Genomic DNA, 137,046 nt, shown 5'->3' with positions numbered 1-137,046 from the left:
GGAGGCAATTTGTTTGGTTCGGGGTCAGCAACCTTCTCCAGAGGACCCACAAGTGGAGGGTCAAGTGCAAGAGGCAGAGGCGGAGGACCACCAGGTACAAGCACACAAGGCATCAGAGGAACAAGACCCAATGGTGGGATGGCAAGTAAACAAAAATTGCCAAAGTTCATAGGGGACGACAAGGAAGACCCCGTACAACACTGCCATACATGTGAAAATATTTGATCCGCCAACAGAGTGACGAACCAGGATGACTGGGTATAGCAGTTCCTAGCCATGTTATGCGGAGTTGCCATAGATTGGTACTCCGATGTTGACAAGCAAAAAGTGGCCACATGGGCCAATCTACAGAAGGAATTCAAGGAGGAGTTTCGGTTGCTCCATGATGACAATGAAATCGTAGCCGAGATATACAGTACCAAACAAGGTACCAAGGAGATAGTACGGGCATATAGCCGGAGGCTGAAAGAATTGCTGCGTAAAATGGAAAGCCAACCAGTAGATGGATTGAAGAAACGATGGTTCGTTGAAGGGTTGAAATCCTCCTTATGGAAGAAGATGAAAATTGTACCCCCGACGTCATATGAAGACGCCTATAATAGGGCGATGGACTTGGAGAGCAAACACAAAACATCAAAGAAGAAGAAAAGTAATAAATCCTCATCCGACGATGACAAAGACTCTACCAGGGAAAGCAGCAACAGTGGCAAATCGAGTAAAAAGGTGCACGTGCTCCAAAATGATATGGAGTGAATGTCGAAGGAATTCAAAGCCATGAAGGGGAGTACAAGTAAGACTAAAGAAAACGACGTGTGGTGTACGGAGTGTAGGAGTGACGAACACACCAAGGGGTCCTACCCCAAGAAGGCTTTCTGCGACATTTGTCTGATTGTCAGACATTTGACAAAGGAATGTCCCTACAATATGAAAACTAGGAGCCAACAAGTTCTCTTCATGCAAGAGCAATCGGGCGCCGGAACTTTGCAAATTGCCAACAATAATGCATCATCTAGTGGATACCTGAACAACCAGTGAGGGGGGAAGACCAATAATAACAATAATAATAGGGGCTGGATCCAATATGATGCGAAGGGATGACCAATGATCTAGTGTCGAGCCTGGATTCAATGGAGCCACTTTGCTAGGGAATGCACCTCAGAAGAAACTCCACAAAAACTATGCAAATGGTGTGGGCCTGGAGAACACGATGATGGAACTTGCCCAAAGTCTAGAGTGAACCTTCTCAGCATTGACAGGATGGAGGAACGGGTATTGGCAATCACACGGTCACAGGAAAAGAAGGCCATTTACCCAGACCCTCGCATGGAGAAGCGGCGGGTGCTGGAGGCGAAGGAAATGTGGGCACAAAGGAACACTCAGGAAGCAGCAAGTACTTCCCGCTCTGAGGCTGAGGAAAATATCTTGAATCAAATGCTGCAGATTGAAGTACCTATGAAGATGAAGGACCTCCTGGAAATGATGCCGCAATTACGTACGACACTCCTATGTACGGTGCAAGTAACTCCACAAAGTTGGGTGACCTGGAATACGGATGTTCCTGGCGGAACACCAATAGACCCATTGGTCCTAACACTATACAGTGGTCAGCACCCGACAGTGGTAGAAATGGGAATACTTGGCACCATTTTGACTGACACCATTGTCGACGGCGGGTCGGGAGTGAATGTGCTTCTTGAAGAAACCTGGAAGAAGCTTGGCAAGCCGACACTGTGGTCGTCAACCTTCAACTTACTGGGAGCATATCAACATGGTATCAAACCTCTTGGAACGCTCATGGCACAACAAGTGACCATTGGGAAACAACCATTTGTCCTCGACTTCGTGGTGATTCTGCTCACGAAGAAAGGATACGACGCCATTCTTGACAGAGGATGGTTGGTGGCGGCCACGAGTGAATCACAACTAGAAGCGTAACACATTGTCCATGGAGAAAGTCAGGAAAAAATTCATTATCGACCTAAAAACACAACTCGTGAGTGAAGAACTTGCGTCAGAATTGGAATCCGACGGCGAGGGCAGAATTGATGAAGGAAAGTACAACAGGGAACTAGATGAGGAAGGCATACTGGGAATCCAAGGATGTTCAGAAGATGAGAACGATTCCCTTAATGGGATCTTCCACTACTAAATGGAAGACTACGAGCTGCTGTATGGGTGCAACATGTTGCAGGTTGATGAGGAGCCGGACGAAAATGAATTTCCGCCAACGTATAGGGAATACACGAAAGGGGATGCTCCTGTCAATGAGGCACCAACACATAGGTTTGACATGATGAAACCAATCCAGTACGAAGAGTCCATAAAACCTACAAACCTCAGCACAAAAGCAGAGTCAAGGAACATCCTGGTTGGCGACGACTGGAATCCAGTCCTGAAAGTCACCGCGTTTAAAATATTCATGGAATACAAGGATGTATTCACCTAGATGTACAAGGACCTCAAAGGGGTGCCACCAAAACTGTACGTACACCAAATTTCACTCGTACCTGGGGCCGTACCTGTACGGAAGAGGCCGTACATAATGAATAAAATTTATGTTGCAAGAGTGAATGATGAAATTGAGTGTATGCTCGAAGTCAGGATTATTTTTAAAGTGTAGACCAGTGAGTGGGTGTCGCCCATAGTGATATCCCTTAAAAAAGGAGGCAAACTAGATCCAAATCTGCATGGATTTTAGATGCCTTAACGCGGTCACCATAAAGGACCCATTTCCAATACCATTTACAAATAGCGTCTTGGAGGAAGTGGCCGGTCATGAAATTTATTCATTTATGGATGGATTTTCTGGGTATAACCAGATATCCATTGCCGAAGAGGACAAATTAAAAATGACCTTTGTAGTGGAAGATGGCGTGTACGCATATAACCGAATGTCATTCGGGTTATGCAACGCACCAGTGACATTCCAACAGATAATCCTTCACATATTTGACAAGATGTCAGTAGGGAACTTCAAGGCGTTCCTTGACGATTGGTCCATCTATAGTAACCAGGATGCACATCTGGCCGCAATTGGCGAATGCATGGAGAGATGCAGGCAAGCCCGCCTAGCCCTCAATCCCAAAAAATGAAGATTCATGGTGCCTCAAGGGAAGCTGTTAGGACACATAGTGTGTAAGGGTGGACTCAAGACTAACCCGGACAAGGTTCGGGTGATAGTGGAAATGGAGGCACTAGCAGATGTCACGAGAGTTAAATCCTTCCTAGGACACATAGGGTATTACAGGCGGTTTATCAAAAAATTTACTCAAGTATCCCGCCCTCTGGACAAGCTGACGAGGAGAGGTGAACTGTATGCATGGGGGATGACTAAGGAAGAAGCCTTCCAAGAAATGAAGTCACGATTGGTAGGTGTGCCAATCTTGACATAGCCGAACTGGGACAAAGAGTTCCATGTACACGTTGATGCATCAAATTTTGCCATAGGGGGCACACTGGCGCAGGTTGGTGATCACGGGCTAGATCACCTGGTATACTTCGCGAGAAGACTCCTATCAAAGGCAGAAAAAAACTATAGTACCATAGAGAGGGAAGCCTTGGGGATGGTGTACTCTGTCCAGAAGTTTAGAGATTACTTACTGGCCACATCATTCACATTCTATGTGGACCACCAGGCGTTAATGTACCTGGTGAATAAACCAATCATTCAGGAGTGAATCAGTCGATGGCTGCTGCTGCTACAGGATTTTACATTCAACATTATTGTATGACCTGAGAAACGCCATGTGATAGCCGACCAGCTATCTAGAATCAAGTCAGGGGAACCGGCGGAAGGAGTAAATGAAGACTTCCCGGATGCCCACTTATTTCGCATTGTCGTTCTTCCTTCTTGGTACACAAGCATTGGGGAATATCTATCGACATCACAATTCCCTAGAGAGATATCGTCAGGGGAGCGAAGGAAGCTCATACTAAGGAGTAAGACATTTCAACTCATTACTGGCCTTTTGTATAAAATGGGACCTAACCAGGTCCTATGACGATGTGTCCTGGAGGAAGAAATTCAAGGTGTTTTGCGAGAAGCACATGAAGGCCCGGCAGGAGGGCACATGGGGCCCGACACCATGGCCAGGAAAGTTCTATTGGTAGGGCTATGGCGGCCAACATTGCACAATGACGCCTGGGAGTGGGTGATGAGTTGTGACATGTGCCAATGGGCGGGGAGGCCGCTGAAGAGGGATTGTATCCCCCTCAACCCGTCCAATGTCCAGGAATTGTTTGAACGATGAGGGCTGGATTTCATTGGACCTTTGAAGGCAAGTCGAGCCCGATGGTGCAGATACATTGTGGTGGCCACATAATACTTGACCAAGTGGGTCGAGGCACGGGCTCTGCCAGACAATTTGGCCATCAGTACAACATGATTTATCTATGAGAAAAACATTAAATGGTACAAGATTCCAATCCAATTGACGAGTGACCAGGGAGGAAATTTTGTCAATCACATAATCCAGTTGCTCATGACGGAGTTCAAGATATTTCACTCCTTATCAAGCCCCTACTATCCTCGGGCGAATGGGCAAGCTGATGTGATAAACAAAATAATCGTCTTTGTGATTTACAAGTCTTGTGGAGTGGAGAAGGAAGATTGGGAGGAACGCTTATCGTCGGTACTATGGGCGTACCAAACGACATATAAGGTCACCATAGGACAAACCCCCTTCCAGTTAATGTTTGGGTAGGAAGTGGTGGTGCTAGTGTAATTCATGGTGCCGAGTCTTCGGATCGCCATTGAAAATAGACTAGGTGACATGGAGAGTCTTCGAGAGCGGTTGTATGCCTTGAACAAATTGGATGAGTGATGAATGATGGCTCAGTGGGTGATAGAGACAACACAGCAGAGGTGGAAAACATGGCACTACAAACACCTACGAAGAATGCAGTTTACTCCCAACCAACTTGTGCTGAAGTTTAATGGATGCAATGAAATAAAGCCTGGCAAGTTCAAGGTAAAGTGGCTGGGTCCATTTAAGGTCCGCGAAGCTAGCGTGAATGGAACCATTAAACTGTGGACACTTGAAGGCAAGGAAATACCTAATGCAGTCAATGACTTGAAATTAAAGGTGTACCAGGAACGACGGGAATGCCCAGATCGCGAAAATTGAAAAATTTAGAAAGAAAAAAAAAAAACATTTTCAAGTGATGTTTTTAATTTTGGCAAATATTAAAATTGGACTTAGTCAATGGAGACATGAAGGAAAATAAAGTGTGGCGTACATTGGAAATGGCGAAATAACAGTCTTAATTCCATACGGACTGGGGCCAGTGAGAAGGAAATTTTCGTATGGAAATCATTGCCAGGTCGACGGAAAGCATTGTCAGGTTGACAAAATTACTAGTTTTAGTACGGTACGGAACAATTTAGTATGAAATTAATTGTTAGTACGGAACAATTCCGTATGAAGTTACAGGAAGAAGGACACCGTACGGACTTGGGCATTTTAGTACAAAACAATTTCGTACAGTTCCATACGGACACAAGCGCTAGGAAGAGAAAAAAGTCGTACAATTTTCATACGATCATTGGTGTCAAAAGAAGGCAAAAGGGTCGTACGATGGCAAATTAGTCGATCCGTAGGGAAAGAGAAATGCCCATACGGTTTTGAATTGACAGATGTTTTGATTACCAGGTGCATATTCCGTACACCATTTCATCCAACCTTATACATGAGGAGCATAATCGACCATAGTACATGAGCATAATCAGAGAAGGAAGTCAAAACATCCTGCAACTGTACAAGAGAAAAATTTGCCATGTCGTACACACTAAGGCAGTCGTACAACCATACTGAAATTGGAAAAAAAGACAGTTAGGACACTGGGAACAGTTAGCATTTGAACCCCAGGAAACAAAATTTAGTCGATGGAGCAGGCAACTAGAAGGTTGAAGAAATTAGATTAGCGAAGGAGGTTACAAGAATCCTAGAGAGGAAAGAATGGAAAGGATTCAATGGGTGACCAGCAGGATGCGAGTCGGGGGAAGGCCGTGGTGCAGGATGCATGCACGCACAAAGTCACGCCAAACACTGTGACGTTTGAGGGACTAACTGGCAGTACGTGTAGACAATGGTGGGCAATGACCCTAACCCCAGCCGACATTGAGGTCAAAGTAGCCCTTGCCAAAGCACATGTCCATGACGTAGTACAAATGCCCATCTTTTCTATTAAGGAATTTGAACCATGCTTGCGCACTATAATCAAAACCTATGATCTAGAGTTGCGTACGTCGTCATTTAAGTTCTAGCATACATATATCATAGTTTCTTTCAATCCGGATGATTTCAAGAGGGTTTTTGGCATCTCGAATAAAGGGAGAAAGATTGACAAAAATGCAACGAAGATGTCCCAAGAATGGAAAATGCAACTGTTAAAAGAAATGTGTTGGGATGACTTGACGACAACCAACTAGGCAAGGATTCTAGCATGGCAGGGCAGAGAGTTAAAGAAAATATTCTTGAAACTTGGCATCTAGCAGTGCTTGCTCAATTTGATGCAGAGTCAATTAACTGGTGCAAGTAGGGCATCAGATGCAGGGATACCTATGATTGCACTGATGCAGGGTCTGAAGAAAGGTATGGTATATGATTAGGCGAGTTTGTTATCGAATAAAGCCCATGATTTCCTGATGCTAAAGCACAAAGTTTTTTACATGTCGTACCATGCCATCGAGTTGTCTTTGTACTCCGTATGAGTACAGGTACCAACCAATCTGAGAGGGTGGCGACCACGAGATTGCATTGATTCCTTATAGCCAGCTATTTTTTATTGGACAGAGTTGGACGCACTCACGACTGGTGGAGAGGGTCAGACCAATAGGAAGAAAAGAAGGCAGGTCCTGGTGGTGGTGTCGGCCAGTGACAGCGATACAGGACAGGCAAAGAGAGTGCAGATGAGAGTGTGGAGTCCGAGGAGACATTGAGGTGTTTCGGAGGGGACACTACTTTCTGACTCTCGAAGCTAGCCGAAGTAGAGGTGCAGACAGGGACCCCTGGTACGGAAGAGGGCGGTTGTGTAGTGTCTTTTGGCCAGGTACCACATGGAACCCGTGGGTTGCCAATAGGGGGTGTGGCATGACCTCCAAGAGAGGGGGTTCGGGCAGGGCAGTTGTTATTCACACCAACATTCCTGCATGTGGACGGGGAATTGACACCACTTTCCTCGTCTGGGGTGATGACAGAAGTCCTTCCTGGGGCAGCCATTCTAGCATTCAGGCAGATGCATCCTTGTCCTATAATGCAGACACCTATAGTGAACACCACTCCTTGTATTCCAGTGTGCTCACCTGTCACAGAACAGGAAATGGGGACGGAAGGCATGGGGTAGGCAAAGGACAATGGGGAAGCAGTGGAGGACACAAACACATGGTTGGACCGGTATGCCACCCCACCCATAGTTCTAGTAGGGCCACGACTTGCTACACCTCGCCATCCTACACAAGCTGAGGTAGTTGATTAGGGGGAGCATCCTACGTAGGTAGAGGTAGTCGAGTTGGTGGAGCATCCTGTAGAGCTAGTTTTGCCCATTAGTGGCAAGGAGGAGATACCTTCATAGATGGACCTTCAGGACGAAGGTGTAGGGAGGACCCAGCCTACTGTCGTAGCATAATTTTTTGCTGAGATGGAGGGGGCAGTTCAGCGGTTGGTAGCCTCCATAGTTGAGGAATCCATTATTCAACCAACCTTGGAGAGCCTACGTGAGTTTGCTACTATGGGGGTAGGAGAGGCATTCCAAAGGTTCTTTGAGGCACAGGGATGGCCGACCATAGACCTACCTGAGATAAGAGCAGAGTGGCAGTGTCAAGAGGTGGTCAGAGAGAGTCGAGTGCAAACTTTGGTGAGACATATTGAGCAGGCCGTGCGGGATGGCTATTACCGACTCTGGGAGGCTCAGATCCAGGCAGATAGAGCTACGGAGCTGGCTGCTCGCATCCCGTCGTTGGAGATGGAGTTGGACCAACAACAGGCCCGAGTTGGTCATGCGGAGGAGGTTCTGGACACGGTGAAGAGAGAATTGAGCTCCGTGAGAGTAGCACTAGCACTTGAGTTAGAGATGAGGACCACAACAGAATCCCGCGTTACCAGCCTTGCGGCAGAGTTGGAGGCGAAGAAAAAGGAGCTCATGGAGCCTGTATTCAGGGTGAAGCGGTCACGGGAGCACCAGTTGGTGGCCAAGCGGGACCTTGCTTATCGAACTAATCAGGCGATGCAGTTGCGGGCACAGTTGGCTTAGACATCAGTGACCCCTTCTTCTGTAGGGACGCCCTCTTGCCCTCCCCGGTGATTTGTTGTTTTGGGTTTCAGTTTTTCTTGTACATCATTCCCATTTTGGTTGTCTGTCATCCTGAGACGACATTTCTTTTTTGGGGGGATGATGTTGTCGGGTAATTAAGCATTAAGGTAAATTGTGTTAGCATCGGCAGTTAACCTGTCGGTTGTCGGCAGTTGGCACCGGGTAACTGACCAGACTCCTTTATATTGTATCTGTTTCCAGTCTTTGGACATGCTATTGTAGTCGAACATATTGCTATCATTTTATGTACTGGCTTATTATGAATCAATAGAGCATTTGTGAGTTCCATATATTCTATGTAATGTCTTAACCTGGCACCCTACGGGGAAAACAATTAAGATAAAAAATTTAGATAGAAAAATATTTATCTAATCAAATAAGTACAATTTTAGGTACCTAATATATGTAAAATTAAATAAAAATTAAGTAAAGATACATACCTGCATAATATTTTTTCCATTATTCGTTCTCAATATCTTTCTTCCATGTCAGGTGAATACTTTCTTGAAGTCTTATTTGCCCTTGTCTTCTTATTCCCCATGTCCTTCCTTTAAAATTTTTGCCTTTAAAATGCTCTTCAAATGTCTTCTTTCACAAAAAATGCGAATTATTTTGTTATTTTGTGTTTAAACAAATGGAATAAAGCATCTACATTTATATGAGACAATGAATTAAATTTTTTTTACATCGGGTAGGGTTCGTACGAACATCAGTTGTTACAAAATGGGGTGTTCATACGAACCCATCTATTATGTGACTGCTTGTGTTGTCCATGTTTGTCCAAACAATGGTTTGAATGAACCCCCTTCGTTTGAAGGGGTGTTCATTCAAACCCTCTTTCTATGCATCTTCTCTCCAATCTCTTCAAAATTCTGAGAAATTTTCGCCTTCATGTAAGGAAGTGAAGTAGCAAAACAACTTCCTACACTAACCTTGAGAGGAGGGTAATGCAATAACTTTTATAGATCGTTACAGAAACTTAACATAAATAAATAAAATATCATGCATACCACAACGTAACAACACAATGATTTACGTGAGGAAAACTCTTTCAGGAGAAAAACTGCACACTCCAAAAGCAGCTTAGTTCATTATTCAACAATCAATAATAGATTACAAAATATTTGCAGAGCAAGCTCTTCACAGGAGTACCACTAATCAGAGATTCAAAGGTAACTCAATAGCCATAAGACTCTTACACACAACCTCTATCTCACGCACCTCACATATAGGAGATACAATACAAGAAACTATTAAACGGTATTACAAAACCATGGGCTAAAACTACCCAATAAAGTAGAGTTGACCTTATCTCCATTATAGCTGCCCTATGACATGTCAAAAAACACATCAACAGGTGTTCCTCCCTTTTAAAACTCATTTATGTGTCTGATGCAATTTATATTTCCTATTTTAGGAGTCCAAACTTCCGGAGGCCATAATTTGTGAACTGTGTGTCCGATTGATGAACTATTTGAAGTGTTAGAAAGCTCGTGAAATGCTCTATCACCTCATAAATTGCTACACCATTTACGCCCACTTTTCAAGGCATTTTAGAGCCTCTAAATTCCTCAAATTTAATTTTAAATCTTTCATCGCACCCTCCAAAAACCAAAACTTTAATATCTTCAAAACTAGCTATGATCTTGCAATGAAAATTTACCGACATGCTCATCTGTCAACCAGAAGCTTCAGGGATGATTTCAAACCATTTCATGCACAAATGAAAACTTACTATAAATAGTAACCTCATGTAAATGCAAGGTTGAGACACCATTTTCCCAACACTTCAAACCTCTAGTTGAAGGCTTGAAAGAGACAATCTTGATGACCCAAAATGTAGGATGGTAGCTCTCAAAGTAAGCTTTCCAACGACTATAATTCTATTACATTTTGAGTTTATTATGATGTTGTTTTTTAAATTTTACCAAATATAGGTTTTTCATCGAACATGAACTCAATGCACAGGAAAAAATCTTAAACTAATTCAAAAAAAATTCTAAAAAATATCTATGCCATAGGTATTGATGTCTTCTTTCTAACAAAAAAAATTTAAATTTTGATATATATAGAATAAGTTGTGTTCAAACGTACACCTATGTTTGAATTATAATTAGTCCGACTTAAAATCTTAATAAAATGAAAAATATTCAACATATCACTATGCAACCAACTGCATGCCCTGGGTATTGATGTTACAAACTAAAATTTGAAAGAATTGAGTTTTTATCTTTTATAGAAAAAAGTTATGCATTCCAGGATGCACATCACTCTTAAATAATGTCATTTTCTATAAGAAACTACTTTTCAAAGGAGATGGAAAAATCAATACAATTTTATTCAAAAAATTTGAAAAAAAAATAAATTTAGAATCTGCAGACAAGATGTTACAAATCAATAGTTTACATCATCTTCAATTTTTTAATGGTTTAAAAGTTACAGGAGTCGTAAAGTGAAGGATTTTTTCAAAATGTTCATCTAAGTGTCAAAGTTGGCAAAAAGTGGGAACCATTATTGTGAGTTCACCCCTGTTCGTGCGCATCACATAACTTGCACCAAAATAATCAAAAAATCATTTTTTAAAGTGTAAAGAATGTAGTGTAGAACAATAATATATAATTTATTTCAATTTTGGACAAGTATTTTAAAAAGTTATTAAAAAAATGGTACATGTATGTCTCTGAGAAATTTGGAGACATTGGTAAAAGAAATTCAAGATTAATATGTTAATGTTGTTCAAATTTTAAAAAGAATATATGGTTAGAAAGCTCAAAAGATGGGTAAAGTTATGGTGGCAATTTTACAAATACCCACTTGATAATGTGTAAACTTGATGACGATGAAGTTGAGAAACTAGATTGGAAGAAGAAAACACGTAAAAATGAGAGGAATAAGGCTCCCAAGCCTCAGCCTTGCTATCCAAGCCTAAGTACAAGGCAAAACATATACGGGGTTTTATTTTTTAAATAATGCGTATGAGGTTTTGTTCTCAATAAATACATGTACAGGTTATGTTGAGCAAGAAAAACGTGTACGCGTTATCCTTACATTAAGTTAGATAAGGAACATGGACTTAGATGACACTTCTTTTAGCATTCCCTTAGTTTTTTCATCAAGATATATACATAAAATATAACATTTAAGTTTATACTTTAAGTTATATTTGATGTATATATTGTTAGGATGTTTGAGAGTGGTTTTAGATCTCATAATGTAGATTTTAGGAGATCTTATAATTTTTTAAACTTAGTCAAATTTCAGTAATTAGTACATGCTTCTATCATCATTTTCTTTCTATCTCTCTATCCCACGCTCTTTGTTTCCCCTGAGCTCTAGACTTATCTATTTTCCTATCTCTCTCCTTCTCCTCCCTCTCTACCTCTCTCTATCTCACTCTCTCCTCTCTCCCCAAGCTCTAGATCATATAATTTCTCACACCTAGTCAAATTTCAGTAATCACTTAGCTACTATTATAAACTTCCTAGTTAGAACTAGGTACAATTTGTCAACTAAAATTGAAAGAGATTCATTAACCTCCTAATTAGAACTAGGTGCAATTTGTAGTTCATTTTAAACCCTTAATCAAGATATTTGATTAAATAGACATCCAACTTATCATAAAATCCTGCATGCACACGTTAGATTCTCCTAATGCATGTAAGTGAAAACCCTAATTAATGAAACTCCTACATGTGACAGATCAAATTAGGACAAATCTTGCATGTTAGTTATCGACAATGCAAACCCTATTATCTATCCAACTACGCAGTTCTGTGAACCAACTATGCATTTTTGTGAACCAACTGCACAGTTCTAGGTGTCAACTGCGCAATTTTGTTGACCAAATGTATAGTTCTGGGTACCAAGTGCATAGATGTTATCTCTGGGAAAATGAAAGATGAAAGTCTTGATTTTTTATAGAAAATTGCTTCTCAGACACCTGCACACAATCATAAACTCACAAAGATGTTAAATTAGATGTGTGGTTCATGTGAGGTTCACCAGATGTAGATCGGGAAAAATTTGAGGTTAGAACAATCAAACCAAAGCACAATTAAAGTGAATTCATAAACTTTTAATAATTATGCTAATCTATCCTAATCTAATCAACAAAATAATTGGAATAAAAACACAAATCGAATGCAAACCATCCTTACGTGCTTTAGTTGAACTTCACTATTCTTTCTTTCATCTCTAATTTTGGTATGTCGCTCTCATCGTGCAAGTGCATATATAAAATGAAAGCAGGGACAGGATATGCGAGATTTACTAGGAATGTGATTATGAGGCTAAATGGATTTCGACAAATGATGATGCTAAATGTTAAATGACTAAATGGGTTAATGGACACAGTAATCAATTCTCGTGACTCGAATGCTAGATTATTGGACAAAATAACAATGCATGAAAGTTAGATGATTCAAATGATGAAAAAGACCCCAATTTATAGAAAAATTGAGGCTCAACAGACGAACAAGATTGAAAAGATTTTTGGTTAGATGGATGGACCTGATTGAGTGCACGACAAAGCTGCCACTCGAGGACAGATGAAGATGATGAAGAAAAAGTAAAGAAAAAGCAAAACGCAGATTTTCGAAGATGCATACCTCATTTTCAAATTTAAAATTAAAATATATGAGATATTTCCAAAAAGATAGATTTTTATTTTTTAAATCAAAGAGGATATTAGTTTCCCATTTTCGCAAATTAGGAGGGTTTAGAAAAAATCGCATAAATAAAATATTTGTTTCCATTTTTGAAAATTGGGAGATGGGAAACTAGGATAAATAATTAATTAAATAAAGATATTTATTTTATTATGATGACATAATTAGCTAACCAAATAATTTAAATAAATTATTCAATTATAGGAGATAGAAATTGATCATTTAATTATATAATTAAAATTATTTAATTAAATAGTAAATTCAAAATTAATTGAATAATATAAAGTTTTAAATTAATATTAAAAGGATATGATTAATGATGAAAGATTAAACGATGAGGGAAAATTAGTAAAAAGAGGTTTAATTGATTAATCAATTAATTAAACCTAAAAGGGCAAATTAGTCAAACTGGCGTCTAAAGACCTTAATGAGGTCAAATTAAGTCAAATTTGGTCAAAATAGGTGAAATTGGAAAGAATTGAGAGGTTTTGGACAGAAAATGAGAAGAATTGAGTGAAAATGGGAAAATTAGATCAAACCGAGTAAAACAGGTAAGCCGAGTCAAAGCGGGTCAACAAACAGACATGGGAGAGATGTGACACCACAAGGAGAAGAGGCCAAAATGATGCTATAAAATAGGAATTGGGAGAAAATGATACCATCTTGATAGAAAATGGGAATAAGGAAGCCGCAAGGTCAAAAGGGAAGCAAAATGACCTGATTGGGACATGTTTCAGGGTGAATCGACTTCACAATATCGAAATGGGAACGAATTGGTATCAAGGGGATGAAATTAAGGACAATATGATATCCCAGACTCGAAACATGGAGAAAATAATGCCAACGTGATAGAAAATGGGAAAGGCAAAGCGAGACAAGATCGACAGATAATAAAGACTATGCGTGCGATTAGGTTAAAAATGAAGAACGTAAGCGTTTACCGATTTTTAGTGTCTACAATTCTATTCTAGTACATAAATTATGACACCTTTGATTCCTAGAAATGGATATGTTGACATGACCACCTTGAATGAATCCTCAAGGATTAAATCTAGGTCTAAGAATTTGTCTTAGTATGAGAGCTTATCTTATTTAGTGCAAGATTGTACAAGTATGGTATACAATTACTACCATTGGCCATGGTTGAGTAAGGTTATGAAATTAGCTCTTCTATTTGGAAAGAAGTTGCTTGGTCAATCAAGAAAATATTGATGGTGTTAAAAAGTTTAGAAAAAAATTGGCAGTAACCAAGGGTGGGTAATATAAAGGATTCTATATAGGGAGGTTCAAAATGATCCCCTTAGATCAAAACTCTTTTGATGGGAACTATCTAAATGGAAATCATATATTTTTCTAAAAAAACAATAATTTAAAACAAAAATAAAATATGTCATAAAACAAAACTTTTTTTGATGGAGGTCTAGACCTACACGAGCATGATAGCCCAACAAGGGTGCGAAGCCTGTGAGCCACCAGTCGAATGAGGGCCTTCACGGAGTAGTTTTTGCCACCCGATAGGGGGCACGAGCCTATAGGTCGAAACATCTTCAACTAAGAGCCAAGGACTGAGGGGTATCCATTTTGCCAAATTCGCTTGGGGCACAATCCCGACCTCATCCCTTATGATGTCAAAGTATTTGCATTCAATAAGACTTGATCCCTGGTGGGCTCATTTGGAGCCATTCAACTTCACCAGTAGACCAAGGGCCCATTGACTTTTTACTTTGACTCTTTGTAAAATAACATTATAATTATTCTCACAATTATTATTTTTTTATAAAAATATATATAATACAACTATTATCTCTGATATGTATATAAAAAGACATGCATAAATATAGCATAACATTTTTATTTTATTTTTTTAAGAGTGAAGGTTCACCTATTTCTAATGTGAGATCATTTTTGTGAGGATTTATGGTGTGAAGTAAATTGAGGCAATACATTAAATTTATTTTTGTTTTGTATCAAACATATATCTTTGAGAGAGGCTCTCTATCTATATGTTTATAGAAATACATAAATGTAATACGATATTTTAATATTATTTAAAAACCAATGAAGATTCACCTACGGAAAGATAATTTTGTGAGGATTTATGTTAAGAAGCAAATTGAGGCACTATACTTGTTTTCCATTTTTACTTTGTACTAAACATGTGTATCCCTAAGAGAGACTCTTGCTTACCATATTTAACCTTTATCTGAAAATTGTATGCATTACTTTAAGAACATAAATCTAAGAAAAATATAATTTAGTAGTTGTCATTATTTTATACATTCAAAAGAAGAAGACAAACCATATATATCTCATAATAGCACCTAATAGATCAACAATAAAATTGCACAAAATATTTTGAAGATAAAATTCTTTTTAAGAATTTTTATAATTCCTTTTTAAGAAGTTAAAATAAATATTTAGGAAAAAGGGGAGGATTTTCTAATCATTATAGATTAAGGTGAGATAAAGATATTAGAGAAATTTAGTAGAGAGAGTGCATAATAAATTTTTTTTATTACTATAGATTAAAAGCTTAAGATTATTGAATGAATTATTTGAAGTGTATTTTGATTATTAAAAAAATTGATTTTAACTAAAAAACATTCAAAAATTTGATAAATATGAATATAATAGAATATATACATAAATACTTGGTAATGGTTTGTTAAATGAAAAAATGTTTTTGTAGAATATTCTTAGAAACTAGTGTTATAATATCATTTTTTTTATAAAATAAAATTATATATAAAAATAAGATATTAATAAAAACTAATCAGTATACTAATATATTTTAATATTTTCTTTAAATAATCAATAAATTAATTAATTAATTAAATGATGTTTATTTTTTAATGAATATGTCATGCTATAGCTTTTAGATTTCAAAAATATTTGTTCTATTAATTTGTTTCACTTAAATTAAACTTGATTTTAAATTATTATTAATTAGATTAATTTTTAATACAATTTTTTACTTAAGAACTTGAATTAGAATGTCTATGGATTACAAAAGGAAGGAAAGAACTAATGGTTGTGAAATTTTTCATCAAGAAAATCAAAACAAGTTATATTATCTACAAACTTTAATAGGTTGTTTAGACTAATTTAATTTATAAGACAGTAAAATCTTCATCATCATCAACTAAAATTTATATGTTAAAAAATAGAATCAAAATTTTAATATAAAAAATAAATCTTAAAACTATTTATAATTAATATTATATATAGAGAGAGAGGGGGAGGGGAGGGGTTTATACGATCCATCATATTCACAATTCAATATAATTAAGAAGGGATTTGAAATTAAGAAATGAATTGACATAAAGTACATATATTTCTTAAAATGTGTCTTAATTTCTAATCATTATACTTCAATATCGAAAATATGAATGTTCCTTGTAATTATACTTCATTATACTTCAATTTAACTCATCTTGCTCTTATCCCCAAATCCAATAACCCTCAATCTTTTGCAAATTTTAGGCCTATCTCCTTGTGTAATTCAGTGTACAAGATTTTCACAAAAGCTAGCTATCTCCAGTTAAAATCCTTGATACCTAAAGTAATATCTCTTCAACAAGGAGGTTTTGTTCCTGGTAGGGAAACACCAGAAGGTGCGCTTGTGGCCCGTGAAGTTTTGCACTCAATTAACTCTTCATAGTCCCCTGCTTTCATAGCTAAATTAGACATGTTGAAAGCATATGATAAATTATGTTGGTCCTTTCTTTTGAGAGTGCTTAAAAAGTTTGTTTTTTCGGATAAGTGGTGCAAATGGATCGAAAATTGCCTCTGCAGCACATTTTTCAGTTATTGTTAATGGTAATCCTTCTGGTTTTTTTCGAGCCACCCAAGGAGTTCAACAAGGTGACCCACTATCACCTTTTCTCTTCATTATCATGGTAGAAACGTTTAGTAGATTAGTCAATAAGAAGTTGAGTCTGGGTCTTTGGAAGGGGGTATGCATCCCTAATACCTCAATTTCTATCACCCACACTTTATTTGCAGATGATACACTTTTATTTGGTTGTTCCAATATACAAGAAGCAAGGCATATTAAGAAAATAATGGACATATATACTTATGGATCTAGACATAAAATCAGTGCGCAGAAATCTAAACTATTCACATTCAATACTTCTGAAATGGTGTCTAACAACATTATCCAGACGTTGGGCTTTCTAGTGGATTCTCTTCCATCATCGTACTCGGGTATCCCTTTCTTTATGGAAGCAGGGAAACCTTCTTTTTGGAATTTTGTGATTGACATATTAAAAAGAAAAAATTTATGTGTGGAAAGCTAGATGGTTATCTCTGTCAGGCAGAATCCTTCTTGTCAAAACTATTTTGGCTACAATTCCAAACTACTACATTTCAGTCCTTCAAGCCCTGAAATCTATTATTTCTCATATCAAGAAAATTATTCGGAATTTTATTTGGAAAGGTAATCTTTCAGAAGATAAAAAGATCCCGCTTGTGTCTCTCAACAAAATGACTCCAAGCAAATCTATAGGTGGGGTGGGTCTGCACGATCTTTCAAAAAGGAATAAGGCCTTTGGGGGAAAGCTAGTTTGGAATATATATGAAAAACCACATGCTTTGTAGTGTCAACTTATGCAAGAAAAGTATTTAGATACTCCTACCCCTTCACGTATATTTACTATCCTTGATCCTCCATCAGGGTCTGTAGTTTGGAACTTCATGATGGACTCTAGGAATATGATTACTAGATACTTATCGTGGCAAGTACATAGTGGCAAAGAAGTCAACTTTTGGCATGATTCATGGAGTGGTCTCCCCCCTCTTAATCTTTAGGAATCCCTAGTAGATGTGACCCCTATATTTACTACTCATTGGGGTTCTCACCTTTATGATTACATAGATGATCTTGAGAAGCCTTCAAATTGTGTCATTTGGAAGAAGCCAACTCTACTCCCAATCTCCCTAGGTCAAAAGGTAAAATTTTCTTTAATTCTCAAGAACCGCATAATCTTTATCTCTAATGGTTTGGACAAATTGATATGGTGCCTTGCAAAGAATGGAAACTACTCTATCAAGGAAGGGTATAAGGCAATTCATCATATGTCTATTCAATCCTATTCACAAAGAGCCTACAATTTCTGTTGGAACAACAATGTTCTTCCCAAGGCAGGGATGTTTGCTTGGCTTGCTCTACATAAGAGAATACTCACCAGTGAAAGACTTGTTAAATTGAATATTGTACATCCATTTGCTTGTGTACTTTGTGGTGAACACAGTGAAACGTTAGATCATCTCCTCCTCCAATGTGATTTTGCTCACTGTTGTTGGATGTTTGTGCTTGATAAGTTTTCCTTTAGCACCTCTCTTCCAAATAATGTATGGGATTTGTTCCAGTCATGGCCAATCTTATATTCATCCTCTCTTTTTGCATGTCTTTGGAAAGTGATCCCATCCATAGTAGTATGGTCACTTTGGTGGGAAAGAAATAAGCGTATTTTTAGAAAGCAAACATCTCCTCTTTCTGATATTTTCAATTATATTGAAAAATCAGTATCAGAACTGGTTAATGCTCATGTTTCAAATCAGTTCAATTCAAATAGGGAATTTACTTCTTGGGATGGTCAAGTTATTAATTGCTGGAAAGGCATCTCTATTCTTGTATCACCTTGTCTTCTGAGAGTGGGAACTAGTAAAATTGATAGAAATAAAGTGAAATGGTGTCCTCCGGATTCAATGCATTTCAGATTGAATTTTGATAGCTCCTCTAAAGGGAACTCGGGTGATGCAGGGATAGGAGTATGCATAAGGGATCACACAGGATGTGTTTTTGCTTTGAAATTTGCGTTTATTCCACCGGGTACTAACAACTTTGCAAAGGCATATGCTTTACTTGAAGGCATTCTACTAGTAAAAAAACTGAACATCTCTTATATTCACATTGAAGGCGATTCAACTATTATTATCAACACTTGCATAAAGAGAAATATTGATAATTGGCAGATAAGATATTTAGTTGAACAAGCATGGACACTAATTGATACATTTGCAAACTTTACCATTTCACATGTGTATAGAGAAGGGAACCGGGTTGCAGATCATTTGGCAAATATGGGAAGTTCCAAGGAGGAATTTAATATGATGGGTTTGAATTGTGATTTCGATTCTTATCCAATTCTCAAGGGGAAAATTTTGGAGGATATGGATATAGGATAATATTACATATAGCTATGCAGTGGTCTTTTTCATAATGATATAAATTGGTATGTGTGGTATTATAAGTGCAGGGTCTTGTGGTTCTGTTGTATCTGTATGTTGTGAATGGATGTCGATTTGAGAAGCATGCCGGATTGTAAGTTGGATAAATACATAGGTGAGACAAATTGTGGACTGCTATGTAAATGTGTACAACTCTCGTAATGTTTTGGTTCAGACTGCACCTTGTTCAATATATTCTAGAAAGCATTCGATATTGGGGGATGTTTTGTGGCACTCGGTATTCTGGACATTATAAGATATTGTATTTTTTGGCATATTTGGGATTTAATTCTCACAACCTTTCTATGTATTGTAGAGCAAGGATTATATTTTTTCTTACTGGTTCTTTTCTCCGGGAGCTCTTTGAATCAGCGTTATATAAATAAAATATATTAAGTGGCACTGCCACCTTTTAAAAAAAATAAAAATAAAAAGACATTAAAGATATTCAAATACACATTTCATTAGTATTTCTTAGAGTAATTTGAAGACATGCAAGGACATATTTCTAATGTTCAAAAGGAAATCTATGTACACCCTTATTTTTCTTATCTAATTTAATATCGGTAGAATGTTGCTTGGGTTTAGTAGGGATTGAATTGTAAGGACTATTGGATGGAGGAGGTTACTTTGTTTTGTAACTCAGTTGCTTTGCTATTAATACTTTTGGTAATTAATATGTTCATATTTACTTTGTTATTAATACTTTTGGTAATTAATATGTACATATTTGCATGTGTATTTACGAATTCATAACTTATAACTTATGTTGACATTCTCTTACAACTTTCCATATTGCTTTTCAAGATCAACATTTCAATGTCTCTAACTCCAACAATTTCATTTGTTATGATACACTTACTTGTTCAATAGGTATCTTTTCAAAATTAATTCTTATACTCAAGTAAGTTTCAAGGGAGACGTGTTCATCAATTATTCCCATGATTCATTCATGGAAGGATGTGTTCATCAACCATTTCTATGATTTATTCATGGATACAATGACTATATAATGGTTTTGGTCAAGTTGGCTCATGCTCTACTATTAATATTAGGGTATCTACTAATTTTATCCCTTAAACTTTAAAACACTCAATGTAAGCTAAATGCATTTCATGATGGTCATTCTCTATGGACCGTATACAATTTCTTTCCATCATAGTCATTTTTTGGCGAAGTGTAGTCATTCCACCCACTTCTATATGGAGAAACTGAGTGATCTCCAATATAACCTACATATAAACTTCAATAAACACACCATAGCATGCATTTTTTTATAATAAACACCAAGTATTTATTATTGTTTCCTACTTAAAATTTGTTCCAACATCATAGCCTTGATGCTTTCAAAAAAGTTCACCTAAAGATTTGATCATATGATTGGAACCAAACTTCAAAAAATATCAAAACTGCCAATAAACAAAAGTCAGTACTGCAAAAACTTACATTGAAATATCTAATACATAAAATTATTCAAAATCTCTTAGCGAGAACATGCAATTAATATCAGCAATACAAGAATAGAGTAGAATCAACAAAACATCTTTAAGACTTCTTGGTATCTTTAACTATTCTTGACATCTTTAACCAAGCCCATTACCACTACCTAAAGCACCACCAAAACCACCTCCAATAATAATGTTATCAACTAGTTCATGACCCCGACACCACTTGAATCATCATCAAATCCACCCCAAAGACTAGAGTCAACACTTCCAAGAACTTCATAAACATACTTATAAAATGTACTTAAAAACTATCAAACTTGAAGATTTTGTAATTATCACTAAATATTTACAATAAAAAATTAACTACTAAAAATAGTAAAAAATATTTTGATAGCAAAAATTTAATAATATACATCAATTACCAGTCCTATTACCAAGAATAGATAGAACTACAGCTATGTCGATGGAAGGATAGTCCACCTTCTAGAACCAAAAACACAAAATTCATAATCACTTTCTTGTTTTCCTGCATCCTTTTCCTAAACAGACACAGCAGACGAGGAGTTCAGTGGCACATATGGAATGAATGGCTGAGGATAACCAGCACGTGTTTGCATGACACCAGTACCAAACTCCACGTCATGTAAAGAGAACTGGGACAATTTGTGCAATTGGTACTGTGTCCAATATACAGCTGTCGACCCAGATCATACGTATGAATCTTCATTACTATCAAATTATTATATTATTTGATGCCCATCTAAGTGTTTGAATTCCTATGGTCGTCTAACATCTCATTGCACTATTTATTTTATTGCTTAAACAGATATTTTAATTGGTTTCTGCTGTAGTCTATGGCACTATGATAAGTCCACTTCATTTATGGGATAGCATATAGTCCTCTTGATGTCCATCCCGGATGGTTATCTAACAACTCATTCTGCTATTTTAATGGATTAGATGGGTTGATAATTCATTTGGTGCAAATCTAGGTTTTAAATTTTTTATTTGTTGGATGGTCATCTAATTACTCATGTTATTTTATTGGTTTGGATAGATACTTCCGTTGGTTTCTTCTACTGTGTATGCTAAATCCACTTCATTTAAGGGAACATTGATTATTATTTGACGCCCATCTACATGCTAAGATTTTATCTGCCAGATGGTCATCTAACATCTCATGGTGCTATTTTACTGACTTAGATGGAATTTTTATTAGTTTCTTCTTCAGTGTATTCTAAGTCCACTTCATTCAAGGGGACAAATATTGGTGTAATTTATCTATACGTGCATCCTACTGCAGACTGTAAAAAAGCACCATACCATAACATGCAAATTGCTTATTGCTTATATAATAGCATAATATGCTTGCTTATATAATAACATAACATGCAAATTGCTTATATAAATAAACAAACTGTTTGCAATGGACGTCCTATGATTGATAGATCCAGGTACAAATTAACATATACTTGCATGAATTGTATCTATGACAGCCCCAATGGAGAAAAGAACTGGTCAAGTGGAACAATGTTGTCTTGACATTACCAACCATATTTGCCTCATATACCGTTTGCAATGGACTTCCTATGCTTGATAGATCTAAGTACAGATTAAAATTCACTTGCATTAATTGTATCCATGACAACCCCAATGGAGTAAAGAACTGGTCAAGTGGAACAATTTTATCTTGACATTACCAACCATATTTTACCTCTATAATCTCAGGTTAATTACAAAATGCATATTTCTCAAGGAGCTTCAACACTTGCGGGCGTTTATTCAGCTTTGCAACATCCAAGGGTGTTTTCTCTTCCAAATTGACCATAGTCCTGTCCATGCATAGTCAATGCAATTTAGCTTTTTACTCAAACAGTCAAGTATCATCTAAATATTCAATTATACATGAAGCACATGAACAATATTTATACCATGCCTCAAAAAAATTTCTTTATACTTCCTATTATCTTAGTATGGCAAAGAGAGAAGCTGTAGATGATCTCTATGCTTTAAAAGTTAGAGATGCTCTTGAATGCTTCTACTTGTTAGTCGTTTCAGATTTCCAACTAAAGGAAATATCAGAGATTTAATCATACAAGAAGCCAAAGGAGAAAGAAACTCACACTGCAGCTCCTTTCTTAAGTAGAAGTTCAGCACATTCATATTGCCCATAACCTGAGGCATAATGAAGAGGAGTATTGTTGTTCTTATCAACAGAATCAACTGAAGCACCCGCTTCAAGCAATACTTCTACACACTTTACCTAAAAGTCAAATTGGCCTCTCTCATCAGTTACTTGAATTTTCACTTCTTTCTAGTAGTAAAAAAATCTGAACTTATTAATATTAATACTGATAAACAGTGAAGAAATACTGGTCATTTTTATACGAATTACAATAGAAGATCCAGAGTGAGCTAAAAAACAGAGCCAAACACAGTAAACAAGCCTTTTAATATTGATGTGATAAAATCTATGATTCTGGTGATTGACATTTTTCCCCCAGGTTTGCTACGGCTGGCTTTGGATATGTATAATCATAATTTGGCAAAAAATGTAAAAAACTGAACACTGAATGGATAATGCAATGTCACTTGTCAAATCATAAATTTTAAAAGATAAATTAATATGGTTTGTGTTTTATTAGCATTACTCAGAATCAATATCGAATTGGCAAACTCAAAATATGAATTGAATATCATTTATATTTTTCATAATTTTATCGCTTTTAAACAAATTTTGAATCTTTCAAAAAGTGCACCTTTAGGATTAAGTTTTCTTTTAAAATTTTCAGTGTTGCACAAAAACACATTCCTAAGGGTCCAGGTGATGTCCCCAACATCCAAGGACTTGGGGACTTGGATGGGATTTTCCATTCTTTTAGGACTGGATAGCCTGTTCCATTTGGTGCATAAAATTAAAAAGGTATTTTTTTACGGAAAAAAATGCTTAAGATCCCTAAAAACCTTAAAGGGCTACAAAGCCATTGCAAAAGCAGCATATTTTATTTACTTTTTAAAATTTCACCTGCTTTTAGTTTGTTTGAGTTAAATTAATAGACATACTTACTATCCCCAAAATTTGGGAAAAAAAGTTGATTTCACCAAAACCTCATCCCCGTTCCGGAAACTTGAAGAAACACTACATTCTTTTTAGCTACTATAGATCTTTCCAAGGTTCACCCTTGGAGCAACCTTGGGCCTGATTATTCAGCCTAGGTAGATTTCAGACTTAACCAAGCCAAATGGCCAGGTCCAGGAGTTGACCTTGTCCGGACCTCAGCAGGATTTAGGCTGGAATTAGAAACTGCCCCAGACTGGTCTGATTTCGGCAGAGGTTCCAATAGAGCTCAGTATCATAGAATAAAAATGGTATACGTGGAAAATCCTTAGGCAATAAACATTAACTTTCATAGAGAAATTTATGCAAACTCCTTACAGAGACAAAGTATAACAGAATATTGATGGATACTTATAACAAAAAAATTGTTGGAAGCGCTTCACTATATCATAATCATATTAATAAAAAAACTAACAATAGTGCATATTAGTAGTCTGGGGAAGTATTCATCTACCTACCTAGATTTTGGCAGTATATTTTCATCTGACATTTGTATCAAGAATTTTGATGACCTTTGCAATTATTTTTTTGCAATTTTTTTTAACATAATACAACAGTGCTAAACAACAAAATTTTCAATAGCTTGATATGTAGAGTGAAGAGCCCGTAGGCACCTAGATATGCAAAACAAAGGCTTAATTTCAAAAAGAGACCAATTTATAAACAAAAATAACTTTAAGCCTTTTATGCTGTCAGTGTCATTAAGTTATACATTTGATATCATGTTGTTGGTATGATCAAATTAGGGCACAAAATCTTACTGAAATTTAAAAGTATTGCAAAGCTATTACAAATCTAGCATAGGTTTGTTGGAGCTTTAGTGAGCATCCCCAATTTATACCTTGTATATATGCACGGGACTATACAGAATGATGAGCCTATTTGTGTGTAAGAAGATGGACGGGACTATCAATATGGAATTGTCTGAAAATCAAGTAGAAGAGACTGCATCTAATTTTGAAGATGACTTTGTTCCAAAGAATAGGTAGGATCTGATGTTGTTCATTATATCTATGAACTCCAAAGAATAGGGATGATCTGATGTTGTTCATTATATCTATGAATTGTTTGTTTGAGTACCAAGTTTTATATATAGTGCAGAGCCATGGAAGAAACCGAAAAGTATGAGAGCTTTTACATTACAGGGGAATGTTAATGGATTTAATGTTTTCACTTAAGATGGAAGAACGGGACTTCGGTGAAATTTCTTGAAGTTTAAAGCATAGAGGATTAATAGGCTTCCATCAACCAAAAACTTACATGAAAAAGAATTGTAATAATTAGTCTTTCTAGCCTCCTTCCTTTATTTAGTACATTTGTTGAAGATTTTAATCATATTATGACAGAAGATAATATTTATTTTGAAAAATTGTATTATAAACTATTACATAAGGTAGTTAGAATAAGCCGTTTGGTTGAACAAGGACTCAACCTCAAAGAATTCTTTCTGGCAAATTGAAAAGGAAAGAAGCACTATCAATAATTGTCTATAAATACCTATTGTGACCATTTCACACATCGCCCCATTAGAATGGGGACCCCTCTTTTTGCTCTTGTTTTGCTTGTTCTTCTCTCTGCTTTTAGGGTTTTGAGTGAGTGAGTTGTCTGTCTGGGCTAGGGCTAAACCTTAGGGGTTTCTTTTGATGTTTTTCGAGCTAAGTCCAATCAAATTTTGAAAATTGTTAAGCATCCTCCCGAGAATTGAGATTGTTGAAATAGGGTAAGCCTGTCAGGGGAGTCAAATAGGTCTCAGGTTAGGTCTAATCAGGGTTTTTTTAGGATAAAATCCAAATTTTGATTAAGTGTTAGCATTTTGAAGGTGAAATTGTGTGTTTTTGCCTAGGTAAGTTTTGATCAAATTTTGAAAGTAAGATGATGCCTGAAACACAAAAATAGCTCCTGACCCTCTCCAAGGGTCCAGGGTGAAATTTATCCTGAGTGCAAATTCTTGTTTTGAGAAGGCTTGCTAACTGGTTCCTGGCCTTGAGAATGACCTGACTCTGCCTTGTGAAGTGATTGAAGACTTAAATTTTGGATAGTTTAGCCAGAAAAGGTGAAATCGCTCCTGACCCTCTCCAAAGGTCCAGGGCGAAAATGTTATTTAAGGCATATTTATCACTGATTTTTTTAATTGCCTTGTGTAGGATCTCCAGGAGGGACGATTGGACGTGACTTGATGTTTTTGAAGATTTGAAGGCATGGAAAAAGATGAATTTTGAAGGCTAAGGGAAAAATTGCTCCTGACCCTCTCTGAAGGCCCAGGGCGAAATTTTGATTTCCCTCATCTTACAGCGAAAGAGGACCAAGTGTTGGACATGAGTAGAAAATGAACGACTTTCTCCATCCACCTTAAGGAGTTTTAACTTGAGATGATGAAGGATCTTGCGGGAATCATCAAAATCGCTCCTGACCCTCTCTGAAGGTCCAGGGCGAAAAAACTTATTAGAGTCATTCCTGACCTTGTTTGGTCAAATTGAGATATCAAAGGCATGGTGGAGGACGAAATGAGTGTGATAAAGCATCCAGACTTGATTGAAGATAATGAAATGATGGAGTTTTGCCCAAGAAGAGTAAATTCGCTCCTGACACTCTCTCAAGGTCCAAAGCGAAATTCTTTCTACGCACATCTTTTAAACCTTTCTTGGACATAAACTTTTATTCATAGCGTGAAACAAGATGAAATCTTCCCTAGAAAAGGCATTTCATGATGAAAAGTGAAACATTTTGGTCTAGAAGGCAAGATTCGCTCCTGACCCTCTCCGAAGGTCCAGAGCGAAATTTTCAAATGGCACATTTCTTGCTAGGTGAAAGTGATTTTTATGATTGGAATAGATGAAAGCAAGTTTGTTTTACCCATTGAATATAATTTGGACGCCAGGTTTGAAAACTCGCTCCTGACCCTCTCTGAAGGTCCAGGGCGAATTTCTAAGTTTCTTTCCTTTTTTTTGAAGAATTAAGACAAAATCTTGCTTGAAGGAGTGAGGAAGGGTGTGTTTTGACCATTGAAGATAATTTGGAGGGCTAGCAAAAGATGGATAAACTTGAATTTGCAAAATCGCTCCTGACCTTCACTGAAGGCCCAGGGCGAAAAACCTAATATCCAACCTTTTCCTCCAAAATTAAATGAAGCTAAGCCTAGACACAAGTTAGAGATTGTGTTTGAGATGCCTTGAAGTGGAATTGAGATGCTAGGAATGCAACTTTTGATGACAATGGGGAAAATCGCTCCTAACCCTCTCCAAAGGTCTAGGGCAAAATTTCTAAGTATACCCATTTTCCTTGCATTTCGAGATGATATTTTGTTCTCAAGACTCAGTGGGCAGTGAAGTATGATGTTCTATGCCTTAAGAGCAATTTGAAGTTGGAATGATCAAGAATTTGTGCAAAAGACTCAAATTGGCTCCTGACCCTCTCTGAAGGCCCAGGGCAAAATTTGCAAAACCAACAACTTCCCTTCAAGATCGCGCTAAGGCAAGGTTGTGCTAAGGTGGAAAGGTCCTCCAAAAACGTAATGAACAAGGAATTACATCCAAAACTTGATGATCCTGGCCTAAATTACAAAAGTCGCTCCTGACCTTCACTGGAGGACCAGAGCGAAAATCTTTGAGGTCCCTATTTTGCGTTGCAAAAGCAAATCAAGCATGCATGGAACGAGTGAAGGAGATCATCGCTTACCCCACAAGGTGAGTTGGCAATTAAATGATGAAGGATTAAGAGCAAAAGTGAAAAATCGCTCCTGACCCTCTCAGAGGGTCCAGGGCGAAAAAATCCTATAGCACTTTCCTCCTAAAGACCAAATGAAATCAAATTCAAAACTCCAATTAGAAATGCCATTTAAATACCTAGGTGAAGTTTTGGGCAAGAGAAATGAGGAATGCAAGAGCAAAATTGAAAGTTCGCTCCTGACCCTTGCCAAGGGTCCAGGGCGAAGTTAGTAGCATTCTTTATTTTACCATATTTGAGCATTGATATTCCCCAAATTCCTCAAAATTTCGAAGCCTTTGAAAAAGAAATTAATTAAAATTAAATTGGCATTTAATAAAGGACATATTGACATTTAATAAATTAATTTTGAGCCTTAAAAAATCGAATTTTTATTGTTAAGGCATTTAAAATTAATTTTTATGAAATTAAAATTCAATATAGAGCGCTTAAGGTCTTATTTTTATTTTATTTTATCAAGTCGGCCCCTCCTTTTTACAATTTTATTTATTTTTTTAACCTCTTTTTGCCAAGTCGGCCTAGAGGGAGAAAAGGGGTGGGCGCTCTATATATTGGAGGTGTTTTTTTTCATCATTCAAATCGTTAAATCATTGCTTCAAGTGCGAATTTGGAGAGCAAGAAGGAGGTGCGAAATCTGGTCTATTTGGAGCGAATTTATTTCAAGTGTTGGAGACTAGAAGGAAGTGGAATTGATTCTTGTGAAGGCTAAAGGAGGTGCATTTTATCCAAGGGAGAGCTTTGATCTACATTTTGCCTAGCGAAATTCACCTATTTTTGCATCATTCCTTAGAGTTTAATACTCAAGAGGAGGTATGGCGAAATCATCTTGACACCATTGATTGAAGATTTGAATTTTGAACTTTTGTTTTGAGAAGACTAAGTGTTGATTAGTTAATTAGGAAATGATAACTCTAGACTTATCATGAAGTTTCCTAATTAATATCTTTAATCTTCCTTTTGAGTCTTAATTTCTACACATCAAGATATAATGCTTGAGAACTAATTTTGAAATCTTGTGTAGGTGTCAAGATGGCGACTCCAAAGGAAGGAGCATCTACTAGTCGCCCGGCTCTCATGAAGGAAGATCAGAAGAATGAAGAATTGGAGACCAGGATCGTGTCCAAATGGAGCAATATCGGAGATACCAACTTGGGAAACTTCAGTATGAAGAAGTTTCGAGAGGTCCCCTACATTGGCAAGCCATCACCTGTCACTAAGAGAATAATTGAAAGTGGCATCATCAAGGCGGCCGGTTTCCCCCCAGTAGTCCAGTGTCATGAGCTGATGATCGAGTGTGCCCGCCATTATGACTCACAATCAAGATCGATCGTATCCAAGGAAGGAAACACTTTGGCTTACCTTTCAGAGGAGGCTATAAGTGAAGCTCTTCATCTTCCAGAGCATAAAGATATGATTTACAAAAGCCTAGAAGGAGCCAGGTCAATGTATGAAGATGATCCCGACACTTGCTTGAATCTCATCAATAAGAATTGGTTGCTCAAAAGTCGTCCTCGCTTGAGCAAGACTCCCAACACACCACATAGGATCGACTTCCAGGAGGAGTACAAAGATTTGATAACTTTGCTCAATCGAGTTACAGGGGCTCCTCAAGCCTTCTACTTCGAAAAGTGGATGTTCTACTTCATCCAAGTGATAGTCCAAGGAAAAGGAACGATTCATTGGGCTAGAATTATTAGCCATTGCCTGGATGTGCAGTTAAGAAGACTAAAGCCTACCAAGTTGTTCCACATGAGCTCATACGTCATATATGCCTTGATCAGGAGTTTCGAATATGCAGGGCTACCTCACAGAGGAGTGGTCGGAAGAGGACCCGGAGAAGTGAGAGTTTGTGACTCTTATGTTCATTTGCATCATCCTCCTAGAGGCGACTACAAGTTAGTCAATGACACCTTCACGATGAACATCACTAGGATATTCCAAGGTGGGATTCACAATCGACTATCTCTGGATGCACAAGAGCTTGTGAAGAGGTATGGTGCATGGTTCATCCAGTTTCAAAAGTTTACATACATTAGAGTTCAGGGATGTCCTTCACCTCCCTACATGTTGCCAAGGTATCCGACAGACAGGATAGTGCTACTTGAGGTGACCAGACAGTTGGCAGCTTATGCAAAGGCATTCAGACACAAGCATGGAAATGGAGTTCCCGTGCCCATCATATTGGGGAATTCAGTTGAGGTATGTCCTAATACTCAAGCCTCGGAAGATGCAGAGAAGGAACTGGCTTTATATTCATTCACGTTCTTTGCCTCGAGGGAGAATTTCGATCCTCATGGTTATATGGAGGAGACACTTAGTAAGAAGTACAAACACGAGTTTCAGGTAGAGGACTTTTGGATAAATCTCTCAAGTGATTTAGAAGTGAAAAGGAAGATGCATTCTAGATTACCTTTAGATTTCATCAGGAAATGCAAAGTTTACAGAGTAGCCGATCAAGCTCAGGACAGTGGCAGACATCTCCAGTCATCCTATGACAAGGAAGATAAGAGAGTGAAGATAGATTGGAGCGAGCCTGAGATTTCGGACTTGAGAGCTTTGATGGCTCCAGTTTTGTCATGTACTCGCAGATGGGTAGATGTACAACATCAGAAGTTAAGAGAACAGAACATACCAATGACTTTTACTTTGGAGGAAAGACCAGAAGAAGGAGGAGTGAGCGCAAGTGAAGGCAATTCTCATCCTAGAGGCGCAAAGAGGAAAGAAAGACCTAAGAAAAGAGAACCCTCCAAGAAGAAGCAAGAGGCCAATCGAGATCGTCCATCAAGCACATCTTCTTGACATGGAAAGAAGGCAAGTCAAGCTAAATGTCAAGAGAAGATGGTACCTGAGATTGATGAATCTATGGAATCCATGGTACAGAATGATAAAATAGAGAAGGGACAAACACCTCAGCATTCATCAAGTCAACCTCTACAAATTGATGAGCTACAGGAGGATCAGGAAAATGATGATGAGGCGACATCTCCTCTCCGAGAGAATGAAACGTTACCTAAGGAAATACAAGTTAGAGAGACAAGATCTGCCATTCCGGATTGGTTAAAGGAGAGACTGATGAGGGTGATTGTGGTCGAAGATGAAGATGATGTAATTGACTTAGAGAGCCTTATAGGAAATTCCCAAGAAGTAACGAAGAAGAAGGCCATCAAGATGTCCAAGGTAATAAGGGATGAGGCAGGATCCAGGAAATTGCAGATAGCTACACTAGTAGTGGACAAGTATGAATGTGAAATTCTTGCAGAAGAGTATGATGTAGAAACATTCGAGCTTGGTCCCCTCACTACTGAACAGGCACTGGATGAGGCAACTGACTCATTTGAAGCACTTAAAGACAAGCTTAAAGAAGAAATGGAAAAGAATAGAAAGCTTGAGAGAGAAGTCAGTGCTTGGAGAGGCTACTTTAGTCATCTCAATCAGCCCTTGGGACGTCAGGATCCGACAGTATCTCCTGTGCAAGCACTTCCCCTTGAATCAGTTGGCGAGGCAAAAAGAGTCAAGAGCTTGGTTCATCTTATGAGCTCTTGGATTGACAAATCCCACATGGTAGCTGTTGAATTTACAACAAGAATGATGAAAACAATCCACCGAGCTATCCAGGTCCTTGAGATCGTCCACAATCTAATGATAACTGTAGCCGCTTTCGCTCATACTAGAGATGTTATCATTCCTGTTCTGCAAGTAATCAAGCAAACACCAAGGAAAATCCTAGCACAAGAAAAGATAATGGATGGAGGAGCTCATAACCTACTTCAGTGGTCAACTCTACTCCAGATGAAAGAGGTTCTTTTCGAGGACATCAGCACCAAATGCAATCAAGTTGAAGGTGTCATCCATCCAATTCAGGATAAGGTGTTTGAAGTGTTATGTACCATTCTTGGCAGGAGGATCGAAGTTGAGACGGATGTGGACCTCCATGAGTTGGAAGAGAGAGTCAAGGTCATCTTTTGCAAAGATGAGAATGTCATCACAGATGAGCAATGGGATCTAATGTTCACTACTATGCTCCTGATTGAGAAGATCAAAGAACTCGAACCTGGATGGGAAACGGCTCTTCTCACTGCCTTTGATCAGCTTATCCACTTGGAGGAGCGAATGAGGAATCTTCCCGAGATTCCTATTGCTGAGATTGAAGGAATTGTGTCCAGATTCGTTGCATATGCTGAGAAAGAGCATTGGAAAGGGAACAAGGTTTTAGAAGAACGATTGTTATAGAATGATGTGGCATCTTAATTATCATTGGTCTATGTTTCCTCGATTTTTGTGCCAATTAAATATTTGGCTATGCATTTGATAATATTCATCTAAAAGGGGAACTTTTTGTAACAAACCCTAATTAGGGTTTAGGTGTCAGAATCTCAGCCGTTGATCTTCTTTGGATCTGGGCCGTTCATTGTAATTGAGGATGCTATATATACCCTCACTCATTTTCATTTTGTTATTAGAGATTAGATATTAAGGAGATAGATAGTTAGAGCTTTGGAGAGAAGAAAGTTATTTTGTAGCAAGATTGAGTAGTGAAGAAAGAATTTCAAACAATTGTTGTCTATTTTGGCTTTGACATCAATAAAATATTGAAGTTATGGTGTTTTATTGCAATTCTTGTGGCTATCTTCATGGTTGTTTACTTTCTTGAATCATTCTCAGTCGAAGTAGTATTTAAGTTTGAAGGACTAAGTGTTGTGCTTGATCTTTGGTGAGATTCATGTTCCAAACCACTAGCTTCTTACTGATTGTAAGGACGCCTTGTGTGGTCAACTGGAGATATTGAGATTGCTTGAAACTTCAATCGTTATTGAAATATTGATATGTATCTTTATGATAGTATCTATATCTCTTGATGATTCGAAAATCACTAATCACCTTAGAAGATCGCATCAATTCAAGTAGAGTTGTAATTCCTTGGCAATACTGAAATTGGTAGAATCTTACCAAGTCTAGCCTACATTGAGTCATTCTTAGGATTAGATTAGAATTTATCTCTTGAAAACCCTATCTTTTGCCCCTTTTTTGAGAATTTGTTAGCATTAGGAAAAATCCTGTTCCTGCAGTCAAGTAAAAGTAACACGGACCAACTTTTAAAGTGCGTAAGACCCCTTGAAGAAACAGCATTCACAACGACCACTGGTGCTTATCCACACGTAGAGATCCTACAACGAAGAACCTTGAAGTCACCCTGATTGATCCTTTTTCGCGATATCTTCAGCATTCAGAGGCTTTACTCAAGAGAGGATAAGGTACCCTTGGGTATTTTATTCTGTGTTTGATAGTGTACAAAATACACACAACAATACCACAACCACTTTAGGTAATAATACTTCTTGATTCAATACCTCGTCTAATATTTGTAGAAATAAGAGTCATACAAACAAATATTGTAGGAAGAAGTTGGCATGATTAAGGAAAACAAGGAAAGCGATAAAAGCTAATTTGGTAGATAATGTGTGTACCTTCTGGGTTTCCCAATGTCATTACTTAGGAAGGAAATATACGATTCTTTGATTCAATTGCTAGTAGCCATGACTAATTGGCATGATTAATTTGTGAATTTTATTGATGATTGTAAGGTCAGAAATCTTCTACTTTGTGATCTTTGCCTTACGTTTCTGCACTCATTTTAGTGACAACTCCCACAATGGTATTTTAGAGCCATTTTCCATCATTCTCAGCCTTCCATCCACTTCTAGATTGATTTGCATAGATCCCAATCCTATTTCAATTCTCATTTTAGTGACAACTCCCATAATGGTATTTTAGAGCCATTTTCCATCATTCTCAGCCTTCCATCCACTTCTAGATTGATTTGCATAGATCCCAATCCTATTTTGATTCTATGTCATTCTGAAAGTCTTGGCCCTGAATTCAGAAGTGGATGTCAGTGCACCAATAGTAGTGCTCCAAGACACAAATCAAATTAACTCTATTTGACTCCATATTTTAGGTTTCAAAAACCCTAATCCTCCTTTACTCTAATCTTGCTTTAAATGCTTGAGTTGAACCAAGTCCAACATAAAAGACCTCACTTCTTCTACGATTCCATTTCTTGATTGCATATTCTTCTATTCCCCAATTTCATATTTATCCTTCCTCCCTCCATCAAATCAATACAAAAACCTTTGCCTTCTACTTGTCCCCATACACATTCACAGACGACAAAACATTGTTCAACCTCCCAAGGCTTCCTATTTTTCACTAATCTACAAATTCACTATTCATTTCACATAGGTTTGCATACACAAATATTTCTATCTTGTGACTTAGTGAAAGTTGAAATATGCCATTCTGCAAGGCTGACCAAGGTAGCTTCCCATATAGACACAACCCTTTTTCCTATCCCCTCATATATATCCTCTCTATTATAGAGATTATGTAATAGTTGCGGAAATTTTGGGAGCACTTTCAAGACTTACTAAATCCAAAGTTGATGTGTAAAGGGGATCCTAATGCCAAATAAAAAAAGTGTCTCCTTCAGCACCAAAGTGCATTACTATCTACACTAGTGCCCAATCCCAGTGCTCCAATTCTTGAGACCTAATAGAGGGGACTTAGCACCCCACTATGGAAGTTTCTCCTTCAGCACTAGAGTGCATTACTATCTACACCAATGCCCAACCTTGGTACTCCAAATCTCCAGAAGAAAATTCAAGGACCTAAGCACCCATACTAGGCACTTGTGTCTATATCAATGCCAACCCCCAATGCTCTTGGCTTGAATAGAATGGACCACAAAGGTCCCAAGTGTCCGTACTCAATACTAGTAACTGCAGAAGTGGTCAACACTAGCCAAGATGTCTACATGAATGCCTAGGTGGTGGTAGTTTTTCCAAACAACTCATAGAAACTCGTAACTTTCCAAAATTGGTAATTAGATGTCCTTTAATACACCAAGGATGCACTTTTCTCCTCTCCTTTTGTAATTTGCTTACTACTATTCATTTCTCAAATTAGCATTTAATTACTCAATTTATTAATTGAAAATAGATTACATATTTTTGTTATTTATCAATAGATTGCATTTGATTACGTTAAATTAGATAAATGCATCTAAGGAAACAAAACCCTAGGTCAAAACATACACTAAAGGACCTAGGGTTCATATTATTAGTTTTCAATGACTCAATAAAAGAAAACTTAAGTGGTGCTTGGTGATGAAAAATTACATATTGTGCAAGGTGTTCTGTTTTAATTTGTCTCTTGCAAGAAACGAAAAAATGGAACATAGTGTATGGTAGAAGTATTCTTCAAATCATACAAGGAAGCTCTTCAGATTGAAGTAAACTTAAACTAACCTAGACTGAAATTATAGACAACATTTATTGGTATGCACACTATTCAATACTTCACCAAAGGGGTTTGCATGAATGGAAATAACTAAGTGCTTATTTCTTTTTACTTTTTCCCTAGACACGTGTTGGATTGTTAATAATTAAGCTTTGTAGATAAATTTTCAAATATTAAGGAAAAAAGCTATCCAAACACAAACAAACATTTCTCATTGGCTAAAAAATGAGACTCGTAATCTATTGCAAACAAGATTTTAAGGAATAACAACACAAGGGTTCAATAATTAGCTAAATTGCATTCAAAGCTAAAATTCAGGTAGATAGAAGTCATCAATACAAGGCTTGACTCAGTACATTCGACTTTCAGTTTACTTGATAAAATAATCAACACAAGTTCAATAATAACTTTGGTTGAATAATAGTTTGCCATAGTTTATAGACTTGGATTCAGGGAGTACTCAATAAGTTCAATTTTTTTTTTACTCAATAAAAACTCAACAAATTAAAAAACACTTGAATCTCTAAAAAAGTATGTCAACCATAATACCTATATTCAAAATAAATTAAAAAAAATTGAAACTTTTTGATTCAAATTAATGTAAAACAATTAAAATTTTAATCGATTCAGAAATTTAGCAAATCGAATCAATTCAATGTTGGTATGTTATTTTACTTTCTTCCAGCATTGACAAAGCAGTTAACAACTAGCTACACACAAATCATATGCACCAAGTGTGATCGAAGGCCTAAATGCCAGGGGATTGCAGGGGAGCTGGTTGTAGCTCCCGTGCCAGTGGTCTTGTTAGAGAAATATTACATATGTATGTGTGTGTTTAAGGTTAGGAAAATTTGCCAATAGTGGCATGTTGTGATGGTTAAGTTGTTGTGTTGTTTTTCTTGCCATCAAGGTTCAAGCCCCACTGGTTCATAGCTCCAGGTTAAAGCATTTACCCCTAAAAAACAAAAAAGGGTTAGGAAATTTAAAAAAATTGAAATTCTAGAAAAACTTGGATAAAAAAATTCAACTAACTGATAATCACCTAAAAATCTTCCCAATTCATTGTAGAATGCTTACTTCTTGTTGTGTGTGATATGGAAGGGTGAATGGAGGTCTCAAAGAGGAAAAAGATTGTTTTTTCGAGGCAAAATTGTAATTAACCCATGTCAAACTCATGTCATAATCCAGCGCCAAGTTTTTCACACAAAATCACTAAGTTTCGATGAGCACTTGTAGAAAAATTCAATGATTTTTTTTTGGCAAAAAATAAAGAAAACAATCTGGTCAGTTTATGAGTACTAGCATACCCAAAAAACTACTTGACGAGTTTGCGAACTATGGTTTTTACAACATAAGAATTTGACCAGCTCCTGTTGCTTTGATATCTAGAAACCTCTTTTTTTTTTTTGCTGATGTTGTATCTCACCATTTGTTAATATTGCTTTGGATCTTAAAAAATCTTCTTTAAACTACCTCTTTCCTTGATAACTATTCTTGGAATATATTACCTTGGTGATGAAGACAACTATGTGCAAAGGGTCTATTTGAAGGTGATTCTCCTATCACTAATACACTTTTTGATGTTTTTTCTTATGAATAAATAAATGAATGAAATGAGTTTTAATGATGCCCACGAGACTAAGTAGTCTAAGGGGTCAAGAGACATAAAATTAACACACTTTCAAATTCTTTTCAATGTCGGTTCTTCTATTATGAATCTTGAGCAAAAAACTCGTAATTTTGTGAAGTCTTGCTTCCTCAAATAGCATTCAGACTATCTACCTTCAAGTTGTTATCAAACCGATTGCAGATATCTTCATAAACTGCATATTCCATGATGAAGTGCCATTTAGTTTCAACCACCCCTTTTCTACAAAAAATGCAAGTCCTTTCTTCCTAGTCTCCCTTAGATATTGTCCATCTACTTGTTGCACATCTAAGATGATTGATAACTAGTCCTCAATTGCATGATTAAAATTTTAGCTTTTCCTTTAACTATATACCTTAAAAAAACTTTTTCATCATGTTTCTAGGTGGGGTTGAATGCTTTGACATAGTATGCTTTTTTTCAGCCTATTTGTTTTGTCCACATGACAATCTTATATTTTTCTAACACCAATTTTTATATCTCCTCATTAGTGTTAGGACATTTATGCAAAATAATTCCTCATTTGTCCATCCAATTACTGTTCTAGTTCGTCCAAGTCTTCTTCCTATAGTCTAATTCCTCTTAACAACCATTTTGGGCCAATAATGCTTATCCATGTTTTCAACCTTTTCTAATTAGCTTAACAAACGAATGATCACCGATGCCTCTATTGGGAACAAACCAACCTCAACTGAAAAGATCTCATCTGAGATCATTGATTTGATTTTGAGATTACTAGTGATTAGTTGTTTTTGAATTCTTTGTACTTATTGCCACTTGTGGTTTCACATGCTCCTCCCCCAAACCTCACACCCATAGAGGACAACTGACACAACCAACAAATCAAAATAGTTTTTCTTGGTATTTCAATCCCACAACTTTGCTTTCCTACACCTATTCTGAAGAAGGTAAGAAGTTTTGCATCCTCCTTAAATCCTTTTTGTTTTACATGTCTCCTAGTTGAGCCTATTGTGAAAATCAATACCTAGGTACTTGTATTCATCCACTATTTCCAAAGAATTTCCCTCGAAGATAAAGTTGACTTGTTACTTCTTTCTCTTTGAAAAAAAGATCACTAACATTCTAAAATCTTGACAAAAGAATGGTAGAGCCTTCAAATGATATCTCAATCCCTGAACAGATTTTACAATTAGAATAAGATACCTAGTCTGCATACAGAAGCAATTTCACCACATATACCCTCTCCAAAGATCTTGTTTTTTATTTGCTTATGTTCTAAAAATTTATTTCTAAAGTAACGCCACGCACAAATAGAATACTCATCTTTTATCTTGACGCCAAGTCAGCTTTCTGAGATGAGCAAATATGCCTCCTTCATGGCTAGATGCATCTTTTATTTGTCACGTGTGCTTTAACTCACTTTCAAACCCAAACACATTTTCGCTTTATAAGGCATGTGTTTTCTAAGCAAGTTCATGCCTATATAATGTGATTTTCGCCTTTTTGAACTGTGGGATTGGAAAACCAAGAAAACTCTTTTTGGTTTGCTAGTTACATCGGTTGTTCTATATGGTTGCGAAGTTTGGGGAGGCAGCATGTCAAACTGTGGATGGAGACAATTAGAGAGAATTCAAAAACACCTAATCACAAGCAATCTCAAAGTTAAAACGTCAGTTCCATATGAAATCCTTTTAGCGGAAGCAGGTACTTTCCCGTTGGAGGATTCAGCGATAACCAAGTTAATAAGCTATCTAAAGAAGGTGGAAATCATGGATGACCAGTGGTGGCCTAAAATTGCCATAGAAGAGGGTCTTGTTGTGACCTAATCACACATCACCCCATCCCAGATAGGGACCTGTTGACGTGTATTTTATACACAATCATACACAGAATAAAATACCGACAGGCATCTTATCCTCTCTTGAGAAAATAGTCTCTAACTGCTGAAGATCTGCAAAAAGGATCAGTTAGATGGACTCCAAGGTTCTTTTAGTGGGGTCTCCACGTGTGGACAAGCTTTTTAGTGGTATGATGTGATTTGCTGTTTCCTTCAAGGCGTCTTACGGATTCAAAAGCTCGAAGATTTTACTAATCTAAAAGGAACTTTCAAAAAATGGAAAAGGGACAGGGCTTAAGGAAGTCTAATCTAGCCTAACCCTATGAACGACTTAGCATGAATGAGATTTGGCAAGACTCAACCAACTTCAATTTTGCCATAAGATAACAACTCAATTGAAATTAGTGCGATCTTCTAAGGTAATAATGGTGTTCAATGCATCAAAGACCAAGGACACTACTACGAAGGTACATATCCTAGATACGAAAATGCTTGAAGGTTAAGGACTCAAAATGTTTTCCAGTCGACCACGCAAGGCGTTCCTACAATCAGCAAGAAGCTAGTGGTTTGGATAGCGAATCCTACCAAATATCAAATCTCACACTTAGTCTTTCAAATTAACAAACTACTTTGATTGAGCGTGATTCAAGTACATCCAACAACCATGAAGATAACTTATGAAATTTGCAACAAAACACCATAACTTCAATATTTTATTGATTTCCAAGTCATCATATACAACAATTGCTTGAATTTCTCTCTTCAAGACTCAATCTTGCTACAAAATGAAAATTGCTTCTAACTCTAATCTCTCTATTACATCAACTATTATCTCTCACACTTATTCACTATTTTCTATTTTCTAATGAAATGAAAAATGGGGGTATAAATAGCATCCCCAGTTACAATGAAAGGTCCAGATTGAAAGCAAATCAATGGACAAGATCATGACACCTAAACCCTAATTAGGGTTTGTTACAAATGACCTCCTTTTTACTGAACAATATTAAATACATAGCCAAATATTAAATTTGGCACAAAAATCTAGGAGGTATCAACCAATGAGAAATAAGATGTCATGTCATCTGTAACAACCTTTCATCTAGAATCTTATTCCCTTTCCAATTCTCTTTCTTAGCATATGCAATGAATTTTGTCACGATTCCTTCGATTTCTATGCTTGGAATCTCGGGAAGATTCTTGATACTCTCTTCTAAGTGGATAACCTGATCAAATGCATCTAGAAGAGCTGTGTCCCAAGTAGGTTCAAGTCCCTTTGTTTTATCAATCAGGAGCATGGTGGCATACATCTGATCATACTGCTCATCTGTAACATCTGCGTCCTTGCGAAAGATGATCTTGATTCTATCCTCAAATTCTTGTATATCCACATCTGTCTCGACCTCGATCCTTCTGCCAAGAATGGTACGAAGTACCTCAAATACTCTGTCCTGGATCGGATTGATCACCTCCTCAACTTGACCACATCTAACACTGATGTCCTCAAAGAGAACACTCTTTATATGGAGTAAGGTTGACCACTGAAACAAACTGTGAGAATCACCTTCTAAGATCCTCTCTTGTGCTAAAATTCTTCTAGATGTGTGTCTTATAACTTTCAGGACAGGGATGACAACGTTCTTGGTATGGGCAAATGCAGCTACTGTTGCCATCAATCGGTGAATAATCTCAAGAACTTGGATAGCCTGATGGGTGATCTTCGACATCCTTGTAACAAACTCAATGGCCACCGTGTGAGATCTATCCATCCAACTACATGTACGCTGGACCAGGTTCCTGAATCTTTCTGCTTCATTGATTGATTGAAGGGGCAATGCCTGCAATGGTGATCTAACTGGATCCTGACGTCCCAAAGGTTCATTGATATGACTGAAATATGTCCTCCATGCACCAACCTCTTTCTCAAGCTTTCTATTCTTTTCTACTTCTTCTCTAAACTTGTCCTTCAATGTCTCAAATGTGTCGGTGGCATCATCTAAAGTCTGCTCTGCTGTGGATGGTCCTAACTCAATAGTCTGTATATGATAGTCCTCTGCTAGGATCTCACCCTCATATTTGTCTGCTGCCGGTGTAGCTATCTGCAGTTTTCTAGATCCAGTCTCATCTCGAATCATCTTGGACATCTTTGTAGCCTTCTTCTTCTCTGTTGTCATATGCGAACGTCCCACGAGGCTCTCTAAATCAATTGCACTGTCCTCGTCCTCTATTACGATCACCTTAGTCAATCTTTCCTTCAACCAATCTGGGATATTCGATCTTGTCTCTTGAACTTGAATTTCTTTATGTACCATTTCTTCTTGTCTGGGAGGAGATGTCACTTCATTATCATTATCTAAATCATAGTCTTGGAGAGATCCATCGGATGAAACATGCTGTGCCTGTTCTTCCTCCTGTCTGTCATTCTGTACCATCGATTCCATGGATTCTTCCACTCGAACTGTTCTATCCTCTGGTCTGGAAGAAGTACCTGGTGTTTGATCTTTGTTAGCACCTTGCTTTTTCTTGGAAGACTCTTTCTTTTCTGATCTTTCCTTTCTCTTCGAACCTCTCGAATGGAGATTGCCCTCACTGGCACATCGAAGGTTACCTTCACCTGTATTCCTAGGATTAGGATTGCCTTCACTAACACTGGCTCCACCTTCGGCTGGTTTCTCTTCCAAAGTAAAAGACATGGCTATGCCTTGTTCTCTCAACTTCTGATGCTGAACATCTACCCATCTGCGAGTACAAGACAAGAATGGTGCCATCAAATCATCTAAATCCACGGCCTCGGGCTCATTCCAATTCAAACTTATTGTTTTGCTTTCTCTATCATATGAAGATTGGATGTGCCTGCCGTTGTCCTGAGCTTGGTCGGCTACTCTATAAATCTTACATTTCCTGATGAAATCCAGAGGCAATCTAGAATGTATCTTACGTTTCACTTCAAGATCATCTAGGAGATTCATCATAAAATCTTCAATTTGGTATTCATGTCTAAATCTTCTACCGACCGTCTCCTCTAAGTGTCCATGTGGATCAAAACTATTCCTCCAAGCAAAAGATGAAAAAGGATACAAGGCTAACTCCTTCTCTGCGTCATCCATGGCTAAGACATTAGGACATACCTCAACTGAATTACCCAAAATAATAGGTACCTGAACTCCATTCTGATGTCTGTGTCTGAATGCCTTCACGTATGCTGCCAACTGCCTTGTTACTTCAAGTAACACAATTCTATCTGTCGGGTACCTCGGCAACATGTATGGAGGTAAAGGACATCCATACACTCTGATGTAAGTGAACTTGGGAAACTGAATGAACCAAGCACCGTACCTCTTGATGAATTCCTGGGCATCCTGAGATAATCTGTTGTGAATCCCTCCTTGCAACGTCCTTGTGATGTTCATCGTGAAAGTATCATTGATTAACTTGTAGTTCTTCCCTGGTGGATGATGCAAGTAGGTATAGGATTCACAAACTCTGACCTCGCCGGGTCCTCTTCCAATCACTCCTCTGTGAGGTAGTCCTGCGTACTCAACGCTCCTGATTAAGGCATAGATGACGTACGAACTCATGTGGAAGGACTTAGTAGCCCTGAGTCTTCTCAACTGTACGTCTAAGCAATGGCTAATTATCCTAGCCCAATGTATTGTACCCTTTCCCTAAACAATCACCTGGATGAAGTAAAACATCCATTTCTCAAAATAGAAGGCATGAGGTGCTCCTGTGACTCTGTTGAGCATGGTGATCAAATCTCTGTACTCCTCTTGGAAATCAATCCTGTGTGGTGTGTTCGGTACTTTGCTCAGACGGGGACGACTCTTAAGTAGCCAGTTCTTGTTGATTATGCTTAGGCAAGCATCTGGATCATCATCATATACTGATCTGGCTCCTTCAATACTCTTGTATATCATGTCCCTGTGCTCTGGAAGATGGAAGGCTTCACTTATGGCTTCCTCTGAAAGGTACGCCAAAGTGTTTCCCTCATTGGACACAATCGTCCTGGACTGTGGATTGTAATGACGGGCACACTCGATCATCAACTCGTGGCACTGAATGGCTGGAGGAAAACCGGCCGCCTTGATGATGCCACTCTCTATTATTCTCCGGGCGACAGGTGATGGCTTGCCGATGTAAGGGACCTCTCGGAACTTCTTCGTGCTAAAGTTCCCCAAGTTGGTATCTCCAATGTTGCTCCACTTAGACACGATCTTGGTCTCCACTTCTTCGGTCTTCTGATCTTCTTTCATGAGAGCCGAGCGGCTGGTGGATGCTCCCGCCTTTGGGGTCGCCATACCTACACAACATTTCATTATAAGAAATAGATTTTGCAATAAATAATGTAAATAAGAGAGATAAGTTTTAGGAAACCTCATGATAAGTCTCTAGAGTCATCATTTCCTAAAATACAACGATTAAGCCAAGAGAAATTCAAGAATCAAAATTTCAAAATTTGAAATATGACGATGAATGAATAAAACAACAATAATTAAATCGCCATACCTCGATAGAGAGCTAACTCTAGAATGCAAAAACAAAATTCGCCTAGGCAAAATTTGAGGTATAAAATAATCTTCAATATGATCTCCTCAAAATTGACTTCGCCACCTCTGGAGAGAACGTGATCTTCAATTATTGCCTTGGACGTGGTCTCAAATGGATCTTCAAATTCGCACTTAATGTATCCTCAAGCTCGCACCACCCTTGGTCTTCAACGTAATTCGCACTCTATATTAGCGCCACCTTTGGTTTGAAATCGCACCACCTTTAGATAACTTAGCGCGCCACCCTTGGTTGAATGAAACTCGCACCACCTTTGAAGTGTCTACGCCACCTTGGATAATATTCGCACTATACTCGCCCTTTCAATTCGCATGAAGGAAGGTAAAATAATGATGTAGAAAATGATAATTCCACTCCCCTTATATAGCGCGTTCATCCTTCACCCCTTAGGCCGACTTGATAAAAATAAAACCATCTTTTTAAATGATTTGCAATGAAATGACAAGGCCGACCTCCTTAAATGAGCGCTTGAAATCGATTTTTTATTAATTAAATAATTAACTATTAATGCCTTGCGTTTTTTTTTTATTGAGAATTTCGATTTTAAATAAAGGCAAAAAATAATTAATAAGAGATAACGCCATATTAAATGCCAATTTAAATAGGATTTTCAATTTTTTAAATCGATTTAGCATTTAAGGAAATTTGAATTGTTTAATTTGGCGCCAAAAATATGAAAATAAAGGGACGTACCTCATCGCTCTGGTCCCTTGGAGAGGGACAGGAGCGATCCATGATCTTGGTCTTGATTCTTGCGTTTTCAACGTTCAACTCCTTCATTTCCACGTTCCAAATCGATCATCTGGTGGTCCTTCGAATTTGAATTTCTTTCTTGTGCGAGCAAATGCATCTTATGACCATTATCGCCCTGGTCCCTTGGAGAGGGACAGGAGCGATCCTAAGTTTTTTGCTTGAAATTCTCCATTTTGGTACGATCCTTTCCTTGTATCATCTTCCAAATGCTATTTAAAACCTTGTGCGTCCTTGTCTTAACGTGATTTTCAAAGAACATCATGTGTTTTGCCTAACATCGCCCTTGTCCCTTGGAGAGGGATAGGAGCGATCTCCATGATCTTCACGTTCATCTTGTATCTTTGACCTTCGAACTTCCATTGTAAGGCGAATAACATCTATGCTCATTCCTTTCGCGCTTATTCCATTTGTCTTCATTATGTGTTTGGATGTATTAAAGGGACCATCGCCCTTGTCCCTTGGAGAGGGACAGGAGCGATCCATGATTCTTCCTTGATCTTGGCGACTTTAAAACTTCGATCTCCTTTGCAATGTCTTTCAAATGTTGTCCTTCGCGCTTCCTAACCTCGCTTCGCCTTGATCTTTGAAGGAACGTGAGTGTTTTGATAGTATCGCCTTGGTCCTTGTCCAAAGGACAGGAGCGATATGAGCTCTATGTTCATTTTGGTGATTATTTTACGTTTGAAATCTTCGTGTATCACCTTCCTATCATACCATGGATCCTCCAAGACGTTGCGAAACCTTGACCTTACGTAAATCTCGCATGGATTGGCCAAGATATCCAATATCGCTCTGGTCCCTTCCTGAGGGACAGGAGCGAAGTTCATCATTGCGAGCTTGGTCTTGTTTTTACCAACTTGCAATTATCTTCATTGCGTGAGATGACGTCCTTTAAGTCCTCTTGGTAAATTAATATTTGCTTGTCCTTTGAAATCGATGTCTTAATGGAAGTATCGCTCTGGTCCCTTGGAGAGGGACAGGAGCGATATGAGTCTTAGAGTGCACATTCCTTCCATGTGATGACCTTTACAACCTTGCGCTTGATGGAAATGCCCTAAAATGTCTTCGCCACCCTTCGTCTTGACTTGGATCGGTTTAAACATGAACAAGAAGCAATACAACCATTGTATCGCCCTGGTCCCTTGGAGAGGGACAGGAGCGAACTTGCTCTTGTGGCCTTCATTTCACTTTGTCAGGTTCCAAGTTTATATTCAACGGATTTGTCATGCTCTACTCCATTCATCCATGCCCTGACATCATCTGTAATCTTGCAAGAAAAGCAATTATATCAAAAATTGCTCTGGTCTCTTCCTGAGGGACAGGAGTGAACTAGTCATTTAACACTGGTAGGGACGTCCCAAAAATCTTCAATTTATATTCAATGCGTTCATCTCATGTTCTCCTCTATTTTTGAACGTAAACTTGCCTTGACCCTTGTCTGGATTTTGCATAATGAAGGAAATTGCTCTGGTCCCTAGGAGAGGGACAAGAGCTACAAGGTACCTCGCCCTGGTCCCTTGGAGAGGGACAGGAGCGATTTGGTCAATATAGGTCATTTTCCTTCGTTTTTGCATAACAAATTATATTCATTTGGCAAAGTATCTTCCTTCGGACGTCCTAAAATCATTAAGCTCTCGAAATCTTGCAAGGACAAGGCGAAATTTGAATTGTAGCTCCGGTCCTTCACTGAGGGACAGGAGCGATTTTCCTCCTGGAGGTATTTCTGTGCTCACGAAAATCTTCAATTTATATTCAATGGAAAGATCTCGCCGTTCTTCATCACTTCAAACGTAAAATTTGTCTGGACTCTGCAAGGATGATGAGATATTTGAAAATGAGCTCCCGTCCTTCACTGAGGGACAGGAGCGATTTTGCTCCTACAGGCCAAAATAACAAGATTTTTCACATTTTAACACTTCACGAGGCGAAAACAAATCAATTCCAATGCCCAGGATCAAAATTCAAAAAAGTCAAAATTTGGTCAAAATATTCAATCAGACAAAAATTCACATTGACGGTCAACACTTAGACAAATTTAAGTTCTGCATGAACATTCCAATTGAAAATTAGACCATTTTGGCGAAATCATTGCATTCAAAATTTGCATTCTAGAAAAGAAACTCAAAAGCTCTCAAAAACAACTGGATTTTGGCTTGAAAAGGCAAAATTTAAAACCCTAAGGCTTGGCCCTAAATCCAGACAACCAACTGACTAACAAAACCCTAAAAACGAAAGCGAAAACGAGCGAAAAACGAGCAAAAAGAGGGGGTCCCCATTTGCGATGGGGCGATGTGTGAAATGGTCACAACAGGACCCCCCTTAGCTTTTAGGCCCTTTTGGTCGTTTGGCTTTCGTTTTTGTGTGTGTTAGTGGCAGTCTCTTCAATTACTCCTGTTAGGGTGTTCGGGGGTCAGTTAGTGCTAGTCTGCTTCTTTGTCAAGCGAGTTCTGTAAGGTCTAAAGCCTGTTTTGTCCTGTTTCTAGGGCTTTGCCTTCTGTCCTAGATTTTAGGGGTTCCTGTTAGGGTTTCGGGAAAACTGAGCATACGACTGGAGTCGGGACCCTTCAGGGGACCTCCCAGCAAAATTTGAGCCCAAACAGAGCAACTTTCTATTTTTAGAAAGTCCCTATTTTTTAGGGATTTTTTCGAGTCACGGAATGTTGCCATTTTGCCAAAAATCAAACTTACTATTTTTAGTAAGTCATTGTTGCACCCGATTCGGGGATCTAACACTAACACCTGGAAAGTTTCTATTTCTGGAAAGTTATTACAGGCAGGGTTAGTCAACCAAGGCGACAAGGATCAGGCATTCACAGGCATTTCTAATTCCGGAAAGTCAGACAGCAGACAAAGGTGGCTAGAAATGGGTCAAGTGCTGGAAATCCATGCCTAAAATGGAAAGCTCAGGAAAGCACTCCCAAAAGCACAGAAGGTCAAAATATTCTAAGTCTGGAAGCATTCACAAGTGCAATATTCTGCCTCTCCATGGACGTGCAAAATGCGCCCAGGTCTGGTCTGGGGCGTTGAAATCAAGAAGGCATTCACAAGTGCAATATTCCGCCTCTCCATGGACAGGGCCAAAATGCACCCAGGTCTGGTCTGGGCCGCTGAATCCATGAAGGCATTCACAAGTGGAAAATTCATGAATCCTTGGCATGGTAAAATTTCACCCAAGCAGAGAATTTGAAATTTTGCCAAAGGCACGGAATCCAAGGAGTCAAGGAAGAATAAAAACAGAAATTCCCCTCGGGCAAATTTTCAAATATGCTATTTTTAGACATCAAATCCCGGCCAAATATAGAAATTTTTATAGATTCCGAATCAGGACGAAATTCCCCATCCAATGAACCTGACTCCTAAAATTTAGGAAGATCCCTAAAAAATAAGGATATGGAGGAAAGCCAAGAAAGTTCCTTCGACAGCACGAGATGACAAGTCGGAGTGGAATTGAGCAAATCCTGAGAAAGATCCTGCAATCTCCCTCCAAAATTGTAAAGTATGAAATCAACGAGTTGGCAGGAGGAATCTTCCAAGTATGACACATGACTAGGAGCGTTTAAGGAAGGTTCTAAATTTGAACTCACATGCATGGGAAACTGCCTTGCATGTCGTAGTGATTAAGGAAAGTATGACGCGCCATAAATGTAATTTCTAATTTGATGCCTCTTGAGAATTCTATATAAGTTCGGAAAAACATTTCATTTTTCACGTGCAAGATTCAGGAAAGGAAGAGTAAAGAAGTGAAAAGTTTTTTATACTTAGTCTCTATTTCATCATTTCGAAGTATTCCCAAGATGGCGGAACCTAGCAGGATAGCTACTATCTCCAGGCAGGAAATGATCAAAGCAGAGATGAAGGGTTTCCTTCCCCATTCTCGGTTGAATTCAAGATGGGAAGAGATCGGTGATACCAACTTCGGCACGTTCAACTGGGCTGCATTCAAGATAAGAATGTTTGGAACTGCAGGGCACAATCCATCTCCGATAGCTGTCAAAATTGTGAGAAGTGGAATAGTTGTAGCAGCTGGCTTTCCTCCCGCCATTCAATGCCCAGATCTAGTCTTAAAATGTGCAGCACATTACAATCTGGAGTGGAAGACAATCTCAACCCCAGACAGCAAGTTACTGGCAACTTTGACTCTAGAAGCAATTGGCGAAGCCTTCGGAATCCCTTCACATTACTCCATGACGTACAGGACCAGCAACAGAGCTCAAGCATTCTATGAAGCAGGCCCCGCCAGATGTGCTGATTTGATCAACAAGTAATGGTTGCTGAAGCCTAGAGTACACGTTTCCAAGATGCCCAAAACTCTCACAATCTTCAAGTTCAAGCAGGAATATGTGGACATGATAAAGATGCTGAGCAGAGTAATGGGACGCTCACACTTGGTGAACTTCGAGCCTTGGATGTTCTTCTACATTGGCGAGATCATGAATTCTAATACACTGATCGACTGGGCTAGATTGATCAGCCACTACCTGCACAAACAATTGAAGAACCTGTAGGAGAAAAAGTCTCAGTCCTTTTGCATGAGTTCCTACCTATTCTATATGCTGGCAGGAAGGGGTGGATTTGATGGGCTGCCAGCAAGAGGAATCATGGGCTGCAGGCCAGCTCAGCTAAAGGTGCATGAATGTTATCCTCAGCTACATCTCCACAACGTGAATTCTTACAAATTGGCGAATGACACCTTCACCATGTACCTAACACGACTTATGCAAAATAAGTTGCACATGAGGTTGTCTCCGCAAGCAAGTGCTTTGGTCCAGAAGTATGGCGCCGCATTCCTGCAGTTCCCCAAGTTCACCTACATCAAGACGCAGGGCTTCTCCTTCCAGTTTTACAAATTGCCTAGATATCCGTCGGATAAGCTTATATTGCTCGAGCTCATGAGGCAATTGACTGCCTACGATCAGCTACAGAAGAAGAAGAAGAAGCAATCTATTGAATTTCCAATTGTCTTGGGGGATTTCATGGAGATATGCCCAGGATTGGAGGCCGCTGAAAGTGCAGCAAGCGAATTGGCATTCTACTGCCTACCATTTTACACTTCTAGGGCCCAATATGATCCTTACAGCCAGATTAGGAAGATTGCCGGTGTCAAATTCATACATAGATTTCACTTGGAGGATTACTGGGCAGGAGCCGAGGATGACCTTGAGGTTAGGAGAAGAATGCAATCCAAACTACCCCTCGACACCATCAGGATAAGTGAGGTTCATCAGGTACCAGACCAGGTGAAGGAAGACTCAAATTTGATGCAACCCGAATTCGAGAAGATTAAGGATCAACCTATCCTATTGCCAGATTGGTTGGAGCCTGATGTAGATGATTTGAACACTTTGGCCAAACCAATGCTAAAATTCACTAAGCACTGGATTGACAAGTAGACAAGAAATTTGGTAGAGAACCATGTCCATCTGACATACCAGCTGATGGGGAATCTGGATTCCCATAGTGAGGCAACTGAAGGCTCTTCACAAGGTCAGGCAGGAAGAGAGGCCCAGATGGACAGAGGGAAAATTGCCCCAAAGAGGCCAAGGATAACAAAGACGAAGGATGCCCAACAGGAAATCCCGTGCGAGGTTCAGCAGGAAGCCCAGCAGGAGGAGCCTCCACAAAAGTGAACGAGGACGGGAAGGGAACATTCACCAGTCAGCTCCGCGAGCGTACAAGAAGTAGAAATGTTCCCACATCCCGCAGGCCCACTTCCAGGAAACGTTCCAGCACCTGATATACTTAGCATCAATGCTTCACAGGGTCGTCATCAGCCAAGAAGTCAGAGGCAAGAAGTTTCGCCGCACCTGGAAGAAGTTCACCAGGATAATTTCATAGAGACTATCTTTGGCGAAATGGAAGAGGAATCTCAAGAACGGGAGCATGCAGAGGACTACAACCATTCCATCCCCGCGCCAGATTGGTTGGTAGGCAGATTGGGAAATGAAGCAGGAGGGGAGCCCAATCCTGCTTAGGAATTCAAAGAATTATTGAAGAGGATGGATCAGCCACCGAAAAGAAAGGCCCCTCGGAAGTTTTCCAAGGTACTCAGGGAAGAATCCAAAGCCCGGAGCTTGCACATTGCTGAACCTGTGGTGGATAAGGATAGGAGTGAGATTAGGCAAGAAGATTACGTCATCAGACAGGTGGATCTTGGCCATGCTTCCACCGGTCAAGTAATCAGAGATTTCGACGATTCTTCCTTTGCCATGAAGGAGAAATTGCTGAAGTCAAAAGCAAAATGTAAGTGGCTGAAGGAGGAAAACGGACTTCTATGCAAGTATGTCAGGAGTTTCAAGAAACCCCTCAGGGAAGCAGGTCCTTCATCTACTCCCCCTCCCTTCCTTCCCAAGGAAGTAATTGATGATGCAGAACTTACAAAGGCAATGGCACAAAATTCCTGAGAGTGGGTAGAGGATGTTTATGCTAAGGCAGGGAAATTTGTAGAAGATCTAGCTCAGCTCCATTCGAGGTTCGTGGCCCTCCTAAGTAGGTTGGAAACGGCGGAAGGACTATGGGAAGATGTTGATGTCTACCAAGACTTAACCATTTCCCGACTTAGGGCTCTGATGAGGAACCCAAGGCAAACACTGGTAGATGGGAAAGTAATCAAGGAGAATGAAGCCTATGACTTTCCCCGATGGTTCTATGCCATTTGATCAAGGAAGAACACCCTTGATAAATTCAGCATTGATTCCGTCACCTTGAAGGAATCTATCAGAGGGATACAGGAAGAAATCCTCAGTGCCATGGAAGCTTTATTCTCAAGGAAACTCAGCGATGAGGGAATAACAGTGAATTCCTTGAAATCCCAGTTGCATGATTTCTTCTTCGTCAGTTCGTTTCCTAAGGAACATTTTGCAAATGTTTCTTCATTCTCCGGTATGATGAAGAAAACACAGGAAGCCATGGCAGATTGGGAAAGTTTCTTTTCCAGAAGCGAAGAGGAGATTGCCTTGATGGAATTCAACATCAAGAATGTGCCAAGTGTCTCCATCGGAGAATTGGAGGCCATCGTCGGTAGGTTCATTGCATACGCCATTAATGAACGAGATAATGGTCGTCCATTTTTGGACGAAAGTCTTTTGACTGAATAGTGATGGCGTATTTATGGCTGAAGGAACATTGACTAGGCGTGGGACCGGTCAACGCATGCCACCACAGGATGAGGAATCTTCTTGCATGTCGTCTTGTCATTATGGTTATGACGGATTCTTCTTGCATGTCGCCGTCGCTTGGAGAGTAATAGGCATTTATGACAATGTCGGTTATATTCCGGGCATGATCATCATCATGGGCGCTATTTTAGGCCCTTTTAAATTTATTGTAAGTGGGCATAATGGGTTATTTAATGCAGATTCCCACCTTGTTGCACCTTGAGTGGGGAATCTTTAGGGCAAACCTAATTAGGGTTTTGCATGTAATCTGGGCTTTGAGGCCTATATAAGGGAGTGACCCCCTCATTTGTAAGGAGGAGAGAATATCGTCAGAGATTGTTGCTAGGAGTTTTTGAAGCAAACACTTAATAGATTGTTCAATTGTTGGTGTGTTCTTGTGTTGTTTTGGAACTCGCATGGTCTCGTTCTCTTCATAGATTAGATTTGTTTTCATGCAATTAGATGAACTGGATTTGATAGGATCGCTTGTTGCCAAATTTGCGCTCATACTTTTGGTGTGCAGCTGATTGTTGCATACCATGCAAAGTTACTCTGAGCCTCGTTATATGTGTATGTTCAACTTCGATTGTTAGAAGAGATTGTTCTATCTGATGGTTTCTTTTGACAATTTGAAAATCCTTAGCACTCCCCCTAAAGATTGCACTGCCTTCGTGTAAGTTGTGCTTTGCTGGCAAAGCAAAGCGCAGTTGGATTTTGTACAAGTTTGTCCCATCTCCTTGCTCCTAGGATTGGATTACCTTTAGTTTAGTTTCCCTCTACCCTATCCCTATTTACTTTCTGCATATTTCAAAGTCCAAAAATCTAAAACTTAGAGCTTCATTGCAAATCATCCGCATCAATAAATTCTTGAGCTTGAATAAATTTCTTCGACATACGTAAGGCCCCCTTGGATTACCAGCAATCACATCAGCCAACTGAGTCACATCCGCAGCATAAAAGGAACCTTGGAGTCGGTTGTCTGATTCTCCTACTATATCAGCATGCAATCGTACTTTGATCAAGAGAGAGTGAAGTGACCGTTGGGCAACTTTATTCTGCGTTGGACGCCGTCATAAAAAACACGTCAACAGTTCTTAACCGTAGGAAGAAGACTTGGATGAAACAAAACAAAAAGTGGTTGAACAGGTGGAACATCAAGCTGCACGAATGTTCGAACACCAATGAGGAAATAAAAAAGTTGGTCATAGAAAAGTGTCAAAGTGCCATGTGGACTAATTGCATTGGACGTAAAAAGACATATTACATCAAAGAGTTTAACCCAACTTGGGGCCACGGAGAGAAAGCATGCTTAGGGGCAGTTGTTAACGGAAAGGGAAGGCTGCTAGTGGCACAATTGAAGACAAGTTCGCATCATCTCAGGTATGAAATGGTTAGGTGGAAAAGGCCCAAAGAGCTATGGGAAGAGAGAATTTGCTTGTTCTGCGAGATGGGTGCAATTGAGACCGAATGGCACTTTCTCATTGAGTGCACAACTTATGATGATATTCTTGCTCAGTACGAGATCATCTTGAAGACCGACAAAATGCATCATTTATTTGGCGAGGATAAGATCAATCAGATTGCTAGCTTTTTGGTCAAGATACATAGTAGGAGATCTGACATTGAAAAGAATATGATGTTAGCTTAGGTTGTGATTTCCTGGTCCCATAGACTGATCAGTCTCGTGGATGTTAGTAAAATAATTCATTCATTCATTCAATTGTGAATTGTGGCACGTGCCTTTTATCCTGGTATGCACATATATGAAAATTACTTTTAAAAAAATCATTTTCTATGGGGCATGCATCTATACGCTACTTGCGTCAATATACAGAAACTTTTTCTCTATCCTTCATGCCTAGCTATGTGCTATGATTTTAACAAATACAAAGTACATTTTATTGTGCCTATCTTTGTTGTGCAAGTCTATGCATGCCTGTCATTTATGCGAGTGAATTGTATTTCATACCCTATCTATGTCACACGACTGTATCAAGCGCAATTTAAACAAAATCCCTTTTCTTGTACCTTTAACTATCTGTATGCATCATTGGCATGGCTACGTTATTTGTAAAAAGAAAAATGTTTATGTATTATTCGGCATGCTTTTCTTTTAAACTGAATTTTAACTTCAACAATTAGATTTTGGATGCCCTAGAGTATGTAAGTAACAAATTACATTTTTTATTTTGTGCCCTACAAGCACATGACAACATAGGCGAGTGTTATTAATATCATTGAAAGTCTGTGTTTAATGTGGTTCATGTGATCTTTGGATTTTCTTTCCTCTCACCATGATGGATAACTTAAAGGGCATCATTCCATAACCCTGCAAATATTCAAGCAAAAGCTACAAAGATGACAGGACAAAACATGACTTGACGAGACCAAATCAGCATATGTATTTGGGCATACAATAGATTTTACTTTTAAGCTTCAAATTTGACAAAATATGAAAATTTCATAGGATACAATAGGTTCAAAAATTGCAAGGAGATCATCTCGAAGTGCACCCGACCAAGCCCTTACACAAAGCAATTGCCAAAACATGACCGCAAAGGGACAATTGAGCAAAAGGTGATTTACCAACTTCTTTGCCAAACCACATATGGAACACTTTTAAGGGACCATCAAAGTCAAGTTTCTAGAATTTAACTATTGTTAAGATCTTGCGAATTGCAGACCAAGCAAAGGTATCAGCTTTGGGAAGGCAATTTTTGTGTCAACATAGGCATGAGGGCCACTCAACATCGATTAGCTAGGATTCTGCCACCTTATATCCAAGATTGGTAGTGTAATTACTTGTTTTTGAGCAACATCATTGAGCATGTCCTATTCTTCTTTGATGAAAATCTTTCAAATTAATGACTCTTCTTCTAGAAGGACTAATTGAGCCTCTAGAATTCCATACCATTCATTGTAGCTTGTTTCGTTATCAAATGTTACATAATCCCTATCCTAAAAGAATGGTTCTTTTTGTTTCCAAATCCTCCATTCCAACTAATTCTGGTTTCCTATTCCATGAGTCTTCCCAAACTTTTGCACTACATCCAATATTGACTACCCATCTTAAGCGGTTGAGGATGATGTATCTACAAGAGAGCAAGAAGTTCCAAAGATGAGAACCCCAAGGTTGGCAACCATGAAAATGCAATAGGGATCAAGGGAATCCAAATATTTCTCTCTTGGAGCACTTCAAGTTTGGTTTTGTGAAGAAACTCCAAATTAGCCCCCACAATTTGTTTTGTGTCTTGCTTTGTCTTAGCCAAGTTCCATAGTTGTCTTTGGGTGAACACACCATGTCCCAACTAATTAGGGTAAACATTTTGACATCCGAGTCACCTTGCACGTGAAAGATATCATTAGTCTCTCCAAATCACTATTTGTTTTGTTTGGAATTTTGAGACAAGACATTAGATATATGGGAATGGAAAAAATCATCGGTTTCAACATTAGGCTATTCTTAGGAAAGGAAAGCGATTTCCTTTCCATGATGCCATTTTAACTTGACAATTATTTACCAAACTATCCCAGTGTGTTTTGCTACTCACCCCTTTGAAAAGAGGGATACCCAACAACATACTTGGCAATGTTCCAACTTTGTTTTCCTAAACAACCAATGATTTGTCTCTAAAGATCTAGCCATAGATTAAAAAAGAAGATTTTAATTTCCTAGTGTATATGGTCTACCTTGAGGCTTTGGTGTTTTTTCCAAGGATGCTTTTCATTTGCATTGCTTGGCTTACATTTGCCTCACCAAAAGGATGGTGTCATTTGCAAATTGTAGATGGGAAGTGCACTAACATCATTCATTACCTTTATTCCTTTCTGTAATTTGTTGTTGAAGACCACAAGAAAGGATCTTCCTAGAGCTTCAGCCATTATAATAAAGAGAATGGGGGAGATCGGGTTTACTTGACTTAGGCCTCTCGAAGAAGTGAAAAAGATAGAAGAGTCACAATTTACAATTATTGAGAATCTAGGGTTGGAGATATAAATATATATGCAATCTATCCAATGCTGGCAAAGACCAAACTTTTCAACGATTTTCTTCAAAACATGCTAGTCTACTCTATCATAAGCTTTATTGATGTCAAGTTGAACAATCATACCCTTCTCCTTTCTAGAGTGAATGGAGGGGACTGCTTCATGTGTTATGAGCTTATGATTATTCCATCTAATGTAGACCTCCGAAGAACAAATTGAGTTTGCTCCTTTGAGATGATATCCAAAAGTAGGAGTTTTAGTCTATTGGCCATTGCTTTGGAAATAATCTTGTACATTGTATTACACAAAGATATACAATGAAAGTTAGCAAATGAGAAGATTGTCTCCTTAAGTATGAGAACATGAAAGTGTTATTTACGCCCTTATCATTTTCTTATATTTCTTTAACTCTTACACTAACCCCTCAAATCTCCTTTTGTACAAAACCCCAATATTTGTGAAAAACACTAGCAATGAATCCATCTATACCAAGGGCTTTATTTGAGTGTACTTGAGTGGCAGACAATTTGATTTTCTCCTCAAAAAACAAAGCTACAAGCATTTTTTTCTTTTCCTTTGTCACCAATCTTGGGATAGCATTTAGCATATCCTTCTAATTCCACAAATTTGATTCCTCATCGTTGTTGAGAAGCTCCTAAAAAAACTAGCAATGCTAGAGTTGATATCCTTTGGGTCATCAAGAATTTTGCCACACATGCTAAGAGAGATGAGATCATGTTGATACTCTTCTTGGCCCTAGTAGCATTATATTAAGCCAATTCCTTGGACCTTTGTCTCCAAAAGATTTCCCACCTTGCCAACAATTTTGCATGCTAGGTCAATAACTCTTTTTCTTTGTGATAAACTTCTTGATCCATCACATTGACCATTACCTACTTAATAAGAGCCTCCATTTCTATCTACACCCTTTCTTTTTAAGATAAATATTCCTGAAATGAAGCCTATTCCGTTTCTAGAAATTCCATTTTATCAAATTAGGTTTTTTTAATAAAAGAAACATCTTCAAAGTTCAAACTTTTTAGCTTGGGGATTTCCTTCCACCACCTTTCAACCATGGGAAGGAACTCTAACTATTGCATCCACATATTTCAAATTTGAATTGATATCTAATTGGGCAATGGTCCTTTGTGATGTAAATTTGGATGGTGAAGAGATCCAAGCCAAAGTGGATAAGATTATGAATTCAAATTTATGAGAATCAAGTACCACTTGTTAATTTATCCAACTTTTTGGCTATAATGTTGAATCCAATCTTTCTATTGGTCCAAGTGAACAATCCATGCCTAGGGATGATAGTATCAACACCCATGCACTCACGAAGTCTAAGAAACCATTTTGGGATTGGATTGTCATGCATATGCCTCCCTTTTTATTTGTATTAGCTTAGGATAGATTAGGGTGCCCTCCAATTATAACCAAGGCATCAAAAAGGACAGAGATGATCTTTAAGAGTTGTTTCTAGACCCCCTTTTTAAGTACACAACCAACAAGACCATATACATTGATTATAAAAAAGCAAATATTTAGGGAACACTCTTGACCTTGCATGCTTGTCAATTGTTCCCAACTCCCTCCACAACGATGTTGATTAACGTAGGTGTCTAGAGAATACTAAGATCTCCAAAAGCCTTAGTTACATATACAAGTACCCCTTGCCAACATTTTCATTTGTTTAAAAAGGTGCTTTATCATTCTATTTAGTTTAGTTTCTTGTAACAAAATTATCTTCGAATTGGATACATCCAAATGGTGCTATATTATTGTTTGTTGGGGGCATTAAGGACCCTAACATTCCATAATGTGATCTTCATTTATTGTTGGGAAGGGATGTCTCCTTCACAAATCATAGAATCATAGTTGGTAATTTCAATAGGCTTTTTTATGCTCCATCATTCGTTCTTTTTACTTTGTTTGTATTCCTTCAATTTTCTTTTTGTTCAACATAGTTAGGTTCACCTATTTGTGATTCCCTCTGGCTCACCATTCTTTTGTCTAGAATGTGAATATCTTTCTTATTTTGTTCATCTTCTAATTCCTTCTCTACCTCTTCTATATTGTCATAGTGGACTACAAGAATATCTTGTTCCACAATGACCTTTCTTCTTGGAGTTATACTAAAGTGTTCCAATGCTAATTCAAAAATTGATCCTTCCTTTGTTGTCCCACATTTCATTTATTCCCTTGGTTGTGAATCACTGCTTTTTAGTACTATGGCTGGTGGTGTACCCTTGAGGATTTTTGTACTACTACCCTAAAAGTGTCCACAAGCATCTCTATTCTTTCCTTAGAAGGTTTCTCCAGCTCAATGTGCCTCCTTTTGCATTTTGCTATAATAGATTTCATGCAGCTTTCAAATGTTACTGACAGCCCATATAATTCAACAATCTAAATCCATGAACCTAAGTCTGATTTCAGTTCTAATGCCTCTAGGAGAGGACTTGTGACTTTCATGTAAATGCACATCCTTGCATAGATACACACCTCTCTTTCCAACACATTCTTGTCTACCTTAATGAAGGTGCCCATTGAATTTTCAATACTTGCAAGGATTCTAAGGTCCTAGTACCCCAAAAGAAGTTTGTAAAGGCGATTCCACATTGAAGTTTTGGAGATTGTATGTTTTATTGGATCAAAATTTGGTTCCCAATTTCTTAGGTAAATTCCGATGCCATCCATCATCCATGGTTTGCTTTCCATACTTTCCAAGTTTTTCTCCTTGTTTGATCTATTGGTTGAAAATTTTGTACACCTGGGAAGGCGTGCAAAATTATGATTTCAGCCATAGCGTGTGAGTTAAAAACTATCCTAATTCTAAGGGAAGGCTCCCCCTTTCCTACTATTACAAATTAACTATAACCTCTAAACACTAATCTAACTTGGATGGGACAACATCTTTTTCTCTTTTTCAAAAAAGATGATACTCTTTTCTCTTTTCAGAAAAGAAACTGCAACTAGAGTAACAAATTTAGGAACTTAAGAAATTTCAACACTTATAAAGATGCTTATAAAAGGAAGCAAAGTTTCTATGAAAGCACAAAGTCTTCCGTCGCTTCCCCAGGACGGGAACATAGAAACTGTTGTCATTTTATGACACCCTTGGTCCATCAGTGAGAACCAATCAGAGATACGATACATCAACCGACGCTGCCCCAGTTGATCAAGGAGAAAAGCAATGGAATTAGGAATTGTGAAGTGTTGTCTTGCCTAGAGGAAGTTCTTTCCTTAGCTTCTCTTTCTTTTCTTCAGAACTCCAGAACCCCGAGGTTCCGAAGTTCCCTCTTTGTCTTTCCCTTCCCCAGAACTTCGGAACCTCGAGGTTCCTTCCTTTCCTTGTCTCCTCTTTTGTTCCCCGGAACTCCGGAACCTCGAGATTCCGAACTTCCTTCCCTTTGCTGCCTCTCCTTTCTCCTTCCTGGAACTACGAAACCCCGAGGTTCTGAAGTTCTCTTTCCTTGCCTTCTTTGGAACTCCGGAGCTCCGAGGTTCTGAAGTTCCTTTCCCTTAGCCCCTTTCTTTTCCCGGAACTCCAGAACCCCGAGCTTCCGAAGTCTCTTCCTTGTTGCCTTTCCCTCTTCTCCGGAACTCCGAAACACCGAGGTTTTGAAGTTCCTTCCTTAAGCCTTTTTCAGCTCCCTGGAACTCCGGAACCCTGAGGTTCTGAAGTTCCTTTGCTTGGTCTCCCCTTTCCCTTTTGCTTGGTCTCTTCTTTCCTTTCCAAGGAACTTCGAAACCCCGAGGTTCCGAAGATCTCCTTCCCCTTCCCCAGAACCCCGAGGTTCTGAAGTTCCTTCCTTGCCTTCCCCACTTTGGGAACCCGAGTTTCCGAAGTCCTCGGACTTCTTTCCGACTTGCAACACTTCCGGATGGCATGATCAACACTCAAATCTTTAAATGCTCCAACGACTTTTGTGACTTGTGCACCTTCTTTTGTGGAGATATAGGGGTGCATTTAATGATTTTGGCATTATTTCCATCAAGAGAGGTACAGGGCCATGCTTGTTGTGGTAACTTATGTCATGTTTACATGCTCTGACTTTGGAAGGTCAGTCAATCTACCCTTCTCAGGGTTGCATTTTCAGGGTATGGCCAGGTTGCTTGCATGTACACAATGCCAGGTGCATGCACTTCCCTGCACTCCCAAACTGACATTTCCCTACACACACAGGGGTCATGATCACTCTTGTAACCATTTTTCTATATAAAGGTTGTTAAGCCTCATTGTAAAGGGTTCTCGCCCTGCTGGCTTGAGCTATTCCATGCTCTTTCACTTCTCTTGTATTTTTCTGCATTTTACAACTGTAAGTTGGCCATTGGCCTTATAATGAATTGAAATCACCATTCTTGCCTTCCTTCAACTTATGTATGTTGTGTATGTTTCCTTACCTTCATCATAGGTGTATGTTTTGTGGCTCTTCTCTCATATATGTTGTGTTAAATTTATTTCTGAATGTGACTTGTGGGAAACCTTCTCCCCTCTTGACATTTAGCAAATTCTAACCTCCATGCATGCATTGGGGTCACTCATACAACTGAACTTTGTGTATCTCCTGGGTATTTCAGTTGATTCTTTGTGTCATTTCGGGTAGGGAGAGAAACAATCTCTTCTTGGTGCATCGCCTCCTTTTCTTTTAAGTTTTTCTCTCCTCCCTTTTCCTCTACAAGTTGTTAGGATAGGCTTAGGAGTAAGTTTTGAAGTGTTGAGTTGGTTCAACACCTGCACTTGGATTGAGAAGGAAGTCGGCCTTCTCCAAAGATTCAACCCCCTTGCGTAAGGTCTCACACTTCGGGGTTGTTTCCATGTTTCACAAGGTTGCTGAGTTGATAGCTCAGCAAGGGTGCAAGCTTTTGTGATAACAGAAACAAAAGCTCAAAGTCTTCACTTTTCTACTATCCTATCTACCTTCCAAAATGATTAGTATGATAAGAAAGTACAAAATACAACAGCTCAAAGTCTGTCGATATGATGCACTCCAAACCAAAGAAGCAATAGTTGGCAAAAAATCCCAATTAATCAGCAATCGGCACTACTCCCGATTAATTCCCCCGAAAAATCGGAATATTTTTGCCGATTTTCAACAATTTTTTCCTATTTAATTGCCAAAAAAACGCGATTCATCACACTGTGCGAAATCCTGCAAAAAAAAAAAGTCGCGAAAACCCTAAAATGTCCGCAAAATTTGATAAATAGTCGTCTACTTTCAAGCTTACTCACTGAGCTGCTAAGGGTTAAGAGACGAAGTTGAAGTCAAAGGGAAGCAAATAGAAGGTTTTTTTTGGTTGCGCGACAGAGGGCATTACCAACGACTTCAATTTCTGAGGTATTTCTATTTACAATTCTTCCTATACTATTTACCATAGTTCTAAAGATTCTAGGGGTTTGGTAACTATAGTTTATTCAAATGTGGGTAAACTATAGTTCAGTTACCAGTAAACTATGAATTGTACTCGTTCATAGTTTACTGGTAATTGAACTATAGTAAACACAGTTATTTAGAACTGTATGTTACTATAGTAAACTATTTCTAATAAACTATAGTATAGGAAGAATTGTATAGTAAACATAGTTATTTAGAACTGCATGTTGCTATGTTTAATCAAAAATTCAGTTTACTACTAAATGATAGTAAAACTGTATGTTCTAAATGATAGCAAAATACAGTTTAGAACATACATATTTCTAAATACAGTTTAGAACATACTATTTCTGATTACTACAGTTCGACTATGATAGTTTTCTATGTTGCTATGTGTATTTTGATTACTACTATTTCTGATAGCAGAATACAGTTTACTATCATAGTTATTCAAACTGAATGATAGTAAACTGTATTCTACTTACTATGATTATTCAGGTTACTATATTACTGCTCTATACGTTTACTATAAATGATAGCAGTAATACAGGTTACTATGTTACTATAAATAAGAATAGTTTACTATAGCAGATTACAGAAAACCAAAGAACTTGCCACAACCCTTAGCAGGTTAAACGGGTAATGTAGTGATGGTGTCAACGAGGATTATGTGAGCATAGATGATGTTTACACAGACTTTTGGAAGTGTAGTTGAGATAAATTTAATGTTACAAAATTAGTTAATATTGATGATGCTTGTAGGGAGGTGGAAAAATATAACAAAGATGTGTAACAGCAATTGTGTTTGCATTACACATTATAAAAAGATGTACAAAATCCTACCATAGGCTAAAGTAATTTTCAGATTTTAAAAAACAATACAATAACAGGTAATGTAGTGATATTATCAACAAATATTATATGAGCATAGGTGATACTGACACACATTTATGATTAAACATAATTTCTGATTAAAACATTTCGCATCTAACATAATGTTGATTAGAACATAGTTTCTGATTTAGAGAACCCAACATGTGAAAAAAACTTAATCTGAATTAGAACATAATTTCTGATTAGAACATCTCACATCTGACATAATGCTGATTAGAACAAAATTTCTGATTTAAAGAACCTTACATGTGAAATATAGATTTGGTAGCTTCTTTAGATGGACTAAAGATTACTATGTTTAGAAAACCTAGTTAAATCAATGAATTAGTGAAACATCAAGAGGGCTAGTCCAGATGAATTAGTGAGACACCTCTTCAATTTCCTGGGGCTAGTAAGCTTCAAATATTCCAGCTTTAGTAATGTTGGATTTTGTTCAAAAAGTCCCTACAAAGGAAATGTTCGAGTACCGTGAGCACCTAAAAAGAGACTGGCAACCTCTTGAAAGTTTTCCACCCTAACAAATGTAGATGCTGCATGACAAATGTAATTGCTGCAGGTTTTTCAAATCGCTGAAACTATTGGGTAGTGATAGATGGTTGTCAATTCAGGTTATTCTTAAAGGTCATTTCATTTAACACATTTTGACACATTTTCACTAGCCCTCTTGATGTTTCACTAATTCATTGATTTAATTAGGTTTTGTAAACATAGTAATCTTTAGTCCATCTAAAGGAGCTACCAAATCTATATTCCTCAAGCATATCTATTGAAATGGTTAGCATCCCTTATGAACATTCAACTGTAACATTTAAATGCTAAAAGACTAAACTAAAATATTTTTGCAGAATTGATTCTTGATCACAATGCCATGTCAAAAAGACTTTGCATGGACACATTGCACACCAGTTGCCGGAAACATGAAGGTCAACTGCAATTGGTGTCTAGAAGATAGCAGTGGTGGAATTTATCGTTTCAAATGACATTTGTCAAAAGAACGAGGAAATAACACTCAGATGTGCAAAAAAATGCCCTACAGATGTCTCGTATCAGGCAAAGCAATTTCTTGAAGGGATTGCTGAGAGTAAGGCCAAAAACGCAAGAATTGGGGTTGAACTAGGTTCTAGTTCTGCAGGTGCCAGGAGGAATTGTTTGGGTGAGGAGGATGGTGAAGATGGGGATATCAGAGAATCTGGGTCAGCACCATCTTCTACAGCACGTGGACCAAACACAGGTGGAAAAAACATTAATACTTTCTTCCAACCTTGTACTACACTAGGATCACAAGCCACTTTGGAGAGCACAGGATGGAGGTAAACCGTCACTGAACAAGCCAAGAAGGCAATTGGTAATTTTTGGTACTCCTCTAGCTTGGCATTCCATGCTTCCAGAAATCCATATTGGCAACCTATGGTAGATGACATTGCAGCTGTAGGTCTTGGGTTTCAAACCCCATCTTATGAGTCATTGAAGGTTGGTATGCTCAAAGATGCAGTTAGTGATGTTGAAGATGTTGTAAAAGAGCATCGGTTACAGTGGGCTAAAACTGGTTGCAGCATTATGTCAGATGTCTGAACAGATAGAAGGAACTAAACTCTCTTTAACTTCCTTGTCTCTTGTGAGATTGGCACTATTTTTTTGGAATCTGTTGATGTGTCTAATATAATGAAATCCATAGTTGCATTGTTTCAGATGTATGACATGGTAGTTGTGAATGTGCGGCCACAAAATGTGGTTCAATTTATCATAGACAATGTTGTTGCTTGTGTGGTTGTTGGGAGATTTTTGACAGATAAATACCCCTCTATGTTTTTTACACCATGTGCAGCACATTACCTTGATCTAACCCTAGATGACATTGGAAAAATTGAATGGGTTAAGGAGGCATTGCAAAAGGTTCACAAGGTTACTAAATTTATTTATAATCATATGAGGAATTTGGCTATAATGTGCTCTTTCACAAGAGGCAAGGAGCTGGTTCGACCAAGGGTGACAAGATTTGCAACACACTTCCTTGCATTGCAGAAACTATGTGAGCAAAAAACTGATTTGAGGCGAATGTTTGTTTGGGCTGAGTGGATGGAGTCTGGCTTCACAAATCAAGCAAATGGCATAGCAATGGCAGAGTACATGTATTCTACTAGCTTTTGCGAATCTATTGAACAAATTGTAGAATTTTCAGAGCCTCTAGTAAAAGTCTTGAGACTAGTGGATGGGGAAAAACCCCCCATGGGATATGTGTATGAGGCCATGGATAGGGCCAAGGAGGTGATAAGGAGTAAGTTAGGAAATAACGGGGAGAGGTACATGTCGTTGTGGGTCATAATTGATAGAAGATGGGATGGACAGATGTACTCTCCTCTCCATGTTGTAGGATACTTTCTCAATCTTTTGTTATTCTACAAGGATTCATACATGGATATTGATGCTGAGATCAAACACAGCTTCTACAAGTGCATGGACAAAATGTTTCCAGACATTGAAAAATTTGATGCATCTGTGTTAGAGTTGGAAGTGTACAAGCAAGCTAAGGGTTTTCTCTCTTCTAGGGCTGCCATGCAAGGCAGAAAGACCATCCAACCAGGTAGACTCTATAAACTTTTGACAATCTCTTTATTTTGCCAACATCATTAAGTTTGTTAAGATTTTAAGATATTCTTAGTCTTACAATATCATCTCCATATAATATGTTTTTCAGCTCAATGGTGGGCTTCTTTTGGAGACGAATTACCAAATCTAAGGTGGATGGCAGTGTGCATTTTGAGCCAACCATGCAGCTCATCAGCTTGTGAATGTAATTGGAGTGTTTTTGAACACATACATTCCAAGAAACGCAATCGTCTAACACAAAAACAGATGAATCACTTGGTATTTGTTCACCACAACCTCCGCTTGAAGATAAAGAAAGTTCAAGGTAAGAATATTATATTATAGTTGCAGTTATTTCAAATTGTATTCTCTACTCATTGTGTTTCTCACTTGTAAGGCAAAGACTAATTTCTACATGGGAAAAATTAGGAACTAGTAAGGAAAACGAGCCAATTGACCTCAATGAGATAGATCCAAAGAATGAGTTGATTGCTGTTGATTTTGATGATACTTCGTTTGGGCCTAAAGATTTTGATCTCATGATGGAAGCCAACTTGGATTCTGAAAGGGTTGAACGAGCTAGGACAGGCTCTCACCCAAGAGATTCATCATCAGGGCCTACTGCCCTCTAGCATGTCAATTGCCTACAATTGATTTTTTGGAATTTTGTACTTAGTTTACAAGTTGACTTTGTACAAAGTCACAAACTATATTGTAATCGACATTTTGACATCTATCACCATCTAGATATTATTTATGTTGTGGTATGTTTTGTGCAATGTAATCAGCGACATGAATATAAACAACGAAAATCTATTTTTTTCAATTCATGTGTTTAAGTGTCTATTTTATTTGCCTACAATATCTCTGATTCTCTATACTATGGAATGCCCTTAAATATTAAAAAAAAATAGTTTTGGATTGTTTTTTTACAATTGTTTATATTTTTTTGTAAATCTGGTTTTTTCCCCATTTTTTCAAAAAATCTTATACTTTTGTTTTGCCGATTAATTCTCCAAACGATTAACGCTACTATGCTCTAAACTACTATGGATAGGAACAATAACAATCACAAAGTCTTGTAACTTTTCTCTATTATGAACACTTAACTATGCTAATTTAATCCTCAATATTTGCAACACAAAGTCTACAAGAAATTAGATTAAGCTCTTTCCAACAACCTCACTAGAATCTCAAGCATATGCAAAAAAATATATCACTGTGACATAAGAACACAATGGATATATGAACAAACCCTCAACACAAAGTCTAAAACTCAAATGTCCTCTTTATATTGCTTGAGAATCAAATTTACAAGTATAAAACACAAAGTCTTTATCACTGTAAATTTCTGCAGAGTTTTCTTGCTTGCCAAAAAGATAAAATTACATAGAGCACCCTCCAATATATATAGGAGAGGGACTAAGAGAAAAAAGTGGGAGAAGTCCAACTATCTAAGACTTATTCCACAACTAACTATGACTTATTCCAAATTACATTCCTACTATCTTTCAACTTGTAATTTGTTTACATGTAATTACAAGTTACAAGAATACAAGTAATGTGACCACTTGTAATTACAATTTTTTGACATTACATGTAATTTCTCAAAGGGAAATTACATATGCATAATTGAAACTAATCTAAGTGTCCTAGTGTTGATGTGTATTTTGTACACGACCAAACACAGAATAAAATACCTAAAGGTACCTTATCCTCTCTTGAATAAAGCTCCCAAATGTTGAAGATATCGGAGAAGGATCAATTGAAGAAGCTTCAAGGTTCCTGTTATGTAGGATCTCTACTCGTGGATAAGCTCTTTGTGGTATGATGTGATTTTGCTAGAATCACAAGGGGACTTACACTTGATGACCTAAACGTCTAATTTGCTGGAATCACAAGATTTCACTAGCCTAGATTTTTAAAAAAAAAGAAAAAGGATGAAGGCGAGGAAAGGATCTAATTCTGACACTAAGAATGTAGGAGCAATGATTAACCTTTGGTGAAATTCTAACTAAGTCTTGTTTTGACATCCCAAGACCATCTCCACAAGGTTAGTGCGATGTGCGATCTTCGGAGGAAAGCTTTATGATGTTCAGATCATCGCTATAAGCATAGACACCATCAGGTTGATGCATATCAGTGAAGAAGCGACAATTGAAGTTAAGCTTAAGCTGAATGATTCCAGTTGACTACACAAGGCAAGTCTGCAATCAACAAACTGCTAGTAGTATGGATATACAAATTTCACCATCAATCAAACACATTTCTTCCACTCATCTAATAACATGAAATCAAATATGAGAAGTATAGAGACCATGCAAATTGTTGAATCGACCCATAAATTTCACCATTTCTTCAATGAAGTTTTACAAGTCTTTTACAACAACATCTTGGCAACAATCTTTGCCTTCTCTTTCTATTCTACTTTAATTGCTATTCTATCAACTGACTATTCACTATTTCTAACTATTCACCTTCTAACTACTGACTCTTGACTAACTATCAACCTTTACAAATGAGGAGCCAGGGCTTATATAGTGCCCTCAATACAATTCGATGGCTCAGATCAACTTGAGATCAATGGCCGAGATTTTACAATGAAAACCCTAATTAGGGTTTGTTACAACAAACTCAATTCTGGCCAATGAAATAATTGCATTATTTGGACACATGTCTTCTCTGGAATATTCGACCAATGGAGAATCGGGGTAGGTACATCGAAGTTTGTGCCATCTCCCATGAGTTAGGTACATTGAATCTGGACATGCTGAGGTGGACCAATCTGACTGGAGGAGTGATGACTGGGATGCCACCTTGTCTGATACTTGTGACTTGGTAGATATTCAATTTGATGTTGCTGAGAAGCTATCTTTAATTAACTCTTCTGAAACTGTCTGCTTCTTCAACAAACCCTTGCTTTAACTTCCTTTGTCTTCGATGTGCAGGATGGATGGTGTACCTTCCCTTTGAATGCTGGACTGGAAGAGGTCGTCCCTCATGATGCTAGACTGGAGAAGGTCGTCCTTGTTGATGCTAGACTGGAGAAGGTCGTCCTTGTTGATGTTGGACTGGAGGAGGTTGTCCTTGCCCTGGCTTGGTCTTCTTTCATCTGCAAGACAAACCAAAAGATGATTAAGGACACATAATAAATTTATTTCAACATAGCATTTTCTACCTTAAATCATCAACAAGAAGATGTTAAAATGAAGCTTGCTCAATATTCTCCCCAGGGACAGGCCCTATAAGGATTTCACCTTGGACCCTCTGGAAGGGTCAGGAGCGAAATTTGCATTCCTGGCTCAAATTGTTCTCACTTTGCAACCGTACTTCCTTAGATACATGCCCAAGGACGTCTTCATTCAGAACCAACACCAAGCTTGATGTAAATTTGAGGCAAAAATGGAGGTTTTAAGAATTTCGCTCTCGACCCTTTGGAAGGGTCAGGAGCGAAATTCAAGCTTTAGGTCTTAATTCCTCATCTCCACTTCAATTCATCCTACAGGGCAAGGAAATACTTCTCTTCTTTCATCCAACCTCAATTTAACTTGATTTTGCAAGGCAGAATAGGTGATTGAAGGATTTTCGCCCTGGACCCTTTGGAAGGGTCAGGAGCGATTTTCCTCCTCTGACCTAAAATCATCATTTCTAGAGACAACCATCAACTCAAGGGAAATCACAAGGGCATCTTTTACCTTGGTCTAGGCATATATTAGCAAAAATTTGAAAGGAATAGGTAGATTTTGGGATTTTCGCTCTGGACCCTTTGGAAGGGTCAGGAGCGAAAATCTTTTTTTTGGGCTATTTCTCCATCCTTTCAACTTCAAATTACCTCCAAGACTTAGAACACCTTGCCTCACTCCTCTCTAGGTCATAAAATCAAATTCTTGACTTGATTTGCAAGGAAAAAGGGGTGATCTTAAGAATTTCGCTCTGGACCCTTTGGAAGGGTCAGGAGCGAAATTCTCATTTGGCTTCAAATATTGCATTCTTGGTGACCAAAATCCACTCTAAGGCAATCCAAATGACTTCTCGCACCCTTGTCCAAGCTTGGCTTTGCTCAAATTTTGGAAGAAAAGATGGTTTTTTAGGATTTTCGCTTTGGACCCTTTGGAAGGGTCAGGAGCGAAAATCACTTTTAGGCTCAATTCCTTCATCTTTCATGGTTTCTAGCAACTTAAAGTCACTCTTAGGGGCAACTTCTCCTTGATTTTACCTTATCCCACACTTGATCTTAGCAAAAAATTGATAGCAAAGAGAAGTTTTGAGAGAATTCGCTCTGGACCCTTTGGAAGGGTCAGGAGCGAAATTCTCATTCTTGACCAAAAATCATCATTTTTTCAACTTCAAACTTCTTTGCAAGGTAGAATTTCATCTTTCATTGCCCTAGGAACAAGGTTTCATGTCCAAGAAAGGTCAAAAAGTAGGCTTATAAGGAATTTCGCTCTGGACCCTTTGGGAGGGTCAGGAGCGAAATTTCTTTTCCTGGCTAAAATCCTTCATTTTCATAACTTTTAAGCATCCCCAAGGATTCCAACATGTCAATTCTCTCCGTCAACATGCCTTGGTCATCAAGACTTGGCTAAACAAGGAAAGAAATGCCTCTTAGAGAGATTTTTGCTCTAGACCCTTTGGAAGGGTCAGGAGTGAAAACCTTGACTTGGGCTAGATTCTTCATTTTTTCAATTCAAAACATCTTCAAGAGGAAAAGACAAGCTATCTCCCTTCCATTCAATTCATAAAAGACCAAGAACTTGACCTTCTTCAATGCAAAATTAAGAGTTTTTAGGAATTTCGTTCTGGACCCTTTGGAAGGGTCAGGAGCGAAATTTCCTTTTTGGTCCAAAATCCTTCATTTTTCAATGCTTTCAAACATTTCAAAGGCAACAAGAATGTCCAACCTTCCTTCCAAGATACCCTGCAAATCAAAATTTAGTCAAACTTAGGAGGAAATGAGCTTTAAGAAGATATTTGCTCTGGACCCTTTGGAAGGGTTAGGAGCGAAAATCTCATTCCAGGCTAGATTGCTCACTTTTCAAACTTCAAACCACCTCATAAGGCAAAATTAGATCATTTTCCACATTAGGAACAAGGTTTCTAGTCCATTCAAGGCAACAAATAAGGTTTATGATGAATTTCGCTCTGGACCCTTTGGGAGGGTCAGGAGCGAAATTCTCCTTTAGGCCAAAATCTTGTTCTTCAAAATCAATCAACTCCATCTCTAGGAAAAAACATATCAATTCATCCTCAAACATGCCTTAGAAACCAACACTTAGCCAAAATTGGGAAGGAAATGTGGGCCACAAAGATTTTCACTCTGGACCCTTTAGAAGGGTTAGGAGCGAAAATCTAGATTTGAGCTTGATTCTTGACCTTTTGAACTCCAATTTTCTTTGAGAGGTAAACAAAGATCCTTCCTCATGCATCTCCACCTTGGTCCTGACTTTGGCTAAAGGAAAAATGAGTGTTTTCAAAAATTTCGCTCTGGACCCTTTGGAAGGGTCAGGAGCGAAATTCACATTCTTGGCTAAAATCTTGACCTCATCCACCTTTACTCACCTCCTAAGGTTAGAAGATGTCAAGACACCCCCAAACATGCCTAAGGAACTATGAAATTGGTCTTGACAAGTGATAAATTGAGGTGTATAAGGATTTTCACTCTGGACCCTTTGGAAGGGTCAGGAGCGAAAATCACAATCTTGGCCAAAATCCCACCTTGGTTCACTCCATTCTCCATCAAACTTGATCAAATCAACTTCCTTCTTTCACTACCAAGATATTCCATCACCCAACTTGGTCTAGGCAAGGTCCAACTGGGTTTCAGGGCCAAGGAAGGCAAGACAAGGAGATTTCGCTCTGGACCCTTCGGAAGGGTCAGGAGCGAAATTTCCTTTCCTAGGCTCAATTCACCTTCAAACTGGCTTGAATTTGTCCTAGGCTAGATCTTTGATTCATCCCTTCCATTCCTTAGCCAAATTTGCTCAACCACTCACTGACTTCCTCGAACTCAAACGAGACACCACCAACAAAACCAAGCCTAAGGAAGACCTTGAAAAAACGCCCTTATCTTGGAGCATCAACTGACTCACCCTAGCTCAAGCAGAGCCTGCTATCCAGTGATCCTCCTGACAGCACTCACCATGCAAAGGCTAACAGACTAAAACCTAAAAGACCTAGAAAACAAACCCTAGAGAGCAAAAAGCAGGGGTCCCCATTTGCAAGGGGGCGATGTGTGAATACGTCACAACACCTAGACACGACTTTATTTACATCATCCTCTATCTAAGAGGTTTTCATGTTGCTACAAGATGCTGGAACTTGAAGTATGTGAGATCCGTGAAGGTATTTATCCCGAAACATCAACTTGCATCATTGATAATTCTTATGTCCTTTGCCAATGAACTCCAACCTTATCTTCTTGCTTGGGGTAATACTAATTCTTCAAGAGAAGTTCTCTCTGTGCATATGACATTGTACTTTTTTCATTTAATGTCATCAACATATGACAGCGCTGGCTTGTGTTTACTATCCTTACATGCATAAATCCCTTGCAATTGGGTGTCTAGGACCCGACTGCAAGTATTGGTCTTGCAAAGGAAAGGCGTGGGAATGAGAGTATGCGGAGACAAAAGGCAAATTTGGATCTTGGGAGGCGAAATGCAAGTGCAAGGGATCATAGTGAACTTGGAATGCAGAAATGGAAGAATGCAAGTTAGGAAAAAACGTTGACACTTACACTTGCAATTGAGTCTTGAAGACCCGAATGTAAGTTATCTTGCACAATTGGCATTAGCTTGCAATCGGGTCTTGGAACCCCGATTGCAAGTGTGAGATGAAGTAAGACTGCAAGGTAGGAATAAACTTGCAATTGGGGTTTCAGGTTTCAAGACCCGATTGCAAGTGAAATACATCAAAACATTCATGCAATATTGGCTTGCAATCGGGTCTTGGAACCCCGATTGCAAGTGTGAAAGGTTTGCAAGGTAGACACAAATTTGCAATCAAGGTTTTGAAACCCGATTGCAAGTAAGCACATCAAAATGCTCACACAATGGTGGCTTGCAATCGGGTCTGACCCCAATTGCAAGTTTAATATTCATTTCATTTTTCTTTTATAAAACATACTTGTAATCGGGTCCTAGAAACCCGACTACAAGTAAAGCAAACTTTAAAACAACGAGTTGACTTGTAATTGGGTTTCTAGAACCTGATTACAAGTAAAGTTCATTTACTTGCAATGACAGCAAAAAGTTCCGACCTGCAATGTCAGCAAAAAGTTCCTACTTGCAATGTCTGACTCAAAACCCGAAATTGCACAAAAAGCAAGGAAAATGAAAACAAAAGCTAACCAAAACTTGGACAACGATGACAAACACACCCACTGATGATTTGACATTAACAAATACAAGTTTTAAACCTCATAAAACGTTCCTTAGAGAAGAAAACTACGAATTTTGAGTAAAAATTTGTAGGGGTTGCTTATTTTTGAAAATTCAAAAATTGAGACAACACTGTCATTCTATAAAAGAGAAACCTTTAGGATTCAGTCTGAATTTAATTCTTACCCCAATTGTTTTGGATCCAAGAATGAAATCTATCTCTGGAAGGCTAGTGATTAACCCTTATGGCAAAGAAGGTACATTCTTTGAGATGGAAGATAGAGAGGCTTAAGATCAAATCATCAATTTCTACCCTAGGATTGCAAGGCTAGGAGTACTTTGATTTGTCACCCAACGAAATTGTGTCTACTCCAAAGAAATTTTGAAGGGTCGATCCTATTCAATTTTTGTATGCATTATTTCTTTGTCAGATTTTGAATTTGATTCTCCTACCAAAAATGGGTTTTTTGTTTGACGTGCCCCATAGGGTCTTGAGAATCCATGTGTCTTCTATTATTTCTTTGTTTGGAAGAAATGTTCTCCCTGTTGTTACACCATTGTCCTCTATTCTCATCCATTCTCTAGTATTGTTCTTATTTGTGGACAAAGTTGTTCCTCCGACTTCTCCTTTCCCCATAATTATGCTAGCTATTGTTATGGCTTTGCAAACGTCTTGGATTTTGTTCTTCCAGTTGGCCTTTATTCATTCTTTCGCTCCACTCAGCTCTATGTCAAACCTCCCCCCAACCATTGTTCTTTGTGCTCGTTTCTTTAGTGAAATCATTTCTTTTCTGCTCTACTTTTTGTCACCCCTTAAATCAATCCATCCCAATTCATGTTTTCTCATATTACAATTGAGGAAGGGTGTTAGCATAATCATCATAAAAATAACTGACAAGTATTTATATTATTAAAGTACATTGCCATAGGAAATAAATGTACAATATTAAAACGTAGAATTGTGCCTTATAGAAATTAGTTGTAAGGGATAATGCATTTAGTTGACCTTGTAGTTAAAGGTTATTTTGACAATCGCTTAATCATCTCTCACACTTTATGTCGTCAACCATTTCATTTTCTGACGGACACCGCAAGATCTCTCTCCATTTTCTAAGATTGTCTCCTATCTTTGTTTGCCTTTCTCTCATATAATGAGTCTTCAAGAATGTCGAGTATCTGCTTGGTTTGAGGACTATTTTAATTTCTGTTGCAAAGACCACCACAATTAACCTGAAGTTAGTGTTTGATTAGAGATGTGGTTGATGACCATTGTGATTGCCACTTATTTCCATGATGATTGGTCCTATTACTTTTGTTATGTTTGCTTCTACCAAGAAGACAGTGCAGGACCTCATTCTACAGTGATTGCAGAAACTTTTAGTAGGGCCTCATGCACATCATGTGATAACTACTATAGCATTTTGCTGCTCTTCCCCTGCTAAATCTCGTAGAAGTAAGAATGAAGAATGTGGATACAAATATTTCTATGGTGAATCCTGACGATAAAGCAATAGCAGATAGGTCATACAAGTCCTGGTAAAGCTTCTCAGAAGAACAAATCTGATGAGGACATTTGAGCTTTTAGATTTTTCTAGCACCGGTTTTGGTTCACTATTTTCTCCTGTTTCAGATATAGAAAGAATGTCCATCTCCAATTTTCACATAAATTTTTAAGGCTGATTTTTTAATTTTAATTTTCCACAAATTCAAATTTCAGATTTTCAAAAAAGTATGAATTGGATTTTCATTTTCCTCACATTTCAGATATTTACAATCCTAGTCCCAGATTTTTCATTATTCCTAATTTGAAATGCTAAGAGATTGTTGAAAATTTTATTTCAAAAGTGATTTATGTTGCACCTGCATAAAGCTTGAAATAAGTAGCAACAAAAGCATAAACAAAACCTAATAAAGTAAGAAAAAACTTTCAAACAGATTGAAAAAAGCGATGCAGAATATCATGGAACTTATTACGTTTCCATAACCACATGCAAAGTGTAAGGCTGTTCTTCCTTGTGAATCCTTCATATCTTTGTCCGCACCCTTTGCTATCAAAACTTCCAACTCCTGTCAAAATAATATACAAAGATTACAGGGAATGCAGAAAACATTAAAGAGTACCATTTGCAGACTAAGAAAACCCAAATTTAAATTTACCTTAATATCACCAGTGCTGGCAACATGATGCAGAGACATCTCCTTTTCAGCATCTTCCTCCTTTTCTTCCTTTTTCTTTTTAGAAGATTGGTTGGCAACTGGCTTATCTCCTGAGCTGCCCACTTGGAAAGCCTGCCCAAGTTTACTTAGCACTACAGGATCATTCCAATACCTACACAAGCATAATGAGAAAATCATCCATTAATCAAGATCCAATTATCTAGCCTTTCACTTGATCGTCCGCTTGACCACATGTCCTGTTTTTACCATTATGTTTTGCATTGGATGTATACAAGGAAGATTGTCATAGAGGAAAAAAATTGAAGAAAAGCTAAAATGGTTTGCATTGCAACTGCTGTTAGAAGAAACAGTGCAAACCAAATCTATCTTAGATGGAGAATCAAGGAGGAAAGAATATTTCTTCTCTCTTACTTCATTATGGCAGGAGGTCCACCTTTTGCAATTTCATCCAAAACAGGCTTCAAAGAAGGGTCATTCTTAAGTTGAGCCAGTCGTGCTTCAAATTCCTCTTTCTGATTAGGGTTTGACAATGTCTGAATTAAATTTACGACTGCTGGATCCTAGAGACAACAGAACAATCAGCAGTGCATTCAAGCTGTATACAGTATACTGTATAACAAATAGAGGCTGCATTCCAATTTTCGTGATAGAATGATAGCTACAAGTCACAACATACACAGAAGGTATTTCAAATTACAATGCACAGAAAAATGCAAAAATTTTCTGAAGTAAAAAAGAATATGGCAATTACCCATTAAAATATATACAAAGTCTCTAGAAACTGAATGAAAGAACAAGAATATGCACCCTATCTGCAAATATAATGTATGAATTGAGTAGTTATGAAATGAAAGAAGAATTCATATTAAAGGAAAATCTAATTGGAAGATAAAAATCATAATTTAAGTTTGTACATATATAATTTTAGAAACTGTAATTGAATTGAGAAGTTTGATGCTTATTTAATCCATAATAACAAGCAGAAAGTTTCTGGGTAAAAACTAAAAACCATGTTTAGAACAAAACTCTATGATATTTCAGACAACTCAAGTGGTCCATCATCAAGATGAATTGTTATGATTGAAAGCCACTTTAGAAATCTGAAAAAATATAACTCATCATGTACATGATGCCTTTGATCGAGGATGGTAAGGTCATTTTGATTAAGATTACTATTTGAAGAGACTCTTAGGATAATCTGTTGAGATTTAACAAATATGAAGGCACAGCTTAACACGAATACTAGTTCAGGTTTAAGTCAAGCTTTGAGGCCCATCATCAACCAAATTAGGAGAACACCCTTCCCTTTGGAAAATTGAGCCTCAATTGTCATCAATTAGCAGTAATAGCTACTTATTTTTGTAACAACTAGCTTAGCAAAAATTATAAGAGCTAATTAGGATTTGACTAATTTTGGAAGAACCATTGTATTTAATATTTTTCTCTACTGATTCATGTTGACGTGTCTAAAGTCGTATCGCGACAACTCTATCCGGCCAATTCAGAATAGAATGATCTCGCCGAGTATCCTATCCTCTCTTGTATAAGGAAGCCCTAATGCTGCTTTTAATCAATCAAAGGGGACAACCTCAAGGTTCCAAATGTCAATTCTTGATTGTGGGATAACTCAACAGTCGATATGTTTTGTTGGGAGCACAAGGGGCCTTACGTTTTGCAACAAGTTGGTTTGCTATGATTCTCGGACTGGGAAATAAAAGCAAAAAAGAAGGGTTTAGGAAATCTAAAATTAATAAGACTGGTATGCTGGTAGATGGATTCAACATAACCAATCCCTGCTTGGTCAGAATAGCTCACAACCTCGCAGGAACGGTGCAATATTCAAGGGGACTTGGAAGATTTTCAAACTGCAGGTGCATGGCTAAGCACCCAATTCTGGCACAGCTCAGACGAACACCTGCAATTGAACTAAGCACGATTTAAAGGCTCGGGCTAGCCATACACAAAGATACACAATCAGCTTATCCTCAATGGTATGAACCTAAATCCATCAGATACCTGCATACCAAAAAAAATCTATCTAAACTGCTGAAGGAAACCATGCAAATAGAATAAAACCAAGATGATAAACACCAAATCAATGTCCATATATTGATTTCGGCTACTATTACAACAATTTATGCAGCATTTCTACTCTATTCCTAACTACTAAATTTCTGCAATCTAACCTATTCTAACTGTCTACAAAAACTCTAACCCTTTACAAAGAGAGGCATCTTGCCCTTTATAGAATTTACAATTTTAATCGATGGCCAGGATTGACTGCATCCAAGGGCTGCAATCTACCTTCTAGAAGCTAGCAACTTTAACCCATGCCCACTCAATTCTCAATTATCCCCCCAACCACTCTCCTCAACTACCGACCACTATTTGACATCAATTTGGTCAATTAGGTAGCTAGAAATAACCAACCTGTGTCCCTTTACTTTAAATTCATTGGGTGGGGCACACAGGCAGTCATGTACAATAAAGCATTTCAGTTTTTTAAACTTTAAACTGATTTTCTGGAATTTCTTCCAGCAATGTATTTCTGAGAATGCACATTTCAAGTATTTTGTGTTCTTAGTCTTCAGTCTCGTTGGTGGACTTCAACTTGTCGTTCAACGGAACGCTTCCTGATGCTTGGTTCTGATCTCGCGCTCCTGCATCTTCAACTCAAGCTTCCAGCGCCTGGCTTTGATCTTGTGTTAAGTCATCACTTTAGCTCCTCCCAATATCGTCGATTCTGCAAGCAATCAATTTCCGTTTGGAATCTGGATTGATCATTTTGAAAAATTAAATAAATTAATTTAACAAAAATCAAATTTTAGGCGAGGTCGGGCTTTGGTTGGCGAAGGCGAAAGATGCTTGTATTTAAAACAACATAAGTCCTCTTTTGCGAAATTAAGGTTCCAAGATTAAAATGCGAGATTTTCGTTTAGCAAATTCGAAGGTTTAATTCATAAAATACGAATTTAGGCTGATTTGACTTTTTTGCATGATTTTGGTCTCTTAGTTGAAATTAGGGATTTTTGTTTTGTAATTTTAATAAAATCACCAAAATTTTAAAATGCCCCCCTTTGTTAGATAAAAATTCGGGTCTTTTGATTAAAGGGGGGGGATTTTATGCTTTGATTTAAACATACCGACTTTGACTTATGAAATTTTGACTATCTCACCCACAATGCATGACTTTGGTTTTAATATTAATGCGCCCTTTCTATGGATTTCAGGCTACCAAGCCAAAATGAGAGGCGCGATGTTGTCTTTAGGTTCTCCTTAAACTCATTTCGGCTTGCTTAGCGATTTTGTGAACTTCGGCCAAATGAAGGATTTGGCGAACTTAACTCATTTTCAGCCTTTGATGACTTTATGCGACTTGAACCTTTTGGAGTTAAAATGCGCAATTTAGAACTTTTGGCCTATGAGCCGATTTGGAAGATTTAGACGTTTTCTAATTTCGGCCAAATTGATTACTTTACGAACTTGGAATTTTTTCCCTTTTCGGCTTATGGGCCGATTTTGAAGCTTTTACATGTTTTCATCCTAAAAATTCATCTTGACGTCTTTTCACGATCTTGGCTTTTCGACTAAATGGGGCTTTTTGCAAGCTCTCATCTAATTTCGGCCAAATTGGCCGAATTGTGCGATTCTTACTTCCCTAAGTTTTTACAATTTTTTCTTGCTTTTGGTTTTTTGGCCAAATGAGCCTTTTGTGTGACTTGGAACTCGCTGAAGCTTTTCGGCTTAGAGGTTGAAATGTGCGACTTGGAGATCTTTCTCTGATCTTCGACACTCCTGGTGACTTTGCGCGAATCGTGGATTTTTTTAATTTTTTCGGCTTATGAAAGGTTCTTTCGGCTTAGAAGGCTATGGTGCGATTTTAGACTTCTGAAGATTTTCAGCTCTTTAAGTTGATTTGCAAGATTTGGAACTCTTTGAAGCTTATCCATTATTGGCATTTTTCACTCAATGATTTTTGGGTATTAATGGCAAATCGTGAGACCTTGGATGATCTTCTTCAACAAATTTCCAAGCATCTACCTCATATCGTGCAACCTACGGCCTAACACATTTCACGTTTTTGGGCATACTGGATGTTCTGCGCGATTTAGGGTTTATTTTAAACACTTAGCTCTCCATTTTTCGGGCGATTAGTTCCTTTTGCAAGTTCGGGCATGATAGAGAAAATGGGCGATTTTACTTGGTTTCTAGCCTTTGTTTCATGAAACTTCGGCTTCTTTAAACGTTTTGCACGATTTGCGGGTTTGAGCAATTCAAACACGAATCTTTGGTTATCACCTTGATGCAAGACTTGGGCATTTTACTGAGGAACGAGTGATTTTGCTTTGTCCGACCTGAAACTCAAGATTTTAGACGCTTGACCACGGGAGGAGCCTCTCTCTCCTACACGGGCAAAGAGGAGGTCTCCGTCAAGGACGGGGTGTGCAGTGCAAAGCACAAGAAGTCCCTTGGCATCATGTACTTGAGTGAAGTTATCTACGATTATACATAAGGAGCTCTATGTCCATTTTCTATCATTTCAATCCCTCTTAATAATGGAACACTTGAGTGTTCGAAAATGTTAATTATTTCTGTCTTCTATCCAAGTTTTTTTAGTAGACAGTTTGTTCTAGATGATTGAAGTATTTGCCAAAGTATGAACACATTTTTTGAACCAATACGTGGAATGCAAGATAATGAACATATGTAAATTTATTAAAAAAAAGTAAAAAAATCATTGGAATAAGGTATTGAATTAAACATTTAACATTAGGGAGACAACTTTAAACTTGGTTCTATTTCATGTTATATGTTTAATAGAATTTATATCAAAGGCAAAACAATAGGGTGAAATGCAAACAAGTAAAGATAGTAGAAGCTTTAATATGTTTTTATTCTTAAATCATGCCATTTTGGGTGATAAAGGACCATAAAATTTCAAAACATGCAATTGTTGTAAGCCTTAATGGGGTGAAGTTATTTACCTGCATAAGAGAATGGCGAAGGTGCTCTGTCATGGTCATGAATTGAGGATTTTGCATTAGCTTTTGCATACTCTTAACATACTTTTCTGGGTCCATTTGGGGTGCACCAGAATTTCCTACCCCCGTAACACTTTGCTGCAATTGCCGTGCCACCTGCCGAAAGGCTGGATCCTTGGAAACATCTTGCGCCAACTCCTTTATGCTTGGATCCTGAGAAGAATCACTAATAGATGACAACAATGTTCTATATTTCCTGGCAAAAATGACACAAATGTTGAATATAAAGCAACAAAGTGTATAAAAACAAAAGCAAACCAGCCAAGGTGGTACATTTAGAATTCCAGACATTGCCACGAAGTCAAAAGGATTAGGTATTGCTACATTCTCCCGATTGCCATGCTGTCTCCTTCCTCCAGAAGTAGATGAAGTAACACCTCCAGCCGAAGTGGATGCATCAGCTGAAGCCTCAGCAGATATGCTGGAATGTTCATTTGTATCACCTACATTGTAATATTAAAAGATTTTAAGAGCATGCACATATGTGAGTAAGACACTAACAACCAGATAAGATCATTCTGGAGAATTAATGTTGTGAATACAATATGTCTATTAAGATAATTGTTTTCATATCCAATAGAAAGGCATTATTTTAACAGACTTATTGCTAAATATACATATGCATGTTAAGAACATAACAAGGAAAAAAGTTGTTCAATGGATAGAAAAATTCTAATATGATACCATATAAAAGTTGGAAAGAAATGATGTCACTATACAGAAGGTTACAACAGATGGAAGAAATAATTTGAAATGGATTTCAGTAAAGTGCTGAGATTGCTATTATGGTTCCACATTGTCAAGAAATATCAAGGGAAAAAGGAATTGATTTTGAAAATCAACTAGAGCAATCAAGATAAAAACTAGAGGAGAATGATATTTCATTTATTTGAGCTTATAAAGATTGAAATTTTACAGTAATTAATTAGTTATGACCAAAAGACAATGCCTTAGGGTAACAGCCACCTTGACTCAACTGCCCAAGACTGAGTGTTGGGAAGTAGCACATCATAAAATCTAGATGTGCTACTTCTAACAATTCTGGTGCACCCCAAATGGACCCAGATTGTGTTGGTTCATGATCACATCTCTATCTTACAGGGATTTTGTATAGGAAACTCCTTTCCCTCAAAAAAGACATCTGGCTTTAAAGGATCGGAACAAGATTCCTTCTATTCAATAGTTGAAAACAATAAATTAGTGATCATCAACTCAATTAATTCCAATGCTAATTCCAGCAACTTAAGTAAATTGTTTCCTAAGATTAGCATCTAATAGTGGGAGCAAAACGAGTTATCAGCACGATAAAACAAGAAAGGAGAGACTTGCACTTCTCTTTGTTCTCAAAAGGCCAATTGTAGGGGTAAAAACTCTGGTTATTATAGGTAGTACATTAGCTCTATGACTTACATTTTAGTGATTACAACAAAAAAATCAATAAGTAGGATTGTCTTAAAGTGAATTGTCTGCACGATGTTTAGCATTTTACGTGATATTCCTAGTCATTACTTTAGATTTGTGATTGTGAAGCTCTAAAGTAATTGATGTCAGTAATTCAAAACCATAATCTCTTTTAAGTGTTTTTCTTAATTTTGTAACTTATTACAATAGTACTCTTTCTCAAGCAATGATTATAATTTGGCACTCTTGGTGACTTTCATGCTCTTCTTTTTACATCAGGGCTCCCCTAGCTACTGAGATTTGGTGTGCATGAGAAATAATAGAAGGTATAAGAATTTTTTACAAGGATAAGAGATAAACTATAGGTTCTATTCATTAAATACTAATGCCCATCCATATTGTCTATAGCAAGTCAAATCTCTATTAGGGTAAAAGTATGGTTTGGAATAAGACAGTAAAAAATATGGTGACAATGGAAACATGTAAAAGATGAATCCTTTCACAGTTTTTAGGTTCGTCCAATCTCTCCAGTGAGTATTCAGATAGTTGAGATTTGTGAATATTAATATCTTCATGTTATACAATAGCAGATGAACCCTCTCTTTGTGCCAAAGTTTTAGATCAGTGTGTTGACGTGTATTTTGTACACCATCATACACAGAATAAAATACCTAAAGGCATCTTATCCTCTCTTGAATAAAGTCTCTAACTGCTGAAGATTCGCATGAAGGATCAGTTAGGATGACTCCAATGTTCTGGTTAGTAGGGTCTCTACGTGTGGATAAACTCCAGTGGTATGATGTGATTTGCTGGAATCACAAGGGGACTTACATCTGATGATTGAACTTCCAATCTGCTTTGCTGGAACACAGGCTCTTACTGGCTTAGATTTGAAAAAATGGAAAAAGGATGAGGGCGAAGAGAAGATCTAATCCTAATACTAAGAATGTAGGAGCAATGATTTGATTTTTGATGAAACTCTAACTAGGTCTTGTTTTGACATCAATGGACCATCTCCACAAGGCTAGTGCGATCTTCTAAGGGAAGCTTTATGATGTTCAAATCATCACCGCAGGCATAGACACCATCAAGTTGATGCATATCAATGAAGAAGCGACAAATTGAAATTGAGCTTAAGCTGAATGATTCCAGTTGACTACACAAGGCAAGTCTGCAATCAACAAACTGCTAGTAGTATGGATATACGAATTCCACCATTAATCAATCGCATTTCCTCCATTCATCTAATCATCTACCATCTAGGATTGAAGACTCAACAAGAAACCATGCAAATTGAAAGAAACGACACACTTCACCATTACTTCAATGAAAATGGAGTTTGTTTACAATCAATGGCAACAATTTCTTGCCTTGTCCTCCTATTCTACTCTAATTACTATTCTATCAATTTCTAACTACTCTCTATCTACTAACTGCTTTCTATTATTTACAACTCTCTCTAATTGCTAATTAGCCTTTACAAATGAAATGTCAGGGCTTATATAGTGCCCACAATACAATTTGATGGCTTAGATCAATTCGAGATCAATGGCCAAGATTTTACAATGAAAACCCTAATTAGGGTTTGTTACAACCATTACATAACATTTAATGCTTGACCAATGATAAAATTGTATTGCTTGGACACATGTCCTCTCTAGAAAATTCCACCAATGGATAGCTGGGGTAGGTACATCGGAGTTTGTGCCACCTTCCATGAGTTAGGTACATTGAATCTGGACATGCTGAGGTGGACCACACTGACTGGAGGAGTGATGACTGGGATGCCACCTCATTTGACACTTGTAGCTTGCTAGATATTCAATTTGATGTCGTTGAGAGGCTATCTTTAATTAACTCTTGTTCTAACTCCTTTTGTCCTTGATTTGCAAGATGATGATGTACCTCGCCTTGGAATGGTGGATTGGAAGAGGTCGCCCCTGTCCTAGCTTGATCGTCTCGGCGAAGACCGTCCTTGATCCGGCTTGATTTTCCTTGATGAGATCTCCATTTGATGCCTACACAACATTTCAAAATTAGCAACATGATTTTGCAATGAATAACTAGATTAGAGATTAAATTTAGGAAACTTCATAATAAGTCCTTGAGTTATCATTTCCTAAATGACGATTGAGCTATTAGAATTCAAAATTTCAAAATTTAAGGCTATGATGATCAAAATTCGAAATTAAAACAAGGGATCTTGTCATACCTTATTTGAGAGTTTAACTCTAAAATGCAAAACAAAGGAATTCGCCTAGGCACAAATCAAAATTTGATGGCTTCAACGTGATCTCTCTCCAAATGAACGTCCACTTTAGCAATTCGCCACCTTGGGGGAGGAGTCTTCAATGTCTTGAAGATAACAAATTCGCCTTACTTGAAACAAACATGCACTCCTCTTTGATGATAATTTCGCACCTTGTCTTCTCCAAAATCGCATATGAAAGAGGATAAAATGATGATTTGAAAATGAAATAAACACCTCCCTTTATAGGCGCTCACCTTCACATTGACCCTAGGCCGACTTTGGTGAATAAGGCAAATTTAAAATAAACTTAAAGGCCGACCTTTGTAAAATGAAACAAATTTTAAATCAAGCGCCCCATTTTATTTATAATTAATTAATTTAATGCCTATAATTTTAAATTAACTCGATTTTTAAAAGGCAAAAATTAATTAATAAAGACCCATGCGCTAATGTTAAATGCTAACTTTAATTGGATTTCAAATTTATCGATTTATTCCTAGCATTTAATAAAATCTAAAGAATGTTTTAGCGCCAAATTTGGAAGAGGTAAGGACACAAACCTATCGCTCTGGTCCCTGACTAAGGGACAAGAGCGAATTTGATGTTTAGTCTTGATTCTCTTGCCTTTTATGTTCAAAACCTCCATCCTCACGTTGAGACGGGCATGTTTGCCAAAAAACTCGAGCTTGATCGTCTTGATTTGGTGGATGAATGCCCTCTAAGGTGGATATCGCCCTGGTCCCTTGGTGAGGGACAGGAGCGAACTTCATGCTCTAGCCAACATTTGCTATCTCTCAAGCTTTACTCCTTGTTTCATCACCTTGCAAATGATATCCTTGATCTTGCGAACCTTGACTTTGACGTGATCTTGAAGGAAAACGAATGATTTAATGAAAATCGCCCTGGTCCCTTGATGAGGGACAGGAGCGATATAGCTTCCTTGTTCAAATTGATAGTCTTTTGACGTTTGAAACCTTTGCATATCATCATCTTAAGACGCCTTAGACCCTGTGCAACCATGTACAATCTTGACCTGGCATGAATTTTGAATGAATTGGCAAATATGGTGGATATCGCCCTGGTCCCTGATTGAGGGACAGGAGCGAATTTGTACTTTCAAGCTCAACTACACCTTGCCAACTTCCAAATTTATCTTCAATGGTCTAGTTTCACCCTCCTTTCTTTCACCTTTGGCTTGGAAATCATTCAAACTTGGCAAGAAATTCATCTAAGACAAAAATCGCTCTGGTCCTTCAGTGAGGGACAGGAGCGCCCAGGCCAATATATGTCTCATTTGGTGTCCTTCAATCTTCAATTTTGTCTTCAACGAATCTGTTACATCGTCCTTGCTTGCCTCAAACTTTAAACTTGCTTGCTTTTTGCCTGAATTTTACCTTATGAAGAATTTCGCTCTGGTCCCTGGGAGAGGGACGGGAGCTACAATGGATTTCGCTCTGGTCCCTGACTAAGGGACAGGAGCGATTTTGCATTTTGGTCTATTTTTCCTCATGTTTGTGCCTTCAAATTATATTCAACTAGTAAAAAGCACTTCCTTGGTTCTCCTCAAGTCGTCAAATCGTTCAAATCTTTCAAGGACAAGGAAATTTTGAATTTCAAGCTCCGGTCCTTCAGTGAGGGACAGGAGCGATTTTTGTCCTCCAGGCCCAAATGCTTCACTTTTCACCATGAAATGTCTTTGCTAGGGAAGATATCATCCTGCTTCATGCTATGAATAAAAGTTAATATCCAAAAAAAGGTCTAAAATTGTGCATATAAAGAAAATCGCTCTGGTCCTTCAGTGAGGGACAGGAGCGAATTTGACCTTCTAGGCAAAAACTTCATCATTTCATTGCTTTTGATCAAGTCTGGATGCTCTATCATGCTCATTTTACCCTTCACCATGCCTTTGATGTCTCAATTCGTCCAAACAAGGTCAGGAATGGCTCAAATAAGTATTATCGCCCTGGTCCCTTGGTGAGGGACAGGAGTGCTTCGCCTTGGTCCTCCTGAGAGGGACAGGAGCGAAATTCGCTCTGGATCCTCAATGAAGGACAGGAGCGAAATTTGACTTTTCGAACTCTCTATCAGGATAACTTTTATGGAATATAACATTAAAGTATAAGTGACATTTCCTTCTATGTTTCTTCTTTCTTATACTTTAAGTTATATTCCATATATACTTTCAGGATGTTTGAGAGTGGTTTCAGACCTCCAGGAGTTATATTGCAAAATCTAGTTTTTTGAGGTTTTTCAGTTTCCAGACTTAGTCAAATTTCAGGATCAGGACATTCCAGACTTAGCCAAATTTCAGGATCAGGACCTCACTCAAGCCGGACTTGCTACCCTATTGATCTCCTCGACAGCACTCAAAATGCAAAGGCCAACTAACAAAACCCTAAAAAACCTAAAGAACAAACCCTAAAAAGCAAAAAAAGCAAGGGTCCCCATTTGCAATGGGGCGATGTGTGAAAACGTCACAACACAGTGTTCTTTGCGATGCAGGATATCCAAAAGAGACAGCACTGTAGTTTGTTGGTATAGTAATGATAACTATTATGCATAGGCACAGCTACAGCTATGCAGACAAAAGGAGATATACATCAGAAGTACAAAGTTTAACTAGTGTGATAAAGATGTTATTGTAGAAAGGTAATTGTTTAGTGTCAGAATTACAGTAAAACACTCAGAATCTGCTTAAAAACAGCCAAAATTATATCTTAAACAAAATCTCACTATAAAAGTTAATAAAACACAAACCAACTCCATGAATTTGTATTCAAAAGCTCGAAATAAGTATGAAGAAATACCATAAACAATTTTGACAGGATAATCCTACCATATTCACAAGCTCCTCAAACTAAGCTCTTCTGATGGAGACTTATCACATAAAATAAAGTAATAAACTATCACGATATGTCATCATTTTCACCTTATGACATTCTTAAGGGAGAAAACCCTTATTCAAAGATTTATGACATAATCCTAAAAATAATCATACTGGCCATACTAAATCACCCTTCAATATGATTGGCTGGATTAAAGGTTGAATATGTTTGGTTGGCTTGCTCAACACCTTTACTTTTTGCAATTTTCTAATTAAATAAAATGATAATAAAGAAAAATAAATAAAACTTACACTAAAATTCCTAAGTAAACTTTAGTTATAAGATGTGTGCATAACCTATGTCACAGGGTTTGTGTTTGTGTTCATGTTTGGCAACAATAAAATTCAGATGAAGTTCGGCAAGGGGAAAAAATTCAAAAAAAAATTTATAATTAAATTTGATATTTTTCTAAAATATAAATAATATATTCACAAAATGTTAAAAAATTATATATATGTAAAATCAGAAATTAATCTAGAATATCACATACATAGCATGTATTATGTATATTATCAGAAATTAAATTTTAAACATATATTATAATAAAAAATTAAAAAATATTGAACATTAAATATGATATTCTAACCATATAATATTATATTATTAAATTAAAAATATTTAAGTTTAAATATTATATTTTAAACATATATAAATTGATAATATCATATTAATAAATTAATATTATTGAACTTTACATATTATTTTATTAAACATAAAAAATATTTAAATTTAATTTTAATGAATTCTTGAATTTGCATGACTAGTTGTGGGTGGGAAAGAAGGGAAGGCAAACGTGAGTTTCCAGTTTGCTCTATATTCAAGAGGGAACTTGACAGGCTGCAAGGAAGTAACTCCTATTGCATCTCAAGCACAAGGAAGTTGGCATCGCATGTCGAGCAGAATGATGGTGAACAGTCCATCCAACATGTTGATGAACTCCTTGCCATGTTCCACATATAGATGTGCAATCACCTCACAGTCACTACCAATTCAGAACTTGTGAGATTTCAGTCCACGCCTCAATATTTTATGACTATAGATTTCTCCATTAACCCACAGTTGCAAAGTACACATCTATTATGGTTTGACTCATCTTACACAACAACTAGACAAAATGATGGAAATAACGCTACCAAACCTTAAAAATGGTAGAAAAACCCTACCTAAGGTGTGCTAAACCATAAAATTTATTAAAAAAACCCTACCGAACCCTAAAAGGCCAAAAAGAGCCATAATTTTTTTTCTAAAATATATTTATCAAAAAACTGCTTTTTAATCCGTACAAATATTAGTTGAATTTCAACAATTTTTTGATAATTCTTTGAGGTCCACCAAATTTTGAATTTCATAGCCAAAATTCGATGAACACTGTGACTTAGTGCATAACCACACCAATAACCCCCTTGAGTGCAACTTTGGAGTTATACAAAAATAGGGGTCTAAAATCCTAGAAACACCACCCCAAAGGGAAACTTTAGTTACAAGGCCTAATAAGGTACTCGTGTACAATGAAATCAATGGAGAAGGAGGGCTTAGGAATACCACCCCCAAGGACAACTTCATGTACCCTTAGTAATGCTTGAAGGTGAACATGCTTAGACTTAGTGAGGGGTCTAGTGAAGATGTTTGCAACTCTCTAATATTTCATATTAAAGATTCATGATGATGCAATCATGAATCAATGGTCAAATACAATGCATATGCACTTCAATGTGTTTGGATACTAGATTTCTAGAGATGTGGATGATGCTTTGATTATCACACCAAATGGTAGTAGATTGATGTTAAGGAAGACCAAACTTGTACAAGATTTGTCAAATCCAAATAGACTATCTAGCTGCATTGGCAGCTCTTTGGTACTCATATTTCATAGAAGGAAGGACTATAGCATGTTGTTTCTTGCTAGCCCAAACAACTAGGCCTCAGCCAAGATAGAAAATATGGCCTAAAGTGAACATCACTATTGCCTACCCAATCTAAATTAGAGTAGCCTACTAACTTTTTTCATACCACTTGCAAAATAGTGAATGCCCTAAGTATGATTGCCTTTGATATAGTAGAGAATCTACTTATCGTCTTTCCAATGAAGCTTGGTTTGCATGCTAATTAGATTCTTCAATATATTAGAGGCACTCAAACATAGGGCATTCACTATTTTGCAAGAAGTATGACAAAGTTAGTAGGCTACTTTGATTTAGACTGAGTAGGGAATAGTGATGATTTCATTGCACATGAGAACCTTATTAGGCCTTGTAACTAAAGTAGTCCTTTGGGGTGGTATTTTTAAGCATTTAGACTTCTTTTTTTGTTCAACTCTCCCGAAGTGCCTTAAGTTACTGATGTGAACCAAGCCAACAACATGGAGAATCAAGACAATTGTGAAACAAGAAGATAAGGCTGTCAACAAGCTGCTTGTACAAAGTAGCATGAACCAAGGGACTCCAAATGCTTAGTTTTAAGTTTGACTCCTTAAAGAAATTGCATAGGTGCAAGCTAACAATATGTTATGTGATAGCTTTCCAAGAGATTTAAGGCATACTTGGGTTGTGAAAGGCTAATCTGGCAGGGAGATTGTGTCATTCCCAAGCCAAGGATATGGTGTAGAAGACCCAAGTTTTGCATGTGAAAGTGTCGATGAAGGGAAGATTTCAGATCATGAAGAAGTGAATATCATTCACATACAAACAAAAACAAGAAGCTCTTCTTGATGTGACTGAATGTGGATAGTGGAAGTAGAACGGCGACAAGAGAACCCTAAAGAAAGAAAAAAGGAATCTATCTTCTCATATTGGGATTGAGGACTATCTTCTCATATTGAGATTGAGGAGCTTGCTTGAGACCATAGAGGGATCTCTTAAGTCTACAATGGAGAAGGATTCTTAAAAATCCTTGAGGCTACTTGTTGTGACGTTTTCACACATCGCCCCATTGCAAATGGGGACCCATGTTTTTTGCTTTTTAGGGTTTGTTTTCTAGGTCTTTTAGGGTTTTGTCAGTTGGCTTTTGCATTTTGAGTGCTGTCAGGGAGATCAATAGGATAGCAAGTCCGGCTTGAGTGATGTCCTGATCTTGAAATTTGTCTAAGTCTGAAAGTCCTGATCCTAAAACTTGGCTAAGTTTGGAATGTCCTGATCCTGAAATTTGGCTAAGTCTGAAAGTCCTGATCCTGAAATTTGACTAAGTCTGGAAACTAAAAAACCTCCAAAAACTAGATTTTGCTATATAACTCCTGGAAGTCTGAAACCACTCTCAAACATCCTGAAAGTATATATGGAATATAACTTAAAGTATAAGTCACTTATACTTAAATGTTATATTCCATAAAAATTATCCTGATAGAGAGTTCAAAAAGTCAAATTTCGCTCGTGTCCTTCACTGAGGATCCAGAGCGTTCCTGTCCCTCTCCAAGGGTCCAAGGCGAATCGCTCATGTCCCTCACCAAGGGTCCAGAGCGAAAAAGCTTAGTGGAGTCATTCCTGACCTTGTTTGGACAAATTGAGACATCAAAGAACATTGGAGTCACCCTAATTGATCCTTTTTGCGACATCTTCAGCAATCAGAGACTTTATTCAAGAGAGGATAAGGTACCCTTGGGTATTTTATTCTGTGTATGATTGTGTACAAAATACACGTCAACAGAATTGGCGCTAGAAGGAGGGCCTGATCGCGATGAATGCCTAACACCTGAAAATCCAGATTCTATCAATTCATAATTTACAAGGAGCAATCTTAAAGACTTTTTCTACCCTCCTCCTGCGCACAACAGAATTGGCGCTAGAAGGAGGGCTGAGCATTTGAAAGTTCGATCTTGTCAAGTCACATAGCATTTGAAGAAATTTTCCAGAGCTTTTTACCCTCGTCCACGCTCGACAAAATTGAATTAGGAGTGCCTGACAGCGAACACAAACTCTTGAATCCAAGGAAGATCAGTGGAAGGTCATTTTCAACACTCGACATAGGTGGTACAAAGAAGGAAGGTGATCGTTGGATCGTCAGTTGGACTTGCGCAAGAAGGAATCAAGCTGGAACCAATTGAACATTTAAGTTGAATCCGAGATATTCAAAGATCTCCCTTATTCCAGAAAATCCAAAAAAAGTGAAAAATAGAAAATCCAAAAAAAGTGAAAAATCAAAAAAAAAAAAAGAAAAGATTTCTCAATGGAGCGGCAACAGTTTCACGAGGAGCAACATGTTGATTTTCCTGAACTTTGGTGGAGATTAGATACACAACTTTATCCACAAAGATTGTCCGAGTTTGCAAGACAAAGGCAGTGTCGAATCCACGATACAAAGGAACATGATGAAATGCATTGCTTGAAATACTTATCAAGGATGGAATCGGCAGAGCAGGGAAAAATCTTCTTTTGGGATGTCCCTAGGCCAGAAACGGAAGAAAACAATTTCAGTGTCCCAGAAACCAAAGATCCTCTTCTAAGCTTCATGTGGATGACCGAGAGTCAACTCATTTTGGATGGTGAAATGCGTTTAGAAAACATATTGCTACCATTGTGGTGTAGAATTCACAACTCACCTCACTCTGAATTTACTTGCTCAATATGTGAAATGGCTATCAATCAAGTCAGAAACCAGTTTGGAATGCCAACTTTGTCCGAGGAAGAGTGTATTATTAACAGATCTTGGGGTGCACATCTCGCAGCCGAATTTAGGAGAACCTATGAACAAGACATCGTTCCAGCACCTGAATGTGAGAAGGATCAATTGTACGTTGACGATACAAATGCACCTAAGGAACAATGTATAGATAGCTCGCCATGCCTTGCACCTGAAAAAGAATACCATGAAACAAAAGTTGAAGAATCAGTTGAAAATACTCAAACAATAACAAAGGAATATCTAGGAGTTGAACAAGCAATTAAAGGAGAAGATGACTTATTCCTTGAGGAATTCTCACTTATGCTACAAAAGGAGATCCTTGAGATTGAATTGCAGGAGTTTTCAAATGGCCTCATTGAAGAAGACAATCAAGTTGAAATGTTGAACAAAGAGACACAAATCATCACAAGTGAGCCCAAGTATGAAGAACAATTCAAAGGGGCGCTTGAAGATTTCATCACTCTCGTAATATTTGAGGAAGCATTGAAAGAACTTGTAGAGGAAACGCAAATGGAATCACTGCCAAATTTTTTTCTAGATAAGCAAGTTACTGTGAGTGATATGATCCATCATCAGCTCCGACCTCCCGAGACTATACTCGAAGAAGGAAGGCCACCTGAGATTATCTTTGATCGACTAGAGGAGATGTTTGAAGATCAATCCCTCAAGGAGACTCTCATTTTTGAAGACATGCTTACAAAATTTCATGAAGATGCCTGGTTTATGCAAGATATCTCAGTGAAAACAGAGAATCTTGAGCTATTCGAAGGGGCGCTGGGCTTGTTTCAAGAGGAATTTCCAAATTAAGATCAACATGTTGTGGATGCTCGTGGAATAGTTCATCACCAATGGCGACCTCCTGAAGCAGCTGGTGACTTCACTTCCAACAATACAGTGCCGTCTGAGCCTGAAATATGCCAGGTTGTCTCTTTCCTTAATCCTAGCTTTGAAAGTTATTATGATTTTGATTATGGGGATTTTGGGAAAACAACTTGCATCTGGATTGATCATGGTCCTAACGAATTACCCTAGTTGATCATTTTGAGTGAAAATTTGCTTGAGTATGAGAGATGCATGGTGAGAGTTTCCCTTTCTGTGTTTAAGGATGAATTTGCCCGATTGAGAACCATCACGTTTGCCATGCTCCTGTTGCACAACCTGAGAAATCATGTAAAGTCATGTATATATTTTGCTTCTTTGAGTCGTGTCGAGTCTAGGACTCTTGTATATAGGTTTAGAGTAGGTTTTCTTTTCGTGTTTTTAGATTAGAGGTCTTTTGAGCCTTGTTCTTGATTTGCCTTGAGTCATTTGACTCATGATCTAGTGTGGCTCAGGTAGTTTAGTTGTTTGCTTTCTTTAGATAGTTTGCTTTTGGTGTGTGTTTTAGTTTAGTTTGCTTTGAGTCGGTTTGTCGGTCGGTTTGCTTTAGTTTAGGTGTCTTGAGTGGGAGCCTCCATTTTGTGAGAAAGGTGTTTGTGTTGTTGCTCACACACTGGCAACATCCTGGATCTTATGTTAGACTCATTTCTTAGATATCCATTCATGAAATGCTTGGAATCCGAGGTTGTTCCTCTTCAGCTTTATCATCTGATCAGGACCTGTATTTGACTTGGAAGGGAATCATTTTCTGTGTCTTGATGCCGACATCTGTTGATTACTATATCTTCACACATTAATAGACTCCGAGTCATTATGGTTTTTAGGCAAAGCTGTGATTGGTGAAAAATCCAAAATTTGGCTTCAGCGCCACCGCAATCCTCAAACCCTAGTAAGCTTCACTGCTTACGAGCCAAAGGAATTGACGGAGTGAAAAAGCAATATCAAAAAGAAAAAAAAAAAAAATGAAAAAAGAAAAAAAAAAATGAAATGAAATGAGATATCAAAATTGGCTAAGGGGAATATGCGAGTAACTCCATCGGGGCTATAGACGCCTGGCTGGCAATGGAGCAATGTTCGTGAGCTTGCGGCGATAACCTCGTCGGGACTATGGACGTCTGACTGGCAACGAGGCTCTATCCAGGATGCTTTTGAAGTTCAGATATACTACGTAGCTAATCACAGGGGAACCTGAAGGTTATAATTGTCTTGTCGAGCGGAATGAATACACTTGCACACACCTGGGTAATCAAAGACTAAGTGTCTAGATGTGGTTAAGGATTTTCCTTCCACTTTGAGTGCATTTTTCTAATCTCTTGATAAGTTGGGTTGAATTTTCCGGAGGTTCTAGGTGTCGATTGAGTCTTTATCTCTGAAATGTTTCAAGAACATTTATTCAAGGTGGCGCTAGATGTTGTGACGTTTTCACAGATGTGGTTAAGGATTTTCCTTCCACTTTGAGTGCATTTTTCTAATCTCTTGATAAGTTGGGTTGAATTTTCCGGAGGTTCTAGGTGTCGATTGAGTCTTTATCTCTGAAATGTTTCAGGAACATTTATTCAAGGTGGCGCTAGATGTTGTGACGTTTTCACACATCGCCCCATTGCAAATGGGGACCCATGTTTTTTGCTTTTTAGGGTTTGTTTTCTAGGTCTTTTAGGGTTTTGTCAGTTGGCTTTTGCATTTTGAGTGCTGTCGGGGAGATCAATAGGATAGCAAGTCCGGCTTGAGTGATGTCCTGATCTTGAAATTTGTCTAAGTCTGAAAGTTCTGATCCTAAAATTTGGCTAAGTTTGGAATGTCCTGATCCTGAAATTTGGCTAAGTCTGAAAGTCCTGATCCTGAAATTTGACTAAGTCTGGAAACTGAAAAACCTCCAAAAACTAGATTTTGCTATATAACTCCTGGAGGTCTGAAACCACTCTCAAACATCCTGAAAGTATATATGGAATATAACTTAAAGTATAAGTCACTTATACTTAAATGTTATATTCCATAAAAATTATCCTGATAGAGAGTTCAAAAAGTCAAATTTCGCTCGTGTCCTTCACTGAGGATCCAGAGCGAAAAACGCTCCTGTCCCTCTCCAAGGGTCCAAGGCGAATCGCTCATGTCCCTCACCAAGGGTCCAGAGCGAAAAAGCTTAGTGGAGTCATTCCTGACCTTGTTTGGACAAATTGAGACATCAAAGAACATTGGAGTCACCCTGATTGATCCTTTTTGCGACATCTTCAGCAATCAGAGACTTTATTCAAGAGAGGATAAGGTACCCTTGGGTATTTTATTCTGTGTATGATTGTGTACAAAATACACGTCAACACTACTCCATATAGATCTCCTTAAGATCACCATGAAGAAAAGCACAGTTCACATCCATTTAAATGAATTTGTCCATCTTTGAGAGGCAGCAAATGAAAGTACATGGTAGATAGAATTCATCTTATCTATTGGTGCAAAGGTACCAAAATAATCAATGCCCTCAACATGAAAAAATCATTTTGCTACAATCTAGCCTTACGTTTGTCGATATTTCCATCTGCTGCATATTTGGTTCAATAGATTCACTTACATCAAACCAATTTTCTTACAATTTAAAGAACACAGCAGATAGAATTCATCTTATCCGCTAGTGCAAAGGTCTCAAAATATAAATGCCCTCAACATGTGAAAATCCTTTTGCTACCAATTGAGCCTTATCTTTGTCAATATTTCCATCTGGTGCATATTCGATTTGATTGATCCACTTACACCAAACCAATTTTCTTCATGAAGAGTGAACAAATCTCAAGCATCATCCTTAATCAAAGAATTGTATACTTCATTCATGGCTTCATGTCATTCTGCAATATTGCTAGCCTCAATCAAAGATTGAAGATGATGTGATGGCAAGAAAGGAATGAGGAGCATCTTTGAAGTCTGACTATCAATGCGATGAGTTTCATTTGCATGGGCAGGAAGGTGACCTATTTCTTGTGATTTTTGAATCCAACTTGGTAGTGAACACAAAGTAGGTGCAGGTGGAGGAGGCTCCTTAGGAAGATTATATCCTTGTCATCATGATCACTGTCAAAAAGAGAAGGCATGGGATTAGAAGTAGGAGAAGATATTGACTGTGCGGAGCGTCATTAAATTTGTCACTTGTATTGGCAATCAATGTGCAGGTATTAGGATGAAGAAGATGATTACTCTTTGCATCTTTTGTATAGCCAACAAAAATGTAATGCTTTCTTTGTGGTTGAATAGCATTACAACTGTCTTTATTAATGTGTGACCATGAATGACATCAGAAGATATGATAGCACTAAACTGGTAGCTTTCCACAGAAAGGGAGGATTCTTGTTTTTGAGTTTAAGTGATTCATTTTAAGGGCATGAGGGCAGAAGGGGAGAATTCTTGTGTTTGAGCATTTTTTTGTATTGTTGTTTGGACTTTGGAGCACCTTTGAGAGACCATCGTATGTGAGGGGATGAGAGCTCATAGCAATAAAAGATAAGCTGCAAGTTGCTGTTACAGACCATGGGGTTAGAAATTCACAACAGATGTTGTTTGACCATTCTTTCCATCGGGGATATGTATTTTTCACCTATAGAACAAGGTCAAAGAATTCATTGGGATTATTTACTTGGGGCATGATGCTGATGTTGAATGTACTATTAGGGGCAAGCGATGTATATCCCTCTGCTGTTTATAGAGCAGGACAGAAGTATACACCCTACACAACCTCCATGATGTCTGAGTAAAATTTGAAAGGTGTGAAATGTGTTTAGATTCTTTCATAATTGCATTTCTTAATCACTAAACCCTAGTACCCTACCATAAATCACTCACCACTACGGGAGGAGGATGTCTGCATCAAGTACCTAGTCTCATATAAAAATATAAAGTGGACGCTTTGATTGGGTATAGTATTTATGATTTTCAGTATAGTTTTGTTAATACTTGTATGGTAAGAATATGGAAACTGCACTCAGTAAAGAATACGTTGATTGTTTCAAACTGTTATAAGGCTATTCAGCCTAGAAATATTTGGATAGAAAGAAAACAAAACCTCTCAGCCAAGTCATGGAACAACATGGTAGGTCTTCAGCCTTGCATACATACAAATGACCTTATTGTTGCTTATTACAAGCAGTGATAACTTTAAGAAACTACCCCTAAAAACATATATATAAAATCCTGGCAAATCCTAGCCCAAGGCAATAATTGTGGCAAATGTATGTCTATTTTGAGAAAAAAAATCCACATCGAACATTTTCATATTTGTCTATAGTAGTTGGTTTTTGCTGACGAATTATAGATGTATTTTAAAAAAAATTGTCTACATTGTTAGTTTTTCCTGACAAATTGTAGATGTATTTAAAAAAAAATGTCTACGCTATTGGTTTTTGTTAACGAATTATAGATGTATTTAAAAAATATATATTTTAGTTGGCAAATTATCAATATATTAAAAAAATAAACATAATTTGGTTAGCAAATAATCAATTGAATACAAGAGGATAAAATAAATTATAGGTCAAATTTTCCAACAGTTTAAAAAACTTCATAATGTAGCCAGCAAAAATATTTTGACACTAAATGATAAGGATTAAATCATTTGGCAATTTTTTATCTTGATAAAGATTGAATTGTTTGATTAATTTTATATTTGATGAATATTGACCGATTGCTTAAGTTGTATTTCATGAGGAAATTTTGATACACCCAAATTTGGGGATAAAAGTTTTGGAATAAGCATTACCATTAATATTATAATACAAATATCTTATGCCATGTATGCAAAAAAACAAATATTCTATATCCTTTGATATACATGATGAGCAACGGCTTAAGTCGTATTTTAAGTTGAAGTTTTGACACGCCCAATGTTTCCAAAATACACCTATTTAAGAGACAAGTATCAACAATTGAATGATATTTTTAATGACTTCTTTTCACCAATTGAAAGTTACTTAACTCATGTTTTGTGTGTTCTTTAACATTAGGTAACCAGCACCAATGCCAAGTCCCTTTCTATCACAGACTGCCCTTATTGCCAATAGACCACCTATTGATGCCTTTATTCTTGTGTTGCATGGGTACGCGAACCCAACCCCCTAGGACACGAACCGAAGACTGGTACACGTCTCCCACACTGGAGACCCGTCAGGAGACGTCTCTACACTGTCATGTCCCCACTCTAGCTCAGTCTAGCAGAGACATGTGAGTCAGCTTATTATGGGGTCTTGTAGGCTGACAGGGTTGGACAGAGACCCGGTATGGTTATTCAGTGTTGGAGACTTGGTATTCTAGCAGTTATTGATCAGTTGGGAGACATTCCTTGTTTTTAGGAGGCAGTTCCTACTTTTTAGGAGGTTTGATCATGCCCAAGGTTGGGTCTCCATGAGATGCCTCTTTGGGTTCAGTTTCAGAGAGATTGGGCTTGTTTCCTAAATTTTAGGAGCATCCCTAGATTTTAGGGATGAGACTACCAGTGAATCCTTGATTTCCGACTTCAGTCACAGACAGGTGACAAGATGATTTTAGGGTTTGTAATGTCAGTTGGGCATTTTATGGCTATTTGGGTTATATTTTTAATATTTCCTAAGTTAGCGTTTAATAATTAAATAAGGCTAAGTTGTTAGCCATTCTGGAGTAATAAGGGGATTTTTGGCCTCATCTGGATGCGCACCCTATTGTGTGATAGCTCGTTGGAAAGATCTTGAAATTTTTTAAATCTTTCTCTTTGGTCTCAGGGCAATTCAATGAGCGGATTTCTGTCTATGAGGAAAAAAGTCATTTTCTAGTAACATGACCACTTTAAAATAAGAAATTATAACATTTCCACTAGACCATGCCACTTGGAGACAATTAGGGTTCGATTTGCAATTGAGAGGGGTTATAAGGGGATAGGAGCTTCATTCTATCATCATCTTTTGCATATTTGACAACTTGTATGAATTTGCTCTGGAGAGCGATTTCTAGACTGGGACGCAAACCCCAGGATTAGGATTGGCTGGGACGTAGCCCTCAGCAATCTTTGGCACCGGACTTATAAGGCATTGTGTGTGGTGATTAAGGACAGAGGCATCAATTCTCAGTAGGGTTTCAGCGTGGCCTACCATCTTTCCAGTGGAGACGTGGTTCATTGCAGCTGGAGGAATGCCATTTGCAGCAAATACACCACGTGGTGTATAGGGTATTGCTTGTATTCACTTCCAGTGTATGTGGGGTTGGAGAACATTCTTCATCTTCCAGTTTGACTTTGAATTTGTATGAGAGCTTGGGAAATACATTGGATTCATTGTTTGGCTTTGTAATTCAGACAAATCTGCCTGGTACGATTTGCAATAATTCTGACTTTTGCTGTATACCTCATTTATTTCAGTATTGCTTCATATTTGCTGTTATCTATTCCTTCCTATGCTATTAAACAATCAAAAACACAAAAACAAACAACCCTTTCTGCACTTCTGTCTAGTTCTGTAAGAAAAACTTAAATAAACAGGAAAACAAAATTAAAAATAAAAAAATTACAGCAGGTTAACAGCAAAGATCTATCAGGGATCTTTCAGTGGTATCAGAGCCATGTATTCTGCCAACCTGTGGGGTTAATCAGACCTTATTTCTATGCATTCGGGTAGAGCGGATATAAATAGGTATTACACACGCAGAAGAGCTCAGTACGAGCGTGAGTTTGGGATAGAACAGAATCCAGTCATGGCTGAGGAACAGGTGGGCGACAGAAGAAATCAGGATGAGGAAGAGAGAGAGATGATGAGGACTCTTATCACTACTCAGCCCAGGATCGTCCAGGCATTAGATAGGTTACAAGATACCTTGGATCGTTTGGATATGGATGGACACAGAGGTAGGCGTGGTAGGTCACCTTCAGTGGCTGGTAGTCACCGCAGCCATCAGTCCCAATCTTCAGTTGGGAGTTCCCATCATTCCAGCAGGAGGCACCGCCATCGTACACCTACTACGAATAGGCCATTGCTTCCTCAGTTCATACCAGGTGAACAACCAGCACAAGTGGAACCACCGGAGGTTGGGTTCCAGGAGTCAGTTTTAGCAGCCACAACTGAGTGGAGAGCTCTACCCCCTGAGGTTAGGGACGTTTTCCCTCTTCCCCAGTATTGTGCACAGCGTAGAGATACAACCAGGTTCAGGGGAGATCGTGGTAATAGACCACACCAGCAGCAGCAGAATTATGATTTGAATAGAGCTACTGGAAAGATTACATTGGCCCCATATAATGGTACAGGAGACACTAGCGCACGAGCGTGGGTCCACAAGCTGGACATATATCTTTCATTGAGGCCCATGCCTGAGCGTGAGGCTATTCAGTTTGCTGTATTGCATTTAGAGGGGATTGCCTATGATTGGTGGCACCATGGATTGGTCACCCAGGATCACACCTTAGTTCACTCCTATACTGAGTTCACTGAGCGTCTCATTGCACGGTTTGACCGTAAGGATACAGAACTTTATTATAGGGAGTTGGCTCACCTTAGACAAACCGGTCATGCAGAAGCCTATATTAATGAGTTCCAACGTATTGCAGTGATGGTACCGGATATGCCCCAGAGACGTAGTGTGATGTTGTTCACTGAGGGCTTGCAGGATAGGCTAAAGGGACTAGTGCGTGCTTTCCAACCAGCAACTCTTAAGGAGGCTATTGAGGTGACATTGAGACTAGATACTGTTCCCACTTCTTATCAGGCAGATAAGAAACCATTTAGAGATTCACGGCCTGCACAGAAGGCCAATACGTCCCAGAACAAAGAAGGGACTTCAGCGAAAACCCCTTGGATGAATCAGGAAACGAGGAATGAATTGAGGAGGAAAAAGTTATGTTTTTCCTGCAAGGAACCTTGGGAACCAGGACACCGTTGCATGGGTAAAGGAAAGGTTCATTTGATTGAGGTGACTTCTGAGTTAGGAGATGAGGAGGTTCTTGATACTGATATTGAGGAGGATACAGAGGATGTTGAGCAGGTTCAGACACAGTTGGAGCTAGACATCCCTGAGCCGTTGGCGTCAGCCAAAGTAGCTATGGCTACTCTCTCCAGTTATCCTAAGTTTCATGCCTTCCGGTTGAAAGGTACACTTAAGGGTAAGCGGGTCACCAGCTTGGTAGACACAGGTGCTACGCATAACTTTATTGATCAGAAATTAGTTGAGAGGCGTGGCTTGCAGTATGAGGAGTTTGGTGGTTTTGGAGTGAAGGTGGCAGATGGTGCAGTTTTGGGTTGCACCAAACGGATTCCACAGCTTAGTATTCAGATGGGGAATTATACTTTGACTGATGATTTTTATGTGCTTCCTATAGAGGATTATGATGTGGTTTTGGGCATGCAGTGGTTACAGGGTATTGGGCGTTACATTATTGATCACCAACGTATGCAGTTGGAGTTTCTGTCTGGAGGGAAGAAAGTGATTTTGAGGGCAGCTTCAGATGGTGGACCTAGGGAAGTGACTTCTCGCAGGATGGAGACTATCCTCAGGCATAATGATGTACTCTGGGCTACGCATTGTTTGGTTAAGTCCAAAACACCCACACCCCAGGATGGCCGTGTGTTTCATGTGGACATTCAGTCAGTGATGGATCGCCATGGTAGAGTATTTGGTGATATACCTCCTGGAGTGCCACCAGATAGAGGTTTTGAGCATGGTATAGAGTTGGAGGAGGGAGCAAAGCCAGTGATTACTACCCCATATCGTCATCCTAGAGCTTATAAGGATGAAATTGAGAAGACAATTCATGAACTATTAGATATGGGTTTCATTCGACCGAGTTCTAGCCCGTTTGCTTCTTCCGTAGTGTTGGTTAAGAAGAAGGATGGGACTCTACGGATGTGTATTGATTATAGAGCCTTGAACAAGAAGACAATAAAAAATAGATATCCTATTCCGCGCATAGATGAGTTGTTGGATGAGTTACATGGGGCTGTCTATTTCTCTAAGATTGATCTTCGTTCAAGCTACCATCAGATTCGTGTACGCGCTGAGGATGTACACAAGACTGCTTTCCGTTGTCACTATGGGCATTATGAGTTCCTGGTAATGCCTTTTGGCCTTACCAATGCACCAGCTACTTTCCAGTCCTGTATGAACCATATCTTCAACAAGCAGTTGAGGAAGTCGGTTCTAGTGTTCTTTGATGATATATTGATTTACAGTTGTACTTGGGAGGATCATCTCAGACATCTTGAGGAGGTACTTGGCATAATGGAGGATCAGTCTCTATTTGCTAAGCTTTCCAAATGTGAGTTTGGATTGAGGGAGGTGTTATATTTGGGACATGTGATCAGTGCTGATGGAGTGAAGGTGCATGAGGAGAAGATTCAGGCAATTCAGAATTGGCCCGTCCCTCAGAACATTACGGAGTTACGTGGATTCCTTGGATTGTGTGCTTATTATAGGAGATTTGTGAAGGGGTTCTCTCAGTTGGCGGCACCTTTGACAGATCTTACAAAAAAGGGGGCCTTCAGATGGACAGAACAAGCGCAGGGGGTCTTTGATAGACTCAAGGAGGTGATGAGCACTTGTCCTGTCTTGGCACTACCTGATTTCTCGCAGCCCTTTGTTCTAGAGTGTGATGCCTCAGGATTTGGTATAGGAGCCGTGTTGATGCAGAACAAACATCCCATTGCCTATGAGAGCAAAAAGTTGCAAAATAAGGAGAGGTTGTACTCTACCTACGACAAGGAAATGTTGGCTATCATGCATGCGTTAGCCAAATTCAGACAGTATCTTGTTGGCAGCAAATTTGTGGTAAGAACTGATCACAACAGTCTGAAATACTTCCTAAATCAAACAGAGCTTAATGATAGACAACAAAAATGGATTAGCAAAATTCAGGCTTATGACTTCGATATCGAATTCATAAAGGGGAAGAATAATACTGTGGCTGATGCACTCTCTAGGAAACCTTCATTGGCTGCCCTTTGCTCATTGAGCGAGATTTCAGCAGATTGGAAGGCTCAACTCTTAGTTGAGTATTCCAAGGATCAGCATGCTTGTGAGATCATGGATGGTTTGATAGTGGATGACAGATATAGTGTGGTAGATGATATTATCTACTACAAGGGTAGGGTTTATCTTGTTCCGAGTTCTCAATTGAAGGAACAAATTTTGCATGCTCTCCATGATACTCCTACAGCAGGACATCCAGGATATGGTAAGACTTACAGGGCGGTTCGTGAGAGATTCTCTTGGAAGGGTCTCAAAGATGATGTTTTACGCCATGTCCGTGAGTGTATGACTTGTCAGCAGAACAAGTCGGAGCATACCTACCCAGCGGGGTTGTTGCAACCCTTACCTATACCGGAACAAAAGTGGACAGGGATCTCAATGGATTTCATTACAGGTCTTCCTCGGGTTCAGGGGAAAGATTGTATTTATGTTGTTGTGGATAGGCTAACAAAGTATGCCCACTTCTTTCCCATTGCACTGGATTTCACAGCATCACAGGTGGCTGAGTTATTTTTCAGGGAGGTATTTAGACTCCATGGTCTTCCCAAGACCATTGTGAGTGACAGGGACAGCAGGTTCATGAGTTCCTTTTGGCAGGAACTTTTCAGGCTTACAGGCACTGAGTTGACACCTAGTACTAGTTACCACCCTCAAACTGATGGACAGACCGAGATAGTCAACAAGTGGGTTGAGGGATATTTGCGTAACTATGTGTCAGGGCAACAAAAAGCATGGGTACGCTGGTTGTATTTGGGCGAGTATTGTTATAATACCACTCACCATATGTCCATTGGCATGACGCCTTTCAGAGCTCTCTATGGATATGAGGCATTATCTTTTACTGATTTGGCAATTAGTGATAGTAGAGTTCCTTTGGCTCAGGGTTGGTTACAGGAGAACCAGGATGTCATGAGATCTCTCAGGGAGAATTTACAGCAGGCCCAAAATCAGCAAAAGATGTACGCAGACAGGCACAGGATTGAGAGAGCATTTGAGGTGGATGATATGGTCTTTCTGCGCTTACAACCATATCGGCAGAGCACCCTAAAAAGGGGGGGAGCTGAGAAGCTCAAACCACGTTTTTATGGTCCATACAGGGTACTCAGGCGAGTGGGAGAGGTTGCATATGAGGTTGAGTTACCACCTGGCAGTAGGATTCATAATGTATTTCATGTATCTTGCCTGAAAAAGGCCCTTGGACAGCATATTACAGTTTCACCCGAGTTACCTCCTATGGATGAGGAGGGTAAATTGATTTTGGTTCCTGATGAGATTCTTGAGGTGAGGGAACGACGGCTGAGAAGCCGGGTGATTTGAGAGTATTTGGTTCGATGGAGAGATCTTCCCATAGAGGATGCCACTTGGGAAGGTGAGAGCATTTTACAGCATCCAGCATTACAGTTGCTTGTGGGCAAGCATCTCCGAGAGGGGAGGACTGTCATGTCCCCACTCTAGCTCAGTCTAGCAGAGACATGTGAGTCAGCTTATTATGGGGTCTTGTAGGCTGACAGGGTTGGACAGAGACCCGGTATGGTTATTCAGTGTTGGAGACTTGGTATTCTAGCAGTTATTGATCAGTTGGGAGACATTCCTTGTTTTTAGGAGGCAGTTCCTACTTTTTAGGAGGTTTGATCGTGCCCAAGGTTGGGTCTCCATGAGATGCCTCTTTGGGTTCAGTTTCAGAGAGATTGGGCTTGTTTCCTAAATTTTAGGAGCATCCCTAGATTTTAGGGATGAGACTACCAGTGAATCCTTGATTTCCGACTTCAGGCACAGACAGGTGACAGGATGATTTTAGGGTTTGTAATGTCAGTTGGGCATTTTATGGCTATTTGGGTTATATTTTTAATATTTCCTAAGTTAGCGTTTAATAATTAAATAAGGCTAAGTTGTTAGCCATTCTGGAGTAATAAGGGGATTTTTGGCCTCATCTGGATGCGCACCCTATTGTGTGATAGCTCGTTGGAAAGATCTTGAAATTCTTTAAATCTTTCTCTTTGGTCTCAGGGCAATTCAATGAGCGGATTTCTGTCTATGAGGAAAAAGGTCATTTTCTAGTAACATGACCACTTTAAAATAAGAAATTATAACATTTCCACTAGACCATGCCACTTGGAGACAATTAGGGTTCGATTTGCAATTGAGAGGGGTTATAAGGGGATAGGAGCTTCATTCTATCATCATCTTTTGCATATTTGACAACTTGTATGAATTTGCTCTGGAGAGCGATTTCTAGACTGGGACGCAAACCCCAGGATTAGGATTGGCTGGGACGTAGCCCTCAGCAATCTTTGGCACCGGACTTATAAGGCATTGTGTGTGGTGATTAAGGACAGAGGCATCAATTCTCAGTAGGGTTTCAGCGTGGCCTACCATCTTTCCAGTGGAGACGTGGTTCATTGCAGCTGGAGGAATGCCATTTGCAGCAAATACACCACGTGGTGTATAGGGTATTGCTTGTATTCACTTCCAGTGTATGTGGGGTTGGAGAACATTCTTCATCTTCCAGTTTGACTTTGAATTTGTATGAGAGCTTGGGAAATACATTGGATTCATTGTTTGGCTTTGTAATTCAGACAAATCTGCCTGGTACGATTTGCAATAATTCTGACTTTTGCTGTATACCTCATTTATTTCAGTATTGCTTCATATTTGCTGTTATCTATTCCTTCCTATGCTATTAAACAATCAAAAACACAAAAACAAACAACCCTTTCTGCACTTCTGTCTAGTTCTGTAAGAAAAACTTAAATAAACAGGAAAACAAAATTAAAAATAAAAAAATTACAGCAGGTTAACAGCAAAGATCTATCAGGGATCTTTCATACACATAGGAGACTCCACATCAACGAACCCTCCAATCTCCACCCTAAAAAACACGTGCAAAAGTCAAAAAGTTTGATGTGACGCATGGGCAAAAGCAAAAACCGTTGACACAAGCTCCATTTTCAAACATTTGTATGACATTTTGATTTGACTCATTTCATATTTGTGTACTTAAACTTCAAAGTTAATGTTAATTCTTGTTTTGAAAGTTCAATGCCATTATATTTTCAGATTTTCTATAAATTATTAAATTATATTTTAAAAAAATTGGCATCTCCAAGAACCCTCATCTCCTGTTTGGAAAAAATAGCCATACCGGTACCGGTATCCGGCATCTCCAAGTACCCCGGTACTATTTATATATAATTTTGGCAAATGTATGTCTATAAACAGTGTATTATATTCTTAATGTGATATGTGCTATGTGGCAAAATGCTATTGCATCACAGAGTTTCTTCACATCACAAAGTGATTTGTTGGCCTTTTTTCCACTCACAATGAGCAATATAGAATACTTGCTGCAGTGAATAAATTATTCGTCCACATCATGCCATCAATTGTCCATATAGATCCTATGTTCATTTCAATGCATAAACTTGTCATGCTAGACAGCATAGGCTCCCATTGGTCTAAGTTATACACATGCTATAGAATGCCAATGAGCTTCCTAAAGTGACTTGTCAAGACTTTATTGCATCGCTCAATTCCTTCGCATCACAAAGTGAAAGTTTTCTTGTTTTCATCATTGCATGATGTGTGATGACTCCCATAAGGGAACACATTCATCCTAATGCGTAAACCTATCATGCCAATGAGCATAGCTCACATTGATCCAAATTGTACATGTGTTGTAGAGTGTTAGTGACCTTGTTAAAGTGATTTATTGAGATTTTATTACATTTATCAGCTCCTTCACATCACATAGCGAATGCTTCTCTTTTATCATCAATACATGATGTGCGATGGCTCCCGTGGTATTGCTATTTTCAAAAGATGACTATGAGGTTGCTATTCATTATGTTGCTAGTGTTTCTATTTTCAAAAGGTAACTACATGGCTACTTCCCATTATGTCGTTGGCCCTCTTTACACCACAAAGTGTTGTATGTCCTAGAATATATCTTTGGGGCCTAGATGTCCCATTACTCAATATCATATGTAACAATGAAACCAAATAGATAAATAAACAAGACAAATTTTATATTATAAAACAATAAAAAATTATCACTTGCCTTTTGCTGACTCATTGAGATCTATAGTCATCTATGGCTCACTAAAATAGTATTCCAAGTAGTAATGTAAGAAGCCTGCTGATTCTACCTCTTCTGAAATACTATTGCTGATTTGTTTCTAGATTTTCAAGGGTTTTTGAACAATTTTTAAATAAAAATAACAATTGCACCAGGATTGCACCAGGCAAGAATTGCTCATATAACTGAATAGAAACGGAATTGAGTGCAACTGCAACTATATTATGAATAAGATAACTGATACAATTAATTCTACTGCTAATTGCATACCCATAGGTCCTCAACTTATTTTAAATGAAGAATTCAAGAGTTTGCCAGCCAAAACTAGGAAACTGACCAAAATGAGTGTACAAGTCCAGAATATGAATTCTCTATTCCACAAAAGAGATGAAACCTCTTGATAATGCTGGACGTTGGGAATGGAGCATCTAAAATGCAAATTAGGTAGGCATTCCAGCCTCCCAGGCAAAACACCCTCTTCCTGGACCCCACGTGCCAAGTCTGATTTGTACGGCCAGCAAATGGGACTTGTACGGCTGTTTATTGAAAGGTAAATGCTGCTAATAGAGGCGTCTAAACCTGAATGCCTACTTTCTTATTCCAAATCTGCAAATAATTGTAAAAAATAACCTCTGATGGTGCACAATAAGACTCCTGAATGAAGCCTTCACAACTGCTATAATTCAGCTGATCTTCCACAGCCTCACAATCACAAATCCACAAAGAATTTTTGTTCTCCAATGGCCAAACCTCTAAAACCCTTGTCAAAGAATTCAACAGAGAAAAATAGAAGCAATGTCAAATAATCAATAATCAATAATAGAGGTTGAATTGCTTACTTTGCCTTTATAAACCCAAAAAGGCATAATTCTCCAACAAGTGTGATTTCCTCTTGAAGGGAGTTAAATACATTTAAAATGTATTTAATATACTTTGTGCAACATTTGAATTAATTCCCCACTTGGATGTACCCTTTTGATATTCACTTTATATTATTTAAGTGGCCCACTTTTTAATAAAGTTAATAATATAACTTTATAATAACTCCAAATGGCATGTTTCCCAAGAAAGTACACCCAAAGTCATTTGAATACATTTAAATGTATTTAATTTACTCTCCATAGTTTAATTTGCTTTTGGACATCCAAATTCACTTGAGTGATTTAATAAAAATCACTTTATAATATTTAAGTGGCTTTTAATCTTAATAAAGTCACTTTATGACTTTATTATATCCATATAAGTTAATTTGATAAGTTAGCCACTAAAATATTAATATCTCCCTCAATATTCAGTCTTTTGATGTGCCATCTGAAGCTGGAGTCAACACTGAATAACCCCCATGTGTCCAGGTGCCCTAACTAAAGATAACACTACTGCCAGATTAACTTACTATAAATAGTAAGTCCCTCAACTAAGTCCACACACTAACTACAAAGGCCCTGAAACTCAACCCAAGACTGAACTGAAGAAGTGGAACTGCCACTGAGACTCTCTATCCAAACATGTTAGCCTACAAGAGTCAAAATAACAGACTAATCCCTCGAACTCTGATGCCCATGAAAATGGGGACATTACAATCCGCCCTCCCTGAAATTACTTGTCCTCAAGCAATCTCTACCACGAAGCAACTCCACTCCACCAGAGGTCCAAAAGATGAACTGTGAAATGTCCCACTCATCTCCCACCAACTCCTATGGCACCAGCATAAACACAACTACGCAGGGACAAACATCATGCCAACTATCCAACCCCTGCGCACAAGAATAGTGCATCAAAATCAAAACATGTTCAAAAAGGCCAAGGATGAATGTAATGTCCCTACTAGTTAGAGATCATTAACCTGCAAAACAGATTGTTAGAACACAACAAACATATATATATATATAAATAATCTAAATTGCAATCTCACTTTAATGCTTAATTAACATAATCATAATTTTCATCTAATAAAAAAGGATACAATGCCATACGAAAGTATGTCCTTAAGCGACCGTGAGGATCGCCTTCTTGGAACCCCTTGGTCGCAAGCCCTCCAGGAAATCGAAGATGAGTTCGAATCCTGTCTTGGGTATAACCTCTTACACCCAAGCCATCAAAGGAAGACCCTTGTCTATTCCTTGCCTTGGGTGATGCCTCCATCATCCAAGTCCTCACAGGGGATCGGCCAGATCCTTCGAGTACTGTCTTGGGTGTAACCTCTTATACCCAAGCCAGCCAAGGAAGACCCTTGTCTTTTCCTTGTCTTGGGTGATGCCTCCATCATCCAAGTCCTCAAAGGGAATCGACCAGATCCTTCTCTTCTTGGTTGAGTTTTAGTCAACCAAGCCATACATTTGCATATCAGTTTTCAATTCATAATCTATCCCTTGTGTTAACATGAATTCCTAATGTATTCTTTAACTAATATATATCAATATGCTTTTCCATCTTTAACATATGCATTACATTTCATTAAATACCTTTGTATTCATAATCCTTCCTAATTTGTAAACTTGTGTATACAACGATTAACAAGATTATATCTTTTACCTATTTTTAATGACCAGTGAATATTATACATTAATATATGTATATATTCACTAGACAACAATTAACATCACCTATTAATGAACCTTACCCATTACCCATTACTCATTAACTAATATTAACTAATATTAATGAACCTTACAATTAACATCAGCTATTAATATTAATGAGTGTTACACATTAATTAATAATAATGATATTACATACAATATACTTATATTATTTAATATAAGAACCTTGTTTCTTACCTTTCTTCCGCAGTCCGCTCTCCCTTACCTTTCCTCCGCAGTCCGCTCTCCTCCCTCCTTCCTTTTACCCCTGCTGCTGCTTCTTAATATAACCCGTGAGGGGTTGTGCCCCTCCACGGGCCCCGTCCGCATGAAGGGGTGTGGGGGTAACCGCAGCCTTACCCACGCATTACCCATGCACCACTTCGTGCGGAAGTAACCCAGCTATATTGGGTTTAGTCCTGCCTAATAAAGATTCATATTGTTGCCTTTTAAACATGCTAAATATTAAATATAAATCATTTAAATATATTAAATATTACATATTACTTCCCTTTTTAAATATATTAAATATTAAATGACATTTCATTTAAATATATTAAATATTAAAATATCTTTCCATTAAATATGTATTAATTATTTAAATATCATTTCCTTCATTATTCATAGATTACTTAGATTATTATTGTAATTATTCATTTACAATAACCTTATTTAATTAATCCATACAAGTGATTTTACATCTCGTGATATCGTAGGGGTTATCACAGTCCCTCCGTCTCAATTTTGCTTGTCCTCAAGCATCTTTAGATCTTCCTCCCTTTCCCAAGTAGCATCCTCATCTGGGAGATTCCTCCATTTTATCAAGTGTTCGGTAATGCTCCAGTTCCTGAGTTCTCTTTTCCGTGTATCCAGAATGACCTCTGGGTACAATGTGAGTTTCCCTTCATCATCTAGAGGGGGTAGTTCGCTGCAAGGAACCAAGTGTTGTCTGAGAACCTTCTTAAGTCGGGAAACATGGAACACATTATGTATTTTACTGCTCTTGGGAAGTTCAATTTCATAGGCTACTTCTCCAATCCTCCGAATTATCTTGTAGGGTCCATAGAATTGAGGTTTTAATTTTTTAGTCCCATTCTTTTTGAGGGATGATTGCTTATAGGGTTGCAATCTTAGAAACACCAGATCTCCGACCTCAAATGACCGTTCTATACGCTTCTTGTCGGCATAGATCTTTTGTTGGTTTTGAGCTTGATGTAAATTCTCCTTCAAGGTCTTCATGATGTCCCTACTCTGCTACACAAAGTCGTGTGCTTTTGGTACTTTGCTCTCTTGGGTTATTAGTTCCCCAAAGCCTGTGACCTCATAGCCATACAAGGCTTGGAAAGGACTCATCCCTATTGACATGTGGTGTGTCGTGTTGTAGCAATGTTCTCCTAAGTGTAGCCACTTAACCCAAGCAGTCTGTTGCCTTGTAACATAATTCCTTAGGTAGCCTTCTATCCATTTGTTTACTATTTCAATTTGCCCATCGATTTGAGGATGGTAACTGGTACTAGGGATCAAGTTTGTTCCTGCCATTCTGAAGAGCTCCTACCAAAATTGGCTAATAAACTTGCTATCTCTATCACTAAAAATATTTAGAGGGAGTCCGTGGAGTCTAAAAATTTCCCTAAAGAATAGATCTGCTATTTGGCAGGCTTTGTATTTAGTGGAGACTGCAAGGAAATGGGCATACTTCATGAGTCTATCTACCACTACAAAAATGCTATCCTTCCCTTGTGTCCTTGGCAACCCAGTTATGAAATCCATAGAAATACTCTCCCACTTTTGATTAGGAATAGGTAGTGGCTGAAGCAACCCAGCGGAGTGAGTGAGTTCAGCTTTATTGCACTGACATGTTAGGCATTCTTGTACATATTTTTGGATATCTCTTTTTTGGTCTTTCCATGCATATCGTTCCCTAACATGTTTATAAGTTTTATAGTACCCCGGGTGTCCTGCTCAGGGGTTATCATGAAACTCTTTGAGAATTTTGCCTTTGAATCTGGTCTGAGGGCTCAAGTATATCCTTCCTTTATAGAAGATGAGATTTCCTTTAACTTTAAAATCTTCGTTTGGAAGGTTTCCCGCCAAGATTTCCTTTGTTTGTGGATCTTGGTCATATTCGTTAAGGATTTCTTCCTTCCAGTCTTTTGAGATACTGGTGATGGTATTAAGATGAGCCCTTTGGAATAGTGCATCTGCTGCCCCGTTGTTCACCCCTTTTACATATTCTATATCGAAGTCGTAGGCTTGTATTTTGCTCACCCATTTTTGTTGCCTATCATTAAGGTCCTTTTTGGCTCAAGAAGAAGCGTAGACTGTTATGATCTATTTTCACACCAAACCTCCCACAGACAAGGTATTGGCGAAATTTGGCTAAGGTGTGCATTATGGCTAGCATTTCTTTGTCATAGATAGAATAGTGTCTTTCTGCTACGGTAAGTTTACGGCTCTCAAAAGCTATGGGGTGTTTCTTTTGCATGAGTACGGCTCCAATTCCCTCCCCTGATGCATCACATTGTAGTTCAAACTGTATAGAGAAGTCGGGGATGGCTAATACTGGACAAATGCTCATGGTTATTTTAAGTTGTTCAAAGGCCTGTTGGGCCTGGTCATTCCATGCGAAAGCCCCTTTCTTAGTTAGATTGGTAAGGGGTGCTGCAATTTTGGAGAACCCTTTTACGAAGCATCTATAGTAGCTGCATAGTCCCACAAATCGCCTTAACTGTGTTAAGGTTCTAGGGATGAGCCATTCCCTAATGGCTTTGATCTTCTCTTCATCCACACTTACTCCCGCTTCACTAATTTTGTGTCCTAGGTAAATGATTTCCCTCATCCGAAATTCGCACTTGGAAGCTTTAGCATATAATGATTTAGACTCCAAAATGTTTAATACCTCTTCGATGTGCAGGAGATGTTCTTCCCATGTCTTGTTGTAAATGAGTATATCATCAAAGAATATTAGAAGAAATTTCCTCAACTGTTGGCTGAATGTATGATTCATACATGACTGAAAGGTGGCCGAGGCGTTAGTGAGACCATACGGCATGACCAAAAACTCGAAATGTCCATAGTGACATCTGAATGCTGTTTTGGGGATATCCTCTTCCCTCATTTTGATCTGATGATATCCTAACCTTAGATCGATTTTAGAGAAGTCTTTTGCTCCATGGAGTTCATCCATTAGTTCATCAATTCTTGGGATAGGGTATCTGTTTTTTATAGTCTTTTTATTCAAGGCCCGATAATCTATGCACATTCTCATAGTTCCGTCTTTCTTCTTAACCAATACTACTAATGAAGCAAAAGGGCTGCTGCTTGGTTGGATGTGCCCCATTTCTAATAATTCTTTTATGGTTTTTTCAATCTCCTCTTTGAACTTATGGGGGTGGCAGTAAGGAGTGGTAATGACAGGTTTTGCTCCTTCCTCTAATTCAATGGAATGCTCAAATCCCCTTTTTGGGGGTAAACCCAGGGGAATGTCCTCGAAGACCTTTTTGTGTCTTCTAAGGATAGGTTGTATATCCCGTTGAATGACTTGGCCTTCGGTTGGAGATTTATCCAAGATTATACATTGGGCGACCCACTCTCCTTGATCGTGTCTAAGGATTTTCTCCATTTTGTTGCATGATACTATCTTTGGAGAGCCGTCGGGAATTCCCTTCAATGTTATCTCTCTCCCTTCATGTTGGAAGCATATCTCCCGATTTGGACTATCCATGGTGAATAGTCCCAATGAATTTATCCATGGCATTCCCAAAATGATATCATTCTCTAGGTTTACCACAAAGAAGTTCCTTGTAATGGTATGTCCTCCCAAGGTGACTTCCAATTGGGGTATAATTTTGGTGCACCTATCTAAGACTCTGTTGCCCATGATCACTTCAAATCCTCCAAATTCTTGGGTTTTTAATCGTCTCTTTGCTGCCAAATGTTTTCTAATGAAGTCATGTGAAGCTCCGATGTCCACTAATGCGATTACTTTCTGCCCCTTGATAGTCCCTTTGAGTTTGAAACATCTATTCTCACTTCCTTCAGTGATGACTGCCAAGGTACTTGGTACATTGTTTTCAAATCTGGTTGTTTTATAAGGTCTTTCCTCATCCTATATTTCTTTTGTGTTATTCAACTATCCTCTTTTACATTCATGGCCTCGCACCCATGGGGCCTTGCATTTGAAGCATAGCCCTTTCTCCATGAGCTCGTCTCTTTCCTTGCATTGGTGATTAAAGCTCCAAGGTTTTTTGCACAAGTGGCAAGGCTTTTCCCAGCGGTCCCTCTGGGGTCCCTCATTCCTATGTGGAGTTTTGGTTGAGGTATTCTTGGGGGCATTAAATTCGACCATCCGAGTTTTCTTAATGGCTTCTTCTAAGTTTTGTGGTTCCAGGGGTTTAACAAAATTCTTAATGGGGTCCTTCAGACCTTCTAAGAACATGTAGGTAAGCCTTTTTTGGGATAGGTCGGGGACCATTACTGACAAGTTTTGGAATTGGTCTATATAATCTTCAATGGTTCCTACTTGCTTAAGGTGAGTTAGCTCTTGAAAGTACCATTCTGAGTCTTTTTGGTCGAATCGGCTGATGAGCTTTTGGGTAAACTCATTGTAGGTGGAGACGTTTTTGTGTCCTAGGGTAATGAGACCGTTATGCCACCAATTATGGGCATTTCCGGTTAAATGTAGTATGGCAAATTTTATAGCATCTCCTTCGATCATTGGACTATATGAAAGGTAGGTGTCTAATTTTTGTACCCAAGCTTGGGCAACATCCTTCCCTACCCCATCAAAACAGGGTAGGGACATTTTGTTAACTTTAGCTTTGAGGTCGTTACCCATCGGTTTCCTTCTCCTACTCTCATTAGTCTTGGACTCACAGAAGTCCCTGAAGGACACCACCCTCTGAACTTCTGGTTCCAACCTAGCATAAATTTGGGCGATTTCTTCCACCCCAAGTGTGGCCGGTTCCTCCTCCTCCCTTATATGTTCTTCTCTAGGAAGAAATTCGGGAATTGTTTGCCTAGAACTCTGAGGCGATCGTTCATTGTCAGCGTGATTAGAGCATGTCTCTCTTCTAGGGTTTGACATATCTCTATGGTTGTTGTTGGTACTTTGGAGGATTAACTGGCTCATTCTTTCGAATTTCTCATTGGTTTGCTCCATGAAAGTCTGGAACTATTTGGCTAATTGATCAGCCATTGCTTTTGCTCCTTTCTTCCTCTGATATGTGATCATAAACTAAGAATCTTTCCCACAGGATGGCAGGATTATGCTCTGATACCACTGTAATGTCCCTACTAGTTAGAGATCATTAACTTGCAAAACAGATTGTTAGAACACAACAAACAGATATATATATATATATATATATATATATATATAAATAATCTAAATTGCAATCTCGCTTTAATGCTTAATTAACATAATCATAATTTTCATCTAATAAAAAAGGATACAATGCCATATGAAAGTATGTCCTTAGGCGACTGTGAGGCTCGCCTTCTTGGAACCCCTTGGTCCCAAGCCCTCCAGGAAATCGAAGATGAGTTCGAATCCTGTCTTGGGTATAACCTCTTACACCCAAGCCATCCAAGGAAGACCCTTGCCTATTCCTTGCCTTGGGTGATGCCTCCATCATCCAAGTCCTCACAGGGGATCGGCCAGCTCCTTCGAGTCATGTCTTGGGTGTAACCTCTTATACCCAAGCCAGCCAAGGAAGACCATTGTCTTTTCCTTGTCTTGGGTGATGCCTCCATCATGCAAGTCCTCAAAGGGAATCGACCAGATCCTTCTCTTCTTGGTTGAGTTTTAGTCAACCAAGCCATACATTTGCATATCAGTTTTCAGTTCATAATCTATCCCTTGTGTTAACATGAATTCCTAATGTATTCTTTAACTAATATATATCAATATGCTTTTCCATCTTTAACATATGCATTACATTTCATTAAATACCTTTGTATTCATAATCCTTCCTAATTTGTAAACTTGTGTATACAACAATTAACAAGATTATATCTTTTATCTATTTTTAATGACCAGTGAATATTATACATTAATATATGTATATATTCACTAGACTACAATTAATATCACCTATTAATGAACCTTACCCATTATCCATTACTCATTAACTAATATTAACTAATATTAATGAACCTTACAATTAACATCACCTATTAATATTAATGAGTGTTACACATTAATTAATAATAATGGTATTACATACAATATACTTATATTGTTTTATATAAGAAAGAATCTTGTTTCTTACCTTTCTTCCGCAGTCCGCTCTCCCTTACCTTTCCTCCGCAGTCCGCTCCCCTCCCTCCTTCCTTTTATCCCTGCCGCTGCTTCTTAATATAACCCGTGAGGAGTTGTGCCCCTCCACGGGCCCCTTCCGCATGAAGGGGTGCGTGGGTAATTGCAGCTATATAACCCATGAGGGGTTGTGCCCCTCCACAGGCCCCTTCCGCATGAAGGGGTGCGGGGGTAATCGCAGCCTAGGCTGCAGTTACCCACGCACCACTTCGTGCGGAAGTAACCCAGCTATATCGGGTTTAGTCCTGCCTAATAAAGATTCATATTGTTGCCTTTTAAACGTGTTAAATATTAAATATAAATCATTTAAATATATTAAACATTACATATTACTTCCCTTTTTAAATATATTAAATATTAAATGACATTTCATTTAAATATATTAAAATATATTTCCATTAAATATGTATTAATTATTTAAATATCATTTCCTTCATTATCCATAGATTACTTAGATTATTATTGTAATTATTCATTTACAATAACCTTATTTAATTAATCCATACAAGTGATTTTACATCTCGTGATATCGTAGGGGTTATCACAATGAACTGGTATACTCTCAACACACTGAACATGCTGCAATGCTCTCATACCACTGTAAGAACCCTGTCTAGAATCTCGATGTACCCAAAGAATCCCAAACTCTATACTCAATGCTCGGCTGAATGCCAGGATCCCAAATCACTCTGTAGAGTACTCCCTCCAAACCATGTGGCATCAACATGATACCATTGTATAGTGCAACTAAGTCAACCCCAACAGAAGGAAGAAGCAATCCACCAGCTGGAACAATCCCTAGATCCCATAGCCAACATGGAAGTCTACCATGAGAAACACTCCTAGACCTCCGATACTCAAATCTGATCTCAACTTCACCATGCCAGAAGTGGTGAAGCCAACCAATGGGACCCATCCAAATCGTAGTGCCAACCTTGTCAACACCCAGGTCCCAATGCAAACAATACCCCTGCTGGTTCTAACTCTCCTGAAATACCATTGCTGATTTGTTTTTGGATTTTTCAAGGGCTTTGAACAATTTTGAATAAAAAATAACAAGTGCACCAAGAAAGAATTGCTCATAAAACTGAATAGATACCAAACATAGGGCAATTGAATCTATATTATGAATTAGATAACTGCTGCAAATGAAACTAATACATAAAACATACCCGTAGGTCCTCGGCTTCTTTTAAATAAAGAATTTTGGAGTTTGCCAACCAGAACTGGGAAACTGACCAAAATAGGTGTACAAGTCTAGGAAATTATTTCTTCAAGCCAAAAAAGTGATGGAATGACCTGTATGTCTTAGGCATTGGAAATTGTGCAACCAAAATGCAAGAAGGAAGGCGTTTCAGCCTTCCAAGACAAAACGTCCCTTTCCTGGACCTCGCATGCCAAGCTTGAATTGTACGGCCAGCAACTAGAAATTGTACAGCAGCTTATTGAAATGAAGTATGTTGCTAAAAGGGGCATCTAACTTGATTTGCCCTTTCCTTATTGAAAAATTTGCAATATCTGAAAAAAATAATCTTTGTTGAAGCACAATAAGACTCCTAAATGAAGCCTTCCAATTGCAATAATTCAACTCATCTTCCATAGCCTCACAATCACAGATCTACGAAGAATTTTTGTTCTCCAATGGCCAAACCTCTAAAACCCTTGTCAAAGAATTCCACAAAGCAAAATAACAAGCAATGTCAAATAATCAATAATCAATAATAGAGGTTGAATTGCTTGCTTTGCATTCATAAACCCAAAAAGGCATAATTCTCCAACAAGTGTGATTTCCTCTTGGAGGGAGTTAAATACATTTAAAATGTATTTAATATACTTTATGCAACATTTGAATTAATTCCCCACTTGGATGTACCCTTTTAATATTCACTTTATATTATTTACGTGGCCCACTTTTTAATAAAGTTAATAATATAACTTTATAATAACTCCAAATGGCACGTTGCCCAAGAAAATACACCCAAAGTCATTTAAATACATTTAAATGTATTTAATTTACTCTCCATAGTTTAATTTTCTTTTGGGCATCCAAATTCACTTAAGTGATTTAAAAAAAATCACTTTATAATATTTAAGTGGCTTTTAATTTTAATAAAGTCACTTTATGACTTCATAATATCCATATAAATTAATTTAATAACTTAACCACTAAAATATTAATATCTCCCTCAATATTCAGTCTTTTGATGTGTCATCTGAAGCTGAAGTCAACATTGAATAACCCCCATGTGTCTAGGTGCCCTGACTAAAGATAACACTACTGCCAGATTGACTTACTATAAATAGTAAGTCCCTCAACTAAGTCCACACACTGACTGCCAAGGCCCTGAAATTGAACCCAAGACTGAACTGAAGAAGTGGAACTGCCACTGAGACTCTCTATCCAAACATGTTATCCTACAAGAGTCAAAATAATAGGCTAATCCCTTGAACTCTGATGCTCACGAAAATGGGGACATTACAAGTAAGCAGGCACTGGGCATAGAAAAAAAAAAAAAAAGGAATCCAAAATGAAATTTTAAAAGGGATGTAAAGATTCAAGAATTGAGTAAATCCGAATTGAGAATAGAACAAAATGTGTAAAAGATTAATTACAAGTTTTAACTGTACTTATATAAAATCAAATTTGGCAAGATTTGAAAAGTTGTGAAACAGTGGAGTAAAACTTTGGCAAATCCCACATGATTATAAAATAGTTGAAATAAATGTTGGGTGATTCAAAACAATCCAAAAAATATGTTGCAATTTTCAAGGCAATTATGGCCCTATAGTTAGCATGGCATTACAATGGTATTGACAAAATTGATCCTCATACATGGTGAATTTTAATGGTATTGGTGAATATGTCAATTAGCTAAAACATGCCTCTAAAATTCCAGGCTGTTCCCCATTACAAACATATAGTTTATCATGGCAAAAGTATTTCTTATAAATGCCTCATTAATAAATTGATGGCGACTTAACATGCATTGGACTGATAAATTGTAAATTTGCACAATTTGGGCCCCCACCAATTCCAATTATATTTGCCAAAATTAAATTGGCCAATTGGTGAAGAGTCACCACTAACAAAATTGCTGTTACAAAGAGCTGAGTCTTGTTGGCTGTAACAGCATCATGAAGGTGTGCATACTTAATCTCTTAAAGTAGAAACCATGTAAGTAGTGGCATTATCAGACTTTTAATATGATTCCGTCCTTTAGATCCTTCCTATGATTACAATAAACTTTTACATATAGCAGGGGTTAGATCCGAGACATATATTGGACAGTGTCTTTGTGAAAGTAATATAAGAACCGAAAACTACTGGTGTCTGAGTTGTATTGTGTTGTGGTTAGTGGTCTTTGATAACTGTAACATTCTTCAAGCTTATGACCAGCAGTATTAATTCTTGTTAACAGTCATTAATCTTATGTGACAACAGTACTGGTCCTTGAAAACGGTCTTTGGTGCATATAGTATTAGTTATTGGGTATTGTGATAGTCATCTGAATATATATGAATAGTCATTGATCATGCAGTCCATGATCTGCTGTTTTAAGATTGTCATCTAAGCTTTGGAAACAGACTCTTGGCAGCCAAAGTCAATCAATGTTGTATCCCAACTCACTAAAGTCTCTTTCCAAATCGTCCTCCATTTTCGTTTCACATACAACAGTCACATCCACAGGTGATTCTTGAGTCACAAATGATCTGATATTTTCTTTCTTTTGTTCTAAATTCAAAGTTCTAAGTCTCTTGTTTATTCAAGTAAACTATCATGTCCTAGCTTGGGTGTATAGTTATTTATCTTGCTAATCTTATTGTTCCATGTCCTTGGTTGCTCTTGGCTCTGGTTAAACCCCAACTTTTTCACTTTGGACCCATTTCTCCTGCCATCTATCCCACTATGAAAGGATTTTATGTCATCTTGTAAAAAATATCCTTTACTTATATTAACATATTTTCCTTCCATCAGAATGAAAAAGCAGCTTCTCATCCAATCAGTTTCTAGGATTTACCATTCTTTTTTCAAATTTTCTTCATTGACAAGAACTACAAGAAAGGACTAAATCAATAAAGGATTACCACTGCATTTGACAAGGAACATTGGTTCACACAAACAACAAATAGATTCAATACAACAACAATGCAAGAATTTTGAATGCTAAACTTATAGAAGATAAAAACACACACATTGATGTAAAAAATAGTATTTTAAAATAATTGTTGTCACAAAAGCTTGCACCCTTGCTGAGCTATCAACTCAGCAACCTTGTGAAACATGGAAACAACCCCGAAGTGTGGGACCTTGCGCAAGGGGGTTGAATCTCGGGAGAAGGCTGACTTCCTTCTCAATCCAAGTGCAGGTGTTGAACCAACTCAACACTCCAAATTTTACTTCTAAACCTATCCTAACAGCTTGCAGAGGAAAAGGGAAGAGAGAAATGCTTAAAATGAAAAAAGGTGATGCACCAAGATAAGAGATGTTTCTCTCCCCACCCGAAATGGCACAAAGAATCAACTGAAATATCCAGGAGATGCACAAACTTCAGTTGCATGAATGACCTCAACGCATGTATGGAGGTTAGAACTTGTTGAGTGTCAAGAGGGGAGAAGGTTTCCCACAAGTCACACCTAGAAATAGGTTGACACAGCATATATGTGAAAGAAAGTCACAACATACACTTACAATGAAGGTAAGAACACATACACAACATGCATAAGTTGAAGGAAGGCAAGAATAATGATTTCAATTCATTATAAGGCCAATGGCCAAACTTACAGTTGCAGAAATGCAAGATAAATACAAGTCTTCAAGGGAAGTGAAAGAGCATAGAAAAGCTCAAGCCAGCAAGGAGAGAACCCTTTACAATGAGGCTTAACAACTTTTATATAGAAAGCTGGTCGCAGAGGAGAGACCATTGGTCAAGGAAGAGAAGCCTTGACCCTTGTGTGTGCAAGGAAATGTCAGTCAGGGAATGCAGGGAAGTGCATGCACCTGACATTGTGTACATGCAAGCAACTCGGCCATACCCTGACAACACAATCCCAAGAAGAAAGGTACTTCTAGAAGGTGGATTTCCTGACATTCCAAAGTCAGAGCATGCAGGCATGACATAAGTAACCACAAATAAGCATGGCCTTGTACTCCACCTAATGGAAATCTTGCAAAAATCATTAAATGCGCCCCTGCAGCTCCACGAAAGAAGGTGTACAAGTTGCCAAAGTCGGTGGAGCATTAAGAGCTTTGAGTGTTGATCACGCCATCTGGAAGTGTTGCAAAGCGGAAGGAAGTTGGAAGACTTGGGAAACTTGAGTTTCCAGAATTGGGCCAGGTTTTCGGAGTTGGAAAGACTTAGAATTTGGGATTTCGGGATTCCAAGGTTCCGAAGAAGGGAAGGACAAGGACTTGGCGATTTCGGGATTCCAAGGTTTTGAAGACTTAGGAACTTGGGAACCTAGGGGTTCCGAAGTTTCCGGGTTGAGGACTTAGGAACTTGGAAACCTAGGGGTTCTAGAGTTTCGGGGTTGAGGACTTAGGAACTTGGGAACTTGGGGGTTCCGGAGTTTTGGGGGTAGAGGACTTAGGAACTTGGGAACTTTGGGGTTCTAGAGTTCCGAGGTTGAGAACTTAGGAACTTGGGAACTTGGGGGTTTCGGAGTTCCGGGGTTGAAAACCTAGGAATTTGGGAACCTGGGGGTTCCGGAGTTCCAGGGTTAAGGAAGGTAGGAACTTCGGGATTCCGGAGTTCCGGGGTCAATGAAGAGAATACTTAGGAACTTCAGGGTTCCATAGTTCCGAGGTCAAGGAAGGGAAGACTTAGGAACTTCCTTCTGACAAGACAACACTTCACACTTCATAATTCCATTGTTTTCTCCTTGATCAACTGAGGCAGCGCTGGTCCATAGAACATATCTCTAATCGGTTCTCACTGATGGACCAAGGGTGTCATAAAATGACAACAATAACATCACACAAAACACAAGATGGATAGATGAATTGCCCTTTCTATTATCAAGCGTGAGTTAAAATACAACAATGATCTAGAGTCTAGATGAACTATGATGGGCAAGTGAAATCTTTGTGGAAAATCTAATTCTTCAAACTTTGCATGAATGGCATATAACCATAGGGTACTCACATCATGAACCTATTGTTGCAAACAACATATCCCTAACAAATTTTAGAAGATATTGTTAATATCAGGGATTGGAATGTCCCAAAAATGCAACCACAAAAATTATTTTGGTTATTGTGGATTGGTATGGACCAAAACCTTGTGTTGTGTCTAATCCTCTACCATTGTTGATGCATAAATAAAGGATCCGAGTTATATCCATAAATAAAGAATCAGCAATGTCCTTGTTGAGCTGTGCAATATAAGGTTGCTGCCCAATTGCCACTCTAATAACACTTGTTATAATTATTATTTTGCAAAAGGAAAATATGTCTGCTAGAAATAGTAATTTCCAATCCAATAGCAAACAAACTATAAAATAACAATAGTAGTCCAATCAAAGAGAAAACAAAATAGTCAAAATAGCAGGCAGCAATCCAATCCAATGAGAATAACTATTCTGAATAACATATATCTGATAAAAGTGTACGAGAACCTCGAGCCTGAAATACCACTTCTTTTCTTTTTTCTTTTCATAGTAGAATCAGTAATTCTCATTTTGTCATGTTCCTCTTTCGAATTAAGATAATTAATAATATTATTTAAGTTGCACTTAATAATCTCAAATTTTAAAGACAACTTAACAATATTATTATAATTAAAACAAAAGGTGTTTTTAAACACTACTATTAGAATAAAAGTATTTTTAAATACTTGGAGGAAAATTTAGGACGTAAGGGCCCAATTTGAAAAGGTATATCAAGGAGGCACGTATCTTCATTTGAGGACCATTCAAGCTAACATTTACATCCTTCTTTCAGATTTGAGCAATTGTTCAATCTAGGGCATTGACAAAATCCTTGGCACGCTCAAATTCTAGAGGCCGAAAACCCTCTTAGAATTTATCATATTGGATCAAGGATGAAAATGCTTGTTCCCCATTGTGGGTGATTCCATCCTGAGGATCACAATTGTGCCAACTTGTTGAGGATTTGAAGACATTTTCAATCTGCTACAGTGGCACTGTGGTAGCGCTACAGTGATTTTGGCAAGCAAAAAGCATCTTTTTGTCACCGATGCATATTTGAGGGTATATATATTGTTTCAGATTTTTGACAAATTTTGGGCATCCTAAATGGTTGGATCTGAGTTGTTACAGTCATATCAACTCCTAGTTAACATCATTGGAGGTAGCCCAGCTGCACAAATATTTAGGAATTATTTTTCAAGGGTTTGCATGCACATTGGTTGTTGTTGTCTACGATTTATTCCAGATCAGTGTAATACCAATACTTGTGGGTCGAATTACATCAGCCATACAGCCTTTAAACACCATAGCAGCCATTTGTCATCTTTCAATATTGTGTGCCTACGACAAGGAGGGTTCAATCAGACTTGGGGGAGCTGTACCAACATTATATGCTGCTCCACAACTCTTTACACCATTTTATCAGCTGCCAAGTCCTAAATTCCCTGCCACAACCTACAACAGTTCATACCAGGTATTGGAGGGTTTCATGACATGTCCAAATCTACACTTTGTGAGTGATCTTTTATGACTAAAATCTAAATAAAAGATTGTTTCATGTACTGTAATCTGTTGAGACATGGACCAGCTAGGACTCGAATCTAGGACCTTCCATACACTGCTGGAGTACTCTACCACTGAGCTACTGGCCCCTCTTGGACCAGTCCATCGTCGGTCCGGGTGTGGCTTATTTCCAACACCAACACCCCTCCTTAAGCCACACCTCTCGTGTGCTTGGGGCTCCTAGCCTGGACCTGGCTCTGATATCATGCTGAGACATGGACCAGCTAGGACTCGAACCTAGGACCTTCCATACGCTGCTGGAGTGCTCTACCACTGAGCTACTGGCCCCTCTTGGACCAGTCCATCGTTGGTCCGGGTGTGGCTTATTTCCAACACCAACATAATCATTTCCAGCTCAGTGGGCAAATAAAATCAGATCTCCGGAGTTTCCCTAGTTGACTGTATGATGTGGAATTATGCTGACATGATTATTTTAATTCAGATCTGAGTGTTTTAGAGTAACCTAGGCTTTATATGAGCAATTGTAATTGATGAGATTGATCATAAGAAGAACTGTATCAGCAAATGAGGGTTTATTAAAGTGTTGTTTTCAGTTTTTATTTGCTATTCCAGTTAGGTTTGGCTTTCAAAATTAAAAGAAAAAACAATAAATCATAAAGTTGCACAAAATATTGCACGATTTGAATTTGCAGACATTGCAGATTTTCAAAGGTGCTGCCCCTGTAACTAACCCCTGCCTCAGTAAACTTAACTTCCTAGTGGAGGACAAACAGAGAAGCATGTGTCAAACAGCTGACCTCCCACTGGCAAGTCACTCAGTGGAAGCCAACCCTTCCACTGGCCAGACCCAAAGCAAAGCCACTTTCAAGAAGAAAAATCATAAACAATGGAAGATGAATTCCACAACTGATGGCCTAGAATGGACTACCTACCTCCTATTTATAGATGATATTAGCTCGGTGCTTCCTAAATTCTTCATGAATACGACTACATAGAAAATAGCAAATCTAGAATTTACTTAAGGATTTTTCAAAGCTTATGCATGCCATGTGTCAGCTACTACACAACCCAACAATAAATACGATGGCAAATAAATGACTAGGTGTGTGACAAACTCCCGCCACCTTCCTAACTACTTCACCATAAGATATACACCTTAATGAAATTAGATTATGCATTTAAGTAGGATTTAAGTTTAATTTAACAAAGGACCTATACTAACCCAACTAGCTATAATAGGTTGAACAACAAAGCAGAGGCCTTGTACATGAACACTAAAGCAAAATCCCTGTCCTACTAAATAACCATTTAATGTAAAAGATTAACATACTAAACAACTTATCCCTTCTATAAACCATATTGACATCAAGGAACCCCACCTCAAACCTCTCTTAGGAATTGAAAACTCAAGGTTGATGTTTCTAGAGTTTTTCAGGATAATGTTGGGTTTCCCATGAATGTTCTTGGATTTTCTTTAATACATTCTAGTGTCACTGCAACCTCTTCCAACTATTTTGTCATTTATCACGTACCTACTTAAAAGCTAACCATTTCCTTTGCTATTTCCCTTATTTACTTTTGTTCTTTCCAGAAATTTCCTGTAATTTCCCTGTCTCTAGTTATATATAATATATATCCATAATCAAATTTGCACCTACAACTCCCCCCTTGTGTGTCTTTAAGCTCCTATTTTTGATACTAGTGCAACATTTTTTGTAGTTTAAGATATCTTTTGTACATTATCCCACATTAGATATAAACCAAACCATGGAAACCTTTGAGAACTGTGTACATTTACCATGACAAACCTGAAGGTGATCCGTCTTAAATACAATTATGTCCCACGTTTTGGAACTATTGGCAGTTTACTTTCCCTATATGTTTCTTATCCTATCATGATATCTCCTCCAACTTCTTTTATGGTGAAGTAATTTGACATCTTTGGTAACAACCTCGATGTCTTCTCCCGAAGAAATATAAGAGAATGATGTAGATTGTGTTGAGACATGGACCAGCTAGGACTCGAACCTAGGACCTTCCATACGCTGCTGGAGTGCTCTACCACTGAGCTACTGGCCCCTCTTGGACCAGTCCATCGTCGGTCCGAGTGTGGCTTATTTCAAACACCAACACCCCCCCTTAAGCCACACCTCTCGTGTGCTTGGGGCTCCTAGCCTGGACCTGGCTCTGATAGCATGTTGAGACATGGACCAGCTAGGACTCGAACCTAGGACCTTCCATACGCTGCTGGAGTGCTCTACCACTGAGCTACTGGCCCCTCTTGGACCAGTCCATCGTCGGTCCGAGTGTGGCTTATTTCAAACACCAACAGATTGTCGTTAAGACTGAATTATAAGAAACATTGTAGAAATACTATCTTTAGCAAGTTCTAACAATCAAAGTAGCATTCTTCTGTTGCATGAGAGCCATATGAGCTGGCAGAATTAATAATTTTCATATTGATAGGAAGGATATAAATTACATGCACATGAAAACAACGCAAACCCCTTGAATAAAACATGCACATGCAGTTGGAGGAACCTCTAAATATTTGACATGATAGAATGTGTCATTCTGAAAATCTACACGGTAGAAAATTATGACACTTTTATGATTTATCTAACATTCGCACATCTTCAAGTTTTGAAAAACTTCAAATATTCTCAAATCCTGAATTTTACTGTGGCTCATATAACAAAGGGCATCTCGGGGCCAATCAGCTTTCTGTAATAATAATATGGTTTCTGTTGTATAACACAAATCTAAACGGTATTGTATACAGAACCTCATTCACAGGTTAGTAGGGTATAAATTCATATCACTCACCAGGGTTCCAGTTCAGCTATAGTTTGCCCCATCTAAATGGCATGTGATTACAGGGACGAATCTAGGTGCAAGTCCTAAATACCTTTCAGACCCAGCATATAAGGCAAAAGTCAGTCCATGGGTGCAGTGCATCCCCTCAAGGTACATCTCTCAAGAAGCTTCCCAACAAAAAGAATGTGCAAAACCCAATTCGAAGTATTCAATTTAAAATAAAGAGAAAAAGCCAATCCATAACCTGAAGTTAATGGTAGAAATTGTGCACTGCCAGGCAAATGACCCGGGTTCAAACTCCAATTAGCATGTACTCTTGTGTGCAATGGAAAACTTAGGGGTTTAAATCAAAAAATAACACCGAGTTAAGTGGGCCTTGGGTCTAATCAAAGGATGTATATCTTAGCCCTCCAAAAAACCATTCACAACCAACTCGAAAATCCTATAATGCAAACAGGCATTCATTTCTCAAATGGATACTAAGGAGGTGCAAATTGCCAAATTCCAATGACATGGAAAATAAGTAACAATGCTCTCCAACTCCAAAGTCCAAGGGAACTCAGATCACAATGTTAGTAGGCTATTACAATTTCCTGGTATATAAGTTACAGAAATACCGCTGAAGACTGCTGACTAAATCAACAAGCTTTCATAATAAAGCTCCAGGTTCAAATTATAGTATTGAAATCAACCGGACCAACCCTGTCAACAAAACATCAGTAATGGAATGATCTAGACCGAGCATGTGTCAATGACTGATTTTAGGTTTTAACATTCCAGTGGGTCAACTTATTCTTAAAACAACTCTTGGCTCATTGAACCCAACAGTCAAAGCTGGGTTCAAGAGCTGCTCCTCGGTACTGGCATCTCAGAAGAATTCCGCTCAATAAGGGAGACTTGCCAGCTTAAAAAAGAGTAATCAAGTTATAAATTAACTTAAAGACATAAGCATGAAAATTATGATACCAAACAGCCTTGAACAACCTTGGTATGCATAACGCAATATCCTTACAACTACTAATCATATCCTCTCTAGCTAATCCAGAAATTTCCTTACTAACTTGGTCCCTCTTAAATTCATGAAATTACAAAATGGAACGTGAGGGGGGGAAAACCAGGGAGTATATCCCAGTGTCTGTGAATGCTTTTATTTCTATTAGTAGAGAGCAAGCATGAATGTTGTTCTCTATGAATTCAACGGTTGTTAATTACCGCACGAATTATTTAAAATATTGCAGACCGTGAAATAAAAAGAAAAAACATAGAGCTAGCGAATATGTGGAAGTCAGGAACCTGAGGTTGATGGAGATGCCATGTTTGCTCTCTTGTTTTATCTGTTTCTTCTCTGATGATTATGTCTTCGATTTTTTTGAACGTACGAGCTTTTTGTGCAGAATAGAATAATTGAGTAGTAAGAAATATGATCACTTTATCTATTTGATGATTGGCGCAAATGATGGGTGTAGAGAGCTATGTGGATCATATTTCCTCAATTAGAATGAATTGCATTTGCAATACATAATTGAAAATTAAGTGTTAACTGTCCTTTTGATTATGTTTATCTTCCTCATTTTTTAATTGGAAACTCTTCCAATAGACACGAAGGGAAATATACCTTTACATAAATTATTTGAGCTACTCAATTAAATATAAATTAATATAATAGAGTTTGGATTGATTATAAAAAATAGTGATAATTAAATATAGTAACATTGGATCTCACAATTTATGGCATGAAATCATAATTTTTTATCTGACTATTTTTATTCATCCTTGAAACTAAGGTCCTCCATGAGAGTAGCTTGGTACTTCTTATTATATATCATTTGAAATTCAAGATACCACCTTAAATATTCTTCATTGTCGTTCCTTGTGTATGGCCAATATCTAGCATATTTGATTTTTGACCTATTAACAATGGTGTGCCCTACATCCATCAACTCTTGGAACCTCTCACTGGATATCTCTAGTGTAATAGTCACCTACATTGAAACAACATGGAATGTGAGTCTTCTACAAGACTCAATAAGCATTCTCTTCCTATCTTGAAACCAATCTTTGTTCATATACTTCCCCAAAAGCCAAAGAATCTCAATAGATAAATCAAGCCAAAAAAACTCCATCAACATCAAATCATGATATCTTATACTCGGTGTGGTGTAGACTCACCATAGCCTGACATCTCATAAATGTATAGAATCCTCTCGTGCTAGAGAAATTGCCCAGACACGTAGTAAACTGTAAAGATGGCCATCAACATGTTCTTGCATTGATGGAGGAGCCTATGAAAATATTGAAGAGGTTTCATCAATACTTTTAATCACATTATCAAATTTCTAACTAAATCGCCAACTTTCATGCAAGATCCATTGGACACCTATTTAGACTATGGTGCCTAAATAGGACATAAGTACCCAAAATTGACCATGGAACCCAATCTAGACTATGATGCCTAATTAGGACTAGAACTATGGCACCCCAAAATAGGTCTTGCGACCATAATCTCGACCATTTTGCATGAATAAGCTCAAAAATAAAAAAAGATCAACTACATGGCAAAGTGAGCACGTAGCCTACCTTGTGGAATTGGATGCCCTTTGTGATGTGTCACCTCAACATCTCGAGTTTGGGTGGTTGATACTCTTGCTTATATGTGGCATCCTTTCTCTCATGCTAGTGTAGACCCCTCTTCAACAATGACAAAATTGAATAAGACAATTAAAAATTAGAAGAGTTAAAAAGTTTCACAATCTAATGTATGATGTCTCTAAACCCTAATCTAGTACATTGTAATCATTTCACTATAACTTGAGCTAGAGAGCTCTGATTTGTATGTTGTTTATTGTGTTGGAATCGTGATTTCACTCTCACTCATACCAAGTGCTCTTTGACATGGTGTCATTTTCTAAAATGACCCTATTAGACACATTTTACATCTCCTTTTCTCACAATTTGACATGTTATACATGATACCCTATTTCTACCTACATAATGAGAACGCAAAAACAAGGGGCATATATCTATCCTCAAACTTCATCACTCTTGGTAAGAATTGTAGGTGATTTTGATTTCAATGATAAAGTGGTTTTGCGAGATGTAGTTCCTAATGTTGTATTGTGGATACTACTACATTAGGAGATTCATTTAACACTATAACGTCCATTTTTGGAATCACCTTATACTTTGCCCTAATTTCACATATCCAAAATGAAATAAGGGATAAACATATAGCTAGAGATATAATCTTCACTCAAAAATAAGATGAGATAAGTCTTTCTTTTTCTTAAACCTGCAATGAGATTAGACAACAATGCATAAATACCTCATGAAATACATACAATTCTAGAGTTAGGATATGTATAAACCCATATCAATAATTACATGGAAACTCAACCATAACGAGAATTGATTTGGACGACATGATGAGGTGCCCCAAGTATCCTCTACCTTGGGACCAATAGCAATACCTTATCCCTTGTGGCCTCATGTGGTCCTTAACCAATGGTCCTTAACCATCATCATGAGATGGTGTACCTAGTGAGGGCTTCATGTCGTTCCTCTCCATCATATCAACCTCTCGCCTCTTATGATTGATCTTCTTATATTAATGTGACATGATGGGAAGGAGGAAGAGATTGTAGAGGGTGTCCTAGAAACCATCTCCCCTAGACCCAAAGATCATACCCTTTGTACTCATTTGGCCTCTATGGACACATCTTGTCCCACTTCGAGGTGACATATCTAGGAAGATGCTCATTCATCATTCCCTTCTTACAACTCTCCCACTTCTCCCTTAGAAGTTTAAACAAAAAATTATTAACATCATTATGATGTATTCCATTAACCTCCCTTATCATATTTAATACCAACCTTATATTATTCATGCTATACTAATAATGTATTATTTAGCAGTGTTATATTAGATTATGTTAATCACTTATCCTTATCTAAAACATGTCTTATTAAATATTGTATTAATATTATTTTACATTCTTAAGTTGTATCAACTATATTATTATTATTACCAGCATTAATATTATTGATAGAATTAACTTTGTATGAATGCTTTGTATTAATTATTAAATTGTCATGAATACTTTGTATTAGTTGTATTAGTTGCAATAACCATATTAATTTTAATTAATTTATATGAATTACATTGAATTGTATTAATTATATTAAGTTATATCCAAAATATTGATTGAATTAACAATGTTAAAATTGTATTATTAGTAGACCATATTACCATCCATTACCATACATGTTGATGTCTCCTTTCTCCTATTTGTATGCTCCCTTTACCCCTAGTTTCTCTCCTTGCTTCCTATATTTGTGTGTGTATTATGCTGGAGGAAGGGGGAGTGATGGTATTTGAAACCATTGATTTGTTGTGACTCCTCCAGAGGGACACAATCCCTTGGATAGTTGTTCCTTGGGTCATGTCCCCCCCATTTCAAACGTATTACTCCTCAATATAAATCGATGCTTGTACACATATATAGTAAACAAGAATATTAAATATAAACATTAATAAACAAGGTCAATAATAATAAACATTGATAATCAAGATATTAATAATAAATAAGGACATTAATAAACAAGGATATTAATAATAATCAAGGATATCAATAATAAATTGTGGAGAATTTTATTGTAAGTAATACAATAATAGTGTATGGGAATAATTAAAGTATATATATATATATAAAATCACTCCCCACTCAACATTGCTTCTCCTCAAGCAACTCCAAATTAGAATGGGCAAGTATTTGAGCCCCCTTATTTTGAATGTGAATTATGATTTGATAATAGAAACTTGGTGAAGTTTAACTTAAGACAAGTTTTCTCTCATCATAGATATCTCTCACATTAAGACAAGAACTTTGCATGAGGATTAGAAACACGGTACACTTCTATGACCTCAAATGCAATGTTATCTAGGTAAATTCATATCCTCATTGATTTCTTCTTGTTATTCACATATTCTAGATTAACTTAAAAACATAGAGCCAAACACGAAGCTTACACATGAATGTATAAAGACATGCAGAGCATTACTCAAATACTCATATTGTTAGATTCCTTCTTGTTGATCAGAATGATAAATTGATTCATGTTTACCCTACAAGATGGAAGGATCATGCTTTGATACCATTTGTAATGTCCCTTTTTGGAATCACCTTATACTTTGCCCTAAATTCACATATCCAAAATGAAATAAGGGTTAAACATAGCTAGAGATCAATCTTCACTCAAGAATAAGATGAGATAAACCTTTTTTTTTAACCCACAATGAAATTAGACAACATTGTAGATATACCTCATGAAATACATCCAATTCTAGAGTTAGGATATGTATAAACACATATCAATAATTGCATGGAAACTCAACCATAACAAGGGTTGAGTTGGAAGACATGATGAGGTTCCCCAAGTATCCTCTACCCTAGGCCCCACAACAAGACCTTATCCTTCATGGCCTCATGTGGTCCTTAATTGATGATCCTTAACCATCATCATGAGGTGGCATACCTAGTGATGGCTTCACACCGGTCTGATCCATCATATCAACTTATCACTTCTTATGATTGATCTTCTTATATTAATGTGCCATGATGGGAAGGAGGAAGAGATTACAAAAGTGTCCTAGAAACCATCTCCCTAGACCCAAGATTGTACCCTTTGTACTCCTTTGTGGGCTCATCTTGTCCCACTTTGAGGTGGCGTATCTAGGAAGATGCTCATACATTGTTCCCCTCTTACAACTCTCCCACTTCTCCCTTAGAAGTTTAAATATAGATTTATTAACATCATTATGATATATTCCATTAACCTCCTTATATCATATTTAATACCAACCTTATATCATTCATGCTATACTAGTAACGTATTGTTTAGCAGTGTTATAGTAGATTATGTTAACCACTTATCCTTATCTAAAACATGTCTTAATAAATACAATATTTAATATTATTTTACATTCTTAAGTTTTATCAACTGTATTATTATTATGAGTATTAATATTATTGATAGAATTAACTTTGTATGAATGCTTTGTATTAATTTATTAAACTATCATGAATACTTTGTATTAGATATATTAATTGTAATAACCATAATAATTTAAATTATTAGTATTAGTTACATTGAATTGTATTAATGATATTAAGTTATATCCAAAATATTGATTGAATTAACAATGTTAAAAGTGTATTAGCAACAAACCATATTACCATCCATTACCATACTTGTTGGCATCTCTTTTCTCTTATCCATATGCTCCCTTTTCCCATAGTTTTCCTCCTTACTTCCTATTTGTGTGTGTGTGTGTGTGTATTATGTCGGAGGAAGGGAGAGCGATGGTATTTAAAACCATCAATTTGTTGTGACTCCTCCAAAGGGACATGATCCCTTGGACAGTTGTTCCTTCATTCATGTCTCCCCCATTTCAAACGTATTACTCCTTAGTATAAATTGGTGTTTGTGCATGTTTATATTAAACAAGAATATTAAATATAAACATGTTGGGTGAAAAATTTGTAAACTGGTGAAGGTTCACAAAATGTGTGTTTCACTACAGCACACAAGATGATATCTCTCAGAAGGCAAGATATAATCCCTCCTAATTATAAGGGAAGGCTCCCCCTTTCTACTGCAATTTCTTTCTATTTTTCCTACCTGCTAACTTTACACTTATCCAAGGTACAATAACAATTTATTCCTCTTCTTTCAGAACCAGTTATATATAATTCTCCTTTTAGAATAGATTCCTTCTCTAAATGACTTAAAACTTGTAGTAATATTAACTAATTTACTTTGGAAGTAAAGTGTCCATAAAAGAACAAAGTCTTATGTTACTTCCCTTTTTTCTAAAAATGACTTAGGGATGGGAGTTAGCACACTTAGGAACACAAATATTCTTTCAATGTACCAAAATTTATATCAACCACTATAACCTAGATATATTGTCATCTTAAAGACTCGCTAATATATCGAAAGATATTCTACTCTAACCAAATAGTTCGTATAGCACAAAGACTCTACTTTCTATCTTCTAAATATAATTTTTAAAGATAATTTGTAAAAGCTCAAAGACTTAAAGCAATTCTCCCCTTAACCAATTTGTAATTCTTGAAACTTAAAAGTAACTCAAAGATTACTTGTAAAGACTCAAAATACTTTTCAATTTTTAACACTGAGACTATATCCAATTTTAGTCATTCAAGAACATATGATACCAATGACATAAGAACATTCATATCATATAAAAGATTGAACTCAAAACAAAGTTTGAATGCCAAGGTTCTCTCTTTCTTGATTAAATAGCAAATTTACAAAATGAACACCAAGTCTCAATTTGTTTTTCACTTTCACGGATTTTTGTTGCATAAACAAAGATGGAAAAAAGATCCTTATTACAATAATAAGCCTCTTATATATAGTAGAGGGGTGCATCATGAAAATAGGAAATTATAACTAATTCTATGACTAAGTCAAAAGAAGATTTCGATTTGACTTAGGACTTGTGCACTCAACAGGTGCATCTCAATAGACATAATAAAATGCCACTGGAAAAATGCAAAAACGACTAAGTGTCATTCCCTTGACATGAATCTCACTTCTGGAATTCCTTGATCTTCTGCAAAGCATTCTTCATTTGAATTCTATCAGGTCCCAAGGTGTTCCCAGTGATGACTTTGGCCCTTGTGATAGAATCCTCTAACTCAGTACAACACTTCTTATGTTTCTTTAGTAGTGAATCAAGAAAATCCACTAGAATTAATTGAAGATCAAGTAATTTATCAATGGAGGACAAAGAGAAGTCTTCCCTATCAACATCAACAGTCAAGAGTAAGCTAAATTCTTTGATGATTTCATCTTCATTGAGCACCTTTTCATTTTTATCAAGGAAAGCACATGGGATTTCAAATATTTTGGCAACAATCTCTGTTTTCTTATCAGTATATTATTTTTGCGCCTTCCTCATATCCTTAATTAGATGCTCAAGAACATTCATCGAGTACTCCAAAGCTTCTCGTTGCTCGAAGTACAGTGTCATGAAGGAATGACACTATTTTGGATGATATCATCAAGATCATAATCTTCAAACTTCAACCAGGCTTCAAAATCCTTTTCTTGTGTTTCAAGTTCCTCGGAGAAAAAATTTATGGTACTATCCACCTCTGTCCTCACAACATCAAGGTTGTTGACAATGGTGCAAGCTAAACTCAGGAGTCATGTACCTTGAATTAGCATTCGATCCATCCATTCTCATATGCCTCTTCTCCTTGATACGGCCTACTCAACTCTCTTAACAACTTGGTCATCCAAAGAAGTCGTCACTAGTTCAACAACATCTAAAGAGTTGGTCACTTTGATAAGAATTGAGGCGAGTTGCTCAATTTGTGCCTTAAGTTGATCTTTCTTAACCTTATCCTCATTGTATCTATAAACTAAAGCCTCCAAGATAGATTTAGCATCTTGTGCCATAGAATCATGAGTTTGCTTACCCAAACCAATCCTTTGAATGATATAATATGAATCCTGGACCTATCCAATGACAACATCTTGAGGAGGAATTGATATCTCAACATACTTATTCTTATTCTTATCAACTTTTACCCTTGACAAAGTTTTGGCTTTCTTGACCATCTTGGACTTCAGAGGAACAAGTTGGTTGAAATCAAAGTCTTCAGGAGAAACAAGTTGTTTCTTTCTTTTAGGTGCATTAGACATTAACCAAGGAGGTAAAGTCATATCATCATCCTCACCAACTACCATCTCCTGAGAGGGATTGATAGAATCCTGAATGGTGGTGGTTACTATAGGAGAGATCATGGTAATAACATGGGGAGGATTCTCAAGGGATGATTCATTGGATCTAGGGATTGCTTCATTCATGAATTTATCAAAATTATCCATCATGGTTACAGACACTTCGGTCAATGAGGGAAAATCAGAAAATACGTTCTCCATATTGTCATGAGGTGTATCTAGAGCAAACTCACTAGCACTAGTGGAAGATACATGAATAACACTTGAAGGGGAAATACATGTGACCACTAGAGGCTCAGGCTCAAAAGTAGAAATAGGAACTTGTAACATAGACGAAGGAAAAGATACCTAAAGTAAGGATTCTTCTGCTCATGGAATCTCTTCTACATCCAATTCATTTTGTTCTTGCTCATCCTCCTATCCGTGAATTAACTCTCCATCTAGATGATTGTCCTCCTCTTTCTCATTTGATACCTCTAACTCTGATATTTCTTGAAATTAGAACTCAAAGGTTCTCCTTGAGTTTTACCTTTCTTAGACCCAACTGTAAATTTCAACTTAGGAGCCTTTGCTAGAGTAGTAGGATCCTATTTTTTCTTTGTTCTAATCTCTGATCTCTTTCTCATTGGGCCAGTAGTGTCATCATTAGAAGCTGAAGAGAAATATTTTAAAGGAACACCATGCAAAGACAACCAAACATTAGTATTTGTAAGAATACTTTGAAAATGTGTTCTAATGGAAGTGCACTCCTTTTGCGACTACTAGATGAGATGCAAAGGAGTGGAAGAAACCTTGTTCTTCTCATACATTGGATCCAATATATCCCCATCTTCCTCCAAGTCTTTAGGAACATCGGCAAGACCAAAGTCCTCAATTTGTTCAATTGTTAGCCAACAATAATCAAGTTTTCTCACATCATGCTCAAACCTTTAATCAACCCAAACATCTTCAATCTGATGCATATCTACATATGCCTCTTTCAGTTTGTTTCTCATTCTCTATAATCAAAGTCCTTCCTAGCCTTGAAGAACCTCATGGTAACTCTTCCCATCTCCTCCTCCATTGCCTTGGCCTTAATGATGGACTTGATAGAGTACCTTCCAATTGAAAGAGAAAATTTCAAGCCTGTCTTATGAGAACCTGATTGGGCCTCATGCACACCATTCATCTGATGAGCTAGATCCATCAGTACAATCTTATTGAAAGGGTATCTAGGAAGCATGAAGGGCTCACCATTGAAACATCCAACCCTGATATATGCAAAGGTTGGAAACTGAAGGAACATGCATCCATATTGATTCACTACTTCCCATGCATGATCAAACACTCTCTTATTATACAAGTTCTTATTCAACATAACCATATAATAACCAAAGAAATCATCATTCACTCCTCAGAAATGATTACAACTTTCTTGAAGAACCAACTGGGAATAATATTTGTGTACCTCAATTTTCCTCCTATCACCAATAGTAGACAGTCTAGAAAAATGTCTCATTGAAGCCACAACGTACACCAAGTAAGAATTCATATAGAACTTAAGTGTAGTAGGAACCTTGGTGAGTCGTTCACAGATGACATCACCGATCTGTTTTCCCCAAAATATCTTCTCCTTGTTTTGTTTGATCACATGAATATACTGATACATCCATTTATAGAAAGTATTAGAAGTAGGAAGTCCTTGAACCCTACTTAAAAGAGTTATCAAACCATTAACCTCTTCAATGAAGTCACTTTTGGGAAGAGTCTTCGACAATCTTGCAATAGTAGGTCTTGGGGTTTTAAGCCAATTGTCATTCATATTACGCCTACACTTATCTAAATTTCTATCAAATTAGGCTATAGTTGACTGCATTGTAATATCAATATACTTCTCAATACTAGGACACTTGAAGACTGAATAAAAAATTCTTCATCAAGACCGATCAATTTCTTCCCAAATTCATCCTTCACACTTCTTCTATCTGGATCAAAAATGATTTGCCACTGCTATTACAGATTTAGGATCCTAAGCTAACATGGGAAAAAATGCTACCAAGTGGATGCCACTATTGATAATAGCATCCATGTCACAATATGAAGGTGGTTTCTTGATTCTTTTATGAAATTCTTCTAGATCAACATGACCTATCTCCATGTCTCTAATAGAAGTAACTGAAGAAGGTGGCAAAACCGGATGTGGGTCCTGCTTCTTGAATTTCATTCCTTTTTTTTTTGGAGAAACCTATGTCATTGATATAATAATAATACTAAGAGAAAAAGACAATCATCAACATTATAATAATATATTGGATCAATTCACTTTTGTTCATGTGACTTTAACAAATTCTGAAAATAGTGCAATTGAAACAATTGGGTTTTCCAAAAAACCCTTTTCGACAAATTAATATCTCCATGGTAAATTGGATGAAAAATAACCATTTACGTGTGTACAGTAAATGAATTTTAAATAAATAAACTCAAAAAATTCATTTACAAAAGAATGGCTGAATAAGACGTAATTAGGGTTTTCAAAGTTCTAATTACATTTGGAAAAACCCAAATTAGGTGTAATTCGGGTTTATAAACCAAAATTACACATTAAAAGTATCATGGCAAAGAGGTGTCGGTTGGGTTCATAGACCCATTGAACACCAAAAAGGAAGATCAAAAGAAATGGTGGAGAGCGGGTTTAGAAACCCGCCATACACCAAAACATATGAGAACACAATGTTGGGTGGGGTCGCAGACCAGCCATACACCGTTTAGGGTGTATGGAAGGCCTACGGCCCCACCAAACACCATTAACTATAACTACAAAAACTATGGATAAACCATGTGTTGGACGAGGTCGCAGATCCGCCTACACCATATTGTGGTGTATGGCAGGTCTATGGCCCCGCCAACACCTCAATGAAATGCAAGGGAACAATGTGTGATTAGGGTTGCCGACCCACCACACACCACAGTGACTGACGACCTCGCCCACACCATAATGCAGTTAATAACATTCGATATAACACGAAAGAAATGTGAGGTCGTGGCAAGGTCATAAACCTACCACAGACCACTCAGTGGTTCATGTCAGGCCTACGACCCCTCCATGACACCAAAAAGGAAGATAAAAAAGAAATAATCAAAATTATTTACGATCAAATGATCTAAACCAAAAATTTGGTAATAAAAACTAGTGAAATACATACAAAAATAAAAATAAGGAAGAACAAAAAGGTTTTCTAAAACCCTAGCAAGAGGGAAAAATAGATACATACCCGAAATGTAATATCAAATTCTTCTTTCTCTAGCCACGAAATCAACTTGGGAAAGATTAAAATGAGGGTAAAAAGAGATAAATAAGTCTTGAAAACCGAGGTAAAAGACTCCTAAACCAATTCTTCCAATGAGCCACAAATAATTCAAAGTGCAATAAATGAGTGCAATTCGTGTTTATAGACCCAATTTGCTCCTATGAGGTGTAAATCGGGTCTATGAACCTAGTTTGCACCTTAAAGGTGAAAAGAGCCAAAAGAGGTGTAACTCGGGTCTATGAACCCGATTTACACCTAAAATTCCTAACTTAGTGTAAATCGGGTTCGTAAAATCGATTTACACCTCGACTTCACATAAAAGTGAATAAGTCTAAAACCTGGAAAAAATGCGCTTATGACAACAAAAGTGTCTCGTAAAGAGAACCACAGAACATGAAAAACCACAAATGAGCCAAAATTTGTGGGGTACCCTCATTTTTTTGCTAATGCTAAAAACAAGGATAACAAAACATTAATAAACAAGGTCAATAATAATACATTGATAATCAAGGATATTAATAATAAACATTAAAAGTCAAGGATATTAATAAAAAGTAATGTAGAATTTTATTGTAAGTAATACAATAATCTTAACATTAATCATGTATGGGAATAATTAAAGTAATGTGTATATATATAATATAAATGAACATAATATAAGGATCATTACAATGTAGTTCCAAATGTTGTATTGTAGGAACTGCTACACTAGGAGATTCATTTGGCACCCTTATGAGTATCCTTTTTAATGAATGTTTACTTTTTTGTACTTTAGCTTTCATATTCACGTAGTATCATATGACTGCTAAAGTGGGGGATAAATGTAGTGTGATAAATTGTACTCCTTAATCATGAGCCCAATTTCACACTCTCTTTAGCACTTGCTTCAGTTTTTACTCCCCTAGGCAAATTTAGGACCATTTCTAGCCTTGAATTTACCTCGCAACTCAAGAAGATGGGTCTTATCCTATTTTAAAATTCAAATATCTTATTCCACTTTTAATCATCATCAAAACCAAAAAATAGGACTAGACTCCACCTAATATTTTCGGGACTATAGTAGTTGTTGTCGTTGCAGGGGGCTCAACCTCATGCTCATCATCATCTTCAGTCCTACCATGCTCCATATCCCACAATTTGCTAAACTCTGCATCCTCATTGATGCTCTCAAATTCTGCACTTGTCTTTGGTTCACCGAGATTCTTCCTCATAGTCCAAAAATCATTTATTTTGGTTTGAGTCCAATAATTCTCTTTACATTTGTGCAGAATTGATTTGGGAATAGATTTCTTAGATGGATTAGCAGATTTTAGGTAGAAATTGTAGGACCTCCTATTTTGGATGCCCTGGCCCTCCTTTGTTGTCCTCTGTGTGTGCATT

At 37.9% G+C, this 137,046-nt stretch overlaps 1 protein-coding gene across 3 annotated transcripts; it reads right to left on the bottom strand.

Moving 5' to 3' along the window:
• Positions 1-22,039: 22,039 nt before the first annotated feature.
• Positions 22,040-125,051, bottom strand: LOC131046864 (ankyrin repeat domain-containing protein 2A). 3 transcript variants are annotated; one of them, XM_057980664.2, is made up of 8 exons: positions 124,898-125,051; positions 78,415-78,599; positions 78,100-78,309; positions 73,526-73,674; positions 73,094-73,265; positions 72,911-73,003; positions 22,783-22,922; positions 22,040-22,491 (listed from the first exon to the last, which is right to left on the bottom strand). In XM_057980664.2, exons 1-8 carry the CDS (start codon positions 124,917-124,919, stop codon positions 22,389-22,391), a joined length of 1,074 nt encoding a protein of 357 aa, XP_057836647.2. In that variant the 5' UTR covers positions 124,920-125,051; the 3' UTR covers positions 22,040-22,388. The 3 variants fall into 3 exon arrangements, with proteins under 3 accessions (XP_057836647.2, XP_057836648.2, XP_057836649.2); XM_057980665.2 differs by having other exon boundaries at positions 22,783-22,916; XM_057980666.2 differs by having other exon boundaries at positions 78,430-78,599.
• Between the last annotated feature and the right edge of the window lie 11,995 nt (positions 125,052-137,046).

The sequence above is a fragment of the Cryptomeria japonica genome, chromosome 4, assembly GCF_030272615.1.
Source record: "Cryptomeria japonica chromosome 4, Sugi_1.0, whole genome shotgun sequence".
Classification (NCBI taxonomy): domain Eukaryota; kingdom Viridiplantae; phylum Streptophyta; class Pinopsida; order Cupressales; family Cupressaceae; genus Cryptomeria; species Cryptomeria japonica.
Note: the sequence above shows the minus strand (reverse complement) of the source record. Positions and strands in the feature narration are given on the sequence as shown.

Excerpts from the sequence above, each read along its gene's own strand:
- LOC131046864 (XM_057980664.2), bottom strand. The coding sequence starts at position 124,919 with ATGGCATCTCCATCAACCTCAG. Across the intron at positions 78,600-124,897 it reads GGCATCTCCATCAACCTCAG|GTGATACAAATGAACATTCC; the intron begins GTTCCTGACTTC and ends ATTACAATGTAG. Across the intron at positions 73,266-73,525 it reads GGACCTCCTGCCATAATGAA|GTATTGGAATGATCCTGTAG; the intron begins GTAAGAGAGAAG and ends ATGCTTGTGTAG.